Here is a 144,179-nt window from a genome sequence, read left to right as displayed (position 1 = left end):
TAGCTATTTACTAAGCAAAGGGTACATGTAACCTTCATTTAACTAGGCAAGTCAGTTAAGAACAAATTCTTAATTACAATGATGTTCTACCCCGGCAAGACCCAGATGACGCTGGGCCAATTGTGTGCTGCCCTATGGGACTCCCATTCACAGCCGGATGTGATACAGCCTGGATTCAAACCAGGGACTATAGTGATATCACGTTTCAGGTAAGACCCAACTGCAGACTGTGTTGAAGTAACAATGTTTATTACAGCAACTGGGGCAGGCAAACGACAGGTCAAGGCAGGCAGGGGTCGATAATCCAGACTATTGGCAAAGGCACAGGACGGCAGGCAGGCTCAGGGTCAGGTTAGGCAGATGTTGGTAATCCAGAGCAGGGGCAAAGGCACAGGACGGCAGGCATAATTAGGGTCAGGGACAGGCAGAGTGGTCCAGCAGGCGGGCTCAGAGTCAGGACAGGCAAAGGTCAAAACCAGGAGAGCGAGAAAAAAAGAGACTGAAAAGCAGGAACTGAGACAAAACGCTGGTTGACTTGACAAACAAGATGAACTGGCAACAGAGAACAAAGGTATAAGTACACAGGGGATAATGGGGAAGATGGGCGACACCTGGAGGTGGATGGAGACAAGCACAAGGACAGGTGAAACAGATCAGGGTGTGACAAGTGATGTGTCTTGCTTTGAGATGTAGTGCCATAGACCGCTGCGCCACTCAGGAGCCATGACCAATATATATATATATATATATATATATATATATATATATATATATATATATATATATATATAGATAGATAGAGATATATATATAGATATATATATATATATATTTCTCATTCTCAGACTGGAAACATTTGCAGAGTTCACGATCTCAAGTCATTGCTTAAAAAATAACGATATTTTGGAGATGATTTTGTTTTCAAATAACGTAAAATGAGAGAGAAAAAGGCCATTCTTGAACATGGGGTGAAACACTCTTACTAATTTGTAAATAAAGCCTGTTTGTTATTTTGAATTATTTATTTCTGTTTTTAGAGGGAGATAAACCAAAAGCCCACTGTTGACTCATGGGTCTCCTGTAGCATCGCAGTTTGCGCTGAAGTGTCTTAGCGCCACTCAGGAGGTCTCATCCACAAAGTTTTTATTGTTGATCAATTGCCTTGCACAAAGTATCTACTGTCCCGTAAATAGCCCATAATGGCGCTGTACAACATGACCGGTCGGGAGTAGGCTACAGTACTACAGTAAGAGCAAAACAATCCTAACATTTCCACACCCTAATTGTAGTCTAACCAATACCAAAATGGATATTCAGTGAAAATAAAAATCTCATTGATTTATTAAGACCAGTCTCCATGCTTGTTTCAGAGCAGCACTGTCTTGACCTCTGAATGCTGTCTTTTCCCCCTTCCATTTGCCTCTAAAATAAATTTTGAAAGAGTATTTTCCAGTAAGCATAATCAGTGCTCTAACTCCTCCTTGCGCTGGTCTGGAGCAATGAAGCAGTGACGCAGGGCACCGTACTAAACCACAAATTACCTCTAAATCCCGCAGCATAATCTCAAAAATGTAGTTGAGCAACCACTGTGTCTGTATCGCTGTATCACAATCACTGTATCACTGTATCACAATGTCTGTATATCTGCATCTTGTCTGTATCTCTGTATCGTGTCTATCGTGTCTGTATATATGTCATGTATATGTATTGTAACAGGCTAAAGGGTGTGGGTTTTCCACGTCACCAAGTTCAATACCAAAACACCAGTAGCACAAATAGAATGCAAATGGCGAGTTTATTAGAGATTTCGGTACACAGGGAAAGAAGGGGGAAATCACTATTCACCTCACTGTCCACAAGCCGTTCCGTTTTCCAGGGGTAATCCTCACACTCGGGTCCTCAGCAAATCCGGCCCAGTACACAAAGGGGGGGGGGGGGGGGGTAGTCCGACAGTCCAGGTCACAACGGGTAATCACACAGATCTTGTTCTCGCTTCTCCCACTCTTCATAATGGTCTTGGTTCTCTCCTACTCTGCCCCTTTGTGCACACTGCTTCCTCCTTTATCCCCAAGCACTCCCTGGCTTAACAAACCACAGCCTTGCCTCGTTGGGGCAGGAAGTCCATATAATATTGAATTTGTTTGACACCACATCCAAATATCAACATTTGAAGGACATCTATACAATTGGATAGTTTCATCTGAGCCACTTGCTTAATCCTATTCTTTAACTTGTATTTTTTGTTTAGTTGGAGACGTGAATCCAACATATCGTTTGTTATTAACTTGTCAACAAGTTAAAAGGTTATTTAGTGTCTCGCAAAAGTTATATTGAATTGTGTTTGGTTGTCAACGCAACCAAATATTTGAAGGCAATGTATATTTTGTGCCACTGACTTAGTCCGGCTTTAATTCCACTTTGTCTACAAATTAATAACTGATACTGTATGTTGGATTCACGTATCCATCTCAACCAAGAATCAATGTTTAAGAATAGGATTAAATCAAAGCAAAAGTTATTTCAAGGCCTCCCGGGTGGCGCAGTGGTCTAAGGCCACCAGAGACCCTGGGTTCAAGCCCAGGCTCTGTCGCAGCCGGCCGCGACCGGGAGGTTCATGGGGCGACGCACAATTGGCCTACTGTCGTCTGGATTAGGGAGGGTTTGGCCGGCAGGGATATCCTTGTCTCATCGCGCACTGGCGACTCCTGTGGCGGGCCGAGAGCAGTGCACGCTGACCAGGTCGCTAGGCGTACAGTGTTTCCTCCGACACATTGGTGCGGCTGGCTTCTGAGTTGGATGCGCGCTGTGTTAAGAAGCTGTGTAACTTGGTTTGGTTGTGTTTCGGAGGACGCATGTCTCTTGACCTTCGTCTCTCCTGAGCCCATACGGGAGTTGTAGAGATGAGACAAGACAGTAACGACTATCATTGGGTACCACGAAAAAGGGGGTAAATTTGTTTTATTTCAAGTTTTATTAGACACGATTTTGTCCTATTCTTTAACTTCAATATTTGGTTGAGATGGAGATGTGAATCCAGTTTATCAATTATTAGAAACTGGAATTAAAGCCAGACCAAGTCAGTGGCACAGATGGAACTATCCAAGCAGAAGATACAGAAGATCTCCTTCAAATGTTGATATTTGTTTGCATTGACAACCAAACACAATTCAATATCCAGTTTGTCTACAAATGTATAATTGATATGTAGGATTCACGTCTCCATCTCAAACAAAAATCTAAGTTAAAGAATAGGTCTAAATCTAATCTAATTCCACTTTAAATTCACTTTAAATAAAGTTTGATTTGATTTAGTACTATTCTTTAACTTAGATTTTTGGTTGAGATGGAGACGTGAATCCAGGAAGACAACAAGAACAAGAAGACTAGAAGACTAACAAGAAGACTACAATTTAAATCAACCAAAGCTTGAAACACAGGGGATAATGGGGAAAATGGGCAATACCTGGTGAAAACAAGAACAAGACAGGTGACAGTATAGACCTAAACATACTAAGCAAAAATATAAATGCAACATGTGTTGATAAAGTGTTGGTCCCAGGTTTCATGAGCTGAAATAAAATATCCCAAAAATGTTCAATACACACAAAAAGCTTACTTTTCTCAAATTTTGTGCACAACATCTCTGTTAGTAATCCATCCACCGGACAGGTGTGGCATATCCAGACGCTGATTAAACAGCATGATCATTACACAGGTACACTGCATTACCAAAAGTATGTGGACACCTGTTTGTTCGAACATCTCATTCCAAAATCATGTGCATTAATATGGAGTTCCTTTTACAGCCTCCCCTCTTTTGGGAAGGCTTTCCACCAGATGTTGGAACATTGCTGCTGGGATTTGCTTCCATTCAGCCACAAGAGCATTAGTGAGGTCGAGTACTGATGTTTGGCGATTAGGTCTGGCTCGCAGTCTGCGTTCCAATTCATCCCAAAGGTGTTTAATGGAGTTGAGGTCAGGGCTCTGTGCAGGTCAGTCAAGTTCTTCCACACCGATCTGGACAAACCATTTCTGTATGGACCTCGCTTTGTGCAGGGAGGCATTGTCATGTTGAAACAGGAAAGGACCTTCCCTAAACTGTTGCCACCAAGCATGAAGCATAGAATTGTTGAGAATGTCTTTGTATGCTGTAGCGTTAAGATTTCCCTTCACTGGAACTAAAGGGCCTAGCACGAACCGTGAAAATCACCCCCAGAACATTATTCCTCCTCCATCAAACTTTACAGTTGGTACAATGCATTTGGGCAGGTAGCGTTCTCCTGGCATTCGTCAAACACATATTTGCCCGTCGGACTGCCAGATTGTGAAGTGTGATTCATCACTCAAGAGAACGTGTTTCCACTGCTCCAGAGTCCAATGGCGGCAAGCTTTACACCACTTCATCGACACTTGGCATCGCGCATGGTGATCTTAGGCTTGTGTGTGGCTGCTCGGCAATGGAAACCCATTTCATGAAACACCCGAAGAACAGTTCTTGTGCTAACGTTGCTTCCAGAGGCGGTTTGGAACTCGGTAGTGAATGTTGCAACCATGGACAGGTGATTTTTACACTACACGCTTCAGGACTTGGCAGTCCTGTTCTGTGAGCTTGTGTGGCCTATCACTTCGTGGCTGAACCGTTGTTGCTCCTAGATGTTTCCACTTCACAATAACAGCACTTACAGTTGACTAGGGCAGCTCTAGCAGGGCAGAAATTTTACGAACTGACTTCATATGATGTTGCCACGCTAAAAATCATTGAGCTCTTCAGTAAGGCCATTCTACTGCCAATGTTTGTCTATGGAGATTGCATGGCTGTGTGCTCGATTTTATATACCTGTTGCAGGTGTGACCGAAATAGCCAAATCCACTAATTTTGTATATCTAGTGTATCTATGACCAACAGATGCATATTTGTATTCCCAGTCATGTGAAATCCATTGATTCGGGCCTAATTAATTTATTTCAATTGACTGATTTCCTTAAATGACCTGTAAATCAGTAAAATCTTAGAAATACTGCACGTTGCATTTATATTTTTGTTCAGTATAGTCTAATTGATGATATACGACTTATAAAGTATCGTTACATTTCATTTGCTGTGTTAAACCTACACCTTTGGAATGAATAGCTGTTGATGAATAACTCTCCACTTGGAAGTTTTGCCCAGCCTATTGTTTTTTTGCTGATAGTGGATATAACGTTGAAGCTCTGACATTGTTTCAAAAGTACAAATTCAACATATTTTATACAAGGTTTGTCAATGTTGAAAATTGATTACAATGATTACATAATCCTGTGGTTGAAATTTCAACCTCAAAACAACAGTTGATGACTTATTCAAATCCAAAGTATTTTCCACGTAGATTCCACGTCACAATATGTTGACAAATTAGGTTGAAACAACGTTGATTCGACCAGTTTGTGCCCAGTGGGTAGTGTATTTCTCCTCTAGAGGACACCATCTCATTACAATAACTTTGACCCTGGGAGGACTACACTTTTAATAGGTTTACATAGATATAAACAGTGAAAAAAATGTCAAGAAGAAAAATCTTATTAGGGCTGTGAAGGAGTTTAGGCTATTAGCCTATATAAAATAGGCTGTGGGCTATGCTACTTAGTGGCTCGTTAGGGATATCTATACCTTCTACCTGCCGTCATTCATTATAGGCTATCATCAAGCTGAGGCTATTGAAGGTTGTAGCCAAAGACAGTGCTGTAGCATAATCTGCATTAGGCCTTCCTTTTCACAGCCATTGGCTCGTAGGATTATGCAACTTTTATTGACTAACCTGTCATTCGGAGATGACATTTGTAGCGTGTGTAGTAGGCCTAGATGACACCAAAGGGAGCCTGGGAAATAGACACATTTCTGAAAACAACTGCTTGAAAAACATACAGCAATGGTGACGTAGGAATCTTACAGGAACATGAATATCAATTACAATTTCAACTGTAGGATCAAATGGCGCGTGGTTTAGGTTGATTATATATGGCCCAATGATGGACCAGGCTGGCACAAATCATCGGTGGTAAAACATGAGGATTGGGCGGAGACTTGATTGGGAATTCTGCTCTCGCTGTCATCTATTGACAACAATTTTACAAAGCAATAAGCCATTTGACTTAGAAATGCAAGAAAAAGAGGCACACACCTGTTTTTTTTTGTAGTTGGATGCAAGTGCTGAAGAAGGCTTAGCATTTGGCAGGCAAATGTCAGTCAGTTCACCAAGCGTGTAGCTATGGCAACCTAATTGTGTTGGCTACATTTCCCTGATAGCATATATATCTCAAAACAGAATGCAAAGCAAATCGCTATTCATGTCTCATAGATTAATAAAGTATGGTTACATTTCATTTGCTCTGTTGAACCTACCCTTTGGAATGACTTTGATGGAGAGTGGTACTCAGTAATGTATTCAGTAATGTATTGTATTATATTTTCCCTAAACATAACACTTTGTATTCAGGACAAAAAGTGAATTGCTTTACCAATTTCTTTACAGTTTTACTGTAATGCCTTGTGTCAAACAGGATGCATGTTTTGGAATATTTGTACGCTGTACAGGCTTCCTTCTTTTTAGGCTTCCTTCTTCCTTCTTTTAAATTAGGTTAGTATTGTTGTTGATCCAACCTCAGTTTTCTCCTCTCACAGCCATTAAACTCTGTAACTGTTTAAAAGTTACCAATCCCTGAGCGGTTTACTTCCTCTCCGGCAACTGAGTTAGGACCTACGCCTGTATCTTTGTAGTGACTGGGTGTATTGATGCACCATCCAAAGTGTCATTAAAAACATCACCATTCCCAAAGGGATGTTCAATGTCTGCTTTTTAAATGTTTACCCATCTACCAATAAGAGCCCTTCTTTATAACTGTTTTTGTTTTTTGTTTGTTATTTATTACAAAAAAACGCAAGGAAGGGGTAACATTAAAGTATTAGAACATGAAGGACAAACAATACAGCATCAAGACACTATCAAACATGTATCAGTCTTTCCACAACAGAGCCATCCTTAAGAGCCCTTCTTTGCGAGGCATTGGAAAACCTCCCTGGTTTTTGTGGTTGAATCTGTGTTTGAAATTCCATGCTCCACTGAGGGACCTTACAGATAATTGTATGTATGGGATACAGAGATGAGTTAGTCATTCAAAAACCCTGTTAAACACTATTATTGCACATAAAGTGAGTCCAAGAAACTTATTATGTGACTTGTTAAGCAAATGTTTACTCCTGAACTTATTTAGGCTTGCCATAACAAAGGGCTTGAATACTTATTGACTCAAGACATTTCAGCTTTTCATTTTGAATTCATTTGTCAAAAATAAAAAATTAACATTTCCACTTTGACATCATGGGGTTTTGTGTGAAAGCCAGTGACCAAAAATCTCAATGTAATCAATAAATTCAGGCTGTGTAAAAACTTTCTGAAGGCCCTGTTGGCCTAAATAGCAGCATTGATGATTGATACATTATAGTCGCATTTCATTTGCTCTGTTAAACCTACCCTTTGGAATGACTTCGGTAGTAACAGTGAATCAATTTAGTTTTTAATTGATATCTCAACAATCGTTCTCACTATAGCACATTGGTAATAGTGAGAAACAAATATCATAGCTAGGCTGGGCTTGGTAAAAACCTTGGATAGGAGACCAAAGGGTATCTGTAGATAGATCAATTCTGCAGTAGGAGGTGCTGCCGAGGCTATTGTATATATATATTTTTCTGATAGTGGGTATAACATTGAAAGCATGACGTTGTTTTAAAGGTTCAACATATTTTATACAAGGTTTGTCCCAAATTTGACATTACATTATTCAGACGTAGTAGCCTACAAACATCAATACATTATTCAGTAAATACCGTCCCTAGATGACTAAACAAAAACCGTTTGGTTATAACACAATAGATTTAGAGAGGAAAGGGGGGGAGGGGGGGGGGGAGAAATACAAAGGAACATAGGTCTCTATCGGACATGGGAAGCTATGAATACATATGCACTTGAACAATTGCTCGTTCGGATAACTTACTTACTTACTGACTTTATTGTCCCCATGGGGAAATTTTGTTACAGTGTCATGTACACATTTAAAGTGGCGTTTAACTGCAAAACAAAATTGACAATACAACTTTCCTAACAGTTACGCACCAATAAAAATAATAATAGTAAGACTAGCCTGCTGGCCTTACGGAGTCAATGGGAACATTCCCCGAGCTGTTTAGGAGGGATATCACACCTGGCACAAATGATTGTCTCGTTCTGTTTTTCCTGCTGAGGGGTGCCCTATACCTGCGCCCAGAGGGAAGTAATTCAAAGTCCAGGTACAGGGGGTGACTTGGGTCTAAAATGATTTTGTGAGCCTTGCGGAGGGCCCTGACCTTAAAGATCTCATCCAGACCTGTCTGTTTGACTCCAAGTACCTTGCTTGCTGTGGTAATAATCCTTCTCAGCATGTTTCTCTGGCTGACAGTGGCATTGCCAAACCATCAAACAATACAAAAATGCTCTCAACAAAGGATTTGTAAAAACAAAGTCAGTATAGTACAGTCTATATTAAAAGAACCCAACTTTTTTAGAAAGTACAGTCTCTGTTGGCTCTTTTTGTAGATCAGGTCTGTACATTTACTCCACTGAAGCTCATTGTCCAAAAGGACACCCAGATATTTATATTCCTCTACAATTACTATATTCTGACCTCTGATAGATGTTGCAGAGGTAGGTGTTGTACTCTTCCTGAAGTCTATGCACATCTCTTTGGTCTTGTTGGTATTGAGGACCAAGTGTGATTCCTCACACCACTCTACAAAGTCATCTAGGACCGGGCCATGATGTTCCTCATCATCATGCAACAGGCTGATCAAGGCAGTGTCATCAGCGAACTTAACGAGGTGTCTGTCAGTATGGGAACGAGTCAAGGAATGTAATCAGTATTTACGATTGAGCTGGTGATGTGAGGCTCTGGTTTGCCCAGTCGAGGTCGCCATTGTCCTTTGTAGATTCTGCCAGGTCGTCGTGGAGTGAGATGTTCATCTGCGTCGGTCAATGTTCTTACTAGATTTGTTACCTTTCCAGCTGCAGTCTGTTAGGCTGTAGTCTAGGACTCACTTCTTCTTGAGTGATCAATAGTTCAGAGGTCATACCATTTCACGCGTGGTGCACGCTCTCATGTTTTCTGGCCTGTAGAGTTGAAATTAGACTTAGCTCTTTTTTAACTTGAGGACAAGTCATCATGGTATTTGGAACTGAGGTGACTTTTGATCACAGGGCTTTTATTCTAGAGTGGAAAAGGGGTTGGTTCATCATTTCCAACCAATGCCTGTTCACTTGGGTGTGGTGACTGACTGGGCACAAGTTACCATAAAACAGACCATTTTCATTTTATAAGACTAAATCACATTGTTATCTTTTCAAAACTATTCTTATACTTCGTTAAACATTTTATCCAACATTCAGATGCAAGCCTCATAACTGAGGAACCTGTATAAACAGAGTTAGGGTAATGTGGCTGTATTGTCATGAGGTCACTGTCACGGCCGATGCTGGAAGAAGACCAAGGTGCAGCGTGGTGAGCGTACATTTTCAATTTTTATTTAAAATGACGCCAACAAAACAACAAACGAAAGAAACAACCGTGAAGCTTATAGGGCATTAGTTCCACAAACAAAGTTAACTTCCCACAAAGAAAGGAGGGAAAGGGCTACCTAAATATGGTTCCCAATCAGAGACAACGATAGACAGCTGTCCCTGATTGAGAACCATACCCGGCCAAAACATAGAAATACAAAATCAGTTACAAACATGAGACAAAACAGACAGGGTCATAGCTGGCTTCTCCACCAATCGTTTCCACATTCTCTAAATTAGGAATAATGTTTAATTCTCCAATTCGGGGAGGTAGAAGTATTTGGCAGGAGAGTTCCTTTGTCTTACTGTGAAACTCTCGCTCTCTCCATACTGCATGGTCAGGGAGAGAAGAGTCTCTGCGCTGAATGTATGATGTGGTTGTTAAAGTCATAAAATTGCTCCCTCTTAACAGGAGAGGGGGGGTCACATTTCTGCTAGAGGGCTAGCATCATGACACAGGTGTGCCAAGCTTGTAGCATCATTCCCAAGAAGATTTAAGGCTGTAATTGCTGCCAAAGATGCTTCAGCAAAGTAATGAGTAAAGGATCTGAAAACGTACGTAAATGTGATATTTCCGTTATTTTTGCAAACATTTCTAAAAAAGCTGTTGTTGCGTTGTTATTATGGGGTATTGTGTGTAGATTGATGAGGATTTTAAAAAAAAATCTATTTTAGAACAAGGCTGTAACTTAACAAAATGTTGAAAAATTCAAGGGGTCTGAATACTTTCCGAATGCACTGTATCATAACCATTGCAGATTAAATTCCTCACTTTTAAGGTCACGATGAGTTCATACCATGCACACCTCTTATTTAATTGTGCCTATTTGATAGGCTGTTATAATTATAACTTACAGTATAATTTACCAGTCAGTTGATATTTTGCACTGAAGTGTGTAGGCCTACTGCAGTTACATCAACAGACAATGTTTCAGAATCGCGGGCAGTGCAGCATATTTAGGTTCATGAGAAGAAGTTAATGCAAAATGTTATTGTATTCAATTTTCAATGCTTGTTCTATTTCAGAAATGGTCAGATACAGCAAATGTCCCTGCAAAAGAAAACATTTTCCCAACACCTCCAAGGACATTTGATCAAGTTCGCCATGCATTGGCTATTTCCTTTAAATATTGTCATGGTCTAATTCCATTACTTCCAAAGTATACAGAAAATAAGGGCTCTATTGTCACCATAAAAGGTGAATGATAAGCATTTTTTAGGCGGAGTTATAATGCACGTTTACACGAGCACAGTGTTACGACAGGTCTGATTTATTACGGGAAACATGTGCACGTATGGTGTGATCCAAGTTTAGAAATCTCAATATTTACATTTACATATAACCATATGTACCTAAAACTGAAACCTTGTGACCAGCTGGAGAGCCGTTTGACTGCAGTGCTAACGTGTGGCATTGAAATTGGTTGGTCTCAGTTCAATGTGATGCCGTGGTCTCAGGGAAGTTGATCAAGTAAGATGTTAATGTCAGGGTGATAGTCACTGTGTTAAGTAGGTTGCGCTCAGAGGCCCTGAAGCAATATCTTGGATTACCAACGCCAAAATGAAAACCTGAAAAGCCTATGCATGTTTGTCAGGCATCTCTATTATTAGCTAGATAGCAAGATGGTCAAGCCTATGAGTCTTGTTCTCAGCCAAGCAGAGCACATGCTGCCAGCACTACCCAACAGACCCTGCACCAGATGCTCTCACCACATGAGATGGCGTCGGAGGAGATGGCTGGCGTTTTACGGGCTCTTAACCAATGTGCTATTGTGTGGGTTTTTTTTCTCGCTTATCTGTAACTTATTTTGTACATTGTGTTTCTGCCAACGTCTCTTATGAACGAAAATAGCTTCTGGATATCAGGACAGCGATTACTCACCTCCTCATCAAAACCCAGCACAGCAACACAATTAGACCCAACCAAATCATGAGAAAAAAAGATCATTACTTGACATATTGGAAAGAATTAACAAAAAAACGAAGCATACTAGAATGCTATTTGGCCCTAAACAGAGAGTACACAGTGGAAGAATACCTGACCACTATGACTGACCCAAACTTAAGGAAAGCTTGACTATGTACAGACTCAAGTGAGCATAGCCTTGCTTTTGAGAAAGGCCGCCATAGGCAGACCTAGCTCTCAAGAGAAGACAGGCTATGTGCACACTGCCCACAAAATGAGGTGGAAACTGAGCTGCACTCCCTAACCTCCTGCCAAATGTATGACTATATTAGAGACACATATTTACCTCAGATTACACAGATCCACAAAGAATTCGAAAACAAATCAAATTCTGATAAACTCCATTATCTACTGGGTGAAATACCACAGTGTGCCATCACAGCAGCAATATTTGTGGCCTGTTGCCACAAGAAAAGGGAAACCAGTGAAGAATAAACACCATTGCAAATACAACTCATATTTATGTTTATTTATTTTGTTTTTTAAAAACTATTTGCACATTGTTACAACACTGTATATAGACATACTATAACATTTGAAATGTCTTTATTCTTTTGGAACTTCTGTGAGTGTTATGTTTACTGTTTATTTTTGTTGCTTATTTCACTTTTGTTTATTATCTACTTTAATTGCTTTGGCAATGCTAACATATGTTTCACATGCCAATAAAGCCCTTAAATTGAAATTGAAGTGATATCGGTGACGTAGGTCCGGGTGTCTTGAAAGGATCCAATGGCGAGTACATAATCCCCCTCTACCATCAGTCCTATTAGCCAACGTGCAATCATTGGATAATAAAATGGATGAGCTCCGATAAAGATGATCCTACCAACGGGACATTAAACACTGTAATATCTTATATTTCACGGAATCTTGGCTGAAAGACAACATGGATAACACACAGCTAACTGGGTTTAAGGTGCATCAGCAAGATAGAACAGCTGCCTGGGGTGGCGGTCTGTGTCTATTTGTAAATTACAGCAGGTGCACAAAATGTGATATTAAGGAAGTCCCTAGGTTTTGCTCCCCTGAGGTAGAGTATCTCATAAGCTGTAGACCACACTATTTACCAAGAGTGTTATCATCTATATTCTTTGTAGATGTCTATTTACCACCACAAACCAATGCAGGCACTAAGACCGCACTCAAAGAGCTGTAGAAGCAAACAAGAAAATTATCATCCAGAGGCGGCGCTCCTAGTGGCCGGGGACTTGAATGCAGGGAAATGTACCTAATTTCTACCAGCATGATAAATGTGCAACCAGGGGGAAAAAATTCTAGACCACAATTACTAAACACACAGAGATGCGTACAAAGCTCTCCCTTTCCCTCCATTTGGCAAATCTGACCATAACTGTTTACAAGCAAAAATGAAAGCAGGAAGAACCAGTGACTCGCTCAATACGGAAGTGGTCAGATGACGCAGATGCTAAGCTATAGGACTGTTTTGCTAGCACAGACTGGAATATGTTCCAGGATTCTTCCGATGGCATTGAGGAGTACACCATATCAGTCACTGGCTTCCTCATTGTCCCCACAGTAACCTTACATACACACACCAACCAGAAGCAATGGATTACAGGTAACATCCTCACTGAGCTAAAGGTTAGAGATGCTGCTTTCAAGGAGTGGGACTCTTACCTGGACGCTTATAAGAAATCCCGCAATGCCATCCGACGAACGATCAAACAGGCAAAGTGTCAATACCGGACTAAGTTGGATCATACCACACTGGCTTCAAAGCTCATTGGATGTGGCTGGGCTTGCAAATTATTATGGACTACAAAGGGAAGCACAGCTGCGAGCTGCCCAGTGACACAAGCCTACCAGAAGAGCTAAATTACTTCTATGCTTGCTTCGAGGCTAGCAACACTGAAACATGCATGAGAGCATCAGCTGTTCCGGACGACTGTGTGATCACGCTCTCCAAAGCCGATGTGAGTAGACCTTTAAACAGGTCAAAATTCACAAGGCTGCAGGACCAGACGGATTACCAGGACGTGTACTCCGAGCATGCGCTGACCAACTGGCAGGTGTCTTCACTGACATTTTCAACCTGTCCCTGACCGAGTCTGTAATACCAACATGTTTCAAGCAGACCACCATAGTCCCTGTGCCCAAGAACACCAAGGTAAACTGCCTAAATGACTACTGACCCGTAGCACTCACGTCTGTAGCCATGAAGTGCTTTGAAGAGCTGATCATGGCTCACATCAACAACATTATCCCAGAAACCCGAGACCCATTCCAATTTGCATACCGCCCCAACAGATCCACAGATGATGCAATCTCTATTGCACTCCACACTGCCCTTTCGCACCTGGACAAAAGGAACACCTACATGAGAATGCTTTTCATTGACTACAGCTCACCATCCAACACCATAGTGCCCTGAAAGCTCATCACTAAGCTAAGGACCCTGGGACTAAACACCTCCCTCTGCAACTGGATCCTGGACTTCCTGGCGGGCCGCTTTCCAGGTGGTAAGGGTAGGTAATAACACATCCAACACGGGGCCCCTCAGGGGTGCATGCTCAGTCCTCTCCTGTACTCCATGTTCACCCATGACTGCATGGCTAAGCACGACTCCAACACCATCATTAAGTCTGCCAATGACACAACAGTGGTAGGCCTGATCTCCAATAAATATGAGACAGCCTATAGGGAGGAGGTCAGAGACCTGGCAGTGTGGTGCCAGGATAACAACCTCTCCCTCAACGTGATCACAGCAAAGGAGATGATTGTGGACTACAGGAAAAGGAGGATCGAGCATGCCCCCATTCTCATCGACGGGGGCTGTAGTGGAGCAGGTTGAGAGCTTCAAGTTTCTTGGTGTCCACATCACCAACGAACTATCCTGGTCCAAAGACACCAACACAGTCGTGAAGAGGGCACGAGAACGCCAAAGATTTGTCATGGCTCCTCAGATCCTCAAAAAGTTCTACAGCTGCACCATCGAGAGCACTGGTTGCATCACTGCCTGGTATGGCAATTGCTCAGCCTCTGACCGCAAGGCACTACAGAGGGTAGTGCGTATGGCCCAGTACATCACTGGGGCCAAGTTTCTGCCATCCAGGACCTCTATACCAGGCGGTGTCAGAGGAAGACCATAAAAATTGCCAAAGACCCCCCCCCCCCATTTTTACGCTGCTTCTCTGTTTATTATCTATGCATAGTCACTTTAACTCAACCTACATGTACATATTACCTCAATTACCACAACTAACCTGTTCCCCCGCACATTGACTCTGTACTGGTATCCCTGAATATAGCCTTGCTACTGTCATTTTATTGTTGCTCTTTTATTAATAGTTATTTTCTACTTCTCTTCATTTTTGTCTCTACTTACCAGATATTATGCACTGCAGTGCTAGCTAGTTGTAGCTTATGCTTTAAGTACTAGATTCATTCTCATATCCTTTGATTGGGTGGACAAAACGTCATGCTGCAAGAGCTCTGATAGGTTGGAGGACATCCTCCAGAAGTTGCCAAAATTACTGTGTAAGTCTATGGAAGGGGGTGAGAACCATGAGCCTCCTAGGTTTTGTTTTTGAAGTCAATGTACCCAGATGAGGATGTGAACTAGCTGTCCTCTGGCTACACAATAACGCAACCCTACAGAGTGCTGTTGAGGCTACTGTAGACCTTCATTGCAAAACAGTGTGTTTAATAAATTATTTGGTGATGTGTATATATTTGGTGTAGTTTTATCTGTGTAACCTCAGTGTAGCCTCCCACTGCTCAGCACGCTGAGTCTTTTACACTGCAGGTTGTGACATCTGTCCCCCAACACACCAGACTATAGTATCGCTACAGCCTGACAAGCAAGGGTAACCAATGACTTTCTTGACGCATGGCATGTGCCCAGTTTAGTTATAAACCCAATATCAGAGCTGGAAACAAACAATTAGAAATACAATTGAAAATGTATTATTGTGCAACAGAGATAGACACCCTTGAGGTGTCAAAAGTTCCTTATTGGTGCATACTTTTCTGAGTCAAGCTAGTGTTTTTGAGCTGAGTCAAGCTGGTCAAGCTGGTGTTTTTCCTCATGGCAGCAGTCCTTTCCTTTGATAACGATGACCTTCGGGCAGAGTTTCAGCAAAGTGCTGAATGTTTGAGTCTGATGGAAAAAATAACCACAATACATTCCATATGACCATATACACCTCTGTGACAGAAACTTGAGCCACTCTGGAAGAAGTGCTCATCTCCCTTTTTGTGACCCTGCTTTGAGAGGTGACAGATCCCATTTAAACTTCCATTCACTTTGTGTGGCAAGACTAACTTTGCTTTGAGCCAGTGTGTCAGAATCTTAGGAGAGGAACTAGCATGATGTGTTAGCTCCCCAAGCTTACACTCAGGAGACACACTGTCTTGAGGTGGGCAGAGGACCTGGGTTTGATACCATGTCTGTCACACAAGGAACAAAATTAGAGCAATCACTTGAGGTTCAAGATACTTTCCAGAGTCAAAAGGTTCCTACTGGGCACATGTGTCAGTTTAACTTCTAGTTTTGATTTACATTTGGTTGAGTTGTCAACTAACGTGAATTCAATTTGAACTCAACAAAAACAAATCACCATGTCATTGGATTTAGGTGAAAAAAACACGACATTGTTGATTCATGCGTCATCACATTGATTTTTTTTGTTGAAATGGCGTGGAAACAACGTTAATTCAACACGCTTTTTTTGCCCTGTGGATAATGTGCATTGTATCATTTGATTGAATATATTGTTAGGTCAATATATGTCTAGTTTCTATAGTAGATAGAATGTGTGCATGTGTCGGTGCCTGCGCCATGGAGAAAGAGGGAATGTTCCTCCACTATGACTCTCAGTTACTCTCTGAGTTTACTCATCACATTATCTCTCTCGCGGTATAATTTCTCTCTCCCCCCTCACTCCCGATATGCTGTTGCGCAAAAGCAGACACTGCAGGGAAGAATACAGCAAGTGAAGGCTAGTCACCGGCATCCCCCTTTTTCTCCGTCTTTGTCCCTCTCTCACTCTCTAAAAGAGATCTCTGCTTACCCTTCCATCACCACCCATCATCTCCACCGTCTGAGCCAGGTTGGGGTTAGCTAAACTGGGCATTGGCAAATGACAAAGGTGGGTACTGAAGCTCAATTACAGTTCTCAATAACTAGTGTTCTGTTTTAGTCTAATAGCATGCAGTAGCACTGTGCTGGAGGACAGAGTAGACCAGATACCGGTGTGCTGAATGTGCATTATGGCTGGTTGCTGTATCGTATCATTGCAGGGCTGCAGTGGTCTCTAGCAGACGATGATATCATCTTAACATATTTATATTTTCTTGCTGTGCAAACCAGACTTGAAAGTTAACTGCATGATTGCCTCACTAGAGATGGTCTGCCACCAGTAGAAATCAGTCATCTTCAGTGAATGTTCTCTTTGAGGTATCTCTTAATTATGATTAACTATTTGTTTGCTATTTCTGCATATGGTTTAGGTGTCAGTTTGATGCATGTTAGAGGACACTTTCAGTTTCCGTGGATATGAAACTATTTTTTTTGTGCAGACTTTGCCTTGTCAACGATTGTTGGCCGAGTGTTAAACATGCAGTTTAATACTCCAATCTGCTCTTGCTCAATTACTGAAGTGTTTAGCTAGAGTGTTTTGTTTTTGCGCATTCATTGCGTGTGAGATTGGGAATCATTCCAAAACTGGGTTTGTGACTGTTGCATTGTTTGGTGCAGTAAACTGTTGAACACAAGCGAGTGTCCTGGATCAAGCGAGTGTCCTGGATCTGTGAGTTTGAATACGCTTTTAGAGAACAACATTTATCCATTGATCAAAATATCAGTTTTTTACCATGGTCCAAATTCTTGACTCAGCAATTATAGACCAAGCATTAGCAACAGATTTAAAAATACTAGTGGAAGTATGGCTACTAGTCATACACAGCTTTGTACCATACATGCTCCTGTTTTGTATATGAGATGCTTGTTTATCTACTGTTTGATAATACATAAATCATTTAATCCTGTGGAAAGCGTATTTGGCTCATCTGTCAGTGGTATCCTCAGTTCAGCTAAGAAGTGGATCATTATGCTCTGCACACTTACAGCACTGTTATCTGAACATTGACACGATGTGTCCAGCGGTGATGTCAGGAAGTGGGGTCGTGACTTGTTGCAAGGCGTTGCTCCCTCCCTCTCTGGATCGTAAGTTAAGTGCCCTCTGACCCGGTGCTCTACAGACTGACTGGGTTGTGACAAATATTAGATGATGGATCTGTCCTGTGAAAGGAGCAACTATTTACTATAGGCTATTTGGGTCATATGATTATCGGGACATTATTTTACCTCAGTAATAGTAGAAAACGCTATTCCTGTGTCGTCTGCTGAAGTTATTGCTTGTGAATTATGTATTTATGCACTTATGTGGTAATGCTGTGCTGTGGTTTGTTGAGATGCAAGACAAATTACCCGAAAGGGACAAAATAAATTATCATAATAATAATCATTATTATTATTTTTGGAAGTAGGAACTGAGTAATACAATTTGGATCAATGGATTTGTATCTGAAGCAACCTACATTCTCCAAATGTTCTGTTCTTAGAGTGAATATGACTCATGCTTTGGTTATTTGGCTATTTTGTTTAAATCCCTGATAGTAAACTTCTAACTTCCTAGAAACCTTCTAACAGCCATTTCAAAATGGTTACTAATACCCTCCCAACCCCTTAGAGCTTTGCATCTGGTGTCACATATCCTGCTGTTTCCATCTGAGTTAACACCATTAAATATTGACGACTGTGAAACGGAATCACGCTCTGTATTAAATAGTCACAAAGGTTTACTCAGAGCAAGGAGATTGATGGTCTGAGGAACATTGGAGAAGGAGGATGAGATAAAAACATAGCCTAATTACAAATGGGCTTCAGATGGAGACCTGCAGTCAAGATCAGTCTCTTGGTCTTGTCATTTTTTCTCTAAAAGTAAAAAATCACTTCTGGACCCATAGATTCGTAATGTATCAATGAGAGCCTTTTTTTGCTCAGTTATAGAAATCCATCCGATATCATCCAGGGAAAAAGAAGTTGGAAAAAAGAACACTGTCAAACCTGATGCAATCCTAGGTTTGGTTATTGTAGGTGGTGCTAAACAATTGACACAGTTTGTTGTAAATGTGTAGTTACAGAAAGGTAGCACAACTGAAGGTCCTCTCCTCTCTGCCTTCATCGTCCAGGAGTTCTCTTCAAATCAAATCAAATTGTATTTGTCACATGCACTGAATACAGCAGGTGTAGACCTTACAGTGAAATGCTTACTTACAAGCCCTTTAACCAACAATGCCGTAAGAAGTTAAGAAAAATAACAGTTCCGTAAAAAATTGAAAATAAAAAATAAAAGTAACAAATAATTAAAAAGCAGCAGTAAAATAATAATAGCAATATGTACATGAGTTAAATCAAATCAAATCAAATGTATTTATATAGCCCTTCGTACAGCTGATATCTCAAAGTGCTGTACAGAAACCCAGCCTAAAACCCCAAACAGCAAGCAATGCAGGTGTAGAAGCACGGTGGCTAGGTAAAACTCCCTAGAAAGGCCAAAACCTAGGAAGAAATCTAGAGAGGAACCAGGCTATGAGGGGTGGCCAGTCCTCTTCTGGCTGTGCAGGGTGGAGATTATAACAGAACATGGCCAAGATGTTCAAATGTTCATAAATGACCAGCATGGTCAAATAATAATAATCACAGTAGTTGTCGAGGGTGCAGCAAGTCAGCACCTCAGGAGTAAATGTCAGTTGGCTTTTCATAGCCGATCATTAAGAGTATCTCTACCACTCCTGCTGTCTCTAGAGAGTTGGAAACAGCAGGTCTGGGACAGGTAGCACGTCCGGTGAACAGGTCAGGATTCCATAGCTGCAGGCAGAACAGTTGAAACAGGAGCAGCAGCACGGCCAGGTGGACTGGGGACAGCAAGGAGTCATCATGCCAGGTAGTCCTGAGGCATGGTCCTAGGGCTCAGGTCTTCCGAGAGAAAGAGAGAATTAGAGAGAGTATACTTAAATTCACACAGGACACCGGATAAGTACTCCAGATATAACAAACTGACCCTAGCCCCCCGACACATAAACTACTGCAGCATAAATACTGGAGACTCAGTGTCACAGTGTCTCCAGACTCAGACTCACAGTGTCTCCATCATCGGATGGAGACACTGTGGCCCCATCCGATGATACCCCCGGACAGGGACAAACAGGAAGGATATAACCCCACCCACTTTGCCAAAGCATAGCCCCCACACCACTAGAGGGATATCTTCAACCACCAACTTACCATCCTGAGACAAGGGCGAGTATAGCCCACAAAGATCTCCACCACGGCACAACCCAAGGGGGGGTACCAACCCAGACAGGAAGATCACGTCAGTTATTCAACCCACTCAAGTGACGCACCCCTCCTAGGGATGGCATGAAAGAGCACCAGTAAGCCAGTGACTCAGCCCCTAAGTGATTGCATAAATAATAAACAGAGAGTAGCTGCAGCGTAAAAGCGGGGTCTGGGTAGACATTTGATTAACTGTTCAGGAGTCTTATGGCTTGGGGGTAGAAGCTGTTGAGAAGCCTTTTGAACCTAGACTTGGTGCTCCGGTACCACTTGCTGTGCGGTAGCAGAGAGAACAGTCTATTACTAGGGTGGCTGGAGTCTTTGACAATTTTTAGGGCCTTCATCTGACACCGCCTGGCATAGAGGTCCTGGATTGCAGCAAGCTTGGCCCCAGTGATGTACTGGGCTATACGCCCTACCCGCTGTAGTGCCTTGCGGTCGGGCCGAGCAGTTTCCATACCAGGCAGTGATGCAACCAGTCCGGATGCTCGCAATGGTGAAGCTGTAGAACCTTTTGAGGATCTGAGGACCCATGCCGAATCTTTTCCTCCTGAGGGGGAATAGATTTTGTCATGCCCTCTTCACGACTGTCTTAGTGTGTTTGGACAATGATAGTTTGTTGGTGATGTGGACACCAAGGAACTTGAAGCTCTCCACCTGCTCCACTACAGCCCTGTCGATGGGAATGGGGGCGTGCTCAGTCCTCTTTTTCCTGTAGTCCACAATCATCTCCTTTGTCTTGATCAGGTTGAGGGAGAGGTTGTTGTTCTGGCACCACACTGCCAGGTCTCTGACCTCCTCCCTATAGGCTGTCTCATCGTTGTTGGAGATCAGGCCTACCACTGTTGTGTCATTGGCAAACTTGATGATGGTGTTGGAGTCGTGCCTGGCCATGCAGTCATGAGCGAATAGGAAGTACAGCAGGGGACTGAGCACGCACCCCTGAGGGGCCCCCGTGTTGAGGATCAGCATGGCGGATGTGTTGTCACCTACCCTTACCACCTGGGGGCAGCCCTTCAGAAAGTCCAGGATCCAGTTGCAGAGGGAAGTGTTTAGTCCCAGGGTCCTTAGCTTAGTGATGAGCTTTCAGGGCACTATGGTGTCAATGAATAGCATTGCAACATAGGTGTTCCTTTTGTCCAGGTGGGAAAAGGCAGTGTTGAGTGCAATAGAGATTGCATCATATGTGGATCTGTTGGGGCGGTATGCAAATTGGAGTGGGTCTAGGGTTTCTGGGATAATGGCGTTGATGTGAGCCATGACCAATTGCCATGACCAATTGCCTTTCAAAGCAATTCATGGCTACAGACATGAGTACTACGGGTCGGTAGTCATTTAGGCAGGTTACCTTACTGTTCTTGGGTACAGCGACTATGGTGGTCTGCTTGAAACATGTTGGTATTAATATACTCAGTCAGGGACAGATTGAAAATGTCAGTGAAGACACTTGCCAGTTGGTCAGCGCGTGCTCGGAGTACACGTCCTGGTAATCCATCTGGCCCTGCAGCCTTGTGGATGTTGACTTGACTATGGATATACATTAATTTATGAATATTGAAAAATATAGACATGAATATTGAAAAAACACCATTTTGGATTTGGCACATTTTGTAATATATTGTTGATCATAATATACTGTACGGGCATATCAAAGTTCCAAAATGGAATCTCTGCTACTTTAAGAGTTATGATCCAATTTGTAGGCATTACCAACAGAGTGAATGTGAAATTGAATTCAAAGTGGCCATCATCTGCTGGTGATTTTCAGGATGTGCAATGATACAGGAGGGCTGTGATTGGTTACATTTCCTACTATACCAATTTCTCTCTTTAAAATAACTTTAAAACTGGCAGAGGTCCCACTCTGAAACTTTGATCTGACCATAGAGTATATTATGTTCAAAAATATATTGAAAAATAATCCAAATCCAAAATTTATTTTTTTCAATATTCATGTTTGTATTTGCCAATATTCAGAAATATTGAAATAAAATAAGAATATATATATTGTGGTCTTTTTTTCTCCTGGTTTCATATGGAATCACTCAGTAGGCAATTTATTTTCATCACAATAGTATTATTAAAATGTTTTACATTTGAGTAATTTAGCAGACGCTCTCATCCAGAGCGACTTACAGCAGTGAGTACATACATTTTCGTACTGGTCTCTCATGGGAATCAAACCCACAACCCTGGCACTGCAAATGCCATGCTTTATTAACTGAGCCACACAGGACCTGATTATGATTTGGTCGTAGATTGTCTGCTGATTGGGATTGTATCAACTATACACTCTATGTCCTCTCTATACTGTAGCTGCATCCCTGTGTGATCCAGGGTCTAGTCTTTCCCATCAGTGTCACTTCAGGCATAGCTGCAAAGTGAGCACTCTGTCTCTGACACCTCTCCTCCATCCCTGCCTCCCTGCTGCTGAAAGCCGATGATGATGGCATGAGACAGCAGAAATGCGAGCTGAGGGTGATACATCAAACGTCCTCTCCCGTCGGAAGCCAGCTGCGGACGCCCGACCATCCACTTGTGTTGAAGTTTGTCCCAGATGAGTTGTCATTGGCTGAGAGCAAGCTGCAGAGTCCCCATGTGTTGCGCCACGATACTCTGTCAATGTATTCCTCCTCCCTTTGCCATCTCTCCTTTCTACCTCTTTCTATTCCCCTCTTTGTTTGAAAACTGGAGTCTACCTGTTGGAGATTCATTTAGAGGTTTGGTTTACGGGTTCTATATGTCATGTCACCTCATGCAGCACTGACTTCAGGGAGGAAGTTGACTATGGATACGTTGGACACCTTCCCGTCTCACCTCTTGGTCTCTAGCTCTTGGGAGTTGTTGATCCACTATCATGGCTTGTGTTTGGTTCAAAGGCAGCTGCAGTCGGAGGAATGTGGTGGGTTGTTTCAGTGGCTTATTTAGGCTCAAAAGTTCCAGGAACGGTGGAACTCAGACTCTTCACTTGTTTTATGGCACCATTTCTGTCGCGTTTCATTCGGTGCCAGGAAAATTATTCTTGGCTGGCTCTCTGCTTCCTTGGCCGGAACAAGGACTGGGTGCAAGAGGCAGCAGCAGGTCGGCCTCCCCGGGCTCCTCGTCAGCACAAACACACGCTCTCACGCACACACATAAAGACACACGCACACACACACGGGAGGCAGGAGAAAAATGGAGATTGCATCTGGGATCGATGTATTTTTAAAGTAGAAACCAGGTTACTGCTTAGTGTAATGCCTACAGCTATGCACTACATTTTCAACACCAAATTCCATGTGTATGTTGGCAGTCAATTTCTATTCATCTGAAAGGATTGTATAGGTGATAGCAATTTCGTGAAAATTTCACCCAGCCTATCAGAGGGAAAGGTGGAGCAACCCCCATATTGCTTATACTTTAAAAAAAGCACATTCTATTCAAGTGCCTAGGGGGAAAGGGGTTCTTTTTGGACTGGGCCATAGTCTGAATTGGTCCATGTCCCTCTTGGTTGCCATTCTCCCTGCTCAGCCTCCTATTGTAATCTGTTATTCTTGGATTCAGTCAGACCTTTCCACTTTTTAATGAACTTCTATTCTTAGATCGAGGGAGTATACATTTCCAATTACACCAGCGGTTTTAGGCTGATTTATCAGACCAAGGGCAAGGGCAATTTAACAGTGAAACTCTATGACAGTGGTTGCATTCATTAGTGCACAGCGTAGCAAAACGTTTTGCTACGGAAAAGGAAAACAATTTCAGGTAGTCCCTCCCTGTTTCGGTCTGTTTTCCTCCGACTTATACAATAAAAAAAAGTGGTCCATCTACTGTTTGTACAGTGACATCAACTAATAGGCCTATTGTATGTTATATTCAATGGACGATGATGCCTTTGTGTGACTAAATGCAGAGTTGGCCAAAAGTACTGTATTACACTGGCACCATAGTTCACATACTGTATCTATATCAAATTCAGATTCTTCTTGCCAACTGATTCCACATTACGATTTAGAAAAGAACATTGTCACAGATGACTAATGCTGAATCTGAATGTTGAAATGTCGGATGTGTCTGAAATGGCACCCTTTTCCATACTGTATATAGTGCACTACTTCTGACCAGGGCTCTGTCCAGGGCTCTGGTAATGCACCATTTAGGGAAAAGGATGCCATTTCAGACACATCCGACATTTCAATATTCAGATTCAGCATTAGTCATCTGTGACAATGTTCCTTTCTAAATCGTCATGAAGAATCGGTTGGCAAGAAGAATCTGAATTTGAAATAGATATGTGAACTATGGTGCCCGTGTAATACAGTACTTTCAGTAGATGGAGCACTATTTCTAATTATATAGCGTCTCTTTTCCCGAGGAAGAGCTGTGAATCACTGGTCTTGAAAGGAGGTCATTTGTTAATGGAATATTCGCTCAGAAATTGAGCGGACGCATTGATTGGATCTCCCAAAATGTTTTTCATTTCCTGGGGGGGGGGGGGGGGTTGAGACCTCTCGTTGTTTGGATTTGAAAATCAAACCGTTGTGATGGAAGGGGGCTGTGCTTGTGGGTGTTTGAGTGCGAAAGACATGGAGGAGAATCAACCAGTAAAAGCACTGCCCCCTTCATTATCAAGGCATAACGTCAAAACAGACTTTCCAGACTGAAGTCAGGAGGATTTGGAGTTTGGTATCAGCCAGACTGCAGAATATCTTCCAGAAACTGCTCAATGGCTAGTAGGCAACCATTACTGCTGTGGCCAGCCCTGCTCTGTATCTCAATGAGTTGAAGGAGGGAGTTTGGAGTCACCTTCACATGATCTGCCCCTGCTTTTACATGACCGCTCCCTCATAATGCTGAGGGTAATGAGTCGTAACATTGATGCACTTCAGCCACAGAGACCACACCAGAGCATGCAACAGCCCTCTAAACAGTGGCTTGAGGCCTATATATTTTTACCTTTATTTAACTAGGCAAGTAATTTAAGAACAAATTCTTATTTACAATGACGGGCTACCCCAACCAAACGTGGATGACGCTGGGCCAATTGTGCACCACCCTATGAGACTCCCAATCACTGCCGAATGTGGTGCAGCCTGGACCCAAACCAGGGACTGTAGTGATGCCTCTTGCAATGAGATGCAGTGCCTTAGACCCCTGTGCCACTCAGGAGCCCCAAAGACTCACCATACATTCTCTATCTGTGACCTGGAAGGTGAACAACTCTCTTGGTTTTACAGTGGATTTGATTTAAACTGTGGGTTTCAGTGTCCATTTTTTTTAAATCATACTGTAGGACATGACCTTCACTAATACAGTGAAAAAAAAGACTAACGTTTCGAGTTGGCCATTTTATTCAACAGCCATGGCCCCCTCCTTGCATTTGGATCGGCATTTTTAGATCTGAACCAAATCTCTAACAGTGACACCACATCATCTGCTACATCCAATTGTGTTTATATCAATGATCCTACAACATTTGGTATAATTTTTTAAATATTGCCTTTCTGTTTCTTCTCAAACAGAGTTAGGGGAAATAGAATCAAACGGGGGGACAGAATCAGACACTGGCCTTTTAGTAGATTGGTTCAGAAAATGAATCCACAGTGTCTTAATCCAGGGATGGGGGATTGATTGTCACATTTTTGCTGATAGAAATGTGTAAAAAGCAATAATGAAATGGGACTTTTATTAAAGTGATTTGCTTGCTTTGTTCTGATTGAGCATGGTCAGGTATTGTTAGAGAACAGCAACATCTATTGGAGGGTTTGTCCGTAGAACATTATACAACTAATGACACTTCTGATGCTTCTAGAAACACTATCAGATAGGCAAACATCTTACCAATACTTGTTTCCCTTTGGCTATGTGCAGAAACCCTTAAAATAACCCAGTCTGACTTCAGAAATTAATTTCATGAAGGGTAGGCTAATGCTTCTCCCCCTCTGAAATGGTGATGCACACCCCGCATAAACACAATGTGACAGTTACAACCCTTCATAATACCCTACATTGTCATGAAAATCCCTTAGCAGACTCTAGGAGGCACTATAGAACAATATAAAACAGAGAGCGCTAAAGCCTCTGGAAACACTATCTAGTTTCGGAAATTGTATTTATTTAAAGACTTTATGGAAGACTCACCATACATTCTCTAAACCCAGCAAGTTCAGTCTTACCCTGTCGTTTCTTGTCTGTCCACAGAGGTAAGAGATCATAGGTGAGAGAGTGACCCCACAGCAGGCGTTCCATCCCGCCACGCTCCCCTCCTCGTGACCTCATGTATCCTGAATCCAACCAGGACTCGCCGGCGCGCCTCTCCCATAAACAGCATGCATCCCCTGGCATGATCTACAGGTACAACAGACACACACACACGTACACACACACACACGTACACACACACACACACACACACCACACACACACACACACACACACACACACACACACCCTAACACTATCCTAATTCTAACACTATCCTAATTCTAACACTATCCTAATTCTAACCCTAACTCCAATTCTAAACCTAACCCTTAAGCCATTTATCATTTCTCAGAATTTTTGAGGGTTTATTATTCTTGTGAGCACTCTTGGTCCTCACAAGTTTAATAAAATGTGTACACACAAAAACACACGCACGCACACACACACACACACACACACACACACACACACACAGAATCAACACTAGGTGGAGCCATACATGTATGGCTGAAAGATTACAGCCTCACAGCAGCAGGGAAATTTGGCTTAGTGCTGTAGTCCTGTAGATCTGTTTTATTTTACCCTTGTATTACTTGTAGGTTGCCTTGTATCTCTCTTGCTTGCTTGACAATGCTCTCTCGCTCCTGCTCGCTATTTTTCTATTTCTCTCTCCAGTGCTCGGTATGGGAGCCATGGGAGTCCCAGCAAGCGACAGCTGCAGTACTACAGGTACAATTTGTCTGTCTTATATCCCTCCTCCCTGGATATACAGTCATATTCTCTGTCACTCCTTGGTCAATGAACCACAGTGGTATGCCTGTGGAACCAGCTCATAAAATATTAAAGATGCACTATGCAGAAATTGCTCTGCCATTTCCTGGTTGCTAAAATTAATTTGTGAACGACCAGCTCGAGTCGGTCTCATGTAGCAAAATTTGAAATGTTTTAAAACATTTTTTACATTGGATAAAAGTAGAGACTCAGAGCTAGAAAATTGTATATCATACACTACAGTTGAGGAACAATGGGAAAGTAATTCTGCTTTGAAAGTTGATAAACTTGTAACCTCACTTTTGAGAAAATGGCCCTTGTATGTTTTGGTACCTACTGGAGAGCTCTTTTTTGTCTACAACCTTTCAGCATCGTTCACACCCTCTTAAGCTTTAGCCCCACCCATCTCTTTAAGGAGTCACATGTGAGGCTATGTACTAAACATCCGAAGATTTCAAGACTAACGGCTGGCTTATACTACGGGTGTGTTCATGAATGTAATTTGGAGTGCCAGAGTGTGCTCTTGGTGTTTGTAAACTCATAGCATTGTCAGATTGTCCATTTATAAATTCAGAGCATTTTGCTCTGGGAGCGTTCAGAGTGCACACAGGACGCTCTGGCTGAGGAGTGGGGTTGATCCGAGCTTTCTGACCTAACAACAGCGGTCAAGCACCTAAGCTAACTGGCTAACGTTGGCTAGCTTGCTAGCCACTTCCAGACACAAATGAGAGAACAGCTCACTCTGAAAATGAGGCTAGCTAGACTCTCTTACCCATATACATGGATGGACGCATCTCCCTCTCTGTCACGGATGCCATGGTTGCCCTTAGTTTGAAGTTGTAATCCGGAGACAGGTGTTTTATACAACAGCCTTCCTGTGTTCTCTTTTCGACTCTGTCTGCATATTTGCAATCAAACACCAGAATATTTTCCATCTCCTTAGCTATCATACTCTAATTCCACTGATTTCAAAACTCTGTCTTCCAGAAAGTGGAGAGCAACACTTATGCAGTTCTACTACGTGATATCTTCCAAAAAAGCCATGTTAGAAAGGATTACCTACACATACTGACCAGCTCATATTATAGACAGAAGCTTGCTTTATGGCAGACCAATCCGAACTCATCTCTCGGCATGTCCATTCCAATCATTATCTCAGACAATCATGGCTAGTGGGAAGGTTTTCTCCTTTTTCTGTGGCAAAAACCAACTAGGCTCGTAATTGAACACTTTTATTCGTATTTACAGATGGCATACATGTTTGTTATTAAGGCACATTAAAGTTCACGTTCCAGAAGGCATTACTGCCCAAAATTGCATTTTGATTTAAAAAAAGATTTACGTTCAAATGGCTCTCCTGTTTCCTGAAACGAGTCACATTTCAGTTTATTTGACAAAACAAGCAAGTATAGTGTAGAGAATCATTGTACCATCTTAACCACTGTGAAATATGTTTTCCATAACCAAAAATATTGTATTTTCAGCTGTTTGAAGCTGGTGTACAAAACCGAAAGTAAAATATGTAAGAACAACACTTAAGAATGGGAAGCATAGAAACAAAGCATATAGAAATGATCTAACGCTTCTTAGACTTGCTTTCAATGAGAATGACAGATGTGGAAAAACCCAGCAGTGTTGCAGTTCTTGACCAAACGGTACACAAGACACCTACTACCATAACCCGTTCAAAGGCACTTACATTTGTTGTCTTACCCATTCACCCTCTTAAAGGCACACATGCATAATCCATGTCTTAATTGTCACAACGCTTAAATATCCTTCTTTAACCTGTTTTCTCCCCTTCATCTACACTGATTGACATGACATCAATAAGGTATCAAAGCTTTCACCTGGATTCACCTGGTCAGTCTGTGTCATGGTGTCACAAATCTCGCCGAAGATGGTGCCTCTTCCTGTTCGGCGGTCGTCGTCGCCGGCCTATTAGCTGCCATCGATTCCCTTTCCGTTTGTTTCTGTTTATTGGGTAATTGGGTACACCTGTTTTGAGTTAGTGTTTTTGTAGGCTATATAAGGGCACTAGGCCCGCTGGGTATTTGTGCGGGCTTGTTTTCCTGTTATCTGGTGTATGAGTGTAATCAGTATTTTTCCTGACAGATTTAGTCCGTTGTATTTTGGGACAGGTTGTTTCATGCGCCCTGGTGTTTTGCATGTCCTGGCTCCACAGTCTATGGAATAAAATATCCACGAACTGAATTACCTGCTCTCTGCGCTTGACTCCTCCACTCACCACTGTTAGAAGTTGTAACACATGGAAAGAGCAGAGCTGTGTTCGAATACCCATACTAACATACTGTATACTACATACTTAGTGAGTATATACTACGTACTATATACTATTAGTTCATTTTAGTATACTGTAAATGAAGAGTATCGTTTCAGTTGAACGTACTAGAGCTTTGCCTGTCTACCGGAAATTAATGTGGTTGTTATGCAACCTCTTGCTAGCTTGTTAGCATAACAAATGACTAGCTAAACATTTTCCGATTTTGGGTGCATTCGTAAATTTAATTGCCAGAGTGCGCTCTGGGCATTCGTAAATCCAGAGTGTTGTCAGATTGTCCATTCGTAAATTCAGAGCATTTCGCTCTCGGAGCGTTCAGAGCGCACACTGGACGCTCTGGCCGAGAAGTAGGGCTGATCCGAGTGTTCAACGGCAGTCAAGCACCTAAGCCAACTACTTCCAGACCCAAATGAGAGAACACCTTACTCTTATCATTTTACTTGCCCTAGCAGAGGTGGTTAGGCCGTTTTCATGTTATCCAGAGTGTTGGTGACCGCAACTGTGCTGCTTGCAACGATTTCATTATACTTTTTTGCCAACATTTACTGACACCGGCCATATTCATGATTATTCGTAAATTCATCAGTTATTATGCACAAGAGTGCTCTGAAATCAGAGTAGATAGCCAGAATTAACAATGTCCATTGAAACACACAACAACTATACCACTTAGGTAAGAATGATGTGAATAATCAAGTCAATAAATGTCAGGTAGTTAGTTAGGTAGTTATTATACTGCCTGGCAAGTTTGATATATTAGTAAGCAACTAACTGTAATTAGCTAACATACTGGTACATACTGCTGTAATGCTATGAGGTTCATAAGGATAGCGTAGCTAACAAATTGCATTATGGGCCCTAAAAGCACAGAAAAGGTGTCCACTGCATAGATACTTCGTATTTTGGAGAATTTAGTACGACATCCGGGAACTTTTGGCATACTAACTATATCCATACTATGACCAATAAGCATATGATATACTCAAATCACATTACAAATAGTACGGCTAGTGCGGTTAGTATGAGTATTCGAATACAACTCAGGTGCTCTTAATGTTTTGTATACTCAGTATATATACAGTAGGTACAATGCCTTCGGAAAGTATTCATACCCCTTTATTACCCCCTTATTCCACATTATGTTGTCTTACAGATATAATTCAAAATTGATTAAATAAAAAAAAAGAATCTCATCCATCTACATGCAATACTCCATAATGATCAAGCAAAAACATGTTTTTAAAAATGTTAGCAAATTTATTGAAAATAAAATACAGAAATATTAATTGACAGTATTGCTAGACAACCATTTTCAGGTCTTGCCATAGATTTTGAAGTAGATTTGAGTCACTCTGGAACATTCCCTGTCGTCTTGGTAAGCAACTCCAGTACCGTTCAAAAGTTTGGGGTCACTTAGAAATGACCTTCTTTTTGACAGAAAAGCACATGTGTTCCAATGGTACATTGTGTTAGCTAATCCAAGTTTATAATTTTAAAAGACTAATTGATCATTAGAAAACCCTTTTGCAATTATGTTAGCACAGCTGAAAACTATTGTGCCGATTATAGAAGCAATAAAACTGGCCTTCTTTAGACTAGTGTCGTGTCTTTGGCATCATTAAACTGAATAATTATACTCTGTAATTATTATTACGCGATTAAACTGATTAATCATGTAATTGTAATAAACTAGGAAGTCGGAGCACCAAGGAAAATATTCAGATTACAAAGTTATAATTTTCCTAATACAACTTTTCAGATATTTTAATATCTGTGTAACGGTTTTCTTTAGGTGAAGGAGAGGCGGACCAAAATGCAGCGTGGTGGTTATTCTTGATTCTTTAATAAAGAAAACTATACATGAATAAACTAACAAAAACAATAAACGTGAGAAAACCTAAACAGCCTATCTGGTGAACAAACAAACACAGAGACAGGAACAATCACCCACAAACACACAGTGAAACCCAGGCTACCTAAGTATGATTCTCAATCAGAGACAACTAATGACACCTGCCTCTGATTGAGAACCATACTAGGCCGAAACATAGAAATACCCCAAAACATAGAAAAACAAACATAGACTGCCCACCCAACTCACGCCCTGACCATACTAAATAAATACAAAACAAAGGAAATACAGGTCAGAACGTGACAGTACCCCCCCAAAGGTGCGGACTCCGGCCGCAAAACCTTAACCTATAGGGGAGGGTCTGGGTGGGCGTCTGTCCGCGGTGGCGGCTCTGGTGCTGGACGTGGCCCCCACTTCACCATTGTCCTAGTCCACTTCATTGTCTGCTTCCGTGGCCTCCTAACCACGGCGACCCTTCTCAATGGACAGAGGGGCAGCAGCTCGGGACAGAGGGGCGGCAGCTCGGGACAGAGGGGCGGCAGCTCGGGACAGAGGGGCGACAGCTCGGGACAGAGGGGCGGCAGCTCGGGACAGAGGGGCAGCTGCTCGGGACAGAGGGGCTCCGGCGCCTCTGGGCTGAGGGGCTCCGGCGCCTCTGGGCTGAGGGGCTCTGTTAGATCCTGGCTGGCTGGCAGTTCTGGCAGATCCTGGCTGACTGGCAGATCCTGGCTGAACGGCGGATCCTGGCTGAATAGCGGTTCCTGGCTGACTGGCGGATCTGGAAGATCCTGGCTGACTGGCAGCTCTGGCTGCTCCATGCTGACTGGCGGCTCTGGCGGCTCCATGCTGACTGGCGGCTCTGGCTGCTCCATGCTGACTGGCGGCTCTGGCTGCTCCATGCTGACTGCCGGCTCTGGCTGCTCCATGCTGACTGCCGGCTCTGGCTGCTCCATGCAGACTGGCAGCTCTGGCGGCTCCTTGCAGACTGGCAGCTCTGGCGGCATCCTGCAGACTGGCAGCTCTGGCGGCATCCTGCAGACTGGCAGCTCTGGCAGCTCCTTGCAGACTGGCAGCTCCTTGCAGACTGGCAGCTCCTTGCAGACTGGCAGCTCTGAACAGGCGGGAGACTCCGGCAGCGCTGTAGAGGCGGAAGGCTCTGGCAGCGCTAAACAGGCGGTAGACTCCGGCAGCGCTGGAGAGGAGGAAGGCTCTGGCAGCGCTGGACAGGCGAGGCGCACTGTAGGCCTGATGCGTGGTGCTGGCACTGGTGGTACTGGGCCGAGAACACGCACAGGAAGCCTGGTGCGGGGAGCTGCCACCGGAGGGCTGGTGCGTGGAGGTGGTACTGGGTAGACCGGACCGTGCAGGCGCGCTGGAGCTCTTGAGCACCGAGCCTGCCCAACCTTACCTGGTTGAATGCTCCCGGTCGCCCTGCCAGTGCGGCGAGGTGGAATAGCCCGCACTGGGCTATGCAGGCAAACCGGGGACACCATGCGCAAGGCTGGTACCATGTAAGCCGGCCCAAGGAGACGCACTGGAGACCAGCTGCGTAGAGCCGGCTTCATGGCACTTGGCTCAATGCTCACTCTAGCCCGGCCGATACGCGGAGCTGGAATGTACCGCACCGGGCTATGCATCCGCACTGGGGACACCGTGCGAGTGCACGGTGCCTGCCCGGTCTCTCTAGCCCCCCGGTAAGCACAGGAAGTTTGCGCAGGTCTCCTACCTGGCGTAGCCATACTCCCTGTGAGCCCCCCCCCCCCCCCCCCCCAATAAATTTTTGGGGCTGACTCTCGGGCTTCCTACCGCGCCGCCGTGCTTGTCTCTCCAACTCCATTCTCCGATAACCTTCCGCGCACTGCTCCATCGAATCCCAGGCGGGCTCCGGCACTCTCCCTGGGTCGACCGCCCACCTGTCTATCTCCTCCCAAGTAGTATAGTCCATACTCTTGCTGTCCAAAACGTCCTCCCATGTCCATTCCTCTTCTCGCTGCTGTTGCCCGTTACCACGCCGCTTGGTCCTGTTGTGGTGGGTGATTCTGTAACGGTTTTCTTTAGGTGAAGGAGAGGCGGACCAAAATGCAGCGTGGTGGTTATTCATGATTCTTTAATAAAGAAAACTATACATGAATAAACTAACAAAAACAATAAACGTGAGAAAACCTAAACAGCCTATCTGGTGAACAAACAAACACAGAGACAGGAACAATCACCCACAAACACACAGTGAAACCCAGGCTACCTAAGTATGATTCTCAATCAGAGACAACTAATGACACCTGCCTCTGATTGAGAACCATACTAGGCCGAAACATAGAAATACCCCAAAACATAGAAAAACAAACATAGACTGCCCACCCAACTCACGCCCTGACCATACTAAATAAATACAAAACAAAGGAAATACAGGTCAGAACGTGACAATCTGATCAATTAGTCTTCTGATTAATGAATTCTTCTTTCCGTCACGTTAGACTCATTCCAAACGTCGTAAATTGTTGATAATCTGCACGAACCCAGTCTTCACTATGAGTCATCCATTCATCAATTGTCTTAACTCATTTATTTATTAACTAACTAAACAATCACAGAAGTGCACACACAAACAAACAAAGTAAATATGGTTACAAGAAATGATAGGGGAATGTGCCCTAGTGGGCTAAACCGGCATGGCGGCTTGTTAGATAAAAGGGGAATGGGGGCAGCTGAGAAGTCACTACAGAGTTGATAATTATAACAATTGAAGTGCTAATCCTTTGAACATGAACGCTCACTCATTCGGGAACAATATATATATTTACGCTCAGTGTGTCGTTGGGATCTCTGTTGAAAAGTTTGTTTCTTTTGGAGAGTCTGTCTGCCCTCTCTCTCTCTCTCTCTCTCTCTCTCTCTCTCTGTTGTTAGAATGGTTAGTTCAGAGTGACATTCATTCATGTCGTTATAGAATAGATGTTTCGCCGGTTGTCGGTCTTCCCGTTCAATGATACCGAATTCCTAGCTGCAGACTAGTAATTAATATCAAAGACTTGTTCTTATTCTGTCGGTATCGATAGGCTAAGAATTTAACCACGTGGGATGGTTAAAAGATTCAGCAGTCTGGTCTCAAACCTTGGCCCTCTCGTTATCGAGGTAAGCTGGTCTGCAACCTTTGTCCTCTCGTAATTGAGAGAAACATGGTCTGGTGATAGAATTCTCAAGGTGGGGGTTTTATTCGGAAGAGCAGAAAAAGGCTGTCTCATAACGCCAGGTCCTAACTGTGTTCATGGGGGCGTGCCAGTGACTTAAGTTAAACTTTACACAGAAATACAATTCTCTCACATTACATCATTACATAGCATCCCATCATTTCACAAATAGTTTAATCTTTCCTCATTCATCCTGTACAGCAATTAGATGCAAGCCTCATATCTGAGGCTATTGTATAAACAGCGTTATGGTAATGTGGCCGTATTGTCTCCCATGAGTTTCACAAAATTGTACCAAACGGACCAGTTTGTAGCTGGATTCTTCACCGATATTTTATACCTTCTCCAGAACATAAATGTTGTTTGGACCTCAACTTCTGTAATGTAGAAGAAATTCATTTGTTCTCTCTATGAAACTTCACTCTCTCTCTATACTGTCTGGCCATGAGGCAGGATCTTCCCTAGGAATTTACGACCTCTCTGACCACAGCAGTCTGGGTGTAACAGAGAGGGAGGTAGGGGGATGGTGCATAGAAAAGGCTGGTGCAGAGGGAGGGTGCAGTTATTTTTCCCATCTTAATCTTTTATTTTTTTGGCCAGTCTGAGATATGGCTTTTTCTTTGCAACTCTGCCTAGAAGGCCAGCATCCCGGAGGTGCCTCTTCACTGTTGACATTGAGGCTGGTGTTTTGCGGGTACTATTTAATGAAGCTGCCAGTTGAGGACTTGTGAGGAACTGTTTCTCAAACTAGACACTCTAATGTATTTGTCCTCTTGCTCAGTTGTGCATTGGGGCTTCCCACTACTCTTTCTATGCTGGTTAGAGCCAGTTTGCATTGTTCTGTGAAGGGAGAAGTACACAGCTTTGTACAAGATCTTCAGTTTCTTGGCAATTTCATGCATGTAATAGCCTTCATTTCTCAGAACAGACTGATGAGTTTCAGAAGAAAGTTATTTGTTTGTAGTCATTTTGAGCCTGTAATCGAACCCAAAAATGCTGATGCTCCAGATACTCAACTAGTCTAAAGAAGGCCAGTTTTATTGCTTCTTTAATTAGAACAACAGTTTTCAGCTGTGATAACATAATTGCAAAAGTGTTTTCTAATGATCAATTAGCCTTTTAAACGCAACGTGCTATTGGAACACAGGAGTGATGGTTGCTGATAATGGGCCTCTGTACGCCTATGTAGATATTCTATAAAAAATCTGCCATTTCCAGCTACAATAGTCATTTACAACATTAACAATGTCTACAATGTATTTCTGATCACTTGGACAAAACTTTTGCTTTTCATTCAAAAACAAGGACATTTCTAAGTGATCCCAAACTTTTGAACGGTAGTGTAGAATTGGCAATGTGTTTTAGGTTATTATCCTGCTGAAAGGTGAATTAATCTCCCATTGTCTGTCAGAAAGCAGCCTAAACCAGGTTTTCTTCTTGGATTTTGCATGTAATGTGTTGTATGGAATTTTCCCCAACCATAACACTTTGTATTCAGGACAAAAAGTTAAACGCATATTTTTTTGCCGCATTTTTTGCAACATTACTTAACTGCCTTGTTGCAAAAGGGATGTATGTTCTAGAATATTTGTATTCTGTATAGGCTTCCTTCTATTCACTGTCATTTAGGTTAGTATTGAGGAGTAACTACAATGTTGTTGATCAATCCTCAGTTTTCTCTTATCACAGACATTCAAATTACTGTTTTTTTTTACAGCCTGTTAAATTCAGGCTGAAACACAACAAAATGTTGAACAAGTGATGCACTGTATATACAGCGAGCTCTAAAAGTTTTGGGACAGTGACCATTTTTTGTTGTTGTTTTGGGTCTGTACTCCAGCACTTTGGATTTGAAATGATACAATGACTATGCAGTTGAAGTGCAGATTGAGTTTTAATTTGAGGGTATTTTCATCTATATCGCATAAACCATTTAGAAATTACATCACCGTTTGTCCGTACTGCCCCCATTTTAGGGGACCAAAATGATTCGGACAATACAGTCGTGGCCAAAAGTTTTGAGAATGACACAAATATTAATTTTCACAAAGTCTGCTGCCTCAGTTTGTATGATGGCAATTTGCATATACTCCAGAATGTTATGAAGAGTGATCAGATGAATTGCAATTAATTAATGCCATGCAAATGAACTGAATCTCAAAAAAACATTTCCACTGCATTTCAGCCCTGCCACAAAAGGACCAGCTGACATCATTGATGTGTTGACGAGGACAAGGCTGGAGATCACTCTGTCGTGCTGAGTTCGAATAACAGACTGGAAGCTTCAAAAGGAGGGTGGTACTTGGAATCATTGTTCTTCCTCTGTCAATCATGGTTACCTGCAAGGAAACATTTGCCATCCTCATTGCTTTGCACAAAAAGAGCTTCACAGAAAAGGATATTGCTGCCAGTAAGATTGCACCTAAATCAACCATTTATCGGATCATCAAGAACTTCAAGGAGAGCGGTTCAATTGATGTGAAGAAGGCTTCAGGGCACCCAAAAAGGTCCAGCAAGCGCCAGGACCATCTCCTAAAGTTGATTCAGTTGCGGGATTGGGGCACCACCAGTACAGAGCTTGCTCAGGAATGGCAGCAGGCAGGTGTGAGTGCATCTACATGCACAGTGAGGCAAAGACCTTTGGAGAATGGCCTGGTGTCAAGAAGGGCAGCAAAGAAGCCACTTCTCTCCAGGAAAAACATCAGGGACAGACTGATATTCTGCAAAAGGTACAGGGATTGGACTGCTGAGGACTGGGGTAAAGTCATTTTCTCTAATGAATACCCTTTCCGATTGTTTGGGACATCCGGAAAAAAGCTTGTCCGGAGAAGACAAGGTGAGCACTGTGTCATGCCAACAGTAAAGCATCCTGAGACCATTCATGTGTGGGATTGCTTCTCAGCCAAGGGAGTGGGCTCACTCACAATTTTGCCTAAGAACACAGTCATGAATAAAGAATGGTACCAACACATCCTCCGAGATCATCTTCTCCCAACCATCCAGGAACAGTTTGGTGACGAACAATGCCTTTTCCAGCATGATGGAGCACCTTGCCATAAGGTAAAAGTGATAACTAAGTGGCTCGGGGAACAAAACATCGATATTTTGGGTCCATGGCCAGGAAACTCCCCAGACCTTAATCCCATTGAGAACTTGTGGTCAATCCTCAATAGGCGAGTGGACAAACAAAAACCCACAAATTCTGACAAACTCCAAGCATTGATTATGCAAGAATGGGCTGCCATCAGTCAGGATATGGCCCAGAAGTTAATTGACAGCATGCCAGGGCGGATTGCAAAGGTCTCGTAAAAGAAGGGTCAACACTGCAAATATTGACTCTTTGCATCAACTTCATATAATTGTCAATAAAAGCCTTTGACACTTATGAAATGCTTGTAATTATACTTCAGTATTCCATAGTAACATCTGACAAAATATCTAAAGACACTGAAGCAGCAAACTTTATGAAAACTAATATTTGTGTCATTCTCAAAACTTTTGGCCACGACTGTACATTTGTATTAAAGTAGTAAAAAGTGAAATATTTGGTCCCATATTCATAGCACACATTGACTGCATTGCTTGACGCTTGTGAATCTACATACTGTATCGGGTATTAAGGTAAGAGCCATGTGCAGACTGTGTGAAGTAACAATGTTTATTGTAACAACAGGGGCAGGCAAAGAACAGGTCAAGACAGGCAGGGGTCAATAATCCAGAGTAGGAGCAAAGGTACAGGACGGCAGGCAGGCTCAGGGACAAGGACTGGCAGAGTTCAGTCATCCAGAGGTGGAGCAAAGGTACAGGACAGCAGGCAGGCTAAGGGTCAGGGACAGGCAGAGTGGTCAGGCGGGCGGGTACAGGGCCAAAACCCTGTAAAAGGGAAAGGGTGACAGGACAAATGCTGGTAAGCTTGACAAACAAGACGAACTGGCAACAGACAAACAGAGACCACAGGTATAAATACACAGGGGATAATGGGAAAGATGGGCAACACCTGGGGGGGGGGGAGACAATCACAAAGACAGGTGAAACAGATCAGGGTGAAATACTACAAATTGTTTGGATGCATTTTCTGTTTGTTTTGGTTGTGTTTCAGATTATTTTGTGCCCAATAGAAATATATGGTAAATAATGTATGGTGTCATTTGGAGTCACTTTTATTGTAAATAAGAATCAAATATTGTTTTAAACAATTCTACATTTATCTGGATGCTACCATGATTACAGATAATCCTGAATGATCCGTTAATAATGATGAGTGAAAAAGTTACAGACTCACAAATATCATAACCCCCCAAACAATGCTAACCTTCCCTGTTATTGTAATGATGAGAGGTTAGCATGTCTTGGGGATATGACATTTGAAAGTGCTGGAGTACAGAGCCAAAACAACAAGTATTCAGACCGTTTGCTATGAAACTCTAAATTGAGCTCAGGTGCATCCTGTTTCCATTGATCATCCTTGAGATGTTTCTACAACTTGATTGGAGTCCACCTGTGGTAAATTAAATTGATTTGACATTATTTGGAAAGGCACAAACCTGCCTATATAAGGTCCCACAGTTGACAGTGCATGTCAGAGCAAAAACCAAGCCATGAGGTTGAAGGAATTATCCATAGAGCTCAGAGACAGGATTGTGTCGAGACACAGATCTGAGGAAGGGTACCAAAACATTTATGCAGCATTGAAGGTCCCCAAGAACACAGTGGCCTCCATCATTCTTAAATGGAAGAGGTTTGGGGCCACCAGGACTCTTCCTAGAGCTGGCCACCCAGCCAAACTGAGCAATCGGGGGAGAAGGGCCTTGGTCAGGGAGGTGACCAAGAACCCAATGCTCATGCTGACAGAGCTCCAGAGATCCTCTGCGGAGATGGAAGAACCTTCCAGAAGGACAACCATCTCTGTAGACTCCACCAATCAGGCCTTTATGGTAAAGTGGCCAGATGGAAGCCACTCCTCAGTAAAAAGCAAATGACAGCCCGCTTGGAGTTTCCCAAAAGTTTGTCTGGTCTGATGAAACCAAGAATGAACTCTTTGGCCTGAATGCCAAGTGTCACATCTTGAGGAAACCTGGCACCATCCCTACAGTTAAGCATGGTGGTGGCAGCATCATGCTGTAGGGATGTTTTTCAGCGACAGGGGCTAGGAGACTTGTCAGGATCGAGGGAAAGATGAACGGAGCAACGCACAGAGATCCTTGATGAAAACCTGCTCCAGAGTGCTCAGGACCTCAGATTGGTGCGAAGGTTCACCATTCCAACAGGACAACAACACTAAGCATACAGCCAAGACAACGCAGGAGTGGCTTCGGGACAAGTCTCTGAATGTCCTTGAGTGGCCCAGCCAGAGCCCGGACTTGAACCCGATCGAAGACTCCCCAAATACATGTGTGCCAAGCTTGTATCATCATACCCAAGAAGACTCGAGTCTGTAATTGCTGCCAAAAGTGCTTCAAATCAAATCAAATTGTATTGGTCACATACATGTGTTTAGCAATGTTATTGCAGGTGTAGCGAAATGCTTGTGCTTCCAGCTCCGACAGTGCAGTAATATCTAATAAGTAATATCTAACAGTTTCACAACATATACCCAAAATACACATACATCTAAGTTCGGAATGGATTAAGAATATATATACATATATGTCAGCGGCATTGGACTAAGATACAGTGGCAAAGTGTAGAGTACAATATATACATAAGAAATGGGTGATGCAATATGTAAACAATTTAAAAGTGACTAAGATACCGTAGAACAGTGTGGAGTGCAGTTTATACATATGAGGTGAGTAATGCTTGATACAGAACATTATTAAAGTGGCTAGTGATTCCTAATCTACGTCTATAGGCAGCCGCCTATTATGTGCTAGTGATGGCTGTTTTGTAGTCTGATGGCCTTGAGATAGAATCTGTTTTTCAGTCTCCCGGTCCCAGCTTGATGCTCCTGTACTGACCTCGCCGGTAATGCGTTAGGCAGACCACACCACCCTCTGGAGAGCTTTGCGGTTGTGGATGGTGCAGTTGCTGTACCGGGTGGTGATACAGCCCGACAAGATGCTCTCAATTGTGCATCTGTAAAGGTTTGTGAGGGTTTTGGGTGTTAAGCCAAATTTCTTTAGCCTCCTGAGGTGGAAGAGGCGTTGTTGCGCCTTCTTCACCACACTGTCTGTGTGGGTGGATCATTTCAGTTTGCCAGTGATGTGTACTTTAGAGTGTTTTCTATCCAAATCTACCAGTTATATGCATATCATATCTTCTGGGCCCGAGTAGCAGGTTGTTTAATTTGGAAATGCTTTTCATCCAAAATTCCGAATGCTGCCTCCTACCCTAGAGAAGTTAAAGTAATTATGGACTGTCATTTCTCTTTGCTTATTTGGGCTGTAATATGGACTTGGTCTTTTACCAAATAGGGCTATCTTCTTTATACCACCCCTACCTTGTCACAACACAACTGATTGGCTCAAACGCATTAAGAAGGAAAGAAATTTTGCAAATTAACCTTTAACAAGGCACACCTGTTAATTGAAATGCATTCCAGGTGACTACCTCATGAAGCTGGTTGAGAGAATGCCGAGAGTGTGCAAAGCTGTCATCAAGGCAAAGGGTGGCTACTTTGAAGAATCTCAAATATAAAATATATTTTGTTTTGTTTAACTCTTTCTTGGTTACTACTTGATTCCATATGTGTATTTCATAGTTGTGATGTCTTCACTATTATTTTACAATGTAGAAAATAGTAAAAATAAAGAAAGACCCTTGAATAAGTAGGCGTGTCCAAACATTTGACTGGTACTGTATGTCAAACACATTCACATGTAGCTGCTTAATAAAGGAAACCCCTCAGTAAATTAGGGATAAAAAAAAGTATATTGAAAGCAGTTGCTTCCTCACAAGTGTGGTTCCAGAGTTAATTACATGTAAGCAATTAACATCCCATCATGCTTAGTGTCATGTATAAAAATGACCAGTTGCCCATTGTTGTGGCCTCCATGGCTAGAAGAAGAGTTCTCTGTGACTTTGAAAGAGTCGTTTCAAAGGAGCATATGGGTGTAAAGGGTGTGTGCGCGCGCGCGTGTGTATGTATGCTTGTGTCTCAGTCACCAGATCTCAACACTTATGGGAGATTTTGGAGAGGTGCCTGAGACAGCTTTTTCCACCACTATCAACAAAACACCAAATGATGGAATTTATTGTGGAAGAATGGTGTTGTATCCACCCAATATAGTTCCAGACACTATACCATGGCACATTGAAGCTGTTCTGGCTGCTCGTGGTGAACCAACGCTCAATTAAGACACTTTATGTTGGCGTTTCCTTTATTTTGACAGTAACCTGTGTATGTACTGTATACATATCTCAAGCACAATGTAAAACCACATTATCTCTGATGACCTGTGTCCCCTTTGATTCCAATGAAACCCTTAGGCACTGTCGACAAAACCCACTGCCCCGAGGATTGGATAGCTATGCAATACAATATGGCAAAATGACGTGTAGCCTACCGGAGAGCATAGTGGAGCTATAATATTTCTTATAACTATGCCAGTCTTTCCAATCAATATGAATTGGCTAATGGCCCAGGGGGTAGCAGGTACCCACGGAGCATGTGCACACATGCACGCAAACACACACACACACGTTTTCCTTACCCTCTACCCGTGGGAAGCACTGGGATGTTACAAACTGACACATTCCGACAGCAGCGAACTTAAAGACTCCATTAAAAAGTACCAAGCAGTAAACCAATGGATATCAGAGTTTTCTATTTAGGGTTGGCTGGGACATGGCTGGCAAATGGTATATTCTAAATAATAGATAGGACAATTTTCAGACAAACCTGGTCCTGTTAGTTGTGTGGAGAAACACTGCGTTGGAACTGCAGACTTTATGCAGCCGTGCTTTTGTACTTCCAAGTGGTACAACGTTGATGGCTATCTTTGTATTGATGGGAAGTTGGACAATGATTTCAGTATGAAAGAAGAGCTAGTACAATGTGTTTGAATGTTTCCTCTTCTCCCCTTGAGTGGATCACTGATTGGTATTTAGTTGGACTCTTATTGGTTATACAATTCCAACCTTGTTGGATGGATGGAAGGAAGATTTTCAAATGATTCACAGGGCCAATGAGTTATGGAGAAAGAGCAGTTCATGCAGTGATGGTAAAGTGGTGTTTTAAGAAACTTTACAGAGCAGGCATAAACATGGTTTATGTCCAAGGTGCTATGTGACTGACACACACACACACACACACATATACATTTGTTTTTCTATCCTTGTGGGGACCAAACAATTGATTTCCATTCAAAATTCTATTTTCCCTAACCCCTAACACTAAACCTAACCCTAACTCATAATCCTAATTCTATCCCAAGCCCCAATTCTAACCCTAAACTGAACTCCTGAGCCTAAAATAGCCTTTTTCCTTGTGGGGACTGGCAAAATAAATGTTCCTTATTTTACCATTCTTGTGAGGACTTCTGGTCCACAAGGATAGTAAAACCAAACACACAGACACAGACAGACACACACACACACACACACACACACACACACACACACACACCTTCTGTGCCCCCAGACCGCAACTAACTATGCAACATCCCATTAAACACTACAATACGATTTTAATAATTGGCCCCTCATAAGAGATTAACTTGCAGTCCAACAAATGATGTTATTCGCCCCTTGTCTGTAGGTTATCTTCCTCTAGCCCCTTAGTATGCATGGAGCCAGTGAGGGTGTGTTTTACATTTTATATACACACACATACATCGGAACAGGCAAAAAATTTCTTTCTAGTGGTTCAGACAATCAAAAGCTTTTAGTGCAAAAGCGACCTGAATAATTTACTTGGGGGAATATTTTGCTGGTGTTTGTAGAACAGAAAGGCGTCCTCTGATAGGCACAAAAAGCACTTCCTGTCTGACATGTCATGGTGAGGGGAGGAGGAGAGAAAAAAGTGGGGGTGTAGTGCAGGCCGTTGCTCACTGGCTGGCACACCACTGTAACTGCTGTAACTGTCCTGGACAATTAGTAGAGCAGCTTGACGCCTCTGCGCTTCTTCCTCTTGTCTCTTTTGGGGCGGTGACAAGATATCTTCATTTTTGTTAGTTCGGGCCACCATCAGTCGTCTGAATGACTAGCGCTAGCGTGGTGCAAAACCCCTACATGAGTCGGCCCCCTACCCGGAACAGGGTAAGTGTTAGCCTCACAAAAGCTAATGTTGGGAAGAATGGATGGAGAAGGGATGAAGGGAGGAAGGGAAAGAGTGGATGCTGCATGGAGATGCTGCCCATGGCCTGGACTGTGTGTGGGACCCTGTGTCCAGCCAAGAGCACGCTGGGTAGGGAGAGCAGGGTGGTGGAGGGGAGGATGGATGGTTGGATTGATTTATTTCCCAATCCTCGGACACTGACTTCAGCATGACTACTGCTGCAAATCCTCAGTCAGCCAGTAAGGCAGACTCGCTGCTGCTGTTTTCTATCTTAGTCATGAAGAAGGGATAGGGAGAGGAGGCTTTTGAAAAATTTAGTCGATTCTTTCCCATGGCTCAGTAAGGGCTTGTGTTGGCTGCTAGTCGGGAAGATGGAGGCTGACTGTCATGGAGGGAGAAACACAAAGATGCTCTAGATTTGTTTGAAAAATGACATTGTACAACATATGTGTTTGTTTAATTTAGATTGTGTCTGGACCTAGAGGTATTACTGTACTGTATGTCCTCCGTTAAGATTTGGTGTGGTTGGCGAGTGTAGTGTTTTCTCTAGTTGGACTGAATTCAGTATTTACATGCTATGTACTGTATCAGAGGAGGTGTGAACAGTCCTGATGGTTTATAGCACAATTGATCTGGGGCCTGTTCAGAAGGGTGCAATGTTACAAAACGTTCAGATAGATACAGTGTCTAGTGAAATTCTACACACCCTTTGCAAAGTTTCACATTTTGCTGCCTTAAAACTAAATCTAAAAAGGGATTCAATTAAAAAATATTCCTATGTATCTATTCAACCTGCTCTACATTCTCAAAGTGAAAGAAAATATATATAAATGTTTCTTCATAAAAATATGTATGTCTTGATTGCGCATGTCTTCACACCCAAGAGTTAGTACTTGGTGGAAGCACCTTTGGTAGCAATTATAGCTGTGAATCATTTTGAATACCGTAAAACTACAATTAAACGCTGAGTCTCTGGGCAACGGAACACATTTCAGCAAATAAACCAGTTTCAAATAAACGCTGGGTCTAAATTAATTGTTTACTGGGTTACCATTAATTGTTTACAATGTTTATTGTTTAATTTGTTAAATTAAATAATTCTGTAATGAGACTTGAAAAAATTATGGCAATAATCTGTATTTATCACCAGTAAGAAACTTCTTGCCATTGGCTGCTAACAGCTGAGAACTGCTAGTTAACTTGCAAGCACAAAAACAGTAAACAAACCCCCCAGAAATCGACTAAAATACTGGAAGTGAATGCTGGAATGAAACAATTAACTAGGAAAATCAGCAAAAGCTGTGTGCATTAAGGAAATAGACGCCTGGCTCAAATAGAAGCCTGTCTCTAATAAGCGTCTGTTGTGTTCAGTGATTTAAGCAAATAAACGCACAGGCTATCAATTTAAGTTTTACGGTAAGTGCCTATTCTCATTGACAAACATTTAAGGAGAGGCAGAACCACAAGATTTCAATTTACATGGCATCCTTGCCTTATCTTTTGTTGTGGCTGGCAACGTGACATTCTTGCTCACAGTAGCCACTGACTAGCCAGTAAGCTTGCAAACTATTCAACAATGCAAATACATTTTCTTCTAAAACATATTAGCTACACTCTTGAATTGTCAGGTTTCAGGTAAGACCCAAATGCAGACTGTGTTGAAGTAACAAGGTTCATTACAGCAACAGGGCAGGCAAACGACAGGTCAAGGCAGGCAGGGGTCGATAATCCAGAGTAGTGGGCAACGGTACAGGACGGCAGGCAGGCAGAGACAGGCAAGGGTCAAAACCTGGAGGGCAAGAAACCGAGAGACTAGGGAAAAACAGTAGCTGAGACAAAAAGATGGTTGACTCGACAAAGAAGAAGAAGGGCTGTGAGAAATGGGTTTACATCTAGACACATGAAAAGTAGGAAGTATATGGAGAGTATGGGGCAACGGAGAACGAACAGCAGAGGGGCTAATGATCTTGAAGCAAGGGGAAAGGTCTCAGCTTCTGGGGGTGTAGCCGCGGGGCTATAGTGGCGTGCCAGCGCATCCGGTTTAACATCCCTGGGTACCGGTCAGTGTTGCGGAAGCGAACCATCAAGCAAAGCATCAATACAGGACTAAGATCGAATTGTACTACACTGGCTCCGACGCTCGTCAGTTGTGGCAAGGCTTGCAAACTATTACAGACTACAAATGGAAGCACAGTCGACAGCTTCCCAGTGACACGAGCCTACCAGACAAGCTAAATAACTGAAATGCTCGCTTCGAGGCAAGTAACACTGAAACATGCATGAGAGCATCAGCTGTTCCGGATGACTGTGTGATCACGCTCTCCGCAGCCGATGTGAGTAAGACCTTTAAACAGATCAACATTCACAAGGCTGCAGGGCCAGACAGATTACCAGGACGTATACTCCGAGCATGCGCTGACCAACTGGCAAGTGTCTTCACTGACATTTTCAACCTCTCTCTGTCTGAGTATGTAATGCCAACATGTTTCAAGTAGACCACCATTGTCCTTGTGCCCAAGAACACTAAGGTAACCTGCATAAATGACTACCGACCCGTAGCACTCACATCTGTAGCCATGAAATGCTTTGAAAGGCTTTGGCTCACATCAACACCATTATCCCAGAAACCCTAGACCCACTCCAATTTTCATACCGCCCCAACAGATCCACAGATGATGCAATCTCTATTGTACTCCACACTGCCCTTTCACACATGGACAAAAGGAACACCTATGTGAAAATGCTATTCATTGACTACCGCTCAGCGTTCAACACCATAGTGCCCTCAAAGCTCACCACTAAGCTAAGGACCCTGGGACTAAACACCTCCCTCTGCAACTGGATCCTGGACTTCCTGACGGGCCGCCCCCCAGGTGGTAAGGGTAGGTAACATCACATCTGCCACGCTGATCTTCAAAACGGGGGCCCCTCAGGGGTGTGTTCTCAGTCCCCTCCTGTACTCCCTGTTCACTCATGACTGCATGGCCAGGCACGACTCCAACACCATTATTAAGTTTGCTGATGACACAACAGTGGTAGGCCTGATCCCATGTGATAGCCTATAGGGAGGAGGTCAGAGACCTGGCCATGTGGTGCCAGGACAAGAACCTCTCCCCGAACGTGATCAAGACAAAGGAGATGATTGTGGACTACAGGAAAAGGAGGACAGAGCACGCCCTATTCTCATCGACAGTGCTGTAGTGGAGCAGGTTGAAAGCTTCAAGATCCTTGGCGTCCACATCACCAACAAACTAACATGGTCCAAGCACACCATGATAGTTATGAAGAGGGCACAACAAAACCTATTCCCCCTCAGGAGACTGAAAAGATTCGGCATGGGTCCTAAGATCCTCAAAAGGTTTTACAGCAACCATCGAGATCCTGACTGGTTGCATCACTGCCTGGTATTGCAACTGCTCGGCCTCCGACCACAAGGCACTACAAAGGGTAGTGAGTACGGCCCAGTACATCACCGGGGCCAAGCTTCCTGCCATCCAGGACCTCTATACCAGGCGATTTCAGACAAAGGCCCTAAAAATTGTCAAAGACTCTTGCCACCCTAGTCATAGACTTTTCTCTCTACTACCACACAGCAAGCGGTACCGGAGCACCAAGTCTAGGTCCAAGAAGCTTCTAAACAGCTCCTACCCCAAGCCATAAGACTCTTGAAAAGCGAGTCAATGGCGACCCAGACTTTTTGCATTGCCCCCCCCCCTTCTATGCTGCTGCTACTCTCTGTTATTATCTATGCCTAGTCACTTTAATAACTTTACCTACATGTACTTATTACCTCAATTACCTCGACACCGGTGCCCCCGTACATCTACTCTGTATTTAGCCTCACTATTTTTATTTACTGCTGCTCTTAAATTATATTTTATTCCTATCTTTCTTTTTTACTTTAGGTATTTTCTTTAAACTGCATTGTTTGTTAAGGGCTTGTAAGTAAGCATTTCACTGTAAGGTCTACACCTTTGATTTGATTTTCTCATTCATACACACATTAAATGTAGCTTGCAAAATAATAACAGAGCTAGGTAGCTATGCTAGCTAGTAATGTTAGCATATGAAACATTAACATTTATTCCTCTCATACCGAATATAAAAGTACCGTTTCAGCGTATTAAAGTTACCTAATTTGATCAATATTATGAATGTTATGATGAGGTAAAAGCAAAATTGCGATTGAAAATGTTGATAATTTGCTGATGAGTTGATCAACTTCTTGTTGCATGCTTCTTGCCTGGATGATGGCTCAGGGCAGCATGAGCTTCCCTTTCTTAAAGACAATTTTCAGAATGTAACAGGTGAAAACTCAATTAAAAAAAGTCTAAAATATTTAGACAGAAAGTCGTTTTCATTTGAAGTTAAAGTGTACTGTTAGCTAGCTAGCTAACGTTAACTGGCTGGCTTGCTATCTAACGCTACGTGTATGATCTTATTATTCGTATCTCAGAACCATTTGCTTTGCTATTTATAGCCTTATGTTCGCTAGCTAACATTGAACCTGGTTGGTTAGCTACCTTTGGATTCATACAGGGTCGTAATGTCATGATTTGGGATTAAGGTTCATTGTTTACCTAGCTAACTAGCTACAGTTGAAGTCGGAAGTTTACATACACCTTAGCCAAATACATTTAAACTCAGTTTTTCACAATTCCTGACATTTAATCCTAGTAAAAATGTCCTGTTTTAGGTGAGTTAGGATCACCACTTTATTTTAAGAATGTAAAATGGCAGAATAATAGTAGAGAGAATTATTTATTTCAGCTTTTATTTTTTTCATCACATTCCAGTGGGTCAAAAGTTTAAATACACTTAATTTTTATTTGGTAGCACTTTAAATTGTTTAACTTGGGTCAAACGTTTCGGGTAGCCTTCCACAAGCTTCCCACAATAAGTTGGATGAATTTTGGCCCATTCCTCCTGACAGAGCTGGTGTAACTGAGTCAGGTTTGTAGGCCTACTTGCTCGCACACGCATTTTCAGTTCTGCCCACAAATTTTCTATAGGGTTGAGGTCAAGGCTTTGTGATGGCCACTCCAATACCTTGACTTTGTTGCCCTTAAGCCATTTTGCCACATCTTTGGAAGTATGCTTGGGGTCATTGTCCATTTGAAAGACCCATTTATGACCAGATGTTGCTTCAATATATCCACACAATTTTCCTACCTCATGATGCCATCTATTTTGCACCAGTCCCTCCTGCAGCAAAACACCCCCACACCATGATGCTGCCACCCCCGTGCTTCACGTTGGGATGGTGTTCTTCAGCTTGCAAGCCTCCCCCATTTTCCTCCAAACCTAACGAATGTCATTATGGTCAAACAGTTATATTTTTGTTTCATCAGACCAGAGGACATTTCTCCAAAAAGGACGATCTTTGCCCCCATGTGCAGTTGCAAACCGCAGTCTGGCTTTTTTTTATGGCGGTTTTGGAGCAGTGGCTTCTTCCTTGCTGAGTGGCCTTTCAGGTTATGTTTATATCGCATCTTCACAAATTCCTTTGCAGTTGTTCAGGGATTGATTTTCACTTTTCGCACCAAAGTACGTTCATCTCTAGGAGACACAACACATTTCATTCCTGAGCGGTATGATGGCTGCGTGGTCCCATGGTGTTTATACTTGCATACTGTTGTTTGTACAGATGAACGTGGTACCTTCAGGCGTTTGGAAATTGCTCCCAATGATGAACCAGACTTGTGGATGTCTGCTATTGGCTGATTTCTTTTGATTTTCCCATGATGTCAAGCAAAGAGGCACTGAGTTTGAAGGTAGGCCTTGAAATACAGCCACAGGTATGCCTCCAATTGACTCAAATGATATCAATTAGCCTATCAGAAGCTTCTAAAGCCATGACATCCTTTTCTGGAATTTTCCAAGCTGTTTAAAGGCACAGTCAACTTAGTGTATGTACACTTCTGACCCACTGGAATTGTGATACAATGAATTATAAGTGAAATGATCTCTCTGTAAACAATTGTTGGAAAAATGACTTATGTCATGCACAAAGTAGATAGTTTGTTAACACGAAATTTGTGGACTGGTTGACAAACGTGTTTTAATGACTCCAACATAAGTGTATGAAAACTTCTGACTTCAACTGTACATGTCTTAACAATGCAATGCAAGTAACCATTTCAATAGAATGTCACTGTGACAACTGTTGATTGACGTAGCTGGTAAATTCCCTCTGGTTATCTACTCTGATTTCAGAGCGCTCTCATCTGAGTGTACAGAGTGTAGAATAAATGAAGAATTTACGAATGCTCAACACACATTGAATATGGCCGGTGTCAGTAAACGTTGGCAAAAAAATGTAAATTGTTGCCAGCAGCACAGTTGCAGTCACCAACGCTCTGGATAAAATAAAAACAGCCTAACCAGCTCTGCTAGGCTGAGTAAAATGGTCAAAGTGAGCTGTTCTCTCATTTGTGTCTGGAAGTAGCTAGCAAGCTAGGCAACATTAGCCAGTTAGCTTGGGTGCTTGACTGCTGTTGTTAGGACAGAACACTGCTCAACCCTTAAAGAGATGGGTGGAGCTAAAGCTTAAGAGGGTGTGAACAATGCTGAATGGGTGTAGACAAAGAAGGGCTCCCCAGTTTGTGGAAAAATATATAAATTCCATTTTCTCAAAAGTGAGGTTACAAGTTTATCAACTTTCAAAGCAGAATCCATTGTTCCTCAAATGCAGTGTATGATATAGCATTTTGTAGCTATGTGTCTCTGCTTTCATCCAATGTATAAAAAAAAAACACAATTTCAAATTTTGCAATGTAAGACCGAATCAAGGTGGTCGTTCACACATGTCTATACATTTCAGCTGTTTCAAAAACATTGCTCTGCTATTAGTATTTTTACTGTATGAATGTTGGGCTCAACAAGACAAATCTGTTAACACTGGCCATCTTAGAGCGGGGCAACTGTCAGGCATTACAGTAATGTCTCTTGAGAATCTCTCAAAACACTGTATTTTCAAGTATTGTGGTGGCAGCACCACGTTATGGATAGGCTTGTCATCGGCAGAGACTGGGGGAGTTTATCAGGATAAAAATACATGAAATTATTAAAGCCCAGGTAAAAGGATAGTCTTCTTCATACCTAACCCTGGGATAGAGTTTTTTTTCAGCTGGATAATTACTCAAATTTGTAAGCCAAAGACACACCAGAATGGCTTTCCAAGAGATGTAATTGCTGCCAAATGTGCTTCTACCAAGTATTAACTCTGAGGTGTGAAGTCATACACAATCAAGACAACTTCATTTTTAGATTTTTTTATTAATACATATTTTTATATGTTTCTTTCACTTTGAAAATGTGGTGTAGGTTGTGTAGATAAGTATTGAAACAGTCTAATTATATCCCTTTTTTAGATTTCAGCCAGCAAAATGTGAAAACTGTGCAAGAGGTGTTATTCCACTAGGCACTATTTTGTAGAATGGATATGATTGTCTGTTGTGAAGGGAATTGAGTCAGTTATAACTATAACATTTAGATTTGCAACATTAACGACCAGATCACCTCAAATTTACTCAATTATTTGATGTTTCTTCGAAGTGAGATGTATACGAACGTGAAACATTCACAACCATTGTTTTATGGTAAGCAGTGGCAAACGATAGCTGAAGAAGGCAATGGGTATTTAAACGAATCAGAAAGAAGGATGACTAAATAAAAAATGAATGTGAATCTAAAAATAGTGAACTTGTCTTTTAAAATAGCATTCCACGGGCCTGAAGCTATAGTGACCTCTAATTATGAAAGAAAGTAGTAATGTAAACACACGGTTGAACATGAGAGCTACATGCAGGGTCTCTTCGTAAACATTTTACACAGCATTTCTTCACATGTCAACGGCCAAAAGCATTGCCCTGTGCATTTGCTGTTGACTTTTGTATGTTGACACGTGGCGTTACAATGTAGTTCTCCAAAGACGGACCTTATCTGAAAGTTGATTTGATTAAAAGGCTAGCGACCCGCTCTCTCTCCGTCTGTCTATTTTTTGACAATCCCAAGTTAGTGGACAGCTTTAGATAATTGGGTGCTGGCCAGTTCTCAAGAGAGTTGTCACTCAACTTGCCTCTCACTCCCTCCTGCCACGGCTGGAGGTGGCATAATGCTATGCCCTCCTCCTCCCCCCAACATTCTCTTTGCATGCCACTGCACTCACACACGTTTGCTCCTGCCACCAGAGAGTTTCTGACAGTGCCACACTCGAGTAACACCACACGTTTCACCTTGCTTACTGGACCACACCCACCCCGGAAGAGCCCCTATATCAGTTTTAAATGGCGCCCTTGTGTTTGTGTCTCTTACACAATGGGGCGAGGTGGCGGTGCTGGTGGAGGGGATTGCCTGCCAGCTCTGATTACAGGCCGTGATGCATGGGGCTGGGGGTGTTTTTGTCCTGTCACCCACTCAGAGCAGAGGAACAGGTGCTATTTAAAGCCACTGCTTTGTCCCACTCCCCTCCGCCTCGCCTCAGGGGCTCAGTGGCCACACACAGCACCAGCACTGCACTCTCTGCATCCGTACAGTCCGTCTGTCCTGTCTGTCCGTTTGACGACACTGCTTCGGGTGGCAAACCTCTACTGTCTCTGACCGGGGTGGGCACTGGCAGTGCTGCCTGGGCATGTTTGGCACACACAAAAGCAGCCTGAGCGAGGTGCGGGGTGGGCACGGGCATGGAGGGGCCGGACGTCGTATGAGCCGCCAACAGAGTGTCCCTGACCACCAGATGCCCAAGCCGGGTGGCAATGGAGCTGGCGTCAGTAGCGGCGGGCAGGGGCCTCCTGTAGCCAGCATGAGGCGGAGCAGCAGCGTCAGCAGCGGCGGAGGCAACACCGGCAACTCCGGCACTGGTAAGATGCTGTCCTTGTCGTCGATGAGCGAGAGCGTGCGCAGTGGCCTTAGCTGCTTCCTGTCAGAGCAAGCTCTGGATAATGAGGAGCGGCAGCAGCGCAGCGACCAGCTGGCCGAGATGCAGCGGCTGAGGGAGGTACGTGCCGCTGCCCAGCTCAAGAACCTGGAGGACTTTCTGAAGATGAACGCTGTGTCCTTGCGGGAGTGTGTGTCCTACACCACCGGGATGAGGTACAGGTAAGCGCTAAGTGGGAAGTGGGATGGGAGGCTGGCATGAGCCACAGGTTAGCGATGAGGTAGAGATGAGGTACAGTCCTAACACATCTTTAGTAAACCAGCACCTAAGGAAATACAATCTATTTTGCACTCCTCAACTGGGCTAAAGGCCTTGGGCAGGCATAATATTGAGGTTGAAGTTCTCAAAGGTTTAGCAAGATAAGGGCTAAAGGTTAGCAATGAGATTGGGACGAGTTTTAGGTAAAGGGGAGGAGATTATCCTCATCCTCAAGCCAGGCCCAATGTCTGAGATTAAAATGGTAGATTGTTCTATTGTCCATAGCAAGGCCTACTGTCCATAACGTATACAGCCTGAGAGAAGACAGAGGGAATCAGCCATACACTGCTGATTTAACGGCAATCTCAAGGAACTATTTACGAGAATGAAAGGTGGCAGTTTTCTGTGAAGGTATAATGATTCCATTACCTCTACAGTTTGCATCCATAAATAGCCAATGGGAAGGATTATCGTGCCTGATAGCAGTAGGTCTTTTTTGGAGTGTGAGCACACCGGGGTGCGGCCCGGGCTCAGCTTTTAGTCTGTTCCCCTGGATTAGAGGATTCTCTCCTGTTAAGCCTTAGGGACAGCTCTGCCATTGACAAACAACTAAATGTCCAAAACCAAGTCATTTAAAAAAAATGTGATGACGTTGAATCAATGTGGAAAACTGATTGGATTTGCAAAAAGTTAACGTAAAGGAATTGAGTCTCTTTTTCACCCAATGTACGTGTCATCCCTAACTAGACATAGGGGAGTGTCAAAAAATGTTTGTTTTTTTTACACGCTGTATTATATTCCACTTAAATCCACTTTACAATTCTGTAAATGATTGGGAAAGACATATAGAAAACAAATAGCCCTTTATTCAATTCATACAGTGCTCCACATACAGAATCTTACATGAAACAAATTTTGTACATGCTAAATAGCATTCTTGAAACACCTCAAACAAGATATTTATTATGTCAGTCAGTTAGATATGCAGTCCAGAGAGACCAACTCAGAATGTTGTACCTGGGATACAGGAGAACAGACTGAAGTTGGATAGGATATGATAAGTTGCTAACCCAGTACAGCTTGAAGAGTTTGTCAATTGCTCAGGTTAGGCCCTCATCCTCCAGACGGATGGCAACGTTGTCGTTCCTCGCAATGTTCAAATACAGGCGGGCTGCTCTGTTCGGAAGGCCAAGGCACACCGTACAGGGAACGGATGCTAGTTCCAGGCTGAAAACCAAACAAACACAAAATATCTTTACAATAAAACATGACGAGAACTAAAAAGTTGCCCAATCATTTACTTCGGTTAACATTAGCCAACTGCTAGTTTAGATACAGAACCGTACAAATTCTAGGAGAACTTACCTCAGATGCCAAAAATATATATTGAGTGTAATACTGAAATACTGATTGAAATACTCTATTGATTTGTATAGCTTACAGTGCATTATGGAGGAAAACAGGTTTAAATTAACTGAGACACTTACTATTTGTATAAAACAGGGCTAAAATGTTATCCTCATCAAATGTTCACCTTTTTCTTATAAAGAGTACATTTACCTTGTTCTTGTTTCTTATTCCTCCTGCTAGCTGGCTCACTCCAGGCTGTCAGTTGAACTTCTCATAGTGTGTTGCGTGTGGGTCACAGTGTGGGACCGTGGCCTAGATGCACAATGACGTCGGATCTGCAAAGTCAATAATCAAGCACATTTAGCATGTGTTGTATGGTTTTCAGCTTTTAACACATTAATTGCAGGAAGTGACACAAAATTTGTCAGAGTAGACACTACACATAAATGGTGTTGTTCAACAACACGTTTTATATGAGTGTATACACTGGCAATGGTTACCATTCTTTACATGACAGCAGACACCAGGGTTGGGGTCAGTTCCGAATGTCTGAGTTTAATTAAATTCAAACAGTGTATTTGAATTTAATTTGAATTGGCCACACCTCACAGGAAGCAGAATTAGAATGTTATTTGAATTGAAGCAAGTAGAATTTAATTCAAACCAATTCAACTGAGACGTGAACGTCTCATTAATTTGACAAATCTTTCATCAAAATATATTAATGCAAAGAATACACATACCATTTTGAATATTAGTTTGATTACAACTCAAAGATGTAAAACAGTATTTGTCTTTGTCATGAGGTGTTACAGATGTCGGATCTTAATATGACCAATTTTGTCACAGGAGGAAAATAATCCTGCAGCAGGAGGATTTGAAGGGATATTTAATATTTAGAATTGCCGCCAGGGGGAAGCTGGGAGTGGTGTTTGTAGGATATACAACAACTTAGACTGGAGGTCTACTGTGCGACAGTTCAAGTAGCCTATGTAAGCTACGTGCAGGCTACCGCGCGTCTCGTGTGAATTCTTATGTGGATTGTAATAAAGTGACAATATTTGTAGGGGGTAGATGTATTTTTTTGTTAGGGTAATTCCATGTTTTTAGATTAATTATTTTATCATATAAGGCAAGCATTAGGTAAAATGCATTTATGTTTATCTCAGCACCAGCAGCTGCGGACAACGGCACACATATGCTAGCGCAGGCATGGGTTCGAATCATTGTTGACCTTAGAACTTTTGGAGAAACTAGTACTTTTCTACTTACTCTCTTTGGGCTATACTTGTACTCTTACTCAACTAATTTCTGAGGATTTTTTTATTCTTTGGTTCTCAGCCAAACACAATCTAAGGTAAGTTGCGCTTTAATTACCTTCTGCCTTTGTAATGTTATATGTTTCTGGAGTAAGATTAGTATTTCTAAAATATAATTATTGTGTTGAAATGGTGTTTTGATGAGTGCAAATCAAATGACTAGTTAGTTAGCGTTGGCTGAGAAAAAGTTGAATCTGTTTTTTAGCTCCCCATATGATCTCTGTTTGTCTAGCCACCTTGTCATTGGCATAAAGAGTGAACAGATTCATTAGATGTGTGTGGAAATAGCTAGTTACCTATTGGTTGCAACTAAATAAACTGGCTAAGCTAGCTAGCTACTGTAGCTGCAGTGTCAACCATGATCTAGCTAACTTTAGCTAGCTACAACGGGTCAGTCCACCCCAGCATCCTCCCATGCATTGCTCTCTTTTACTCTTGTGTGTGTGTGTGTGTGTGTGTGTGTGTGTGTGTGTTACGGATACAGGTATCCTGTGTCTGTGTGTATCCTGTGTCTGTGTGTATCCTGTGTGTGTTTCTTTTCTCTCCTTCTCCCCTCACAGGTGAAAATCATCACTCCCCAATCAGTCAACAATCAACCCATCAATCAGAAGACACACCTCCTCCTGTTTCCTACCCTATCACAGTTCCTTCCCCATGGTTTAAAAACCCCATCATTTGTTTGTTCAGGAGCTCAATCTTTGTAATGACATGTTGGTAGATCTCTGCTCTTGATAGATTTCAGTAGCACAATCTCTTTGTAAATGCCATGTATGTAGATCTCTCTCTTTGTGTAATAATTAACCTCTTCTTTTGGTTTGAGCACCTCCAAATCACTTTGTCATCTCCTGTGAGTATTGTTTTTGTTTATGGTGTTTGCTGGTGGGAAAAAGGGGAAACCAAGACAAGTCGCCCATGGGCATACACTACCCGTAGGTAAACTTTGTTAACACACACTAGTTAGAACTGGGCGGACCACCCACTGTATTTTGGTTAGTTAGTTAGCTGTTGTTGAAATAGGCTAGTCTAGCTTAGGGGTGTTTTGAATACTTATTGTTTCTTTCCTTGGGTCCAGCTCAGCCCCTTTTTCCTGCTCCCCCCCCCATTACCGTGTGTTTATAATAAACCCTGAGTTTGACGGTATTATTTCGGTTGTCGTGGTTATTTCGTTCACTTTTACTTTGTCACTATTATAATTTACATGAGTTATGTTACGGGTCTCACTACCATCCCACCTAGACTGTCGGGCCAAAAGAGATTCGTAACATAAGTGGGGGCTCATCCGGGATTTGTCTTTACTGACACCCATGCCGCTCATGTAGATTGTTGTAGTGGTATAGTTCAGTGTTGAGCGTCATAGCTGAAGTAGCATTAGTGTTTGCTATTTTCGTTGGCTCTTGTGAAGTAGTGTAAGATGGCTACTTTTGATTTGAAGTCCTTTTTGGATAACCCTTCGTGGGAGGTTTTTGACAAATGTCGTAGAGTTGATTTAGTGACCTTGGCTGACCATTACTCAATATCGATTCCGCAGAGTGTAGTTAAGGCGGAGGTTAAACAGCTAGTGTTAAATGTATTGTTGGAAGAGCAGGTGCTTGTGTTACCGCTGCCTGAGTCTACTAACCCTGTAGGGGATGTAACTGCTCCTATAAGCCCATTGGTATCTGATAATGAGGGTGAGGCTAAAACACCAGCCACATTGTCCCATTTTGATCCACTCTCCCCACTATCAAACGGTGATGCCAGAAGGGATGTCCGTTTAGCACAGTTCCAACTAGAGGTGGAAGAGAGAGCCCAAATTAGGCGAGAGACTCTCCAGTTGGAGATGTGTAAAATTGAGGCAGAAAAAGAAAGAGAACAGCGGCATTTAGATTTGGAGATGGGTAAAATTGAGGCAGAAAAAGAACAGCGGCATTTGGAGATGTGTAAAATTGAGGCAGAAAAAGAACGAGAACAACGGCAGATGATGTGTAAAATTGAGGCAGAAAGAGAACAGCGGCAGATGACGTTTAAAATGCGCCAGATGGAACTGGAGGCAGAGACAGCGAGGCTAGCCTTCGTTCCTACTGTGCCTGTTTGTGAGCCGTCCCCACCTGCTGTGTCCTCAAACACGCTTGACATTAGTAGGCAGATTGCCTTAGTACCTTTGTTCAGAGAGTCAGAGGTTGACTCCTATTTTTGTGTATTTGAGCGTATAGCCGTAGCATTGAAGTGGCCTGAAGAGGTATGGTGCCTATTACTTCAGTGTAAATTAACTGGTAAAGCCCAAGAGGTTTTGTCAGCGCTACCTCTGGAGGACAGTTTGAATTATGAAGTGGTCAAAGCTACTGTTCTTCGTGCCTATGAGCTTGTGCCTGAGGCATACCGACAGAGATTTAGGTCTCATAGAAAGTCTTCTAGTAAGACTTATGTGGAATTTGCTAGAGACAAGGGAAATCTGTTTGATAAATGGCATGCTGCTAGTAAGGTAACTGATTTCAACTCTCTCCGGGAGTTAATCTTGTTGGAAGAGTTTAAAAATTGCTTACCCGAACGCATTGTAGTTTACCTTAACGAACAGAAAGTATCCTCCCTGGCAGAAGCGTCTGTGTTGGCAGACGAGTTTGTGTTGACGCACAAGAGTGTGTTTTCGGCTCAAACTGAGAGTAGAACCACTGAGTTTCCTACCTTTAGCCCTAGTCGGCCCGCAGTAGTATATCAAGCACGCCAGAAGAATGAGCGTTCCTGTTTCTATTGTCATAAAGTGGGACATATGATTAATGATTGCTTCCTGCTTAAACGCAAACAAGGGATGCCTCTTCGTGCCAAGCCGCCAACAGGTGTTGGTCTAATTCGTACGGTTGTGAGGTCTGCAACAAAACAGGTGCCTCAGGGTAACTGTAGTTTGAAAGACCCAGTCCCCGACCGCAGTTATGAACCATTCATTTTCGAGGGGTTTGTGTCCCTAGAGAATGACGAAGCGTCTCAGAGTCCGGTTAAAATCCTTAGAGATACTGGTGCGGCGCAGTCGTTTATATTGTCTGATGTGTTGCCCTTATCTGACGATACATACTGTGGTTCCAGTGTGTTAGTGCAGGGTATTGAAATGGGTTTTGTCCCAGTGCCGTTGCACTTTGTGAAAGTACACTCTGAGTTAATCAGTGGAATATTCAGAGTGGGGGTACGTCCTAAGTTGCCAGTGAAAGGTGTGACCTTTATAATGGGTAACGATATTGCCGGAGGAAAGGTAGTACCCGTATTGGAAGTATTGGATAAAAGTGACCACTCTCTCTCGAATGAGTTGGCACAGAGTTATCCACATGTGTTCCCCGCTTGTGCTGTCACTCGTGCTCAGGCACTACAAGAGGGTGACGTGATAGATTTGTCGAACACTGTTCTGTTCAAAGAGGATGATCAAGAGGATGGATTGTGTGATACCTCTGAGAAGCTGATCACCTCTGACAAACAGCTCAGGAAAGAATCAAAGTACGTTGAAGTTATTGCTGATGCAATACAATTACCAGTCACTCGTGAGCAGCTGATTGCTAACCAAAAGGTTGACAACAAGCTTGCTAAATGTTTTTCTAGTGTTGTCTCATTGGAAGAGGTGAAGAAGAAGAATGTGGCTTACTTCATTGATGGTAATCTCCTCATGCGTAAATGGAAATCCCATGTTGACGCGGGTGGAGATTGGAATGCTGTTTACCAAATAGTGATTCCTACAGCCTTTCGACAAAATGTGTTATCCCTTGCTCATGATCACCAGTGGTCTGGTCATTTAGGAATTACAAAGACGTATGATCGGATCCTTCGACATTTCTTTTGGCCAGGTTTAAAACAAGATGTGGCTCAGTTCTGTCGGACATGCCACACCTGTCAGATAACAGGAAAACCAAATCAGGTTATTCCTCCTGCTCCTCTTTGTCCTATACCTGTCATAGGTGAACCATTTGAGCATGTGGTGGTTGATTGTGTCGGACCGTTACCGAAGACAAAATCGGGTAACCAGTTTTTGTTAACGATAATGTGTATGGCTACAAGATACCCCGAGGCTATTCCTCTGAGAAGGATTACAGCTCCGATAGTGAGTAAAGCCTTAATAAAATTCTTCACGACATTCGGGTTACCTAAGGTGGTACAAAGCGATCAAGGTACCAATTTCCTATCCAAGCTCTTCAAGCAGGTGTTGAAATCCTTATCAATTACGCACCGTGTATCAAGCGCCTATCACCCAGAGTCTCAGGGTGCGCTTGAAAGATGGCATCAGACACTGAAGTCTATGCTACGTAAATATTGTTTGGAATCTGAGAAAGATTGGGATGAGGGAGTTCCTCTAGTTTTGTTTGCTGCTCGTGAAACTGTGCAGGAGTCCCTAGGTTTCAGCCCGGCTGAACTAGTGTTTGGTCACACAGTAAGAGGACCAATGAAAGTCCTTAAAGAACAGTTCTTGTCCCAAGAGTTGTGTACCAGAGATGAGAATGTGTTGGACTATGTTAGTCGCTTTCGTGAGCGCCTACACCAAGCTTGTGCTCTTGCAAAGGAAGCTCTGTCTTCCTCACAGAGGAGCATGAAAAGACACTATGATAAAGAGGCTGTTTCTCGTCCACTACAGCCAGGTGACCAAGTACTGGTGTTATTACCTGTTCCAGGATCTTCACTGTCAGCTCGTTTCTCTGGTCCTTATTTAATTGAAAAGAAAATAAGTGAAACTGACTATGTGCTTCAAACTCCTGATAGAAAACGCCAATCTCGTGTGTGTCACATTAACATGTTGAAAGCATACCACACCCGACCCATCACACAGTTAGATAGTTCAAAAACAGAGGAAGGTACTGCTGTCTCCTCTGCTACTACTGCAATGATAGTGGACTGTCATATTGATGATGTTGATGGCTTGGAGTTGCGCAATACTCAGCAGCAGTGTGTTAGATTGCCCAACTCAGAAATGCTGCTGTCTATCCAGTCAGGTCTGGTTCATTTAACGGATGGACAGGCTAATGATATTGTGAGGCTACTACACAGTTTTCCATGTCTCTTTAATGACGTTCCTACTCGCACAAATGTGTTGGAACATGACATTAATGTTGGAAATGCTACACCTATCAAGCAACACCCATATCGTATCAACGCTTCCAAGAGGAAGATAATGAGGGATGAGGTGAGATATTTGTTGGAGAATGACCTGGCTAAGCCAAGTTCAAGCCCTTGGAGTTCTCCTTGCATTCTGGTTCCTAAACCTGATGGTACGTCCAGGTTATGTACGGATTATCGAAAGGTAAATTCTGTCACAATGCCAGATTCGTTCCCGTTACCCAGACTGGACGACTGTATCGACACTATTGGTGCTGCTAAGTATGTAACCAAGTTGGACCTCTTAAAAGGTTACTGGCAGGTTCCGTTAACTTCACGTGCTTCTGAGATTTCTGCCTTTGTGACCCCAGACAACTTCCTTCAGTACTCAGTCATGGCTTTTGGGATGCGAAATGCACCAGCCACTTTCCAACGACTGGTTAACTCTGTACTAGCTGGCGTTCCTAATTGTAGTGCATACCTTGATGACCTAGTGATTTATTCGTCTGAGTGGTCAGATCATGTTGACTCGCTAAGGGTAGTATGTGAACGGTTGGCAACTGCTTCTCTAACCCTGAACTTGGCAAAGTGTGAGTTTGGGAAGGCTACTGTTACCTATCTCGGTAAAGAGGTTGGCCATGGACAGGTGCGCCCTGTTGATGCCAAGGTCTTGGCTATAACTGCATTCCCTGCACCTACCACTAGACGAGAGCTACGCCGCTTTTTAGGGATGGTTGGCTACTACCGTAGCTTCTGTAAAAATTTCTCTGCGGTAGTTGCTCCATTGACTGATTTGCTCAGTCCGGCAAGACCATTTGTGTTGTCCCCTGATTGTAAGAGAGCTTTTGAATCAGCGAAAGCACTATTATGTAGTACCCCTGTACTTGCTGCTCCGGATTTTGAACAACCGTTCAAGCTTGAGGTAGATGCTAGTGCCAGAGGTGCTGGTGCTGTTCTACTGCAGCAGGACAAGAGTGGAGTAGATCATCCCGTTTGTTATTTTTCACGTAAATTTAATAAATGTCAAACAAACTATGCGACAATAGAACAAGAAGCTCTTGCTTTGTTGTTGGCTCTGCAATACTTCGAAGTATACATTGGTTCCAGTGCCCTACCAGTGATTGTGTATACTGACCATAACCCCTTAGTTTTTCTCCACCGAATGTACAACCAGAACCAGCGCCTTATGCGTTGGGCGCTGATTGTACAAAATTATAATTTGGAGATCCGCCACAAAAAGGGTTCAGATAATGTGTTGGCAGATGCTTTGTCTCGTGTGTGAAGATGATTTCAGTATGTTTTGCAAGGTTGTTGATTTGTTGTGAGTGTTCATTTAAATACTGTAGTCGCAATCCCCCTAGGGTTGCTCTTTTAAGGGTGGGAGTGTTACGGATACAGGTATCCTGTGTCTGTGTGTATCCTGTGTCTGTGTGTATCCTGTGTGTGTTTCTTTTCTCTCCTTCTCCCCTCACAGGTGAAAATCATCACTCCCCAATCAGTCAACAATCAACCCATCAATCAGAAGACACACCTCCTCCTGTTTCCTACCCTATCACAGTTCCTTCCCCATGGTTTAAAAACCCCATCATTTGTTTGTTCAGGAGCTCAATCTTTGTAATGACATGTTGGTAGATCTCTGCTCTTGATAGATTTCAGTAGCACAATCTCTTTGTAAATGCCATGTATGTAGATCTCTCTCTTTGTGTAATAATTAACCTCTTCTTTTGGTTTGAGCACCTCCAAATCACTTTGTCATCTCCTGTGAGTATTGTTTTTGTTTATGGTGTTTGCTGGTGGGAAAAAGGGGAAACCAAGACAAGTCGCCCATGGGCATACACTACCCGTAGGTAAACTTTGTTAACACACACTAGTTAGAACTGGGCGGACCACCCACTGTATTTTGGTTAGTTAGTTAGCTGTTGTTGAAATAGGCTAGTCTAGCTTAGGGGTGTTTTGAATACTTATTGTTTCTTTCCTTGGGTCCAGCTCAGCCCCTTTTTCCTGCTCCCCCCCCCATTACCGTGTGTTTATAATAAACCCTGAGTTTGACGGTATTATTTCGGTTGTCGTGGTTATTTCGTTCACTTTTACTTTGTCACTATTATAATTTACATGAGTTATGTTACGGGTCTCACTACCATCCCACCTAGACTGTCGGGCCAAAAGAGATTCGTAACAGTGTGTGTGTCTAAATGTCATTCTGTTTTTATGGGTCTATAAGCATCTCTGTCAGTGTATCATCTCAGTAAACTTTTTTGTACCATATACAAGAAATCAAGTTTTTTTTGTTGTCTTTTTATTGACAGCTTGTAAAGGCACAATCAAAGGAGAGGATAATAAAATAGAAAATACCCTTCAAAGTGGAAAGGAAAGAGAAGGAGGATGAAGGGTAAATCTAGAAGGGACACAGCTTTTGGCAAAAAAATAACTTTTCGTAACATAGCAGGTTAGGAGGAGTATGTTAAGGTTAGGAAAAGGATTAGGGTTAGCTAGAATGCAAAAAAAAAAAATGTATTGACATCAATTTAATTCCATGGTAAAATGTGTCTGATTTGCATACAGTACCAGTCAAAAGTATGGACACACTTACTCATTCAAGGATTTGTCTTTATTTTTGAGCCAGTTTCATCAAAGTGCTTGATGTTTTTTGCGACTGCACTTGAAGAAACTTTCAATGTTATTGAAATTTTCCATATTGACTGACCTTAATGTCTTAAAGTAATGATGGACTGTTGTTTCCCTTTGCTTATTTGAGCTGTTCTTGCCATAATATGGACTTGGCCTTTTACCAAATAGGGCTATCGTCTGTATACCACCCCCTACCTTGTCACAACACAACTGATTGGCTCAAACGCATTAAGAAGGAAATTCCACACATTTACTTTTAACAAGGCACACCTGTTAATTGAAATGCATTCCAGGTGACTACCTCATGAAGCTGGTTGAAAGAATGCAAAGAGTGTGCAAAGCTGGCATCAAGGCAATGGGTGGCTGCTTTGGTGCCTAAAATAAGTATTTGTAAAGTTAAAGTTGATCTCAATACTTTGTTATATACCCTTTGTTGGCAATGACAGAGGTCAAACGTTTTCTGTAAGTCTTCACAAGGTTTTCACACACTGTTGCTGGTATTTTGGCCCATTCCTCCATGCAGCTCTCCTCTAGAGCAGTGATGTTTTGGGGCTGTTGCTGGGCAACACGGACTTTCAACTCCCTCCAAAGATCTTCTATGGGGTTGAGATCTGGAGACTGGCTAGGCCACTCCAGGACCTTGAAATGCTTCTTACGAAGCCACTCCTTCGTTGCCCAGGCGGTGTGTTTGGGATCATTGTCATGCTGAAAGACCCAGCCACGTTCCATCTTCAATGCCCTTGCTGATGGAAGGAGGTTTTCACTCAAAATTCATTCTTTCCTTTACATGGATCAGTCGTCCTGGTCCCTTTGCAGAAAAACAGCCCCAAAGCATGATGTTTCCACCCCGATGCTTCACAGTAGGTATGGTGTTCTTTGGATGCAAAAAGTTATATTTTGGTTTCATCTGACCATATGACATTCTCCCAATCTTCTTCTGGATCATCCAAATGCTCTCTAGCAAACTTCAGACCGTTCTTGTGATCATTTTGATCCCACGGGGTGAGATCTTGCGTGGAGCCCCAGATCGAGGGAGATCAGTGGTCTTGTATGTCTTCCATTTCCTAATAATTGCTCCCACAGTTGATTTCTTCAAACCAAGCTGCTTACCTATTGCAGATTCAGTCTTCCCAGCCTGGTGCAGGTCTACAATTTTGTTTCTGGTGTCCTTTGACAGCTCTTTGGTCTTGGCCATAGTGGAGTTTTGAGTGTGACTGTTTGAGGTTGTGGACAGGTGTCTTTTATACTGATAACAAGTTCAAACAGGTGCCATTAATACAGGTAACAAGTGGAGGACAGAGGAGCTTCTTAAATAAGAAGTTACAGGTCTGTGAGAGCCAGAAATCTTGCTTGTTTGTAGGTGACCAAATACTTATTTTCCACCATAATTTGCAAATAAATTCATTAAAAATCCTACAATGTGATTTTCTGGATTTTGTTTTCTCATTTTGTCTGTCATAGTTGAAGTGTACCTATGATGAAAATTACAGGCCTCTCTCATATTTTTAAGTGGGAGAACTTGCACAATTGGTGGCTGACTAAATACTTTTTTTGCCCCATTGTATATATTGAAATACATTTTGTATACAAATTGTACAATTATTCCAATGTCTCGAGTACCATATACCTTTAATGAAATTGTGCACATTGATAGATATTGATTCAACATTGAATGACCGTCATTGAAACTGTACAGCCAATGGACTTTGTTTGATGTCATTCTTCATTGAAAACTATCTGTGCTGGGGGACATCTGCAAGATGGTGCTGGCAGGCTTTAATAATAAATTAATGTCAAATCACAATTGCACTAAGTTGTTTTCTGTCACAGTTTACCATAAGGTGTAAAAACTACATTTGTACCTAGTACTTAATTAAGTGTGGATACTTTTTTACTCTTACTTGAGTAGTTTCTTTACAAAGTAAATTACAATCTAAGTAACACTCCTTTTATTTAGGTACAGATTTTCATCACTCTACCCACTTCCGCAAATTATACATAGCCTTACTATAAAACGTGGGCGAGCATCCACACTGGAGGCCTACATCTGTCAATCAACTGATGGCCCAAATCAATTTACCAATTTAGCCAGGGAAACACAAACAGCAGATTATTGGTTTTCACACCTTTCATTATGTGACTATTGATAGGCTAACGGGTAGCCTACAAAATGTAGCCTATTGGAATATAATCAAATAACAAGGGGCCTATTACAACCATCGATGACACTAGATTATCGCCAACTGATGTCTCGTTAAACCATCAATATACGTTAAACCATCAACATTCACCTACACAACTGATCTCAATTCCAACCATTGTTGGTTACATCATCACCGTTCCCTAAAAAAAATATTTCGACGTTACCTTAGTCGCAGATCTGTAAATATTGACGAGATGCTCATTGCTCCACCCTAACAACGGTAGTCGTCCCAAAGGCAGGAATGCAGGCGACAAGCTTAGGCCTGCATATTAAGCCCATAGAAACACATTGGGCTTATTCTGGACTTATTTTGGCGAGAGTGAGCCATCTTGCTTCGCCTCTTCCCCTCTAACTTAGTGCTGCTTGCAACCAAAGTCAGTCAAGATTTGTTCGCCCTCTTGTTGGTATTGTAATCCAAACAATTTAGTCCTTTTTGAACAGACTAGAAATAAAGTATTTCCTCATTTACCACAGCCAATCTGTAACAATTTATCCGACACTTTGTGTGAATGAAAACTAATGTTGCTGTACTTTTATAATTTTATTTATTTACTATTTATGTTATCAAAAAGTGCCCGGTATGGTAATTTCTTATCAAGATCAGGAGTAAAATAATCCTGGACTGTCCATATTTGAAATGTGTTAATACATTGCGTTATTTGTGCCAGAAGGGCTTGGGCAGGAATCGAACCCACGCTGACACAGAATCCTATTTACACTTTGTAGTACATTTTGACAGAAGAATACATGTTTCTGACTCATATCAATGCCACAAGGGCTTCTTTCTTACTGAGAAGTTGTTTTTTAGGGGCAGTTGCTTTTTCAATTCTAGGTCCTTTGATTCAAATTCAATTCAGATTCTGCTTCCTGTGGGGTGTGGCCAATTCAAATGATGCTAAACAAAAATATTAACGCAACATCTAAAGTGTTGGTTCCATGTTTCATGAGCTGAAAAAAAAGATCCCAGAAATGTTCCATTCGCACAAAAAGCTTATTTCTCTCAAATGCTGTACACATAGTTGTTTACGTCCCTGTTAGTGAGCATTTCTCCTTTGCCAAGATAACCCAACCACCTGACAGGTGTGGCATATCAAGAAGCTGATTAAACAGTACGATCATTACGCAGGTGCACCTTATGCTAAGGACAATAAAAGGCCACTCTAAAATGTGCAGTTTTGTCACACAACAAACACAATGCCAGAGATCTCAAGAGGTCTCAAGTTTTGAGGGACCATGCAATTGGCATGCTGACTGCAGGAATGTCCACCAGAGCTGTTCCCAGAAAATGTAATGTTAATTTCTCTACCATAAACCGCCTCCAATGTCATTTTAGAGAATTTGGCAGTACGTCCAAATGGACCAAAAAACACAGAAGATGTGTAACCACATCAGCCCAGAACCTCCACATCCAGCTTCTTCACCTGCGGGATTGGCTGAGACCAGCCACTCGGACAGCTGATGAAACTGAGGAGTATTTCTGTCTGTAATAAAGCCCTTCAGTGGGGAAAACCTCATTCTGATTGGCTGGGCTTGGCTCCCCAGTGGGTGGGCCTGGCTCCCAAGTGGGTGGGCCTATGCCCTCCGAGGCAAACCCATGCTTGTGCCCCTGCCCATCCATGCAAAATCCATGGATTAGGGCCTAATGAATTTATTTCAATTGACTGATTTCCTTATTTAAACTGTAACACAGTAAAATCTTGAAATTGTTGCATTTTGCATTTATATTTTTGTAAAGTGTTAATTAAAATTCAAGAATTGAATTGTAATTAAAGAGAACGCCGCAACTCAAATCAGAATAGATCCCAATCCTGGCAGACACCCTCATTATGTGGGAGGGTAAGACTGCATATAGGACTATGATGTGAATTTACATGGCAATATTTTGTTGAGTATAGACAGCACAGCATTGGAGCGTTGTGTGGCATTATAGGATAGGATACAAATAAACCAAACCCACTGTGGAAATCAGGTGAACTTGCCTCAGTGCAGCTGAACTTGCTTCATGTTGCGTTCCTCTGCCCACGCGTTGCTGATGCATGCCAGATCTTACAACGCCTGGATAGGTAATTTAAGTATCATATAACCACATCATATGTTATAGCAATCTGTCAGTCGATTACACAGTCGATGACATGGAACGCAACCATTGGTTGATGAATGCAATGTCTGTGCATGGGAACACGACTTCAGAGTTTCATCCAGCATTTCCTTCAGAGTTACAACCTATCCAAATGCACTTCCTACTGCTTCCCCTTGGCCTTAACAGTTCTATGTTTGGAGATCTGAAGGGTCTGGACAGGTGTAAGTAGTGTAGTGGTGGAGCTTCCGCAATATATTGCTTTCACTGTGCACATCTGCAAATATGGATGGAGTTAGGGCCAAGGGGGAGGGAGCAAACTGGGACCGGCTGGTGTCTGGTGTAATCACCAGAGGTGTCAGCTGATCCTATTATGTTGTGAGCGTAAGATGACAAACGATCAAAAACTCATCATGCCAAGCATTCATTAAAGCAGTGGTTCTCGATGCTGGTCCTGGGGATCCCAAAGGGGTGCACATTTTTGTTTTTGCCCTATCACTACACACCTGATTCAAATCATCAAAGCCTTTTGATGAGTCGATCATTTGAATCAGCTGTGTAGTGCTAGGGCAAAAACAAACATGTGCACCACTTTGGGATCCCCAGGATCAGGATTGAGAACCAGTGCATTAAAGGAATGTACTCTGGGGACATCACAAGCAATGTAAACTACTTTCAGCTCTGTTCAAAATAAGAGATCAGTTACTTCGAGTGTCACTGTTCACAAGTCATTGTCGCCACACAATTGGTGATTGATCAAAAGACAGTTGCTGTTTTGACCTGAAGCCATGCAGAATAGACTCGGGGATATCACATGACTGTATGACACATGACATCCCATGATCCCCGTGACTCGTTGTCTCAGAACAAGGTTTTCTTCTGTGAGCAATCGCTTGAGTGCGACAGGTCATTGTGCTCTCGAGTTACTCAGGCCAAATTGCTTGTGAAGATGGCTCTCTCTGACTGACTGGAGTTTGGCCTGGCCTGTGCGTAGCACACCTGGATTCAAATACTACTTGAAGTAATTTCAAATCATTTAGCTGTGCCTGATTCAGTTTGTCTGGTGCAATGGAACCAATGCAATAGTCACAAAATGACACACCCTGCCAATCTGGCACTCCAAGCAGGCTAAAGCAAATGCAGAAAGTATGTAAAAGATTTCAAATAGTATTTGAACCCAGGTCTGGTGAGTAGTTTGTTGGCCGTCCTCTGAAGTTTCCCCCCACTAAGCTATAATTACTTTCTGTTATCAACTCATCTGGGTGTAATTGGAGCTTTATCACAAGTGCTAAGTATATATCGAATGCTGTCATCGGCTCTACATTGATATGTAATTGATGGCAGTCGTGCCTTTTTGTTTCTCCTTATTTGTGAAAGTGTGTTATGGGAAGATGCCGTTAAACTTTGTTATGTGAGTACTTTCCTTCACAAAATTTTCATTATGTATTTATTTACAAATATGCTCTGTTTTTTTCCTTATCTTGAAAGTATGTTATTTACAGTCAGACAAAGCAAAGAATGGTCAAGTCTGGATCATGGTTTTTCCTCATAATTTTTCAATTTCTTAAGGTTTTACGTTGGTTGTCCGATACAAAGCAGTGCTTACCAGGGCTGTGCACAGACCTTTCAGGCTCTCAAAATAAAAAAGGGCACCCCCCGCTTGATGTTTTTTAAACTTTTATAATTCATATCTTGAAATTCCTAACATAACAAATGCCTCTAGCGAAAATGTTTACATTTTTGAGCATAGGCCTATTCATTTCTGCAACAACACACCAACTCATCAAAAATTGTAAGCAAGCTAGTTACAGTGCCTCCTAAACACATGACTGACATCGGGAAAAGTTCAGCTGATCATTGATGTTGATGACTGATGTAAATCTGCTTGTTAACTAGCTCAATTTATTTTACTGATTGTGATTTATCTTTAATGCTCGTATCAAATAATAACTACATAACACAAATCACCATTTCTAACTGATAATATATGGCTGGCTGGCCAGTAGCTTGTGCGGATATTTTAGTATGGTGGTTAGCTAAAGCAGGGTTTCCCAAACTCGGTCCTGGGCCCCCTGGGTGCACGTTTTGGTTTTGCCCTAGCACTACACAGCTGATTCAAATAATCAAAGCTTGATGATGAGTTGGTTATTTGAATCAGCTATGTAAACCTTGAACTAGGGTGTAGACTACATGTGTTGCTGCTGCCCTGACACATGTGCAGCTCCCCACATCTTGCCTCTCTCTGCTGTGCGTATCAACCAACCAGACCAAATATTGATGACGTAGGCTAAATCAAGTGTTATCAAGTGTTAATCAAATATTATGCTGCTGTGACTGTACTGTTAATATTTAAGTAGCTAGCAGATATGGGCAGTATTTCTGTTATATGTATTTAAATTACTTCTGAGTATTTTGTATTTTGTATTACACTGGGCTGAATTACACTCCAATGATATTTCCGAGAGCTATAAATTGTATTTTCAAAATACTTTTCAATACCATTTTTTTAAATAACGGTTCACCATTTTATGGTCCCCTTTCATCCTGCATCGGTATCAGAAGTCTGATGGCTAAATGAACTAGACTGAACAAAAATATAAACGCAACATTCAACAAGTTCTGAATTATAGTGCCATCAGACTTCTGATATCAATGCAGGTTGAAAAGGGGCCACAAAATTGAAATACATTAATTGAAATAAATTCATTGGGCCCTAATCTATGGATTTCACATGACTGAGAATACAGATATGCATCTGTTGGTCACAGATACCTTGAAAAAAAGTAGGGATGTGGATCAGAAAACCAGTCAGAATCTAATGTGACCACCATTTGCCTCATGCAGCATGACACATTATCTTCGCCATAGAGTTGTCCCACTCTTCTTCAATGGGTGTGCGAAGTTGGATATTGGCAGGAACTGGCACACGCTGTTGTAGACATCAATCCAGAGCATCCCGAACATGCTCAATGGGTGACATGTCTGGTGAGTATGCAGGCCATGGAAGAACTGGGACATTTTGAGCTTCAAGGAATTGTGTACAGATCCTTGCGGCATGGGACCGTGTCATATCATGCTGAAACATGAGGTGATAGCGGCGGATGAATGGCACGACAAAATGGGCCTCAGGGCCTCAGGATCTCGTCAAATCTCGTTAAATTTCCATCAATAAAATTAATTTGTGTTCATTGTCCGTAACTTATGCCTGCCCATACCATAACCCCAGCCCCACCATGGGGCAACAACTTGTCATCAGAAAACTGCTCGCCCACACGATGCCACGATGACATTGAAGACACAACTGTAGCTAGCGACCTCCACCATTGGAGGTTCCTGAGAGGAGTAAGGGGAGGACCATCCTACTCAGTGAATTTCATATAAATTAAAATAGTAAAACATTCAAAAAGTTATCCTTTTTAGATGAAACTATACTAAATATATGCATGTCACCAATTAACCGATTAAAACACACTGGGTGTTTCTTAAAATGCATATACCGTCCTCAGAGCACGCAAATTGGAGCACAGGAGGGTATGTATGAGTCCAAATCAAAGTATGCTAAACAGAGTCCGGAGGCCACTTCTCAAATATGTACTCCATTTGTACATACTGTGTTTTGAAGCATGAATCGATGCAAGCTTCAACACAAAGTATGCACGGAAATATAACGCAACCACGTAAAATATGACGCAAGATTTCCTAAAATCAATGGCGGACATTATTTGAACTGAAGCGGGGGAAAAAAATCTGTCCTCGTCTGGGTACATAACTTCAATAAAAAGCCTAGGAGGCTCATGGTTCTCACCCCCTTCCATAGACTCACACAGTAATTATGACGACTTCCGGAGGACGTCCTCCAACCTACACTACGTACATGACCAAAAGTATGTGGACACTTGCTCGTTGAACATCTCATTCTAAAATGATGGGCATTAATATGGAGTTGGTCCCCCCTTTCCTGCTATAATAGCCTCCACTCTTCTGGGAAGGCTTTCCACTAGATGTTGGAACATTGCTGCGGGGACTTGCTTCCATTCAGCCACTTTAGCATTAGTTAGGTTGTGCACTGATGATGGGTGATTAAGTCTGGCTCGCAGTCGGCGTTCCGATTCATCCCAAGGGTGATTAATGGGGTTGAGGTCAGGGCTCTGTGCAGAACAGTCAAGTTCTTCCACACCGATCTCAAAAAAACAGTTTCTGTATGGACCTTTCTTTGTGCACGGGGGCAATTTCAATAAGCATTTCTCTACGGCTAGCCATGCTTTCCTCCTGACTACCCCAGCCAACAGCCCGCACCGCCCGCACCTACTTGCCCAAGCCTCCCCAGCTTCTCCTTCACCCAAATCCAGATAGCAGATGTTCTGAAAGAGCTGCAAAACCTGGACCCATACAAATAAGCTGGGCTAGACAATCTGGACCCTCTCTTTCTAAAATTATCCGCCATCGTTGTTTTAACCCCTATTACCAGTCTGTTTAACCTTTCTTTCATATCGTCCGAGATTCCTAAAGATTGGAAAGCTGCCGTGGTCATCCCTCTTCAAAGGGGGTGACACTCTAGATCCAAACTGTTACAGACCTGTATCCATCCTGCCCTGCCTTTCTTAAGTCTTCGAAAGCCAAGTTAACAAACCGATTATTTTGAATCCCATTCTCCGTTGTGCAATCCGGTTTCCGAGCTGGTCACTAGTGCACCTCAGCAACGCTCAAGGTACTAAACGATATCATAACCACCATCGATAAAAGATAGTACTGTGCAGTCGTATTCATCAACCTGGCCAAGGCTTTCGACTCTATCAATCAACGTATTCTTGTCGGCAGACTCAACAGCCTTGGTTTCTCAAATGACTGCCTCACCTGGTTCACCAACTACTTCTCGGATAGAGTTCAGTGTGTCAAATTGGAGGGCCTGTTGTCTGGACTCTGGCAGTCTCTATGGGGGTACCACAGGGTTCAATTCTCGGGCCGACTCTTTTCTCTGTATATATCAACGATGTCGCTCTTGCTGCGGGTGATTCCTTGATCCACCTCTACGCAGACAGCACTATTCTGTATACATCTGGCCCTTCTTTGGGCACTGTGTTAACAAACCTCCAAACGAGCTTCAATGCCATACAACACTTCTTCCATGGCCTCCAACTACTCTTAAATGCTAGTAAAACTAAATGCATGCTCTTCAACCTATTGCTGCCCGTACCCGCCCGCCCGTCTAGCATCACTACTCTGGACGGTTCTGACATAGAATATGTGTACAGCTACAAATACCTAGGTGTCTGGCTAGACTGTAAACTCTCCTTCCAGTCTCATATTAAACATCTCCTTCACTCACGCTGCCAAACATACCTTCATAAAACTGACCATCCTACCGATCCTTGACTTCGGCGATGTCATTTACAAAATAGCCTCCAACACTCTACTCAGCAAACTGGATGCAGTCTATCACAGTGCCATCCGTTTTGTCACCAAAGCCCCATATACCAACCACCACTGTGACCTGTATGCTCTCATCGGCTGGCCCTCGCTACATATTCATCGCCAGACCCACTGGCTCCAGGTCATCTATAAGTCTTTGCTAGGTAAAGCTCCACCTTATCTCAGCTCACTGGTCACCATAACAACACCCACCCGTAGCACGTGCTCCATCACGTGTATCTCACAGGTCATCCCCAAAGCCAACACCTGCTTTGGCCGCCTTTCCTTCCAGTTCTCTGCTGCCAATGACTGGAACGAATTGCAAAAATCGCTGAAGTTGGAGACTTATATCTCCCTCACTGACTTTAAGCATCAGCTATCTGAGCAGCTTACCTATCGGTGCAGCTGTACACAGCCCATCTGTAAATAGCCCATCCAACTACCTACCTCATCCGCATATTGTTTGTATTTACTTTTTTTGCTATTTTGCACACCAGTATTTCTACTTGCACATCATCATCTGCACATCTATCACTCCAGTGTTCATTTGCTAAATTGTAATTACTTCGCTACTATGGCCTAGTTATCGCCTTACCTCCTTACGCCATTTGCACACACTGTATATAGACTTTTTCTAATGTGTTATTGATCATACGTTTGTTTATTCCATGTGTAACTCTGTGTTGTTGTTCGTGTCGCACTGCTTTGCTTTATCTTGGCCAGGTCGCAGTTGTAAATGAGAACTTGTTCTCAACTGGCCTACCTGGTTAAATAAAGGTGGAATAAAAAAAATACATATTGTCATGGTGAAACAGGAAAGGGCCTTCCCCAAACTGTTGCCACAATGTTGGAAGCACAGTATCATCTAGAACGTCATTGTATCCTGTAGCGTTAAGATTTCCCTTCACTAGAACTAAGGGGCCTAGCCCGAACCATGGAAAACAGCCCCAAACCATTATTCATCCTCCACCAAATTTTACAGTTGGCGCTATGCATTGGTGCACATAGCGTTCTCCTGGCATCCGCCAAACCCAGATTCGTCCATCAGACTTCTAGATGGTGAAGTGTGATTCATCACTCCAGAGAACACGTTTCCACTGCTCAAGAGTCCATGGCTGTGTGCTCGATTTTATACACCTGTCAGCAACGGTGTTGCAGAAATAGCCCGAATACACTAATTTGAAGGGGTGTCCACATACTTCTGTATATATTGTGTATCAGAGCTCTTGCAGCATGAGAAAGACAATAGTTGAACTGTTTTGAACAAATTCATTTCTTCACAAATTAAGGAGAAGCAGCAGGGAGAGTTATATTTTTTTCACTTACAGTACTTAGCTAGCTAATGCAGCTAGCTAATTTAGCTTACTCCAGCACCCGGCTCAAACAGAGAGGAATGCAATTTATGTAAGCTAGCTCGCTCAGGCTATCGAACACTGAACTCTTCCGGTTTTTATTAATTTGCTACTGGGGCTAGCCCTTGTAATTGTACTGCATGATTGTAGTGGGTTTACTAGCACGTTAATGTTAGTTCTATTAGCTATGTTGACTATGACGTTAGCTAATATGGTGACAATGACATAGGCTGTGTGTGTAGTAATTAGAAGTCACTCAATTAAAAGGCCCAATGCAGCCATTTTTATCTCAATATTAAATCATTTCTGGGTAACAATTAAATACTTAAAATAGCTTCTTAGCAAAGGGCAATTTCTCAAGCAATAATTTTTTAGAACTATCTGGGAGGGGTCTGATTGGGGAGGGGAAAACGGAAAATGTGCTGTCATTGGCAGAGAGGTTTGGAACTCTCTTTCCTATTGGTCTATTAACTAACTGACCAAATGGTGACCATGGTAGGCCAAAACTCCATCCCACCAAAAGAGGCTGAAATCTTTTCGAACAGCTCTTACATTAAAAGGGCATTATCCAATTTCACAGTATTATTCCAACAATATATTTTTATTGGTAAATCAGTTGAGTTAGTCTAACCAGCTATCCACAGTAAACTTGTAGTAATCATGGCCGAATTATCGAACAGGCACGCAGGGCATGTGCCGAGGGGTCCTGACATCCAGTGGTCCCCCATTGATTTTGTTAGTCACTCTCACTCAGATATCATATTAACATGTAATAAGTCGTGGCAAAATGTGTAGAAATGCAAGAAATTCGCTGTAAAACTGCTCAACAAAATTGTATTGTTAAGCAAACATATTTGTTTACCTTTTGTTAATAAAATAGTTTTTCTGCTAACAGATCCCTCTGTAAGTATTCAATTGTAGTTTTTATTCCCGGTGCTGAGTTAATGTGAGTTAACGTGGAGCGGCTAATTGTATAGCTAATGGGCTATGTGTTTATAGCACAAGTTATAGCAACCAGTGTGATAATGGCTGGGGTCAGTTTTGCAGTTCTCCAAACAGCATTTTAGAGTTTTTTAAAATTAAATTGTATAATCAGTTTAATATCGAATTATTAGTGCGTATGTAAACATACTCATTGAGAACTGGTCTGGCATATTGCAATGGCACTGTAGTCCAGCAGATGGCAGCACATTTACACCTATGTTCCGCTGCAGATGAATGCATACATACAGTAGATTCATTTTGAGTTCCATTGTTTCTTAGATTGAAACTGATGTCTTTAATAACTGATGTGGAAACATTTCACTCTTTTTTTTTTACCAGAAGTTGTAAACAGAGTTGTATTTGCAGTGCAGTGCTTTTACTAATCTAAAGTGTTAAAATTGTAGCATGATCTAAAGACAAGTACTCCTTCAAATGTTGGTCTGGGCTTAGAAGTGATTTGAAATGACAGACAGCACTGCAGCAAGAATTGTTTAACCAACTTTGGTGGGTTTGTAAAAAGGCTATGCACCAGCAACGTCTACCCTACTGCCTGTGACACCGATGACGAGTTATGTTCTTTTCTGAGTCGCCCAGTAACATCAAGATCCAGTTGGCCTTATTTTGGCCCAATGACTCACCATGTTGAACTTAACAATGCTGAAATCCATTATTCAACACTAGGAAAACTATTGAATTAAACGTTTCCATTGAATTTGAATAATAGTGATGATAATAATAGATTGCGTTTATTCAGTACTTTCTTTTGGTGCTTTAGGCCTGCATTGTGAGCAGGTGGCAGTGATTCACCTCATCCGCTACTAATGTAATGTATGTTACTAGTCTATCTGCCTGTCTACTTGTCTACCTGTCTATGTATGTGTGTGTGTGCATGTAAACTCAGCAAAAAACTGTCAACTGTGTTTATTTAACAAACTTAACATGTGTAAATATTTGTATGACCATAAGAAGATTCAACAACTGAGACATAAACTGAACAAGTTCCACAGACATGTGAATAACAGAAATTGAATAATGTGTCCCTAAAAAAAGGGGGGGGGTCAAAATCCACCAGCTGCATTAAGTACTGCAGTGCATCTCCTCATCATGGACTGCACCAGATTTGCCAGTTCTTGCTCTGAGATGTTACCCCACTCTTCCACCAAGGTACCTGCAAGTTCCCGGACATTCTTCTGGGGGAAATGGCCCTAGCCCTCACCCTCTGATCCAACAGGTCCCAGACGTGCTCAATGGGATTGAGATCCGGGCTCTTCGCTGGCCATGGCAGATCACTGACATTCCTGTCTTGCAGGAACAAGCAGTATAGCTGGTGGCATTGTCATGCTGGAGGGTCATGTCAGGATGAGCCTGCAGGAAGGGTACCACATGAGGGAAGAGGATGTCTTCCCTGTAACGCACAGCTTGAGTTTGCCTGCAATGACAACAAGCTCAGTCCGATGATGCTGTGACACATCGCCTCAGACCATGACGGACCCTCCACCTCCAAATCGATCCCGCTCCAGAGTACAGGCCTCGGTGTAACGCTCATTTCTTTGACGATAAACGTGAATCCGACCATCACCCCTGGTGAGACAAAACTGCAACTCGTCAGTGGAGAGCACTTTTTGCCAGTCGTGTCTGGTCCAGCGACGGTGGGTTTGTGCCATAGGCAACGTTGATGCCGGTGATGTCTGGTGAGGACATGCCTTACACCAGACCTACAAGCCCTCAGTCCAGCCTCTCTCAGCCTATTCGCGGACAGTCTGATCACTGATGGAGGGATTGTGCGTTCCTGGTGTAACTCGGGCAGTTGTTGTTGCCATCCTGTACCTGTCCTGCAGGTGTGATGTTCGGCTGTATCGATCCTGTGCAGGTGTTGTTACACGTGGTCTGCCACTGCGAGGACGATCAGCTGTCTGTCCTGTCTCCCTGTAGCACTGTCTTATGCGTCTCATAATACGGACATTCCAATTTATTGCCCTGTCCACATCCGCAGTCCTCCTTTTGGTGTTTTTCAGAGTCAGTTGAAAGGCCTCTTTAGTGTCCTAAGTTTTCATAACTGTAACCTTAATTGCCTACCGTCTGTAAGCTGTTAGTGTCTTAACGACCGTTCTACAGGTGCATGTTCATGAATTGTTTATGATTCATTGAACAAGCATGGGAAACTGTGTTTAAACCCTTTACAATGAAGATCTGTGAAGTTATTTGGATTTTTATGAATTAACTTTGAAAGACAGGGTCCTGAAAAAGGGACGTTGTTTTTTTTGCTGAGTTTATGTGTCCTCCTGTTTCGACCATCCTTGTGGCAGACCTGATGAAGTCCTCCTCTTTTCTGCTCTTTAGTTAAAAGCTCCTGCTGCATTTTCTTTTTCTTAAATCTTTTTTTTTGATGGTGGTGGTGATGGTGGATTGGCCTCTGGGGAGAATATTCTGAATTAAATTAGGAAGGATTCTCTTAGACCTTTTCTCCTATGTAACAATATACATATACACTGCTCCTCCTCCTCCAAAGAGTAATGTAATGGATCAAAACATCCACATATACAAGGCTCCTCCTTCACCAAATAGTAATGTAATGAATCAAAACATCCACATAAAAAAACCAATAGAGGTTCAAAATGTTTTTGTTTCTTGTGTTTTTTTTCAGGCAATTTCTGGTCTCACATTGCATGTTAGAGTTCTTTTACACAGATCCACCACATATTTTAAGGAACATGAGTTGAGACAAGTCAACAGGAGTGTAGACTGCGTACCATGGTAATAAAAACATAATGTCAGATTTGGCTGACTTGGCTATGTTATATTCCATTCTACTCTAGTTTCCCCAGTAATAGGAACAGGTGATGGGTTTTGTCTGTAAACTTTTGTCTGTTTTTGACTGCCACAATTACTGATTTGATATTGATTGACACTTTTGGAATCAAATCAGTTTACTGTTGTCAATGAGGCTAGCCCCTGATGTTGGGAGTTGTTGAATGAGAAGAAAGAAGGTTATTGAGTGGAAAAACATAATTAATTGTTTGTCGATGTAGATTCATCTTTTAGAAGACACTGAGATCCTTTATTTGACAACACTGCTGTCTGGCCGGGACCTAAATCAGGAATTTGTTCATTCATTCAACATTTGACCATGAACATTAATGCCTGTATTCCCTCGGCTATAGTAGATAGCCTCATACCTCTGTGCAAAGAATCACAGGATACTCTTCCTTCAGTAACACAGATGGCACTATGGTCCCCTGTCCCCACCAGGCCTGTCTTATAAAACCAAGGAACTTGGTGAGGACAAGGCTGAAAAGCAAAGCCATTTGAGGCCATTGGAAAATAACTATCTGGCTAATGGGTGCCATGGGCTGTTTGTTGGAAAGAAGAAGCAATTTCTGTGTATGTGTTTTTTATTTATTTAGTCCACCTTTATTTAACCAGATAGGCCAGTTGAGAACAAGTTCTCATTTACAACTGCGACCTGGCCAAAATAAAGCAAAGCAGTGCGACACAAACAACAACACAGAGTTACACATGGAATAACGTACGGTCAATAACACATTCTCAAAAAGTCTATATACAGTGTGTGCAAATGGCGTAAGGAGGTAAGGCAATAACTAGGCCATAGTAGCGAAGTAATTACAATTTAGCAAATGAACACTGGAGTGATAGATGTGCAGATGATGATGTGCAAGTAGAAATACTGGTGTGCAAAAAAGCAACAAAAGTAAATAAAAACAATATGGGGATGAGGTAGGTAGTTGGATGGGCTATTTACAGATGGGCTGTGTACAGCTGCAGCGATAGGTAAGCTGCTCAGATAGCTGATGCTTAAAGTCAGTGAGGGAGATATAAGCCTCCAACTTCAGCGATTTTTGGATTCGTTCCAGTCATTGGCAGCAGTGAACTGGAAGGAAAGGGGGCAAAAACAGGTGGTGTGTCACGTTCTGACCTCTATTTCCGTTGTTTTGTATTTATTTAGTATGGTCAGGGCGTGAGTTGGGTGGGCAGTCTATGTTTGTTTTTCTATGTTTTGGGGCATTTCTATGTTTTCGGCCTAGTATGGTTCTCAATCAGAGGCAGGTGTCATTAGTTGTCTCTGATTGAGAATCATACTTAGGTAGCCTGGGTTTCACTGTGTGTTTGTGGGTGATTGTTCCTGTCACTGTTTGTTGTCACAGGATAGGCTGTATAGGTTTTCACATTCCGTTTGTTGTTTTGTAGATTTGAGTTATTTCATGTATCGTTCAGTTTTCCATTAAAGAACATGAATAACCACCACGCTGCTTTTTGGTCCGCTTCTCTTCCTACAGACGAACGTTGTTACATGGTGGGTGGTATATGGGGCTTTGGTGACAAAATGGATGGCACTGTGATAGACTGCAGCCAGTTTGCTGATAGAGTGTTGGAGGCTATTTTGTAAATGACATCGCCGAAGTCGAGGATCGGTAGGATAGTCAGTTTTACGAGGGTATTTTTGGCAGCGTGAGTGAAGGAGGCTTTGTTGCGAAATAGGAAGCTGATTTTAGATTTAATTTTGGATTGGAGATTTTTAATATGAGTCTGGAAGGAGAGTTTACAGTCTAGCCAGAAACCTAGGAATGTGTAGTTGTACACATATTCTAAGTCAGAACCGTCCAGAGTAGTGTTGCGGGCAGCGATCGGTTGAAGAGCATGCATTTAGTTTTACTAGTGTTTAAGCGCAATTGGATGCCACAGAAGGAGTGTTGTATGGCATTGAAGCTCGTTTGGAGGTTTGTTAACACAGTGTCCAAAGAAGGGCCAGATGTATACAGAATAGTGTCGTCTGCATAGAGGTGGATCAAGGAATCACCCGCAGCAAGAGCGACATCGTTGATATATACAGAGAAAAGAGTCGGCCCGAGAATTGAACCCTGTGGTACCCCCATGGAGACTGCCAGAGGCCTGGACAACAGGCCCTCCGATTTGACACACTGAACTCTATCCGAGAAGTAGTTGGTGAACCAGGCAAGGCAGTCATTTGAGAAACCAAGGCTGTTGAGTCTGCCGATAACAATACAGTGATTGACAGAGTCGAAAGCCTTGGCCAGGTCGATGAAGACGACTGCACAGTACTGTCAGGAGGAAAGCATGGCCAGCCGTAAAGAAATGCTTATTGAAATTCTCGATTATCATGGATTTATCGGTGTTGACAGTGTTTCCCAGCCTCGGTGCAGTGGGAAGTTGGGAGGAGGTGCTCTTACTTTCCATGGCCAAGGATGACTTTGTGTACGGGTGCGGTAATGATGAGAAAGGGAAGGCTTTCCTGGTGCATGGGTCCCACTGTGAGGGTGAGTAGTGTTGTGATGTCTGTGATTGTGCCGGATCCCAATGGTTGCTTATCCAGGGCTTGGACTGGAAAAGGAGAGGAGAGCGGGTACGGAATTATGTTCAGGGAGGAGGTGAGGGCCTCTAGAGCTGTAGAGACAACATCAGAGGGACAGCCAGCCAGTGAAATGGGAATCAGAAAGGGTTTGGCGGAAAACGATGATGATGGAATACTCACACCTACCCTGGGAGACGGAAGATCACAGGGCCGCCCCTCTTCCCTAGTGGACTCCGGGTTGAGATGCACTGGACACTGCAGAAGCTGGTGCCCCTCCTGGCCGTAATTAGGGACAGAGCCCCAGCAGTCTCCGGCGATGCCGCTATGCCTGGGGGTGGTGTGTGGCCCCTATCTCCATAGGTTCAGGCTCTGCCTCAGGATAGCCAAAGGAGGGAGGCGAGTGGTGAGGTGGGCACTGGCAATCCCGAAGAAGATTGGACCTTTTCGCGCAGTCCTTTCCAGAAGACATTGCGGCGCGCCAGCTCATTCCATCCGGTAGAGGCTGCCACAGTCCGAAAGGTGAGGGCACCCTGCTGTTGTTGGAGAAGTCACTGACCTCCCTCTCTGCCCTCTGGAGAATGGTTGAAGACTGCCTTGAACAGAGCCATGAACCTCTCATAGGAACTCAGGTCCTCCTCTCCTCTCTCCCAGATGGCCGTAGCCCACACCAACGCCCGTCCAGTCAGCAGGGAAATTACCGTGGCAACCTGGGACCTCTCTGTGGTGAGGGCTCCTGTCTGATAGACGGAGCACTGGAGTAGGAAGCTACGGCATTTTGATGGAGTACCGTCATACTTCTCCTGAAGGAACAGTAGGTCATCGCTGACCTGGGCGGACGGCTGGGTGGGCTGGGGGACTGGCTCACTGTGACGACCCGTGGTAAGAGGCCCTTTGATGGGTATGGAGAGTCTCGCTGGTGGTGTCCAGGTGGTGGAGAATGTGGAGGACCTCCTCCATGGCCGTACCCAGTTGCACCAGCTGGTCTTTGTGTTGGTGGAGTAGATGACCCTGTTCCTTGACCTTCTGGAAGATATAGAGTTTAATAACAATAAAGCAAGGCAAATGAAGAAAACTGGATGCGTACTGAACATGAAAACAAACCAATACTGCCTGATAGCTGAGGCTACTGAGGGATAAATAAAGGTACACCAAGGTGATGATGAAGTCCAGGTGTGCGTAATGATGGGGAGCAGGTGTGCGTAATGATGGGGAGCAGGTGTGTGTAATGATGGTTGTTTTCCAGGGCCGGTGGTTAGTAGACCGGCAACGTCAAGCGCTGGAGAGAGGGAGCGGGAGTAGGCGTGACATAAGCTTTTTGTGCTTATGGAACATTTCTAGGATATTTTATTCAGCTTAGGAAACATGGGACCAACACTTTACATGTTGCGTTAATATTTTTGTTAAGTATATTTTGTCAAAATGCATTTTTATTGTACTTGACACACACCAAAAGCACTCAAATGCATTTACATTACTATTAAAATGACTACAAACATGATACATTATTGGTCATGTAATGAATCCATGTCTTTCATGTACATATGACAAATAAACAAACAAACTTGACGAGAGCATTGAAAACAATGTCCAATGGGCAGAACTTAACGTGTACTGGGTCATTCCATAAAATGAGTTCCTTTGCATCTCTTTGATGTGTTAAGTACAAATTAGGCACCAATATTGCATTTTAATAGCCTGTTATATGAAGAAGTGCCTTTTAATATAAACCATATGGACAATTCAATAAAATAGATTTTCAATATGAATAAAGACTTGCTAAAGTACCAAAATTCAGCATTTTGACATGCCCCTCTGTGCACCCTCTGTGCACCCTCTGTGACTTATAGGAAGATTTGAACCTACTTACCACAAAACAACGAAACATTTTTACCATTATTGTAAGGCCATAGTTATTTTGTTGCTTTGACAAAGTTATTTCCAAAGAAATGTGATTAGTGATTCATTTACGTCTGTCCCTCATGTTAGTCCACCCTGTTACGTGGACTGAAATATCGTTTTAATATGGTGAAACTATTCCTTTTGAAATATTTAATTTAAAATAAACAATGAACATCTAATAGTCAAATCATACTGTGAAAGCAGGTGAGTTGGTTCCACTCTTTTTGGCACTTTTCTGGTGTTTTGTGGTGGAAAAACTGAGCGGTCGAGCATAACACGTCAACCCTGTTACCATTAGATAAACAGGCTAGAAATGTTTTAACGACAATTTTTGTTGTGGATCTTGCATTCAATTGTCCCTCCCTGTTGCACAAGGGGATTCATGGCTGATTTAACTTGTCATTAATTACCAGTTGGAGGGGACGTTGAAGTGGATTTTTCCCAGATGTGTTAAATTCCCACTTCCCACTTGGTCACGAATGCACCATAACGCCGCTAACCACCCACTGTAAAACCACTTATTCGAAGCACAAGACCTAGACCAACACTTTGACGTGCTCAAACATGTGCTCTTTATGAGAGAATGTTAAAATGAGGTGAAATTAAAAATACATGTTTTACTCAGTCATCACAATTTAAATGATATCATTGCCAAAACATTATCTCCATTGATCAATATGCAAAGAGTCATTTAAGAAGCTGAGTTAAGAACTGCTTTGGCCTCCCTGTAGACTAGATATCTTAGCTATGCATTTCTGGAATTGTCAGCCATTACATGCATTTGAGCAAAGATGCAAATGTATGTAAATGCATCTCTGGAATACATTTAAGGCATTACATGCATTTGACCAAAGATGCAAATATACCTACATGTATTTGAAATACATTTTACGTGACGTTAAATATATTGAAATATCCATGCTAGGTTAGCAAACGTTGAGTAGGTGCATGCCTGCTCCGCATGATATATTGTTTACTGCTGCTGCTAGGCTAGCAGAACAGCAGAGAGGAGAAGCGTGACTGGGAGGAGAGGATAACATTTTTGTATTTTTCTTGTATTTCAAAGAATTGTAACGAAAACAAAAACGTCACCCAAAATTCCATGATCGTCACAGCCCTAGTGTGTGTTTGTTGAAGTGAATGAAGCTGCTCTCTTTAAACCCAGCGAAGAGGACAAGCATTTCTGGCATTGTTTTCCCCCAACTCTCCCCCGGCCCCTTTAGAGGAAAGGCTATTTCTGTCCCTGCCTGAATTTGTGAGGCAGCAATGCACACCCCTCCCACTGTGTGTGTGTATCTGTGGGCCAATGTGTGTGTGTGTGTGTGTGTATCCTTAGCCCAGGGTTAGGATAACTCTGGGCTAAGATAATGCAGAGTGAAAAGGCGTAAAGTATTTTTGCATTATTATTTTGTTTCAGAACAGGAATGAAGACCATAGTGTGTGTGTGTGTGTGTGTGTTTCAAGTTTCAAGCTTGGTTAGTCGTATGTACGGGATACACATGGTATACGCAGTTCAATTAAATGCTTGTGTGTGTGTGTGTGTGTGTGTGTGTATATGTGCAGTTGTCTGTATGTGCATATGTGCCTGTGTGTGTGCACATCTTGGCGGGCCATGTGCGAGCCTGTATCTCTATGTGTGTCTCTGTACGTATGTGGTATGTGCACTCGTCTGTTTGTATGCGACTGAATTTCACATTAATGTAAACTGGCCTGGAAAATAAAGTGATTTGAGCAGGAACACTGCGTCAGCTTCTGTGGATAAAGGAACACAGGCCAGCACGGGGGTGGGCAGTGTCTTACAGACTATGTTATAGTAGCACACTAGTTCCAGTCACAGTGACTAATATTGAAATCCCCCTCCAGCCATTCTCATGACCTGCCTTGCACTGTAGGAGACCAACATCTGCACAGAGCTACTTTAGGCTCTGCACAGGGTGGATGGGAAATGTAGGCTGTGATATAAAAACTGATATAAAATAATATAAAAGAGGATTGCATACAGTATCTGTACATCTGACCAGGAACATGACCCTTCGTCAGGAATGTTTTCAGACCAATTTCTCAAACATTCCAACTGGTTAGGCATACTGCAGTGTCTTACTATGTCTTATAAGATATGGACAGCTCATGTTGAATATTGTTTGTCTGACTGTGGCCCTTTGACTTAAATATACACCTGCACATTTTACATTTTACATTTGAGCTATTTAGCAGACAGTCTACAGAAGGAGGCGAGAGAGAAGACTGCTTAACTCTCCTCTCCATCTTTGCAGGCTCCCCAGTGGTGCTCCCAGTGCTCTGCTGTCAAGGCGCTCATTATTAATTCATCAGATTTACTGCCGCAATGACTGCTAGCATTAGCTGGCAGCCTGCATTCAACTCACAAATGGCTAGCGTTGAATGCTACATCGAAATCGGTATGTTAAAGCTTTTACATCAAAAGGAAGAAGGGATGACTGAGATGATCGAGGGTTCTAGTCGTGTTCTAACCGCACTTGGCCCTAGGTTAAGAGAGATTTTAGTCCAGGACTAAACAACGTCACACTTGCACATTCTAATGTATGGCTGGGCGCCAATAAGATATGTATTGCAATTCTTACGATTCTATATGTCTTGTGGTTCGATACTGTGATCTTATTGCGATTTGATGTTCCAAACATATTGCTCACTCTGTGTTCTACAGTGAGACAAAAGAGAGCATGAAAACATTTGTTTTGATCAGTTATGGAAATAAAAGTGCTGAAAACATGTTGGTTCACTATTTAAAATGAAAATGGAGAACAAGCTATAGGATGGAAATTACCAGAGTTTTGGCGCAGGTACACCTGACTAGTGCTAGCCTAGGGTCATGTTCCTAGGGGCTAGCTAAAGCTACCTACCTAAAATTTCTTAAAGAGATAGTTCGTGATTTTGGCAATGAGGCCCTTTATCTACTTCCCCAGAGTCCAATAAACTCGTGGATATCATTTTTATGTATCTGCGTTCAATTTGAAGGGACTGGCATTAGCGCAATGACTTGAAGTCTATGGTAACAGCTCGCATGCAATTTGCTACTGTAGTCTGCTAATCATTGCACTAATGCTAGTTAGCGTTGGCTCGTGAAACTACCTCTGACATCCTGGACACAGATATATAAAAATGGTATACACAAATTCACCTGACTCTGGGGAAGTAGATAAAGGGCGTAATTGACCATTTTCCAAACTATCCCTTTAAGGATAACTCTGGGCTAAAATAATGCAGTGTGAAAAGGTGTAAATACTGTATGTTAGCATTATTATTTGTTTTAGAAACGGAGTGATGACCGTGTGTGTGTGTGTGTGTGTGTGTGTGTGTGTGTGTGTGTGTGTGTGCGTGCGTATATACTCAAATGTATGCGTGTTCATTTATGTGTCAATGGCAGTTTTCTCTGACACCTGACACCACCACCTCCACGTGCATGATAAGTATCTTCAAAACCAGTTTCAAACTATGTGTCTGTAAAATGGGTGTCAGAGAAAAGCAGCGAGGGAGAGATTGGCCACGAGGGGAACCCATTGAACGTTATTGAGGGATTTAAAATGATTTCACCAGCTTACCAAACTGGGGATGCTAAGTCTCTGAACCGACGAGTGAGGCCTTGACAGATTAAATCTTCCAGCCGTGTTTGAAGTACTGAGAGGCAGAAAGCAGAGACCAATCTGGGATTACCACTTTGAAAGGCCTGCAAACAAGTAGTCAAGAATCATTGAGGGGCAGAGTATGACATTGAGAGGTAGAGTGGGATCTAACGATTGGAGGTCTAGGTTGAATGGCTAGGATGTGAATGTGATGCTGTGGCTGCGTAAATACTACATAAATAAATACTGTATCTGGTCTATTGACAGTATTCTTCAGACAGCATACGCAGTAGCTGATTAACATGCATCGTGTTTTTAAGTGTGGGTGAGCAGTTCTGTCCGTTGGGTGAAGATAAACGCACACTGTCGAGTGTGGTTAACACACGTGCATGTGGATTTGCACACACATGCGTATGCAGTTACAAAGGGAGCAGCCAGTCAGTCTTGCAAACTGAGGCCAGAGGGGATGAGCTCCCCTCAGCCCACTCACACATCTCTGTCTATGTGACTGGGTTGTGTGTCAGAAACATGGGGGACATGCCTTTGTGTGTGTGTGTGTGTGTGTGTGTGTGTGAGAGTGAGAGTGAGAGTGAGAGTGAGAGAGAGAGAGAGAGAGAGAGAGAGAGAGAGAGAGAGAGAGAGAGAGAGAGAGAGAGAGAGAGAGAGAGAGACTGTTTTGTGTGTGGGTGCATACATGTGTTCACACTCATATGTGTGCTAGTGCTTGCAGCAGCTAATACAGATTAAATAAATACAATAGTGCTTGCTCACACAACCTTTCCCATCCAGTCAATCAGCTCATGACAGGTCAATCTGGCTGCCATGACAGATACGGCACTATTCCAGCACACATCTAATTACAATCCACTGTCTTTGTGAAATTGTCCAGTTAGCATGTGGCATCCCCTTGATTGGCCCGTCACTCAGAACCAAGTGGAAACCCGAATCTAACTTGTTCCATCTTCAACTGGCACCATCAGTTAGAGTCTAACTGCTCTGTCTGTCTGGCTGACATTGACTGTGCTCACACAGAGGCAGATGTGACCGCCTAAATAGTGTGTGTGTGTGTGTGTGTGTGTATGGGGGTAGCTTGCATAGGAACCCTGTTAGGAAGCAGTTAGCTAGAGGCTGATCCAGGAACAGCTGCCCCTCTGCCTGCAGAGCTGTCAGTTGCAAGTCACTGCTGGGTGTAACGCATACCTATCGCCTGTGTGGAGGCTGATTTTCCATGACACACACATTAACAGACACATTAACAAATATTATTATACTGTACACAGTGTACACACATATCCTTTTATGTTCTCTGTTCTCACAAGAGAAGTGTAAGGGTCACCGTTACACACACAAGTTTGTTTTAATTCTCCTTGTGGGGACCAAACAATTTATTCCCATTCAAAGTCCAATTTTCCCTAACCCCTAACCCTAACCTTAATCTAATCCTAACCCCAAACCCCTAACCATAAACCTAACCCCTAACCCTAATTGTAACCCTAACCCGAAACCTAACCCCTAGCCTAAAATAGCTTTTTCCTTGTGGGGACCTGAGAAATGTCCCCACTTCTCAGAATTGTCCTTGTTTTACTATCATTTTGTGAGGACAGTTAAACCAAACACACACACACACAGCTCTCCTGCGGAGGTCTGTTCTCTTCTAAGGTGTGTGTACTAACTATACAGGTGCCATCCAATGAAAACTTTGATCCAGGGAGGGATGCTTTAGGATGAGCTAATTTTAACGTTTAAAAGAGGTGGAGATTGGAGGAGACAAGAAAGGAGGAGAGGAGAGGGGAAGAAAGGAGATGTCACTGGTCTTAGTAGATGCACACACACACATCATAGTTAAGTCATCCCCTAATGAGCCCCTAAGGAGCCAGATGCAGTACTCCAGGGCCCATAAAGCGTCTCAGAGTAGGAGTGCTGATCTAGGATCAGTTTGGCCTTTTAAATTAGGTGACCCGGACCCGTATTCACAAAGTGTTCCAGAGTAGATTTGCTGATCTAGGATCAGTTTGAGCTTTTAGATTAGGGGACCTGATTCATAGATTAGATTATCTGCATTCATAAAGCATTTCTGAGTAGCCTTTTAGATTAGGGGACCTAAACTTTTAGATCATAATGAATAAGATTACATGGACACAGGGGACCTGATCCTAGATCAGCGCTGCTACTCCTGGGACACTTTATGAAAACAGTTCCAGTGACTATAGGGGAGTGATGGGAGGAAAGACTGGGCCTTTCTAACTCTGGATGGAGCTCAGAGGGAGTAAAAGCCAACCAGATGGTTCACATTTTGTTTCAACATGCATGGCCCTAATTTTAGTCCTGACTGTTCACTCCCCCTTTATTCTCTCTTTTGATGGGCAGTGGCTTTTCAACGGGGTATTTTGCCCTTCGTTGTAAGCTACAGTAAAGCAGTGCATGTCCCCTATCGAGTCAACCAAACTAGAGCATGCAGAAATGTGGAACAGGTTCAAGAAAATGTAGCCTAGAAGTATTGGGAGTGATGGATTATACTGCACCTCGCACTCATTCGACACACATACGGGGTCGACTGATTTCGCTGACATTCGCTGACATCTCGCTTTCGTATATATGTCTATTTTCTCCAACGCAAAATAGAAAAGCAGTATGAGGGTCTGTGCTCATGCGAAAATGAATGGTGACCGGTGCGTGAGAGAATTATTTTTTTGTATACTTCAGTAAATACTCAGACTCAAAACACAAAAAGCAAAAAACAAGGAGGCCGAGATGCATTATTCATGAATCCCAATGTCAATGATGTTAAGTGCCACATGTATCCTTACGCCATGTCAAGTGTGAGGGAAAATGACTTTCATTGACTTGGGGTCAACGGAAAAAAATTGGTAATTCAGTTGACAATGTTGTAAACTGCTCATGTCCATTGCTCTTGACCTGCTCCTAATTTGACGCAGGTCAGGTTGTATAACAAGCATTGTTCCCGTGCTAACAGAGTCTGGATATGTTAGACTTTCAACCTGTCCTCACCTTTCACCCCCTTCCACTGTAGTCAGCAGAGGAGAGGACACAGGGTTTGACATTGACAGTGTCTGTCTGTACCGAAGTGGCTGAACAATAATCTAAAACAATAGTCTTGTTCAAAATGTGAATGAGAATGTCTTCTTTTTTTTTTACCTGGTAAAATAAAATAATTAGTATGGAAAGAGCTAGGGGGGAAAAATAAGCAAAATAACCAATTTAAAATAGAAATTAGTATGTTATGAACTCTCTGAAATCGGCTTGAAGGAAGGGTGCAAGCATGTGTTTTACTGATCAGTGTTTTTTTGTGAAATGAGGAGCATTAGCTGATCTAGAACGGAATAGTTGAGGCGATCCCTCGCTTGCTCTCTCGCTCACTCGCTCTCTCTCTGTGGCGTGCGCTCCTTCCAGACGGGGAGACACATCACTGCACTGAGTTGGACTACACTGGACACTGAGCTGCTGCAGTCTACTCTCTGTCTGAACCCCCTTTCTCCTAAACTACTACCACTAGTAGTTTGCTCTTGAGATCGGACAGACGGAATCTGAAAAGTCTGTTTTTGTCACTGTTCTGCCTCTGAAAGCCACAGTGGATACTGTGGACATACTGGACACTGAGCTGCAGCAGACCACCTCTCTTTTCTGCACTGCCGGACAGTTTGCCACGCAGTATCGAACTCGTAGTTCAGCTGCTAGCAGTTTGTTCTCTTTCATCCTTTGCTTCTGGGGGAGGGAGGCAAAGACTTGAGACAGGATGCTAACTGCTGGTTGACAAGCCGACTCGGGAAGGTCTTCCTCTCTGTTGTCAACGTTGTCGTCTCCTTCAGTGGGTTCCTCAAGCTCGTTTGAGTGCTTATTTTCCGTCCGAGTCGAGTCTAAGCTGCCCTACGGGGCCATCATCATTGGGTCACCACCATGCAGGTGTCGTTAGTGTGCTCGGACAACCACCGTGGCGGTGGCGTGACACGCACCACGGAGGAGCGTCTGAACCAACGGAACTCCAACAGCCCCAGTCTGGGCACCAAGAACAAGTTCCGCGCTGTGGCCATGGTGGCCCGCAGCCTGGGACAGCTGTCCATCAACATTCCCTCGTCCAGCGACCAGAGCATACGCACTGGCATGAAGTATAGGTAGGAGTCCAGGAAAGACCCCATGCATGCACCTGGACAAGAGCTGGGGAGCCATATGCATGAAGTGTCTTGGAGAACGATTGCTGACAGGATCAGTTATGCCTTTTAGATCACAACGCAGGGTGCACCTGATCCTAGATCAGCACACCTTCTCTGAGGTGCTTGATACATATGGCCCCAGACCCCAATACTGTACCATCTGTGGGTGAAAAAAGTTCTCTGTGTTCTGTCAAGAGTGGGATGTATAGATATGACACCCTGACCCTGTACCTTAGCAAGAGTGTAAGATACTGTCTGTACAAATTGTAATGACAAGACCCTATACCTGCAACCTTGCAAGAATGGCAGGCATGAGTAGAAGAGACCGTGTCTCTCTGTTCAAGTGTGTAGAATAGTTTGAGACATTACCTTGCTCTCTGATTTGCTGGTGCACATGTGTATATGACTGTGCAGGAAAGAGAGAGAACGGATTTCATGGATGACTGATTGTAATGGGGCTATGGAATGATGCTCATAGTTCTGTCTATTACCTTTCTCATTATTCTCTGACCTCATTATAGTGTTGACTGTGAAATGAATAAGACGGATAATCAACTTAATGCCAATCAACTAAGTGGAGAGTGAATACGTTTTTAGTTGAATTCAAGCGGGATGATACACTTTACAACTAGTCTATAGCTAGTATCATTACTTTAAGACCTTTCCTGACATAACATTATTATACACCTTTGGGAGAAATGTTTCAAATCATGCAATACTATGTGATGGATTCAATAGAACTGTACTTGTAAGAAAAGTTTTAGTGACATTACAGCAGTTCCTCCTGATGCTGGAGCTTGTAATCAGCAGTGAAAGGAAGCTGAAAGCTCAAACGACTCCCCGTCACTACTATACTGCTACAAATGAGACGAGCAGAACGGTCTTAGCGCTATCAGTCTTAATGAATTAGACTTTGAAGTGGAAATAGAGCTTAAAATTCTTACATTTTACTTTTAAGGTAAAGACTGAGAGATCGAGCATTTTGTCATTAAGCTCGGGTGGAGCTGGAGGTAGCTTTGATGATAAAGCGCCCTTTAACTTTTAGTGACAGTTGTGTGTTTTGTCTTTTTTCCTCTATTGAGTCACACAAAACCCCCCCTAGCAAAATCTCTTCCTCCTCACCACACACACACACACACATTTTCGTGAAATTTCATGACTTTTTGGGGAGTAAAAATGTTGCACATACTTTTTTTAAATTTTCCCTACCTCCCAACCCTAATCCTACCCCTTAACCTAACCTTAACACACACACACACAGGCGTGCACACACACCACCCCTCAGCCCTAATTCAGCCACAGTTGTCCATCTCAGATACATAGTCTATGGATACATAGTCTATGATATAGGTTGGAATCTCTGAAATGTGTTTAATGTATTCTGACTGTAGACAGTATATACATGTACTGTGTATGTTACTGTACCTTTGAAGCTTTCAGTACAAGCAGTATTACTGATTGCTGACATTACAAATTTGAAGTGTCCTGAAATGACTTTAATGTTGCACTGACATTTCTAATACATACAGTTGAAGTCGGAAGTTTACATACACTTAGGTTGGAGTCATTAAAACTCCACAAATTTCTTGTGAACAAACTATAGTTTTGGAAAGCCGGTTAGGACCGCTACTTTGTGCATGACACTAGTCATTTTTCCAACAATTGTTTACAGACTGCTAATTTCACTTATAATTCACTGTATCACAATTCCAGTGGGTCAGCAGTTTACATACACTAAGTTGACTGTGCCATTAAACAGCTTGGAAAATTCCAGAAAATTATATCATGGCTTTAGAAGCTACTGATAGGCTAATTGACAATTGAGTCAATTGGAGGTTTTCGAGTGGATGTATTTCAAGGCCTACCTTCAAACTCAGTGCCTCTTTGCTTGACATCATGGGAAAATCAAAAGAAATCAGTCTGGTTCATCCTTGGGAGAAATTTCCAAACGCCTGAAGGTACCGCATTCATCTGTACAAACAATAGTATGCAAGTTTAAACACCATGCAGCCATCATACCGCTTAGGAAGGAGACGTGTTATGTCTCCTAGAGATGAACGTACTTTGGTGCAAAAAGTGCAAATCAATCCCAGAACAACAGCAAAGGACCTTGTGAAGATTCTGGAGGAAAGAGGTACAAAAGTATCTACAGTGGGGCAAAAAAGTATTTAGTCAGCCACCAATTGTGCAAGTTCTCCCACTTAAAAAGATGAGAGAGGCCTGTAGTTTTCATCATAGGTACACTTCAACTATGACAGACAAAATGAGAAAAAAAATCCAGAAAATCACATTGTAGGATTTTTTATGAATTTATTTGCAAATTATGGTGGAAAAAACTTTTGTTATTGACCAAATACTTAATCTCAATACTTTGTTATATACCCTTTGTTGGCAATGACAGAGGTCAAACGTTTTCTGTAAGTCTTTACAAGATTTTCACACACTGTTGCTGGTATTTTGGCCCATTCCTCCATCTCCTCTAGAGCAGTGATGTTTTGGGGCTGTTGCTGGGCAACACGGACTTTCAACTCCCTCCAAAGATTTTCTATGGGGTTGAGATCTGGAGACTGGCTAGGTCACTCCAGGACCTTGAAAAGCTTCTTATGAAGCCACTCCTTCTTTGCCTGGGCAGTGTGTTTGGGATCATTGTCATGCTGAAAGACCCAGCCACGTTTCATCTTCAATGCCCTTGCTGACGGAAGGAGGTTTTCACTCAAAATCTTACGATACATGGCCCCATTCATTCTTTCCTTTGCACAGATCAGTCGTCCTGGTCCCTTTGCAGAAAAATGGCCCCAAAGCATGATGTTTCCACCCCCATGCTTCACAGTAGGTATGGTGTTCTTTGCATGCAACTCAGCATTCTTTGTCCTCCAAACACGACGAGTTGAGTTTTTACCAAAAAGTTATATTTTGGTTTCATCTGACCATATGACATTCTCCCAATCTTCTTCTGGATCATCCAAATGCTCTCTAGCAAACTTCAGATGGGCCTGGACATGTACTGGCTTAAGCAGGGGGACACGTCTGGCACTGCATAATTTGATTCCCTGGTGGCGTAGTGTGTTACTGATGGTAGGCTTTGTTACTTTGGTCCCAGCTCTCTGCAGGTCATTCACTAGGTCACCCTGTGTGGTTCTGGGATTTTTGCTCACCGTTCTTGGGATCATTTTGACCCCACAGGGTGAGATCTTGCGTGGAGCCCCAGATCGAGGGAGATTATCAGTGGCCTTGTATGTCTTCCATTTCCTAATAATTGCTCGCACAGTTGATTTCTTCAAACCAAGCTGCTTTCCTATTGCAGATTCAGTCTTCCCAGCCTGGTGCAGGTCTGTAACTTCAGGTCTGTAAGGTCTACTATTTTGTTTCTGGTGTCCTTTGACAGCTCTTTGGTCTTGGCCATAGTGGAGTTTGGAGTGTGACTGTTTGAGGTTGTGGACAGGTGGCTTTTATACTGATAACAAGTTCAAACAGGTGCCATTAATATAGGTAACGAGTGGAGGACAGAGGAGCCTCTTAAAGAAGAAGTTACAGGTCTGTGAGAGCCAGAAATCTTGCTTGTTTGTAGGTGACCAAATACTTATTTTCCACCATAATTTGCAAATAAATTCATTAAAAATCCTATAATGTGATTTTCTGGATTTTTTAGGTTGTTTCTGGATTTGCTTAGGTTGTGAGAGGCTCAAATCCCGGACGAGCCAGCTATTAAGAATGTGAAAAATGTCATCAAAGTCTGCATCATACCTAAGAAGTTATATGATTTCTATGGAAAAGCATTGTCTGTTAACCTTCGTTTTTCACCAGTAATGCCTTGTATATTCCAGAAGGGGGTTCCATTTCATATTTTTCTCTGAAAATATGGGTTAAAGCTATATAAAGGGCTCGCCCGGGATTTGAAGCAAGGACCTCTCGCACCAAAGCGTGAATCATACCGCTAGACCAATGAGCCACTTTATGTCATATAGAACATTACTGATGAAAGACGACCGTTAACAGCCCATGTGTTTCTCATTTTGTCTGTCATAGTTGAAGTGTACCTATGATGAAAATTACAAGCCTCTCTCATCTTTTTAAGTGGGAGAACTTGCACAATTGGTGGCTGACTAAATACTTTTTTGCCCCACTGTATATCCACAGTAAAACGAGCCCTATATCGACGAGCCCTATATCGACCGCTCAGCAAGGAAGAAGCCACTGCTCCAAAACCTCCTTAAAAAATGCAGACTACAGTTTGCAACTGCACATGGGGACAAAGATTGTACTTTTTGGAGAAATGTCCTCTGGTCTGATGAAACAAAAATATAACTATTTTGCCATAATGACCATCGCTAGGTTTGGAGGAAAAAGGTGGAATCTTGCAAGATGAAGAACACCATCCCAACCGTGAAGCACAGGGCTGGCAGCATCATGTTGTGCTTTGCTGCAGGAGGGACTGGGGGACTTCACAAAATAGATGGCATAATAAGGAAGGAAAATTATGTGGCTATATTGAAGCAACATCTCAAGACTTCAGTCAGGAAGTTCAAGCTTGGTCGCAAATGTGTCTTCCAAATGGACAATGACCCCAAGCATACTTCCAAAGTTGTGGCAAAATGGCTTAAGGACAACGGAGTCAAGGTATTGGAGTGGCCATCACAAATCCCTGACCTTTATCCCATAGAAAATTTGTGGGCAGAACTGAAAAAGCGTGTACGAGCAAAGAGGCCTACAAACCTGACTCAGTTACACCAGCTCTGTCAGGAGGAATGGGCCAAAATTCACCCAACCTATTGTGGGAAGCTTGTGGAAGGCTACCCGAAACGTTTAACCCAAGTTAAACAATTTAAAGGATATGCTACTAAATAATAATTGAGTATATGTAAACTTCTGACCCACTGGGAATGTGATGAAAGAAATAAAAGCTGATATAAATCCTTCTCTCTACTATTATTCTGACATTTCACATTCTTAAAATAAAGTGATGATCCTAACTGGCCTAAAACAGGGAATTTTTACTAGGATTAATTGTCAGGAATTGTGAAAAACTGAGTTTAAATGTATTTGGCTAACGTGTAGGTAAACTTCCGACTTCAACTGTAACTTCAAGGTGCCACAGCCATTGAGCTACATTCAACCCCGGTCAACAGGAGATTTAACATTATACAAACACATTTCGTACAAGCACTAGCTCAGCCCAGGGATTAAACTCTAGTTTAGTTTCATGTCAAGTCAAACAGCAGTTACCTAAAGTGCCGTCAGAAAGTATTCCCACCCCTTGACTCTTTCCACATGTTGTTGTGATACGGCCTGAATTAAAAATGGATTCAATTGAGATTGTGTGATGTATGTAAACTTCCGACTTCAACTGTATGCTGTATAACATGGCTTTGATTAAGCTTTCAGTAGAAGATATTATAGTGGAGTCGATAGATTTGCCATAGATTAAAATGACTTTTTCCTCTCCTCTTTTCTCCACTCAGCCTCAATATTCCCTAATGAAAATGTGCAAACCAGCAGAAAACTCCATTCAATAAATGGTCACCAGATGGCGCCATGATCTCTTCGCTAATTGTTTCTTAGGAAGGGAGGATAAAAAAGTTAGCATTGTCCATAGACAACTTTTGAAATTACTTAAGAAATCCCACAAAATTGTCAACAGTGACACTGGAATCACAGAGAAAGATGAATTATGACCATCGACTTCCGTTTGAATATCCAAGAAAGGTGATTAAATTAAAACCAATCTTTGATGATTACATTCAAAATGAATGAATGTAATCATCAGGGGGTAAATGTCAAATGATAACATGCTAACTTCAGAAAAATATGAGATGTAATAGAAGTAATATTACAGACCATACGTTCTCATTCAAAGTAATGCATCGTGTCTTGATCTATGTGTCCTTTTCTATGTTCGGAGCTGTATCAAAAAGCTAAGGTACTGTATAAGGTGTCAAAGCTGACTATGCTGAAAAACCTTGTTAGTGCATAGGTCAAATGTGCTTGTTGATGCTCATTTGAATTTCCTGTCTTTTTGGCTTCAGACAAATGCTAAATATTATTGTTTTGTATTAATACTATTCCCCTCTCATAGACAATTGTTATAGTACAGTATGTTTTCCATATGTATTGTGGCTTGAATTTTTCTGTGAAATGGGTAGACGTTTTTGCAATTGTATCTGACAGTCTAGAAAGTCCTAATTGAATCACTTGAACGGCTTGATGCTTGATACTGTAGCTACATACTTAACCATAACTTTGATGAAATATTGAAATATTAATTATTCACAGATGACATCTTTACCTACTTAGGTCAGGGAGTACAGGGGGGAGGTTTTGTAACAAACACAAACACACACAAATTTAATGAGCTGTGATTACGTTTATGAGGATGATGATCATTATGTTCCTATCGGTCATCTACCACTATAAATAGATGAAAGGTTCATTGAAGAGCCGGCCAGCCAAGTTCTACTGTTAGTCCTCACTGTCAATTCAGATAAAATAACTAAACCATGTTAATTATGCAAAGTAGTACCACACATACAGTGTGTGTGTCTGTGTTTGCTTGTGTGCATGTGTGGTTGTGAATGCTACTTCGTAAGGCGTAAGGATTTCACCATTTAGTTATTGACTGGATTCGTCTGGAATTTCACCTTTTAGTTATTGACTGGATTCGTCTGGATCGTGAGGTCAACCAGTCTTTTTTCTTGTTTTCAGCATGTTTTTCAAGAATGGCGAGGATCATCATTGACTCTTTTGGTCTGCATTTACCCATGATTTCAAAGTGAGAAAATAGGACTGCTTTATTTTATTTTATCATAACATTCGGAAAGTATTCAGACCCCTTGACTTTTTCCACATTTTGTTACATTACGGGCTTATTCTAAAATGGATTAAATAAAACTAATGACTCACCAATCTACACACAATAACCCATAATGACAAAGCGGGATTTTAGATTTTAGAAGGGTACCAAAACATTTTCTGCAGCATTTAAGGTCCCCAAGTGACCTCCATCATTCTTAAATGGAAGAAGTTTGGATCCAACAAGACTCTTCCTAGAGCTGGTCGTCCAGCCAAACTGAAAAAATTGGGGGAGAAGGGCCTTGGTCAGGGAGGTGACCAAGAACCTGATGGTCAATCTAAAAGAGCTCTAGAGTTCCCCTGTGGAGATGGGAGAACCTTCCGGAAGGACAACCATCTCTGCAGCACTCCTTTATGGTAGTGGCCAGACTGAAGCCACTCCTCAGTAAAAAGCACATGACAGCCCGCTTGGAGCTTGCCAAAAGGCACCTAAAGACTCTACGACCATGAGAAACAAGATTCTCTGCTCTGATGAAACCAATTTTGAACTCTTTTGCCTGAATGCCAAGCGTCACGCATGGAGGAAACCTGGCACCATCCCTACGGTGAAGCATAGTAGTGGCAGCATCATGTTGTGGGGGTGTTTTCCAACGGCAGGGACTGGGAGACTAGCCAGGACCGAGTTAAAGGTGAACGGAGCAAAGTACAGAGAGATTTCTTGATGAAAACCTGCTCCAGAGCACTCAGGACCTCAGACTTGGGTGAAGGTTCACCTTCCAACAGGACAACAACCCTAAGCACACAGCCAAGACAACGCAGATGTGGCTTCGGGATAAGTCTCTGAATGTTCTTGAGTGGCCCAGCCAGAGCCCGGACTTGAACCCTATCGATCATCTCTGGAGAGACCTGAAAATAGCTGTGCAGCAACGCTCCCCATCCAACCTGAAAGAGCTTGAGAGGATCTGCAGAGAAGAATGGGAGAAACTCCCCAAATACAGGTGTGTCAAGCGTGTAGTGTCATACCCAGGAAGATAATTTCCGCCAAAGGTGCTTCAACAAAGTACTGATTAAAGGGTCTGAATACTTATGTAAATGTTATTTTTTATAGCAAAAAAAATCTAAAACCTGTTTTTGCTTTGACATTATGAGGTATTGTGTGTAGATTGAATAGGGGGAAACAATTTAATACATTTTAGAATAAGACTGTAACTTAACAAAATGTGGAAAAAGTCAACAAGTCTGAATAATTTCCAAAGCCACTGTATGTCCCAAAAAATGTTTTTCCTGAGCTTTCTTATATCACTTAGATAAAGGACAGACACTTCAAAACCTTATTCCTTATGATTCATTTTTTGACTGTCTTTTTTGCAATTCAAGAATGTGTTATTAAAGGCGTTTTGATAGGCTATAGTAGTAAACTGCCACATTCGATATCATATCCCCCCAAAAAGTAAAAAAATAAATAATTAAATAATAATAATTATATATATATATATATATATATATATATATATATATATATATATATATATATATATATATACCTAAAGGGGTCTTAAAATTCAAAATCAAATACCCAAATGATCCATGGTATGGCCGTCTTAAACAATTCCATGTTAGGGTAGTCAAACCTTGTTCACCAAGGACCTGGGAAAGAGTTGCAGGGTGGAGGAAAAGTATTTATAAAGGATAAATAACCATCACTTTGCAGAAGGCCACGCAAAAACACTTAACTAATGATCAGTAAATGGATTATAAGGACCTAATTTCTTATGACTCAATATTAAACACTTTAAAAGTTGTTTCTAAATGTGTGAATAATTACATTACTAACATTTACAAATGTTTAATGATTAATAAATTATGAATAAACAATTTTTCTTTCGTAACCGGCCACGACCGGGAGGTCCGTGGGGCGACGCACAATTGACCTAGCATCATCCGGGCTTGGCCAGTAGGGATATCCTTGTCTCATCGCACACCAGCGACTCCTGTGGCGGGCCGGGCGCAGTGCACGCTAACCAAGGTTGCCAGGTGCACGGTGTTTCCTCTGACACATTGGTGCGGCTGGCTTCCGGGTTGGATGGCGCTGTGTTAAGAAGCAGTGCGGCTTGGTTGGGTTGTGTATCGGAGGACGCATGACTTTCAACCTTTGTCTCTCCCGAGCCCGTACGGGAGTTTTAGCAATGAGACAAGATAGTAGCTACTAAAACAATTGGATACCACAAAATTGGGGAGAAAAAAGGCTAAAATTCAACAAAAAAAACTTTAAAAAATTAACTATTTTACCTATCCATTATAAATGAGTTATTATAAAGTGTTACCCAACAATGTTGACTGCCATCACTCCAAACCTATTGAGCAAACACTCAGCTTTTTTTTACTGTTGCTATGAATCGTTACTGTAGCCTATGCTATTTAATAAACTATAGTATCAAATCAATCCACAATGGAGTATGGCGAGAATATTACGTGCCCCCAGCCGAATTGGAGTTGATGACAACACAAAGGCTGTCAATAACCCACAGAACTTGAGCCAATGGCATGCAGTATTAAGCCATGAAACGCGTTGATTGGCCAGTGAGTGGCCAAGCCCTCGTCACACCTAGAATTTATTTATTGACCAAAACCCAGCCCTTTCGCAACACCGCCAGCTATTGTGCTCCTACTTCCTGCGGTGAACATTTCTGACACACCTCAGGATATATTGCGCTACCACCAGCACTAAGATTTACCATTGCGTTAGTTTTGTTAAAATAGAGCCCAAGCATTTTCTATGCAGAAAAATCCCTGCACACACACACACAACGTCCCCATAACCTTGTGTAAGGGCTTCCTCAGATCCATTAAGTACTTGCTACAGAGCTACGTTGGGCCCCAGACACTAAAGTCATGTGCCTTTGATTTCATGATGTGCCTTTGATTTAATTTCATGTGTATTATCCATCTCTCTGCCCGCTGCTCAACACCAGTTTGGTGACATCGTCGAGGAGTGGACAGCAGTTGAGAGAGAGGTAAAGAGGGCGAGAGTGTTAAACGTGTGTTAAAGAGAATGATGGGAGAGGTATAGCGAGGGGAGCGACAGAGCTTTGGAGAGGTTGACAGCCAGAGATAGTGATGGTGAGCAGGTGAGGATGAGAGGGAAAGTGAAGAGATAAGAGCTGTCACCATTGAGGAGGAGAATTTTATTCTCCATTATTTGATCACTGTGGGCAGAAAAAGAGATTGAAAGTGCTGCTTTAAAGCTAGAATCCTTAGTTGCTACATCCATTTGTGGACTTATAAATTAATAATTTACCCATTGATTCTTGAAGAATACAATCAATAAATACCTCTTGAGCTTAGTTCAACTGCTGTATCCCATCAGAACCCAAAATATAAGCTTGTTTTACTCTAATGGTTGTATATAATGTATATATAGCATCAAAACAGGGTTAAAACTATAATTTCACATCATGTATGGTACGTCCTTGCATCCATAACTCTGTTTTTGACAGTGGTTACATTTCTCCAGGCCCATCCCTCCCGTCCATTTTTACAGAAACAGAGGCAGGGTGATCCTATCAGGGATCAAGGTAAGACCTAAGTACAGACTGTGTGAAGTAACAATGTTTATTGTAAAACCAGGTGCAGGCAAATGACAGGTCAAGGCCAGCAGTTGTCGGTAATCCAGAGTAGGAGCAAAGGTACAGGATGGCAGGCAGGCTCAGGGACAGGCAGAGTTTAGTAATCCAGGGGTGGAGCAAAGGTACAGGACGGCAGGTGAGCTCGGGGTCAGGGACAGGCAGAATGGTCAGGCAGGCGGGCTCGGGGTCAGGACAGGGAAGTATCAAAATCAGGAGGGTGAGAAAAGAGAAACTGGAAAAGGCAGAAGCTGACGAACTGGCAACACACAAACAGAGAACACAGGTATAAATACACAGGAGACAATTGGGGAAGATGGGCAACACTTGGAGGGTGTGGAGACAAGCACAAGGACAGGTGAAACATATCAGGGCGTGACAGATTTGCTTTGTTATTGTTTCAAGTAACGATTCTTGCTTTAAGAGGTGATTACGTAAACACCAGTGGAGGCTGCTTACGGGAGGACGGATCATAATAATAGCTGGAACGGAGCAGATGTAATGGCATCAAACCATGTGTTTGATGTATTTGATACCATTCTACTTATTCCGCTCCCGTCCTTCACAATTAAGGTGCCACCAACCTCTTGTGATAAAAGCTAAATGCTCTGCACTATCCAGCCCTCTTTTAACTGATACCGGGGCCAAGGCAACAGCTTGGTTACACTGCCGGCAGTAAGAGATAAGTATGGGGTGAGAGAGAGAGAGAAAGAACTACTGTTTGTTTGTATACACTGGAGGTGGCCCAACCTGCCACTCCCCAGTAAACAAGCAAATGTATACCGTAGCTTCAGATGTTTTGTTTTTTTCATGTCGTGTCATCCCTTTACCACTACACATATGTAAGAATGTGGAAATGTTATGTAATGGACGTTTAAAGGTCATGCTGTGTAACTTTTTGTCATCATTCTTTCTGTCCATATTCAGTACTTGTAGGTGGATGTGAACTCTATCAAACTTCCCATATAAGGACGTAGCCAAGCTAAAAGGAATGAGGAAATGGAAAATATTGGGGGGGGTTCTGAGATTGGAGGCAGGCTTTGATATTTGGGGGTGGAATTCCGTTGGTACTCACTGTACCATTGGGAGCCTAGTTCCTTTGCTTCAGGTCGTCATTGTAAATAAGAATTTGTTCTTAATTGACTTACAGTACCAATCAAAAGTTTTAACACACCCACTCATTCAAGGGTTTTTCTTTATTTTTACTATTTTCTACATTGTAGAATAATAGAGAAGACATCAAAACTATAAAATAATACATATGAAATCATGTATTAACCAAAAAAGTGTTAAACAAATCAAAATACATTTTAGATTTTAGATTCTTCAAAGTCGCCACCCTTTGCCTTGATGACAGCTTTGCACATTCTTGGCATTCTCTCAACCAGCTTCACCTGGAATGCTTTTCCAACAGTCTTGAAGGAGTTCCCACATATGCTGAGCACTTGTTGGCTGCTTTTCCTTCACTCTGCAGTCCGACTCATCCCAAACCATCTCAATTGGGTTGAGGTAGGGTGATTGTGGAGGCCAGGTCACCTGATGCAGCACTCCATCACTTACATAGTCTGGAGGTGTGTTGGGTCATTGTCCTGTTGAAAAACAAATGATAGTCCCACTAAGCGCAAACCAGATGGGATGGAGTATCGCTAAAGAATGCTGGGGTAGCCATGCTGGTTAAGTGTGCCTTGAATTCTAAATAAATCACAGACAGTGTCATCAGTAAAGCAGCCCCACACCATCACACCTCCTCGTCCATGCATCACGGTGGGAACCACACATGCGGAGATCATCCGTTCACCTGCTGTGCGTCTCACAAAGATACAAAGATACGGCGGTTGGAACCAAAAATCGTAATTTTGGACTCACAGACCAAAGGACAGATTTCCACTGGTCTAATGTCAATTGCTGGTGTTTCTTGGCCCAACCAAGTCTCTTCTTCTTATTGGTGTCCTTCAGCAGTGGTTTCTTTGCAGCAATTCGACCATGAAGGCATGATTCACACAGTCTCCTCTGAACAGTTGATGTTGAGATGTGTCTGTTACTGGAACTCTGTGAAACATGTATTTGGGCTGCAATTTCTGAGGCTGGTAACTCTAATGAACTTATCCTCTGAAGGAGAAATAACTCTGGGTCTTCCTTTTCCTGTGGCAGTCCTCATCAGAGCCAGTCATCATCGCGTCTGATGGTTTTTGCGAGTTCATTTGAAGAAACTTTCAAAGTTCTTGACATTTTCCGCATTGACTAACCTTCATGTCTTAAAGTAATAATGGACTGTTGTTTCTCTGCTTATTTGAGCTGTTCTTGCCATAATATTGACTTGGTCTTTTACCAAATAGGGCTATCTTCGGTATACCACACCTACCTTGTCACAACACAACTGATAGGCTCAAACGCATTAAGAAGGAAAGAAATTCCACAAATTAACTTTTAACATGGCACACCTGTTAATTGAAATGCATTCCAGGTGACTACCTCAGGAAGCTGGTTGAGAGAATGCCAAGAGTGTGCAAAGCTGTCTTCAAAGGGTGGCTACTTGGAAGAATCTCAAATCTCAAATATATTTTTATTTGTTTAACACTTTTTTGGTTACTATGTAATTCCATGTGCGTTATTTCATCGTTTTGATGTCTTCACTATTATTCCACAATGTAGAAAATAGTAAAAATAAAGAAAAACCCTGCAATGAGTAGGTGTGTACAAACTTTTGACTGGTACTGTACCAGTATAAATAACAGTGAAATAAAGCTTCCCCTCTGTGGTAGCTCTCGCAAAGCTAACATCCACTCTTTGTCTTATCATACCCAGATAAACTTTTTTGCTCTCATAGCATTACCTTCTTGTATATCTACTGCTTATACCTTACACTTTCTTGGATCTTATTTCTCCCTCTCATATCTCATTACACATCTCTCCACCTCCTCCCCTATACATTACTAAGGCACTTGAATAATCTTGCATAACCACACACTCAACCCAATTACTCTATATATTAAAGAAACACAAGGTCACTTCCTAATTCAGATCTGTTAGTTTACACCGGCTTGCTAACTAAGAGTCAACACTGCTCTCTGTAATGGTATGAGATGTTTTACGATGTATGTGTGCGTGCATGTGTGACTCACAGTATGTGATGTCTGAGTACGAGGCTTTTATGTGGTGTGTATGCATCTGTGTATGTTTATATACTACATGACCAAAAGTATGTGGACACCTGCTTGTCGAACATCTCATTCCAACATCATGGGCATTAATATGTTGTTGGTCCCACCTTTGCTGGTATAACAGCTTCCCCTCTTCTGGGAAGGCTTTCCACTAATGTTGGAACATTGTTGCGGTGACTTGCTTCCATTCAGCCACAAGAGCATTAGTGAGGTCGGGCACTGATGTTTTGCGATTAGGGCTGGCTTGCAATCGACATTTCAATGCATCCCAAATGTGTTCGATGTAGTTAAGGTCAGGGCTTTGTGCAGGTCAGTCAAGTTCTTCCATACACCAATCTCGACAAACCATTTCTGTATGGACCTCGCTTTGTGCATGGGGGAATTATCATGCTGAAACAGGACCTTCCCCAAACTGTTGCCACAAATTTGGAAGCACTGAATCGCCTAGAATGTCATTGCATGTTGTAGCATTAAGATTTCCCTTCACTGGAACTAGGGGGCCTAAGCCCGAACCATGAAAAACAGCCCCACCATTATTCCTTTTCCACCAAACTTTACCGCTGGCACTATGCATTGGGGCAGGAAACGTTCTCCCAGCATCCGCCAAACCCAGATTAGTCCGTTTAACTGCCAGATGGTGAAGCGTGATTCATCACTCCAGAGAATGCATTTCCACTGCTCCAGAGTCCAATGGAGGCGAGCTTTACACCACTCCAGCCAACAATTGGCATTACGCATGGTGATCTTAGGCTTGCGTGCGGCTGCTCGGCCATAGAAACGTGTTGGGGAATGTGTTGGGGAAGTGAATTGCTTAATGAACATAGCTGCCTTACTTACCATGGGGCTTGGGTGAGGGCAAGCTGAGTCTCCCTATGACTGACTGCATGAACTCTGATTCCACAGTACCACTTTTCCATAAGCCTCTTTATAGGGTTTAGGTGTTACTCATGACTTTGTCGATATAACCAACAATGGAGCAAATCAGGAAGCTGGTCTATCACAGGGCCATACCCCTAATCCATCTCCTTATTGCTGAGTGCCAAGTAAAGAGGCATTGAGTATTACGTATGACTAGGGATCGAATCCACAAACCTTCCAATCTCAGGTGGCCACCGAGTTGTCCGAAAACACCATAGGAAAACACCAGAGCTACTGAACAGTCCTTAAGTCCTTAGCAGCATAGAGATGGGTAGAGTGTTCACAAAAATAGGAGTGCCCTCTTTCCATCTCTATGTTTAGCATATGTTTGTATATAAAGTGACTTAAAGTTAACATGCAGTATATTCAGTTGCCTATGTGGGATGTAGCCCGGGAATTGAACCCACAACTTTGGTGTTGTGAGCATCGGAACCATCAATCAATCAATTTGCCCAGCCCTTTTCATAGCAACATTGGTAGTTATGTTCTTCACGGTAACCATGGAGAGGAGGAAAGGTGTATGTAGAACAGCATGGCTTTGCGGCCTTGGCGTTGTGGGCGCTAGAGAAAGAGCTCGGCAACCCGGAGAATCAGGAAACAAAGGCTACATATTCATCTCCAATTGACTCCTTGAGGCCAGTCTCTGCCCCTACCCCTCCCTCACCCCCCTCTGTATCCAGGGATGTGTTAGTAGCAAAGGCCCTCTCAGTGACACTGAGCACTGGATTATGGGGGATCTCTACACACACACAATACTTTGAGTAATCTTGTCACCGTGGCATATCCACAAGGCATTTGTATCTCTCACAATTGCAGTGAAATAACTGGGTCTTCTGCTGTAGCTGCAGTTATAGGACTTCACTATCAGATCTCTTTTTCAACCAGAAGATAGCAGAAAGCTGCTCTTGGACCCGGAGTTGTTCATCCTCGCTTTGATCTGAACACATGGGACACTATCCTAGCAGTCTGTTGAGAAGTCTGCGGAGAATCAATGTGTTTCCATTTATATACTGTGAGATATATGATGTCAAATCAACCATAGAAACCCATACATAGAAACCTTTTGCTAATAGTATTTCACAGGACTCTGGTCAAAACGAGTTCACTATATAGGGAACAGGGTGTTGTTTGGGATGGAGAATCTCCAGTTCATGCTATTCCTCTTCTCCTTCTGTCACAGCACAGGTCAGTAAAGTCATTTTTCACAGCCTAACATGTTCTCTTTTTTTGACAGAAACCTGGGCAAGTCTGGATTGAGGGTGTCCTGCCTGGGATTAGGTGAGTGTGATGATCCATTCAATTGAACTCAAATGTCATGTTCATTGTCCTGGTAGGAAATGCATTGTGCAGTCAGGAGTTACAAAAGATACAACGTATGTTCACCACATTCTCTGCAGACAATGGACTTCCGAATATGCATGGCTGCTCGCGTACACACACACACACACACACGCACTCATAGGCGCGGTTTCCCGGACACTGATTAAAACTAGTCCTGGGGTAACAAGCAAACGAAAGGGAGAATCTCCATGGGAAATTATTTGAAGTTCAGGACTAGGTTTAATCTGGGTCCGAGAAACCACTCCATAGGGTTCTGACACTCTCTATTCTCCACAGGCACATGGGTTACCTTCGGAGGACAGATCACAGATGAGGTAGGCGGAGACTCCATACTCACAACATCCATTGTCCATGTCCACAGTGTATGTGACGTAGTGGAGTCAATATGTGCGATATTAGGGTGACATCCTAATTCAACCATGAATCTAGCTGTCAATATCCAGTTTAGCTGCTTGATTGATTATTATTTTAATTAAAATCACATTTTAGGTGTAGACTAACAGTGAAAATTCTTTCTTACGGGTCATTTTCCAACAATGCAGAGTTAAAGATAAAGATACAAATAAAATGTAAAATAGAAATAGTGACATGAGGTAATGTATAAATACACAGTGAATAACGACTAACAATAATTAGTAAAAACAACGTGGTTATATACAGGGAGTACCAGTACCGAGTCAAGGTTATTGGGGTACGAGGTCATTGAGGTAGATATGTACTGTGCATATAGGTAGGGGTAAAGTGACTAGGCACTTAACAAGGATAGATAATAGACAGTAGCAGCAGCATATGTGGCGAGTGTTAAAATGTGTGTGTGGCGTCAGTATGTATGTGTGCACAGCGCATGCTATCCATGTGTCATTGCTTTATGCTAATCAACTAAAGCCTTTTCACTTTTCAGACCTTCTATTAGACAGACACCTATGTCATCTCTCTCTCTCTCTCTCTCTCTCTCTCTCTCTCTCTCTCTCTCTCTCTGTAGATGGCGGAAGAAATAATGACATTGGCATATGAGAACGGGATCAATCTGTTTGACACAGCGGAGGTCTACGCTGCAGGGAAGTGAGTGCACACACGCACTCATGCACGCATGTGCAGGCACACATGCACACACACACGCATACACACCACACACACACATCCACTCTTCCATTCCATCTCCGTCTGTTTTACTGGGCCTCAGTGGCTAACCACTTTGAGGTCACTGTAGCTTCAGAGTGTGGTTGAACTCCCATCCCCTCCAACTGCATAAGAACATCTTCAACTGCATTACGTGTGTGTGTGTGTGTGTGTGTGTGTATGTGTGTGAAATTATAACACTCACACACCGCTAATAACACTCACAAACCACATACAGTACACACACCACAAATACACACTAACAAAGCTGTGTTTGATAAGAGCTGTCACATAGAGGAAGATGTGCTTGATGGGAAATGATAAGAGCCATTCATGGAGAACACATTGGTCCTTGGGGCAAAGATGTAACATCTGTCAACAGCCAGAGAGATGCATCGTCCTCGACCCAATCCTCCCTCTATCCTTCCCTTTCACATGCTGAGAATGTCCGTTTGGAGAGAGAAAGAGAGAGCGCGAGAGAGAGAGAGCGAGAGACTGAAAAAAGTCTGAAAAAGCGATAGGCAGAGCATTATTCTCTGCTGTCACGTTTCAGTAAATCGCCTGCTTCATTAGCCTTGACCTCATAGACCAGAAGTCTCCACTGCTCTCCTATTTCACAAATTGTGCTCAGTACTTCCCTCATGCACCATGTGTCAATAACATCCAAAGAATGGTATTCATTAAACTTCCCATGGTTGTAAGAATGTGTTGTTCTTCTCTTGCAGGGCAGAGGTCGTATTGGGAAACATCATCAAGAAGAAAGGTTGGAGGTGCGTAGAGTTTAATGGGATTTCTGTTGTCGTCCAGAGCCATTTTCACACATGCCCCAGTGTGTGTGTGTGTGTGTGTGTGTGTGTGCGTGTGAAATTAGTGCTAATGCCATCTATGCTGGAAATTATAAAATATATATACAGTGCCTTGCGAAAGTATTCGGCCCCCTTGAACTTTGCGACCTTTTGCCACATTTCAGGCTTCAAACATAAAGATATAAAACTGTATTTTTTTGTGAAGAATCAACAACAAGTGGGACACAATCATGAAGTGGAACGACATTTATTGGATATTTCAAACTTTTTTAACAAATCAAAAACTGAAAAATTGGGCGTGCAAAATTATTCAGCCCCCTTAAGTTAATACTTTGTAGCGCCACCTTTTGCTGCGATTACAGCTGTAAGTCGCTTGGGGTATGTCTCTATCAGTTTTGCACATCGAGAGACTGACATTTTTTCCCATTCCTCCTTGCAAAACAGCTCGAGCTCAGTGAGGTTGGATGGAGAGCATTTGTGAACAGCAGTTTTCAGTTCTTTCCACAGATTCTCAATTGGATTCAGGTCTGGACTTTGACTTGGCCATTCTAACACCTGGATATGTTTATTTTTGAACCATTCCATTGTAGATTTTGCTTTATGTTTTGGATCATTGTCTTGTTGGAAGACAAATCTCCGTCCCAGTCTCAGGTCTTTTGCAGACTACATCAGGTTTTCTTCCAGAATGGTCCTGTATTTGGCTCCATCCATCTTCCCATCAATTTTAACCATCTTCCCTGTCCCTGCTGAAGAAAAGCAGGCCCAAACCATGATGCTGCCACCACCATGTTTGACAGTGGGGATGGTGTGTTCAGCTGTGTTGCTTTTACGCCAACCATAACGTTTTGCATTGTTGCCAAAAAGTTCAATTTTGGTTTCATCTGACCAGAGCACCTTCTTCCACATGTTTGGTGTGTCTCCCAGGTGGCTTGTGGCAAACTTTAAACTACACTTTTTATGGATATCTTTAAGAAATGGCTTTCTTCTTGCCACTCTTCCATAAAGGCCAGATTTGTGCAATATACGACTGATTGTTGTCCTATGGACAGAGTCTCCCACCTCAGCTGTAGATCTCTGCAGTTCATCCAGAGTGATCATGGGCCTCTTGGCTGCATCTCTGATCAGTCTTCTCCTTGTATGAGCTGAAAGTTTAGAGGGACGGCCAGGTCTTGGTAGATTTGCAGAGGTCTGATACTCCTTCCATTTCAATATTATCGCTTGCACAGTGCTCCTTGGGATGTTTAAAGCTTGGGAAATCTTTTTGTATCCAAATCCGGCTTTAAACTTCTTCACAACAGTATCTCGGACCTGCCTGGTGTGTTCCTTGTTCTTCATGATGCTCTCTGCGCTTTTAACGGACCTCTGAGACTATCACAGTGCAGGTGCATTTATACGGAGACTTGATTACACACAGGTGGATTGTATTTATCATCATTAGTCATTTAGGTCAACATTGGATCATTCAGAGATCCTCACTGAACTTCTGGAGAGAGTTTGCTGCACTGAAAGTAAAGGGGCTGAATAATTTTGCACGCACAATTTTTCAGTTTTTGATTTGTTAAAAAAGTTTGAAATATCCAATAAATGTCGTTCCACTTCATGATTGTGTCCCACTTGTTGTTGATTCTTCACAAAACAATACAGTTTTATATCTTTATGTTTGAAGCCTGAAATGTGGCAAAAGGTCGCAAAGTTCAAGGGGGCCGAATACTTTCGCACGGCACTGTATATTTTTGTTTTATGAGCATGGCCTTATTTCTATTACAGCATATTGGATGACTGTCTTTCATATTCCATTCACCCAGCTCAATATAACATCCATAGGTTTAGGCTGCTACATGATCCAAAAATAGGTCCTGTACCCATCATGAGGTTGCTACAACCTAGCTTATGAATGAAAGTTTACAACGTAGGTGCACAGGTCAAGAGAAAAATTTGAGTAATCAAGGTGACAGACAGTGACACATTCAACACCACCTTGCACACTCTTGCCTGCATCTAGCTGATCTAGGTTCTAATCATTAGTCCAGCTGTTGCAAATGAGAGTTCCTATTGGACAAATTAATGTATGTTTATCCCCGTTTTGTTCTGTTTGCTTCCATTTAAGAAACTTTTTCAATAGATTTGGCGGAATGAATACATCCCTGATCACAAGCAAACACAATTCACTTTCATAGCAGCCACATCTGAACAGCATGATCACTTTACGCATTGTATAATTCCTTCTCGCATCTACGTGTTCTCCTCCTCTTACCTTTTCCCTTTGCTTGTGGACTTCAGTGCTGGTCTGTGACCAGGTGAAAAAACATTTCCAAGCCAATCATTCATATCATAACTGCTAAACGCTACTCACAGCCTACATCGTTGTCACCATATTAGCTAACATCTTAGACAACATACAGTGCTTTGCAAAAGTATTCACCCCCTTGGCGTTTTTCCTATTTTGTTTCATTACAACCTGTCATTTAAATAGATTTTTATTTGGATTTCATGTAATGGATATACACAAAATAGTCCAAATTAGTGAAGTGAAATGAAAAATTCTTCAAAAAATTAAAAACAGAAAGGTGGTGCGTGCAAATGTATTCACCCCTTTTTCTATGAAGCCCCTAAATAATATCTGGTGCAAACAATTACCTTCAGAAGTCACATAATTCGTTAAATAAAGTCCACCTGTGTGCAATCTAAGTGTCACATGATCTGTCACATAATGTCAGTATATATACACCGGTTCTGAAAGGCCCCAGGATCTGCAACACCACTAAGCAAGGTGCACCACCAAGCAAGCGGCACTATGAAGACCAAGGATCTCCTCAAACAGGTCAGGGACAAAGTTGTGGAGAAGTACAGATCAGGGTTGGGTTATAAAAAATATCCGAATCTTTGAGCATCCCACGGATGTTAAAAAATGGAAAGAATATGGCACCACAACAAACCTGCCAAGAGAGGGCCGTCCACCAAAACTCACAGACCAGGCAAGGAGGGCATTAATCAGAGAGGCAACAAAGAGACCAAAGATAACCCTGAAGGAACTGCAAAGCTCCACAGGGGCGATTGGAGTATCTGTCCATAGGACCACTTTAAGTCGTACACTCCACAGAGCTGGGCTTTACGGAAGAGTGGCCAGAAAAAAGCCATTGCTTAAAGAAAAAAATAAGCAAACACATTTGGTGTTCACCAAAAAGAATGTGGGAGACTCCCCAAACATATGGAAGAAGGTACTCTGGTCAGACGAGATTCAATTTGAGCTTTTTGGCAATCAAGGAAAACGCTATGTCTGGCGCAAACCCAACACCTCTCATCACCCCGAGAACACCATCCCCACAGTGAAGCATGGTGGCGGCAGCATCATGCTGTGGGGATGTTTTTCATTGGCAGGGACTGGGAAACTGGTCAGAATTGAAGAAATGATGGATGGCGCTAAATACAGGGACATTTTTGAGGGAAACCTGTTTCAGTCTTCCAGAGATTTGAGAGTGTGATGGAGGTTTACCTTCCAGCAGGACAATGACCCTAAGCATACTGCTAAAGCAACACTTGAGTGGTTTAATGGGAAATATTTAAATGTATTGGAATGGCTTCGTCAAAGCCCAGACCTCAATCCAATTGAGAATCTGTGGAATGACTTAAAGATTGCTGTACACCAGCGGAATCATTCCAGCTTGAAGGAGCTGGATCAGTTTTGCCTTGAAGAATTGGCAAAAATCCCAGTGGCTAGATGTGCCAAGCTTATAGAGACATACCCCAAGAGACTTGCAGCTGTAATTTCTGCAAAAGGTGTCTCTACAAAGTATTGACTTTGGGGGAGGTGAAAAGTTATGCACAAGTTTTCATTTTTTTGTCTTATTTCTTGTTTGTTTCACAATAAAAAATATTTTGCATCTTCAAAGCGGTAGGCTTGTTGTGTAAATCAAATCATACAAACCCCCCCCCAAAATAAATGTTAATTACAGGTTGTTAGGCAACAAAATAGTAAAGGGGGTGAATACTTTTGCAAGCCACTGTAGCTTCTAGAACTAACGAATTAGTAAACCTGTTAGCTACAGTCATGCAGGACAGTCAGCAAGCAGATTAGCAGTTACACCGACGGGCCCTGTTGGCAAGAAATCAATAAAACCAAAAGCTTACCTTGACTTGGATAAGTTCCAGTGTTGGAGAGCCATAGCCAGCTAGGTAACATAGCATCCCTCTCTGTTTGAGCCAGGTATTTGGTAGGCTAAACTAGCTAGCTGCATTCGCTAGCTAAGCAAGTGAAAGTGAAAAAAATACAACAACATATAGCTAGCTCTCTTTTTTTTTTATTTTACCTTTATTTAACCAGGTAGGCAAGTTGAGAACAAGTTCTCATTTACAATTGCGACCTGGCCAAGATAAAGCAAAGCAGTTCGACAGATACAACGACACAGAGTTACACATGGAGTAAAACAAACATACAGTCAATAATACAGTATAAACAAGTCTATATACGATGTGAGCAAATGAGGTGGGAAGGGAGGTAAAGGCAAAAAAAAGGCCATGGTGGCAAAGTAAATACAAAATAGCAAGTAAAACACTGGAATGGTAGATTTGCAATGGAAGAATGTGCAAAGTAGAAATACAAATAATGGGTTGCAAAGGAGCAAAATAAATAAATACATTAAATACAGTAGGGAAAGAGGTAGTTGTTTGTTTGTTTCTCTTTCTTGCTTCTCCTTCATTTTTGAAGAAATTAATTTGTTCAAAACTGTTCAACAATTGTCTTTCTCTCTCTCTTTGAGTCAACTAGTCATCACATTGTATGCACTGCAGTGCTAGCTAGCTGTAGCTTATGCTTTCAGAACTAGATTCATTCTCTGATCCTTTGATTGGGTTAATTAACATAAACACACAGCCTACAAGCCACTGATGCAGACCTTTGGAACATTTACATTTTAAAAAGTCTAATAAAGGCATGTAATATAGCCTACACCTTCACAATAAATCCATTATTTATTTTATTATTATTCGACCATGCTGGTCATTTATGAACATTTGAACATCTTGGCCATGTTCTGTTATAATCTCCACCCGGAACAGCCAGAAGAGGACTGGCCACCCCACATAGCCTGGTTCCTCTCTAGGTTTCTTCCTAGGTTTTGGCCTTTCTAGGGAGTTTTACCTAGCCACCGTGCTTCTACACCTGCATTGCCTGCTGTTTGGGGTTTTAGGCTGGGTTTCTGTACAGCACTTTGAGATATCAGCTGATGTACGAAGGGCTATATAAATACATTTGATTTGATTTTAGACAGGTCTAAAGAAACATGATATGAAGAAAATGTAGTCTATTTCAGAAGAACAGAATAGCATACTCTGAGTTGTCCTTATGTTAGGTCCTGATCTGGCTATGCCATATGGCTGTGGGCTACACTAGTTCATTTAGCCACAAGATTAGCTTAGAATTCCATGGCATTATTTTATATTCATTTATAGTATGAACAATACAATTGAACAAAGCTGAATAAAATATAAATTATATTTTCTCCAAACGATTGGAGGGAGTGAGCACATGCATTCTGTGTTGAGAGGTTAACAAACAAATAGGTATTCCTATATGCTTACTTTATAGTTAATAATGTAACTTTAGTTGTTCTACAAACGTTGGGCTCTATGCTTTGATTTTTAATACATTGTAAGGCTGCATGATGCGACTCTAATGATTATTTTGAAAAAAGTTGCTTGAAAGGCATGAGCTCTGCTTAGTTTTTTTGTGCAGGCTGTACACGCATCTTCAGTCTCTCATTCACAATTTGAGAAGCACTTGATAATGGCTTGAATTTCCCGGCGGCATCCACTTTGTGTGGCCATAATGCACCCTAAAAAAAAAACATGCCTTTTGCAGCCATTCTCCCTGAGTGCTGCCTGCTCCGAAGCACCTCTCATCTCACTCACACTGCTCTCCTTCATGTGATCGGGTCTTTCTCAAAAGCTACAAGTGAAGACAGACGCATCCGGGATGCAACTGCACGCGTCCCTATCCAATTCCGAGGTGCATATTGAAGATATTGGAAGAACTGTCCACATTTACTTTTCGTCAGCAACAAAAAGATGAGGCCTAACAAACAGCAAAAGCACCCATGTCAATCTACTATCCCCCATAGTACAAAAGTAGAGATATTATTTTCTGTGCGAGAAATAAATATTCCAAACATAGTCTGGTACAGTTGTGGGATGCGATAGATCCCAAATAAATACAACCACAACCATGAGGCTGATGCAACAGATCAGAACGTTTAACTTTAAATGTTAATAAACTATTAGGCTATTTCTTCACATTTATAAGCGCAGCAATACGCACATGGTAGTAGACTATAAGCACAAATGTTCCATTAGCGGAAAACACCATTATCAAAAGTGATGCAAATGCAATTATGCATGTAATGCTTTTATTATAAAGGTGCATTTTTATGGTTAAAATAATCTTCCCCAAACCTCAAACTCACGCGCTGCGTATGTATGCCAGTTAGGCTCTACACCCGTTGTAAATCAGATTAATGTGCTTCATTTGAAGACATTATTTGTCCACTTTAGTTGTGATATAAACCTTATCAAAACATATAGGCCTATGGGCTAGGCTACATGAGGTGTGCGACTATGATTACAAAGTCATACAAAAAGGCCATTGTTTCTTGCTTTAAGCTGGGCATAATTGACAAGTGATAATATATCATTCATAAGTGATAAGCTAATATTGTCACCCCTCAGACTATTCTTGATTTAACATATATTCTTGATTTAACATAAATTTTTTACATATATTAAAAAATACATGTGTGAAATTCGTTTTGATTTAGAAAGGTGCATGATAATTGTCCAATCTCAAAACGGGCAGGGGAAAAAATACATGTCATCTCTGCACTTACAGTGCCTTCTGAAAGTATTCAGACCCATTGACTTTTTTCCACATTTTGTTGCATTAGATATATTCTAAAATGAATTAAATAAATAAAAATCCTCAACAATCTACACCCAATAATATTGACAAAGTGAAAATTGGTTTTTAGAAATGTTTGCAAATGTATTAAAGATAAAAAGAAAAACAGATACCTTATTTACATAAGTATTCAGACCCTTTGCTATGAGACATAAAATTGAGCTCAGGTGCATCCTGTTTCCATTGATCATCCTTGAGATGTTTCTACAACTTGATTGGAGTCCGCCTGTGGTAATTTCAATTAATTGGACATGATTTGGAAAGGCAAACACCTGTCTATATAAGGTTCCACAGTTGACAGTACATGTCAGAGCAAAAACCAAGCCATGAGGACAAAGGAATTGTCTGTAGAGCTCCGAGACAGGCATGTGTCGAGGCACAGATCTGGGGAAGGGTACCAAAAAATGTCTGCGGCATTGAAGGTCCCCAAGAACACAGTGGCCTCCATCATTGGAAGAAGTCTGCCTAGAGCTGGCCGCCCGGCCAAACTGAGCAATCGGAGGAGAATGGCCTTGGTCAGGGAGGTGACCAATAACCCTATGGTCAGTCTGACAGAGCTCTAGAGTTCCTCTGCGGAGATGGGAGAACCTTCCAGAAGGACAACCATCTCTGCAGCACTCCCCCAATCAGGCTTTTATGGTAGAGTGGCCAGACTGAAGCCACTCCTCAGTAACATGCACATGACAGCCCACTTGGAGTATGCCAAAAGGCACCTAAAGACTCTCAGACCATGAGAAACAAGATTCTCTGGTCTGATGAAACCAAGATTGAACTCTTTGGCCTGAATGCCAAGCGTCACTTCTCGAGGAAACCTGGTGGTGGCAGCATCATGCTGTGGGGATGTTTTTCAGCTGCAGGGACTGGGAGACTAGTCAGGATCGAGGCAAAGATGAATGGAGCAAATTACAGAGAGAGCCTTGATAAAAACCTGCTCCAGAGAGCTCAGGACCTCAGACTGGGGCGAAAGTTCACCTTTCTACAGGACAACGACCCTAAGCACACAGCCAAGACAACGCAGGAGTGGCATCGGGACAAGTCTCTGAATGTCCTTGAGTGCCCCAGCCAGAGCCCGGACTTGAACCCAATCGAACATCTCTGGAGAGACCTGAAAATAGCTGTGCATCAACGCTCCCCAACAAACCTGACAGAGCTTGAGAGGATCTGCAGAGAAGAAGGGAGAAACTCCCCAAATACAGGTGTGCCAAGCTTGGAGCGTCATATCCAAGAAGACTCGAAGCTGTAATCGCTGCTAAAGGTGCTTCAACAAAGTACTGAGTAAAGCATCTGAATACTTATGTGAATTTTTTTTTTAAATGGGGGGGTCAACTAACTGAAACATTGGTTTAAATTCCACTGAACACATTGTCTTGAGCATACAGGAACACCATTGTCTAGTTCGCTGCACCTGTCAAATCTCTCTCTCGAATTTCAAAAATGTTCCGTCTCAGCAGCTATACTCACTCTTTTTAAGTGAAGATGGAGGAGATTGCTAGTGGCCAGACTTGTTTGTTACTCCTGTATTTTTGTTATTTTATGAATGGTGAAGTGCACTTAATGCTAGCAATCTAGCCTGCAGGGTATGCCGGGTAGTCAATGGCATTGGATGGGATCGCTGAGGGGAAACAAACATGCTTCTCCCCCACTTCTGAAGAAGTACCCTGCTAAAGCCCACAGCCCTTCTCCTGTTTGATTATCATCAGAGGCAGCAGCAGGAATCAAGGTTTTCCTAAAAAGTGCTATTTATTAGTTGCTTTTTATTTGTTTACATAATCAGTTACATAATCAGCCAACAATTACTATTAATTAATTACTGCAAGTAAAAAAAATAACACACCAGATGAAATAGGTTCAGAATGAATTGTTTTTCTGTCAAATCGTCATTGGGGCCAAGGGGACTTAAGTGCAGAAGAATTATAATTAAATCATTCTGAAGAATTATAACATAATGCACTGGATCTCCCATTTTCAAGTCAGAATGCTCACCATGCACCTTTCCCTCATACACTTCTCTCTCCTTACAGGCGCTCTACTTTGGTCATCACCACCAAGATATTCTGGGGAGGAAAGTACGTATTACACTTTTTAAAAACCTTTTTCTTTATGTGTGTGTGTGTGTGTGTGTGTGTGTGTGTGTGTGTGTGTGTGTGTGCGCGTGTGTGTGTTAGAGGCAGTATTGAGGCTGTATGACTCTTAATTGTTTTCCTATGAGGAAACGGGGTCGATCCCCTCCTATGAGAATGCCCTTTCACTGAGGATCAATTAAAAGGGCATTCATTAGTAGCTGCTTATAAATAAATGAATGATATGTACCCACTGATTCTTGAAGAATATAACATATAAATGCCTCATGAGTATCAGGTATCAAGGTAAGACCCAAGTGTAGACTATGTGAAGTAACAATGTTTATTGTAACAGCAGGGGCAGGCAAATGACAGGTCAAGGCTGACAGGGGTCGATAATCCAGAGTAGGAGCAAAGGTACAGGATGACAGGCAGGCTCAGGGTCAGGGACAGGCAGAGTTCGGTAATCCAGAGGTGGAGCAAAGGTACAGGACGGCGGGCAGGCTTACAGTCAGGGACAGGCAGGTGGGTACAAGGTCAGGACAGGCAAGGGTCAAACGCCAGGGGGACAAGAAAAAGAGAGGCTGAGAAAAGACAATAGCTGACAGGACAAACAAGATGAACTGGCACAGACAGACAGAAAACACAGGTATAAATTCCCAGAGGATAAGTGGGGAAGATGGGCGACACCTGGAGGGGGTGGAGACAAGTACAAAGATAGGTGAAACATATCAGGGCGTGACAGTACACCCCTCCCTCTAGGGATGCCACATGGTGTTCCACCTGGGCGGATACTTGGTTGACTGTGGTGCCGGCGGGGAAAGTCGGCGATAATGGAAGGGTCCAGGATGTCTTTAGCGGGAACCAAGCACCTCTCCTCCGGGCCATAACCCTCCCAGTCAACCAGGTTCTGGAAACCACTGCCCCCGTGGTCAAACCCTCAGGAGGCGTCTCACCGTGTACGCTGGCTGGCCATCGATGACACGGGGAGAGGGATGGGCCTAGAAACAGAAAACAAGGGGGAGTCAGACATGGTTTTGACTCTAGACACAGAAAAGGTAGGACAAATACAGAGGGTACGGAGCAACAGAGGATGAACAACAGAGGGGCTAATGATCTTGGAGCGGGGGGAAAGGTCTCGGCTTCCGGGGGTGTAGCCGCGGCACTATAGCGACGTGCCAGCGCCTCAGGCTTGAACTTCTTGGATACCGGTTGGTGCTGTGGAAGCGAAGTGGCCCGGAACTTACTAAACCCCTCACGGAGGAAGACGGGAAGACGTCCCGGGGCAGGCAGAGCTGACTTCAGGCAATGAGTGTGGCAGGACGGGCTCCAGCCCACGGTGGCACCAGTAGCCCAGTCAATTGAGAGATTGTGCTACCTGGAGCCAAGAGAATCCCAATACCATGGGAACTAGCAGAAATTGTATCGTCTCGCTGTGGTTCCCCGACACTCGTAGGTTGATGGAGTGGTTTGGTGGGTGACCTGGCCTATAGAGCGCTCGTCCAGCGCCCTAACACCCATGGGAATGGAGAGGGGTTGAGTGGGGATACCCAGGTCGGACGCCAGGGCAACGTCCATGAGACTCACATCGGCCCCTGAGTTGATGAGTACCTGGAGAGACTTGGACTGGTCGCCCCACAACAGGGTGGCATGGAGAGGGGGGCGAGTAAGGAGAGAAGAACAATTATCTTTAAGACCCACTAGTGTACTCACTCCAACAGATGAGCTAGGTCTCTTGAAGGGACAGGTAGACACAAAATGACCGGCAGTACCGCAATACAGACAACTCTAGGTCACAAGTCTGCGTACGCTTTCGGCTGGAGACAGCCTAGACCTGCCGAGCTGCATCAGCTCGGGAAGAGGTGAATCGGCAGTCTCCGGAGGCTCTTGGAGGGACTCGGGTAGGCTCGGATCCTCTCGGGGACGTAGACAACGGGGACTTCCAGAGTTCATCAGCTGCAAGGTGGGATCCCTGTGTGAGTGATTGGGACTGCAATCGTACCTCTTCCGCAATCGGACCTCTACGTTCCTGTAGCCGACCATCAATCCGGATGATTAAAGCGATGAGTGAGTCGAGATCTGTTGGTAGTTCTCGGGCTTCCAGCTCATCCTTTATCTCTTCCGATAATATGGGAACTTGTCGAACAGTGGTTCCAGGTACCCTCCGCTGCTAGCATGCGGAACTCCATCGCATAGTCTGCAACACTGAGGGTGTCCTGCCGAAGCTGGAGAACTTCCGGGCAGCCTCTCTCCCGGACAACGGAGCCTCAAACTTTTCTCACCTCTGCCACAAATACCTCCAGACTGAGGCAGATGGCGGATTGTTTCTCCAACACCGCCGTGGCCCAGGGAAGTGCCCTCCCGGACATCAGCGTAATAATGTACGCTACATTCGAGTGGTCTGAGGGGAACGAAGAAGGCTGTAGCTCAAACGAGGGAGCACTGGGAGAGAAAGGCCCGGCAGGTTCTGGAATCTCTATCGTAGCGCTCCGGGGGAGGTTAGCGGGGTTCCCGGGAAACCGGGGTGACGGCGCTGCTACCAGCCGAGTTAGAGGGGCTGGGGGGTTACTGTTGTGGTAGGCTGCCTAGTAGGCAACCCACGGAATTTCTCCCGCAATGCGTCCAAGACTAGGTCGTATCGTTCAGCCACGGCCTGGAATCCTTCCATCAGACCACAAAGCAACTCCTCGTGCCTACCAATGGTGGCTCCTTCGGAGGAGATGGCGTTGCAGAGCTGGACCAAGTCTACTGGGTCAGTCATGGCCAGTTTGTACTATCAGGTATCAAGGTAAGACCCAAATGCAGACTGTGTGAAGTAACAATGTTTATTGTAACAACAAAGGCAGGCAAACGACAGGTCAAGGCAGGCAGGGGTCGATAATCCAGCGTAGGAGCAAAGGTACAAGATGGCAGGCAGGCTCAGGGACAGGCAGAGTGGTCAGGCGGGTGGGTACAGGGTCAGGACAGGCAAGGATCAAAAATGAGAAAAAGAGAGGCTGGGAAAAGACAGTAGCTGACAGGACAAAGGCTGCTAAGCTTGACAAACAAGACAAACTGGCACGTACAGACAGAAAACACAGGTATAAATACCCAGAGGATAAGTGGGGAAGATGGACGAGGGGGTGGAGACAAGCACATGGTCAGGTGAAACAGATCAGGGCTTGACAAGAGCTTGGTTCAACTGTCGTACCCCATCAGAACTCAAAATATAAGCTTGTTTCACTTGAATGTTTGTAAAAAAATAAAAAAAAATTAAGTAAATGTAAACAACCACTGTATAGCCTAAAAACATGGATAAAACTATAATTTTGATAACATGGATAGTCAGTCCTTGCATCCATAGCGTGGTCTATTGATTTGAAAGTGGTTAGATTTCTCCAGCCCATCCCTCAGGTTTTACTGAAACAGTTGCAGGGAGAACACTTAGTCAATGTTTTAATTAAGAATTGCTGCTTTAATGGTCTTGCCTAGCACTGACAGGAGGCACCAATTCAACTTTAGTACGTTTCTGTCTTGCATCATAGAGATGGATAGAGGGCACCTGCTGCACCTGCTAAAACATGCTGTGTGTCAAGTGTGCCCTCTATCTATCTCTATGTCTCACATTCAACCCACCAATATGGATTGAATACAGTGAACATCTGTACTGTATCAGTTACAGTATGACATGTGAAACTGTGAATTGTAGCACGGAGTTGTTAAACGTCATGATTTTATATCCTGACAAGGGCATTTGTTGTTTGCTTATCAGAGCAGAAACAGAAAGAGGGTTGTCCAGAAAACATATCATCGAAGGTAAGCCATTTTAAGCCACTTTTATACGGAGTTATTATTACATGTACAGTGTGGTAGCCTATATACTTGCAGGATATCAATATGACATTTGGATCCAATCCAGTCATTCACTACATTCAGTACATCCTGTATATACAGTGCATAAATGAGAGCATTAAAAACAAACAGGATTCTGGCTTTAATGTAAAGTATTACCGTTATCTTGATGGTCTTTGCCCTATATAATGCAGGACTAAGGGCATCGCTAGACCGACTGCAGCTAGAGTATGTGGATGTCGTTTTCGCAAACAGACCAGACCCCAACACACCTATGGAAGGTAGGCAGCACTCTTCTTTGAATGCTGTTTGTTTACATTCATCTGTGGTATGTTCAGTGCTGCGTATCTGCTGCACCGTGACATATTCATGTCATAAACAGACCACCTTGCATCCAGTGGTGCAGCAGTGCAGTAATAATGTTCGGTCAGGCTAGAGTCTCATTCGTACATATTATCTACAGACAGATAAATGGCTCTATGGTTTGGACCTTAAGGTTACATTTACTTTTATTGGGTACATAAGTTTTTCGAATCCTAGATGTAGAGATAGGACACAGTTGACAGCTCAAACATCCTCTTTGCATACCAACTGCAGTAATATATGATTGTCTAAACCCAAACCTACCGAACAGGGGCATGGGCAATGGATGACACATTTCTATTCCTGTCACTGATTGAAATGGTCAGTAAAGCATTGTGAACTTTGAACTTGAGCTCAGTCAGTGCATGATGGGGCTCGCTGTCTTGGGCTGTGGCTCCCACCCGGCAGGCCCTTATGTATACTTCCAGATGTCATTCATTCACAGACTGGTCAGCGTCTTCACTCTCTTTGTTTTTGTCACCAGGAGACCCATTTCACACCTCAAAGTCCAAGACATTCATCATAGAAGGTACATGGTACCCTTAGTCAAAACAAAGTGTTCAATCAAACACCCCTTTAAACGAAAGGCATTTTATGGCAGTGACTTGATAAAAGTAGTCCTCCCTCTGTTTTCCTACCATTCAAAACCCCCTTTAAATCCATAAAATGTTGGACTTTTCGTAGTGCTAGCACAAAAGGGTGGTCTACTGTAGTAGATTGATTGAGTGTTTGATTCATATTTGATAACGTTACATCTTGTAAGTACATTTTGGAGAAATTCACAGAATTTCATGGATCCCTCAATCATTGTAAAAAAAACAAAAAATCCGTAACTTGTTTCCTTTCTCATTTTCACTTCAAAGCTTTTTTTCCCTCATGTTTTCACCATTAATTCATGAGTATAACCGATATGTTTAGTTGACAGAAATAAATAAACTGTTTCTGGGCTCATAATGCCAATAATGCCAATGTGGGCAGTTTCAGTCGTCTTGAAAAGGCAATTTCCACTTTTTGTTGTTGGAAGAAATGACACTTAATGATGTCCATTCTCTCCCCGACTGACAATTGTAACCAAAATATGATGTAATCCTTCCAGAATCCTTTGATTTACTCAGTTGGGTGTCTTTCAATTTCTCTCTCTGTTTCTTTTCTCTCTCGCTCTCTCCAACTGTAACTTATGCCAGATGAAGGCAATTATGTGGAGTTCCATACCATATAGAAAGAAAATCAGGATATGAGGTGTACCAAGCCACATGTACCATTACACTAGTCATAAAACATTGTGAAAGCCCCATACCAAACCACTCCTGACCATTACTGTTGTCGTTAGCATCACTCATCCCTCCCATTTCTCATACGACTGGCTTGGTTTCCTTTTATTTTGCCAGATGGCCGCTGCCGGTGCTGCTGCGGCCTCCATTGTGAACGCTGTCTTGACTGCAGTGTCTCTCTCTTGCCTGAGCATGCAACCCATCAGGGCTTTGTTCCAGCCAAGCAGTAACCCAATTATACTAATCAGAGTCTTGATTAAATACTAATTAATGGGTGGAATAGGTTTTATACTTGGGTGGAACAAAAACGTGCACCCATATGTGCCATAGGAGGGAAAGAATGCATACCCCCAGGCTAGATGATGGTTTTGGAGCCACTGAAGCCTTATTCACAAATCTCTTTACAACAGTTAAAGCCTGTACAGATATAACAGCCGAGACAAGACGTTTTTATGCAGTTTTAGAAAAAAGTTTGCTTGATCTGAATGGTCTAGTTTTAGAATGTCTAATTTTGGCTGCTGGAGTTTACAGAATTCAACCTGTCAAAACTTAGCTAAAGACTTGAGACGAGACTGGTCCGTTTAGCCAATCAGAAAACAGTATGTTGACATTCTGTGTTAGCCAAGCAGGTAGGTAGCTAGCCAAGCAGACAGCTAGCCAACTATTTTGCTCTAGCTAGCCTAGCTTGCTGTTATATCTCTGACAAGTTACAAAGTGTGCCCTATTTCTGGTGCATGTATTTTCATGATACTTGTTTGCTACAACAAGTGGTAACTGTCTCAGAGTTTTTTTTAAATCTGAATGCGCATCTTTAGTCAGCTGTTCTAAAACACATCATTTTAAAACGGGCTAGTTTTTTTCTCGTCTCCTCTCTCCATATGTCAGCGTTATATCTCAAATAAAATAAAATAACATTTTACAGCAGGTAGAAAAGGTGCAGTGAAATGCTTGTGTGCTAGCTCCCACAACATTGCAGTTCAATAATCAATATCAACTATGAAAGGACATTTACTGAAGTAAATGTGGTGTGCTTGCTAGTCTTGAATTCTTTATGGTTGTGAAATAGTAGTATTAGTGGTAGTGATGGCAGTAGTGATGGTGGTAGTAGAAGTAATGGTAGTAATAGTGTTTTCATAGGCTGTGTTAGCTATAGTGACCTATTTTGGAGAGGTTTGTAGGTGTGGAGCTATTATAGTGGGTTATAGTGGGCTAGTATAGTAGCCTAGAGTACTATATCCTTATAAGTCATATCATATATTTTTAAGCTGTCGATGTTTTAGTTGGAACATTCTGTAAGTTTTGTGCCAGTTATTTCAGTTTAGAATGTTGAAGCCTGAATTCCTCCATTGAAATAAATGGGGATAAGACAAGCTTCATGGTTTATAAAATATGAATGGCATCAGAAAACGGTGTTGAAGCCATCTATGTTGAGTCTGTCTCCACATGTCAACATTGGGGTGGTGTTTGTAGCTGAAATGACTCAAGAGCAGTGGTGAATCCAAATGTTGCCTTTGAAGTCTATGGAGCTTTTATGCAAATATAAAACTGTTATAGTTCCAAAAGCACAAAGAGCATCAACAATCTTTTTACATGCAATCTAAGTTGAGTCAGTCTGTACATGTCAGTATTTGGTTTGGTGTTTGTGACGTTAACGGTTCAATTAGTATTGAAATGTATTCTTTAGGATGTCTATTTATAGTATTTTTTTCCTATGAATTAATGTTGGCTAATCCAAATTCTTCGCTTTAAGGCCTTTAAAGCTTTTATGGACATTTAAAATGGTTACAGTTCAAATAGTATAAATTGTATTATTCAAGCACACTATTCCAGAATGGTGTCAACGTTTTTGAGTTTGAATGGCGTTTCTAGCTTAAACCATTGAAAACTAGCAGCGACCGGTATTTCTTCCATTAAAGTCTATAGCCCCTAAAATATATTTGGGTTTATGCAAATATGGTTGCAGTATAATTAGTATCAAAACGTTTTCTTCAAGCAACAGTACCATTGGCAATCTGCACGTTTTAAAGTTGCTTTGGTGTTGGTATATTTAACGGCTCAAGAGTATTGGCGAATCCAAATACTTCCCATTTAAGCCTAGGTACCACCATTAAACAGCAATAGTTCAGAAAGTATACATGGTATCAAAACGCTGAATACAAGCAACCTATTCCAGACCAGTCTGCACATTTTAAAGTTTGAATGGCGTTTCTTGCTTAAACGGTTGAAGACTAGTTAAGGGCTACATTTTTTACCATTAAAGTCTATGGCCATTGACATGCATTGGGATTTATGCAAGTATGGTTGTAGTGTGAAAAGTTCTTTCAAGTGCACTGCAGATGGTGAGCCTACACGTTTGAAAGTTGTTTTGGTATCGGTAGATTTGAACCTTGTCAGCTCTGGGATTCGATCCAGCAAGGTTGCCTGTATCTTTGTACTGATTGAGTGCATTGATACACCATCTAAAGTGTATATAATAACCTGCTCAAAGGGATATTCAATGTCTGCTTTTTATAAAACTTTTACCCATTTACCAATAGGTGTCCTTCTTTGCGAGGCATTGGAAAAACCTCCCTGGCCTTTCTGGTTGAATCTGTTTTTGAATTTCGCCACTTGACTGAGGGACCTTCGAAATAATTGTGTGTGTGGGGGGAATAGGATGGGGTAGTCATTTAAACACTGTTAATGCACACAGAGTGAGTACATGCAACTTATTATGCGACTTAATAAGCTAATTTGTACTTTAGGCTTGCCATAACAAAGGGGTTGAATACTTATTTACTCAAGACATTTCAGCTTTTCATTTTATATTCATTTCTAAAAATGTCTAAAAAAATAATTCCACTTTGACATTGTGTGTAGGTCAGTGACACACAATCTCAATTGAATCCATTTTTAATTCAGGCTGTATCACAACAACATGTGGAAAAAGTCAAGGGGTGGGAATAATTTCTGACGGCACTTTAGGTAATTGCTGTTTGACTTGACGTGAAACTAAACTAGAGTTTAATCCCGGGGCTGAGCTAGTGCTTGTATGAAATGTGTTTGTAGAATGAAAAAATTGACTGAGTTGAATGAATCTCAAGGTTAGTGGCGCCTTGTAACATGTAACAATGTCAAATTTTGGGTCGAGTTATTAAGTAATTCACAGTTGTCTTTCAAACGTGTAATTATAAAACAGTTACATAGTGGAACAAGAAAATGTGTAAAAACATTTAACAGAATCTTCAGCAATTGGATGTGTAATTATACATTCCCTGTTCCAATTGTGTAATAACTGATAGCGCTACAACCTTATTACATATAGTTACAGTATAACACCTATGTAATTACTATGTTGTTACTTCAGTTATAACTGTAATTACATAGTAATAGGGGAAACATAAAATACTGAAAATCTCATTATCTGACATGTTTAAAATTAAATTGTGCTGCTAGATTATGAGATTTACAGTATTTTTTTTGCACAGAGCTGTTCTCTTTAAAACATGCTTTTAAAACAGCCTGCTTTTAAAATGTAATGTTTCTTATATAAAAGTAGCATGAAAAGCTTTGAAGAAAACTCTGGGTTTTGGATTGACCCTACTGCTATTTTGACTCTGGCATGAATAGTGTTGTTTTGCCCAGATAAAATTGGTATTTGACTGCCTGATTTGTGACTGTCAAAACTCAACGCATAAATACCTTTGTGTGTCAAATCAAAACAAATCAAGTCAAATCAATGTGTCAATTGACTCCAAAAAAGGAATTACATAGTATCCTTCTCTCCCCATATGTTTCATTGCTCATTATTTAAACTGATGTATACATTAACCAGGTAGCTCCTTTGTGCTTTTACCCTTTGTCCAAAATTCTACGTGGACTTTCCTTCTATCTCCTCTTTCTCTTTCAATTCTCGTACATCCCTCTCCTCAATACCTTTCCACCCTCTCTCTTAATCTCACCTGTTCCCACCCCTGCTCTTCTCCAATGTCGGGGCCAATGGGTGAATGGTGTCTTTTGATTGGCAGAGACGGTGCGGGCAATGACCCATGTGATCAACCAGGGTATGGCCATGTACTGGGGAACGTCGCGCTGGAGCTCCATGGAGATCATGGTGAGTTGGAAAACGGTTGAAACGCGAATAAACCACAAAATAATCAATGACTTATTCCCATCACTGTATTGTTACGATATTACATTGCTCGTCCCTAAGCCTGTTTGCTGCTGTTCGTTGTCTGTCCTATAGGAGGCGTACTCAGTGGCCAGGCAGTTCAACCTGATACCCCCTATATGTGAGCAGGCGGAGTACCACATGTTCCAGAGGGAGAAGGTGGAGGTGCAGCTTCCCGAGCTCTTCCACAAAATAGGTAAGTTACACAGCAACCGTCTGCCTCCCTTCGGTTTGACCCATAAAGGTGGATAGAGGATGCACTTAGTACAACGATAAAAGATGTGTGCCCTCTTTCCATCTCTATTGTTCCAGCGTTTAATAAGGGTCGATCCTGAAAGAGCTGAGGTCTGCCATTTGTGCCACAAACATACTCCATGTGCTGCTATTCATGTTTGGTAATGTGGCTAATGCTAGCCAAAAGTTGTGATAATTGTAATGTAGCTAATATACACTATTTGTATTTTGAATGAATCACTCTTAGGAGATGCTCTCAGTCCAAGTAGCTTGTCAAGGCACATAAAGACCAAGGCATGGAAGTCATAATGGCGGTAAAGCTGGGTATTCATTAGGCACCAAATGGAAGAAAACGGACTGAAACATAGAGGGCCTACCTGAACTTGTCCAATAAGAAACACTTGTTTTCGGTTTCCGTTGCAAAACGTTTTGCTATGGTGTGCACTAATGAATATGATCCCGATGTCTCTGTGCAGGTGTGGGTGCCATGACTTGGTCTCCGCTGGCGTGCGGGATCATCTCAGGGAAGTACGATAGTGGGGTACCCCCGTACTCACGGGCCTCACTAAAGGTAACCTTTGACCCTTGACGAGTGACTGATGCCTTATCCTCTCCAGCCCACATCTGTCACACCCCTTTGCTTGTGGTTGTAGTTGGTGTTGTTTTCTAGTCCTGCCACTCTGCCACCTTCCTTTCTGCTAACAACAGTTTATCCTGATAGTACATTGTTGTAGGACGTTCCTCTGAACTAATGCGTGTCAATTGAGGATTAGAGACTTTGAGAGTGTCAGGAAAGCCATTCGGTGTATATGGGTCAGCCAGCTTCAGTTGAACATTCCTTGGAGATTCTACACACCTACGCACAAATGCACACACCTCACACACACACACACACACACACACACACACACACACACACACACACACACACACACACACACACACACACACACACACACACACACACACACACACACACACACACAGTGCTCTTTCTACAGTATGTATGATGTACCATGCTGTCTATAGCTCTCCTGCTCTTGTTCAGTGATATCTTTGGCTTAATAATCCTCCAATGAAGGGATCTATGCCACTGATTTCCTATGTCATACACTCCACTGGTGGAAACAGGCTATTTAAGTCCACTCAAGCACACAAATGTGGAAGCACAGAACCAAGGTCTTAGACAGAGGGGACAGGTAGCTAGCTGTGTGTGTGCGATAACCAGAGGCAGTCAGTTACAGTCTCTGTGTAGTTCACTCACATTGCAGACATCTGCTCTGCCACTGGTGAGAGATCCACACACACTGGATGCGTTATGTGTGATAAATGTATAACTTTCAGCCATTCACAGAAAGGCATCTCTGCACCCCAGAGGTTTCTGGATACAGTAGTCCTGAGCGAGAGTGTGTGTGTGTGTGTGTGTGTGTGTGTGTGTGTGTGTGTGTGTGTGTGTGTGTGTGTGTGTGTGTGTGTGTGTGTGTGTGTGTGTGTGTGTGTGTGTGTGTGTGTGTGTGTGTGTGTGTGTGTGTGTGTGTGTGTGTTCGCACGCATGCATGCGTGTGTGTACTGTGCTGTGACAGGGCTACCAGTGGATGAAGGACAAGATCCTGAGTGAGGAGGGGCGCCGTCAGCAGGCGAAGCTGAAAGAGCTGCAGGCCATTGCCGAGCGACTGGGCTGCACCCTGCCCCAGCTCGCCATCGGTAACACACACCTGCCGCTCTCTCTTTTTCTGTCTGTCTGCCTGTCCTGTCCAGCCATCCGTCTGTCTGTGTCTTTTGAGCTCCAACGTGTTAGTCAGTCATTAAAGCAGTCTGTCCGTCAGTCAGTCTGACTTATGCAATCTATCACAACAATGTCAAATTACCAGAGTTAGCAAATGAGCTAACTGTCGTCCATAGTCTGTCTGTCTAGTAGGACCTCAAGTGGGAGGTTGGTCAAGTCCCTGGTAGTCAAATCTTTGTTGTGTTGTTTCAGCTTAACGCCACAGTGCCTGAGAATGAGTCTTTGTGGTCACCTGAAGTCACTTAGTTGCACTGGATGTGTGTGTGTTTCTTCAGTCTTTCACTGTGTTTTGTGCTTCCACACACACATTGTTCATTTTCCTGTGTGGTTGTTCCCTCCCACAGCATGGTGCCTGAGGAATGAAGGGGTGAGCTCTGTGCTACTGGGGGCCTCCAGCACAGACCAACTGATGGAGAATCTAGCAGCAATACAGGTCAGAAGTGAATACTCCACACACACACATCCACACAAGTACTCACATTCACATATACTGTACTTATGCATGCTTGCTCACATACACATGATCTCTCTCTCTTTCACACACACACACACACACACACACAATGGGCGTGAACCCAGGTGTGCAAGAACTCACATTCACACATACTTATGGATACTTACTCACATACCACATACACATGCTCTCCCTCTCTCTCCACACACTGAGAAATACCTTCTAAACGAGCATTGCCTCTAAGTGGTAAATACAGTACCTTGGGAAAAAATTCAGACCCCTTCAACTGTTCCACATTTTGTTACATTACAGTCTTACACACACAATACCCCGTAATGACAAAGAGAAAACCGTTTTTTAGAAACTGAAATACCTAATTTACACAAGTATTCCTCCCCTTTGCTATGAGACTTGAAATTGAGCTCAGGTACATCCTGTTTCCATTGATCATCCTTGAGATGTTTCTACAACTTTATTGGAGTCCACCTGTGGTAAATTCAATTGATTGGACATGATTTGGAAAGGCACACACCTGTCTACATAAAGTCCCACAGTTGACAGTGCATGTCAGAGCAAAAACCAAGCCATGAGGTCGAAGGGATTGTCCGTAGAGCTCTGAGACAGGATTATGTCAAGGCACAGATCTGGGAAAGGGTACCAAAACATTTCTGCAGCATTGAAGGTCCCCAAGAACACATTCATCATTCTAATTGGAAAATGTTTAAGATTAATCCTGGAGCTGGCCGCCCGGCCAAACTGAGCAATCGGGTGAGAAGGGCCTTTGTCAGGGAGGTGACCAAGAACCTGATGGTCACTCCTACAGAGCTCTAGAATTCCTCTGTGGAGATGGGGAAACCTTTCAGAAGGTCAACTATCTCTGCAGCACTCCACCAATCAGGCCTTTATGGTAGAGTGGCCAGACAGAAGCCACTTCTCAGTAAAAGGCACATGACAGCCCGCTTACAGTTTGCCAAAAGGCACCTAAAGTCTCTCAGACTATGAGAAACAAGATTCTCTGGCCTGAATGCCAAGCGTCACGCTGGGAGGAAGCCTGTTACCATCCCTACGGTGAAGCATGGTGGTGCCAGCATCATGCTGTGGGGATGTTTTTCAGCTGCAGGCACTAGAAGACTAGTCAGGATCGAGGCAAAGATGAACTGAGCAATGTACAGAGAGAGCCTTGATGAAAACCTGCTCCAGAGCACTCAGGACCTCAGACTGCGGCGAAGGTTCACCTTCCAACAGGACAACAACCCTAAGCGCACAGCCAAGACAATGCAGGAGTGGCTTCCGGACAAGTCTCTGAATGTCCTTGAGTGGCCCAGCCAGAGCCCGGACTTGAGCCCAATCTAACATCTCTGGAGAGGTCTGAAAATAGCTGTGTAGCACCTCTCCCCATCCAACCTGACAGAGCTAGATAGGATCTGCAGAGCTGAATGGAAAAACAGCAAAAACAGGTGTTCCAAGTTTGTAGCGTGATACGAAAGAAGTCTCGAAAGGTGCTTCAACAAAGTACTGAGTAAAGGGTCTGAAACACTTCTATTTTATATTTGTATTAATAATTAGCACGTAAAAAATAAGCTGTTTTTGCTTTGCCGTTATAGGTTATTGTGTGAAGATTGATGAGGCACATTTTTTTTTTTAAATAATAATTTAGAATAAGGCTGTAACGTAACAAAATGTGGGCCTGAATACTTTCCAAAGGCACTGTACATCTGCGACATCTGCTTAATTTCCAGAACATTTTGATGTTGTTTTGTTTTTTACATTGTGGCTCAATTAAATGTTTTACCTTATTGGGAAATATTCCCCTTTGGGGTAATAGCCTGTTTGCTTGTGGTAGAGTGGCCAGAGAGAAGCCACTTCTTAGTAAAAGGCACATAACAGCCCGCTTCTGGATATCAGGACAGCGATCACTCACCTCGGATTAGACAAAGATTTCTTCAACAACAACAACAAGCAGGACTCACGTGATATTCTCCAAACACCCCACAGGGCAGATATCCCAGTTATTTGCAAAAGGAAGCAACACAGAGGATGAAGAGCTGGACGCCTCGTCCGGACCCACAGACGGCAACTAGGAAAGCTGCCGTTACCGTCAATATTACTCGCCAACGTACAATCATTGGACAATAAACTAGACGAGGTACGATCACGAATATCCTACCAACGGGACATCAAAAACTGTAATATCCTATGCTTCACGGAATCGCGGCTGAATGACGACATGGATATTCAGCTAGCGGGATACACGCTGCACCGGCAGGATAGAACAGTAAGACGAGGGGCGGGGGGGCGGTCTGTGCATATTTGTAAACAACAGCAGGTGCACGAAATCTAAGGAAGTCTCTAGATTTTGCTCGCATGAGGTAGAGTATATTGTGATAAATTGCAGACCACACTACTTGCCTAGAGTTCTCAGCTATACTTTTTGTGGCTGTTTATTTACCAACACAGACAGATGCCGGCACTAAGACAGCACTCAGCCAGCTGTATAAGGAAATAAGCAAACAGGAAACCACTCACCCAGAGGCGGCGCTCCTAGTGGCCGGAGACTTTAATGCAGGGAAACTTAAATCAGTTCTACCAAATCTCTATCAACATGTTAAATGTGCAACCAGAGGGCAAAAAATTCTAGATCACCTGTACTCCACACACAGAGATGCGTATAAAGCTCTCCCTCGCCCTCCATTTGGTAAATCCAACCACAACTCTATCCTCCTGATTACTGCTTACAAGCAAAAATGAAAGCAGGAAGCACCAGTGACTCGGTCTATAAAAAAATGGTCAGATGAAGCAGATGCTAAACTACAGGACTGCTTTGCTATCACAGACTGGAACATGTTCCGGGATTCTTCCGATGACATTGAGGAATACACCACATCAGTCACTGGCTTTATCAATAAGTGCATTGAGGACGTCGTCCCCACAGTGACTGTACGTACATACCCCAACCAGAAGCCATGGATTACAGGCAACATTCGCACTGAGCTAAAGGGTAGAGCTGCCGCTTTCAAGGTGCGGGACTCTTACAAGAAATCCCACTATGCCCTGCGACGAACCATCAAACAGGCAAAGCGTCAATACAGGGCTAAGATTGAAACATACTACACCGGCTCCGACACTCGTCGGATGTGGCAGGGTTTGCAAACTATTACAGACTACAAAGGGAAGCACAGCCGCGAGCTGCCCAGTGACACGAGCCTACCAGACAAGCTAAATCACTTCTATGCTCGCTTCGAGGCAAGCAACACTGAGGCATGCATGAGAGCATCCGCTGTTCCGGACGACTGTGTGATCACGCTCATCGTAGCCGATGTGAGTAAGACCTTTAAACAGGTCAACAAACACAAGGCTGGGCCTCCCGGGTGGCGCAGTGGTTAAGGGCCACCAGAGACTCTGGGTTCGCACCCAGGCTCTGTCCAAACCGGCCGCGACCGGCAGGTCCGTGGGGCGACGCACAATTGGCCCAGCGTCGTCCGGTTAGGGAGGGTTTGGCCGGTAGGGATATCCTTGTCTCATCGCGCACCAGCGACTCCTGTGGCGGGCCGGGCGCAGTGCACGCTAACCAAGGTTGCCAGGTGCACAGTGTTTCCTCCGACACATTGGTGCGGCTGGCTTCCGGGTTGGATGCGTGCTGTGTTAAGAAGCAGTGCGGCTTGGTTGGGTTGTGTATCGGAGGACGCATGACCTTCGACCTTCGTCTCTCCCGAGCCCGTACGGGAGTTGTAGTGATGAGATAAGATAGTAGCTACTAACAATTGGATACCACAAAATTGGGGAGAAAAAGGGGGTAAAAATTCAACAACAAAAAAACACACGTAAAAAAAACATACACAAGGCTGCGTGGCCAGACAGATTACCAGGACGTGTGCTCCGGGCATGTGCTGACCAACTGGCAGGTGTCTTCACTGACATTTTCAACATTTCCCTGATTGAGTCTGTAATACCAACATGCTCCAAGCAGACCACCATAGTCCCTGTGCCTAAGAACACAAAGGCAACCTGCCTAAATGACTACAGACCAGTAGCACTCACGTCCGTAGCCATGAAGTGCTTTGAAAGGCTGGTAATGGCTCACATCAACACCATTATCCCAGAAACCCTAGACCCACTCCAATTTGCATACCGCCCAAACAGGTCCACAGACGACATAATCTCTATTGCACTACACACTGCCCTTTTCCCACCTGGACAATGAATGCTGTTCATCGACTACAGCTCAGCGTTCAACACCATAGTACCCTCAAAGCTCATCACCAAGCTAAGGAACCTGGGACTAAACACCTCCTTCTGCAACTGGACCCTGGACTTCCTGACAGGTCGCCCCCTGGTGGTGAGGGTAGGTAGGAACACATCTGTCACGCTGATCTTTAACACTGGAGCTCCCCAGGGGTGCGTGCTCAGTCCCCTCCTATACTCCCTGTTCACCCACGACTGCATGGCCAGGCACAACTCCAACACCATCATTAAGTTTGCTGACTACCTGTGTTGTCAGCAAACTTAATGATGGTATTGGGTCGTGCCTGATCACCGACAACGACGAGACAGCCTATAGGGAGGAGGTCAGAGACCTGGCCGGGTGGTGCCAGAATAACAACCTATCCCTCAACGTAACCAAGACTAAGGAGATGATTGTGGACTACAGGAAAAGGAGCACCGAGCACGTCCCTATTCTCATCGACGGGGCTGTAGTGGAGCAGGTTGAGAGCTTCAAATTCCTTGGTGTCCACATCAACAACAAAATAGAATGGTCCAAACACACCAAGACAGCCGTGGAGAGGGCACTACAAAGCCTATTCCCCCTCAGGAAACTAAAAAAATTTGGCATGGGTCCTGAGATCCTCAAAAGGTTCTACAGCTGCAACATCGAGAGCATTCTGACTGGTTGCATCACTGCCTGGTACGGCAAATGCTCGGCCTCAGACCGCAAGGCACTTCAGAGGGTAGTGCGTACGGCCCAGTACATAACTGGGGCAAAGCTGCCTGCCATCCAGGACCTCTACATCAGGCGGTGTCAGAAGAAGGCCCTAAAAATTGTCAAAGACCCCAGCCACCCCAGTCATAGACTGTTCTCTCTACTACCGCAGTTCAAGCGGTACCATAGTTCCAAGTCTAGGACAAAAAGGCTTCTCAACAGTTTTTACCCCCAAGCCATAAGACTCCTGAACAAGTAACCAAATGGTTACCCGGACTATTTGCATTGTGTGCCTCCCCAACCCCTCTTTTACGCTGCTGCTACTCTCTGTTTATCTTATATGCATAGTCACTTTAACTATACATTCACGTACATACTACCTCAATTGGCCCGACCAACCAGTGCTCCCGCACATTGGCTAACCGGGCTATCTGCATTGTGTCCCACCACCCGCCAACCCCTCTTTTTACGCTTCTGCTACTCTCTGTTCATCATATATGCATAGTCACTTTAACAATACCTACATGTACATACTACCTCAATAAGCCTGACTAACATGTGTCTGTATATAGCCTGGCTACTCTTTTTTCAAATGTCTTTTTACTGTTGTTTTATTTCTTTACTTACCTACACACACACATACATACCTTTTTTTCTGCACCATTGGTTAGAGCCTGTAAGTAAGCATTTCACTGTAAGGTCTACTACACTTGTTGTATTCGGCGGACGTGACAAATAAACTTTGATTTGTTTACTATTGTTGACATGGATTTGATGACATGTGTAGTGACATTGAATTTGAATTCCAATGGGGACATTGTGTTCATTATGTCATTCTCCTTCTCTCACAGGTTCTTCCAAAGTTGTCGTCCTCCATCGTTCATGAGATGGATAGTATCCTAGGCAACAAGCCCTATAGTAAAAAGGACTACAGATCCTAGAGGCTGCCTGAGGAACATTGTTGGGCGGAGGTCAGCATCTTCCTTCTTCCTCGTCTGCGACCAGCTTCAGTTGAACAAGACACCAGGCACCATGGGAAATATATAGCCATTGAACCCCTTGGGAAAGTCAATCAGAGTATCTAAATATATATATATATATATCTTTCTCCCAACCCAAAGATTTTAGAGGAGACTTGGAGACATTTCCCATCCAAGGAATTGTATTCACCATTCACAGTCCTTAAATGCACTTCGTTCATAAACTATTTATTCTATAACAGATTCTTGATTGAAAAGGTTCAGAATCCAGAACACCTTTGAAAGGGTTTTTGTCTTGTATATGTCCCATAAAATAAATGGATCCAGCACTCCATTAAAGATGCACTGTGCAAAATCACAAAAATTCAAATAGTTCGCTTAATTTCAGTATATATGACAAAACAAGCAAGTAGAGTGCAGAGAATCACTGTAACATCTAAACCGCTGTGAAATATGTTCTCCATAACCAACAATGTTTTCAGCTGTTTGAAGCTAGTGTGCAAAACTGAACGTAAGACACAAAACAAAACAAAACTTAAAAACAGGAGCACATAGAACAGATCTGCCGCTTCTTAGACTTGCTTTCAATGAGAATGACATATCTTTAACACACATTTCTATGTGAATTTGGTCAGGTCGCCCAAAAAGTTACATATTGCAACTTTAAATAGCTAATACTGAACATTTGTTGAGATTACCAAAGCTGATACTATTCCATGCGTAGATAATAGAAATAGAATGATGAGTGGACATGATTCTGTATCTGATATAAAAGGCATGTGTCCCACTACTCTGATGATGAGTTGAAAAAGGACATTGAACACTTAAATAGTTAGTATGGTTAAACCACACCCAACTTGGGCTGCCATCTTTTCAAATGGCAAAAAGTTGAGATCTTGCCTGCACCCACTCTTTCTTCAGTTTACAGACTGAACCATTATGAGTTATTTCTGAATTTCACCTAGCTACAAGACTGTACATCTGCCAGTCTGTGTGTTTTTTGTTGTTGTAAGCCTACCGAATGGCAGTGTCTATCCTATTAATGGGATTTCTTCACTTATATACCTTTACACACACACTCCCTCCCTCTGCATCAGTGTGAAGAGGGCAGCCCTCCCAGCCGTGTACAGTAATGGCTTTTCAGAGAGCACTCAGTGAGAAAACCCCTTGCCTCAAAACTCTGTCACATCCTATTGTGACTGGATCAGGTTAAGTGTTTTTAACTTTTTACTCTCTGTATCGCAGAAGACAGGGTCCCGGGATTGGTCATGCAATTTTCCCAGAGTGCTCGATAAAACAGCTTCCTGTGTTATGAAGTTATGTAACACAAAACAGAACAAACTGGCACCACCACAAACTACTTCTCCCTTCCCGAAAAAAAAAATATGTTTGATTAAAGTGTAATGTTCCAGTTTCATAAATGCTTTCTGTGAGCAGACAATGGGCAGTTATATTAGTGTGTGTGTGTGTGTGTGTGTGTGTGTGCGTGAGCTCACTTCACCTGGTCGTGGTCACTGCTGTAGTTGGACAAGAGACATGTTCACTCGTCTAAAGCCAAAGAGAACACCCCAACACACATTACTGTACTGTATAACACTCAAGGCATCTAAGTGGTTTCTGCCAGTCAGAGTGACTGTGGTTAGTTTTGATTTCAGTCTCAACGTCGCTTGAGATTCATTTTGGAATGCTTTCATGCAGCCTAGTCTCCTTTCCTTTGTCATTGAAGATGTGGGAACATGATATTTGGGAAACACAGTTGCAAACATAGTATTTTCTGTGTTTGCAATGTTGCATTTACTGCCTAATGATGTTGTGTCCCTATTCTAAACATTGTTCAAAAGCATTTGTGACCTAGACACACCGGTTGTATCTCATTCTAAATGAGATAGAGATAGAAAGAGAGAAAAAGAGAGAGAGGGACATGTCTCAGTCAAAGTCAATGCTGTAAACCTCAGGAGTATCTTTGTTGGGTCTTTGGCGCCACCTTCAGGTCATAAAACATCAATGGCAGCATTGATGTTATTTCTTGTCTGAGAAAACACCCATCCTGTCTACAATTGGTATTAAAACCTGATCCATGCTTCACCTTAATATTTTGAGCTATATATTTTGATTTGATAATGTAATTTCAATTTGGCAAGATAACTTGCCATTATAACGACATGCTCTAACTATGGCAATGGATGGTCGATGGTATGATACCATTTAGTAACAAGACAGTGAAGTCTACAGTAAATACAATTTTGTAACACCTTACCCTCCAGTTTGCATAAGTATCTATACCCATTGGAGTTGTGACACTGAGATAGTTGGCCCACATCAACTCTGCTGTCCAACCAGTTACTGAAATAAATGACTGGGTCTGAAATGACTGGAACTTGAGCATTAGGTCTGATGTTAGTTTAAGGTAGGCTGATGGATGTGCTTCCAGGATAACTTAGCCCGTAGTTCAGCACAACATAGGCCTGCAAGATTTATGGGGTGTCCAGATTTGCAGGACACCAGACAAAAAAAGTGACTGTTTATATATTGCATGGGCACCCACTATAACACTACTCTTTAGCTAATGTTGATACAAATACAGCATATTGTCAGAGTGTAAACCTTCAGCTTTTTTAAAGTTGTATACTTATGTTTTACATGTAACATACCTATGTTTCGTATGCTTAAATTATGTATCTAAGGATTACAACTGGCCTCGCCTGTAAGGCTTTTGGGCTTTCACCAAAGCTCACGACTGAGCAACATATAGGAAACATCTTATTTTAAAGACAGGTTATATACTGTAACCGCTCAAATTGTACAGTTGCATATGTGTGTGAGTGGGTGCATGTGTTCATGAGTGTATGGGTGTATACCAGTAACCAACACTGCTCTCTTATGTTTCGTACTGTGTGCTCTGATGTTGACTTTGTGCATTTCTCTGAGCTTGTGGTCACCAGGCCTGGTTCTACCTAGTCCCAGGGAGCTACTGCACAAGGCATCTCTACATCAGACTGTCACTTCGAAACATTAAGTAAAGGAGTGTGTGGGAGCTAGCCTGGGTGCCAGGAGAAAGAGATGGGCACCCAAGCTATGCGTGAGCCTCATCCAATGAAAAGTAATTATTTAGCCACGGATCACTCTCTTTGGGTGTGTTTTAAAGTAAATTTACATTATATAACATTTCTATCCTTTCCAGATTGATGGAATGCTGGTCAGACACAAGTAAATGCAGCCCGAGCATCTAGTTAAGGCACGCTATGAAGACACACACTATGTTGTAGATAAGAGCAAACATAATCAACTAAGTAGAGTACGCTACTGTGCATTTCATGTAAAGGGACTAATTGACAAGCTATTTTAATGGTCTTATTTTTTACACACACAAATACTGTGCAGCATAGGAATCTGTAATATAGTCAACTGCAAGCTATTTGTACATTTGCAATATCAAAATACATAATGGATTCACAAATTCTTTCTGTACTGTATATAATCTAAATTCTGTATATACTGTATGGCTGTTAGCTATCACTTTCTGCCTTTGTTTTATCTTCTGTTCATTTTGCAAGCATTGCTAACTGAATTGTGATTGAAGCAGACTTTAGGTGAATTGTGTTTACAGCTTGAGAACGTATAAATATTAAAATAAATACTATAAATAAAAATAAACGTATTGACTTCATACAGAACATGACTTGACTGTGTGGAAATGTGTTCCCATTGAAGATGATCAAGTTTGTAAAGCAAAGACACTTAAAGCGGTTTGAATTGTTTATATTTAGTCGTAAACATATCCAATCTGGAGAAAAAAGTGATGATGAAACAAGGGACAAAAATATCAGATTGTAAATTAGATGGTTCATTTTCAATTTCAATTCATATCAAAATACAACGCTAATGTTGTCTCTTGACCAAGGGGCCCTTGTAAATTACATTTTGATTATGTAACATTTTGCTCGCAACACAACACAGGCTGCCAAGATTGATGGAGTGTCCAGATTTTCAGTACACCAGACAGAAAAGTGACTGTTTATATATCGCATGGGCACCCACTATGACACTACTCTTTAGCTAAAGTTGATACAAATACAACATATTGTCCAAATGTAAACATCAAGCTTTTTTATGTTGTATGGTTAAGAGTGTTTACATTAGTGAGTGGTTACATTGGCTAAATGAGATAATTTCATCTTTAAACACAAAGCATTCCAATACAAGACTCAAAAGTTTTCTCGGAAGGCCAAGATGGATAATGGTTATAAAGGTAATGAATCTGCCTTTAGAATATCGAGTATGGGACGCAGTTTGGGTCTTTGAATGTAAAAAAAAAATACACGTCAAATAACAAAATGCTAATTATATGCAAATGTTGGCCAATCACAAATAAGGCGCGTGTAAAGCCAGCTAGCTCATTCATCGTCAATCATTTGTGTTAAAGGTTTTCACTTAGACTGGTCCTTTTTAAAGGGCTCGTCGGGGATCTGAACCCAGGACCTCTCGCACCCGAAGAGAGAATCATTCCTCTATACAAACGAATCACTTTCTATCTTATTTTTATGAATGAGAAGACTTTATTTACGTTTCTGACCTTCGTAATAGCAGGCTCATCTGAGATCTGTAGCAGACACCAATCACACTATGCGAGAATCATACACAGAGATAAAGGAGCCCATTTCAGCTGTTTCTCTTAAATCTAGCATTGGCTGTGTGTGTTTCAGTGAAGACATATTCTGAGAATTTTGTTTAAGGTTTTCACTTAGACTGGTCCTTTTTAAAGGGCTCATCCAGGATTTGAACCCAGGACCTCTCACAACCAAAGTAAGAATCATACCCCTAGACCAACAAGCCACTTTCCAGCATGTATAATGCATTACTGATTACTGAAGACAACAGGTAACAGCCAATCTGTCTCCACAGGAAACTTGGAGACTTTATTTACGTTTCAGAACTTAGTAATAGCAGGCTCATCCTAGATTTGTAGCAGACACCAATCACACTCTAAGCGAGAATCATACACAGAGAAAAAGGAACCCATTTCAGGTGTTTCTCTTAAATTGTGCTTATTTCTAGTGTTGGCTGTGTGTGTTTCAGTGAAGACATATTCTGAGAATTGCGCACACACACACACACACACACACACACACACACACACACACCTTTTTCGCACTATTGGTTGAGCCTGTAAGAAAGCATTTCACTGTAAGGTGAACCTGCTGTATTCAGCACACGTGGCAAATAAACTTTGATTTGAATCTTGCAAATCAAATCAAAGTTTATTTGTCACGTGCGCCGAATACAACAGGTTCACCTTACAGTGAAATGCTTACTTACAGGCTCAACCAATAGTGAGAAAAAGGTATGTGTGTGTGTGTGATGGTAAGTAAAGAAATAAAACAACCGTAAAAAGACATTTGAAAATAAGAGTAGCAAGGCTCTATACAGTCAGGCTTATTGAGGTAGTATGTACATGTAGGTATGATTAAAGTGACTATGCATATAAGATGAACAGAGAGTAGCAGTAGCGTAAAAAGAGGGGTTGGCGGGTGGTGGGACACAATGCAGATAGCCTGGTTAGCCAATGTGCGGGAGCACTGGTTGGTCAGGCCAATTGAGGTAGTATGTACATGAATGTATAGTTAAAGTGACTATGCATATAAGATAAACAGAGAGTAGCAGCAGCGTAAAAGAGGGGCTGGGGGGAGGGGCACACAATGCAAATAATCCGGGTAACCATTTGGTTACCTGTTCAGGAGTCTTATGGCTTGGGGGTAAAAACTGTTGAGAAGCCTTTTTGTCCTAGACTTGGCACTCCGGTGACCATTTTTAGGGCCTTCCTCTGACACCACCTGGTGTAGAGGTCCTGGATGGCAGGCAGCTTTGCCCCAGTTATGTACTGGGCCGTACGCACTACCCTCTGAAGTGCCTTGCGGTCTGAGGCCGAGCAATTGCCGTACCAGGCAGTGTTGCAACCGGTCAGAATGCTCTCGATGTTGCAGCTGTAGAACCTTTTGAGGATCTCAGGACCCATGCCAAATCTTTTTAGTTTCCTGAGGGAGAATAGGCTTTGTAGTGCCCTCTCCACGGCTGTCTTGGTGTGTTTGGACCATTCTAGTTTGTTGTTGATGTGGACACCAAGGAATTTGAAGCTCTCAACCTGCTCCACTACAGCCCCATCGATGAGAATGGGGACGTGCTCGGTGCTCCTTTTCCTGTAGTCCACAATCATCTCCTTAGTCTTGGTTACGTTGAGGGATAGGTTGTATTCTGGAACCACCAGGTCTCTGACCTCCTCCCCATAGGCTGTCTCGTCGTTGTTGGTGATCAGACCTAACACTGTTGTGTTGTCTGCAAACTTAATGATGTGTTGGAGTCGTGCCTGGCCATGCAGTCTTGGGTGAACAGGGAGTACAGGAGGGGACTGAGCACACACCCCTGGGGAGCTCCAGTGTTGAGGATCAGTGTGGCAGATGTGTTGCTACCTACCCTCACCACCTGGGTACGGCCCGTCAGGAAGTCCAGGATCCAGTTGCAGAGGGATGTGTTTAGTCCCAGGTTCCTCAGCTTAGTGATGAGCTTTGAGGGTACTATGGTGTTGAACACTGAGCTGTAGTCAATGAATAGCATTCTCACATAGGTGTTCCTTTTGTCCAGGTGGGAAAGGGCAGGGGAGTGCATTAGAGATTGCATCATCTGTGGATCTGTTTGGGCGGTATGCAAATTGGAGTGGGTCTAGGGTTTCTGGGATAATGGTGTTGATGAGAGCCATTACCGGCCTTTCAAAGCACTTCATGGCTATGGACGTGAGTGCTACAGGTCTGTAGTCATTTAGGCAGGTTGCCTTTGTGTTATTGGGCACTGGGACTATGGTGGTCTGCTTGAAGCATGTTGGTATTACAGACTCAATCAGGGGCATGTTGAAAATGTCGGTGAAGACACCTGCCAGTTGATCAGCACATGTCCAGAGCACACGTCCTGGTAATCCGTCTGGCCCCGCAGCCTTGAGTATGTTGACCTGTTTAAAGGTCTTACTCACGTCGGCTACGGAGAGCGTGATCACACAGTCGTCCTGGACAGCTGATGCTCTCATGCATGCCTCAGTGTTGCTTGCCTCAAAGCGAGCATAGAAGTTGTTTAGCTCGTCTGGTAGGCTCGTGTCACTGGGCAGCTCGCGGCTGTGCTTCCCTTTGTAGTCTGTAATAGTTTGCAAGCCATGCCACATCTGACGAGCGTCGGAGCTGGTGTAGTATGATTCAATCTTAGCCCTGTATTGACGCTTTGCACGTTTTATGGTTTGTCGCAGGGCATAGCGGGATTTCTTGTAAGCTTCCGAGTCCCACACCTTGAAAGCGGCAGCTCTACCCTTTAGCTCAGTGCGAATGTTGCCTGTAATCCATGGCTTCTGGTTGAGGTATGTACGTACAGTCAATGTGGGGAATGACGTCCCCAATGCACATATTTATAAAGCCAGTGACTGATGTGGTGTATTCCTCAATATCAACGGAAGAATCCCGGAACATGTTCCAGTCTGTGATAGCGAAACAGTCCTGTAGTTTAGCATCTGCTTCATCTGACCATTTTTTTATAGACCGAGTCACTGATGCACATTTAACATGTTGATAGACATTTGGTAGAACTGATTTAAGTTTCCCTGCATAAAAGTCTCCGGCCACTAGGAGCGCCGCCTCTGGGTGAGTGGTTTCCTGTTTGCTTATTTCCTTATACAGCTGACTGAGTGCTGTCTTAGTGCCAGCATCCGTCTGTGGTGGTAAATAAACAGCCCAGAAAAGTATAGATGAGAACTCTCTAGGCAAGTAGTGTGGCATGCAATTTATCACAATATACTCTACCTCGGGCGAGCAAAATCTAGAGACTTCCTTAGATTTTGTGCACCAGCTGTTGTTTACAAATATGCACAGACCGCCTACCTCTGTTCTATCCTGCCGGTGCAGCGTATATCCCGCTAGCTGAATATCCATGTCATCATTCAGCCATGATTCTGTGAAACATAGGATATTGCAGTTTTTGATGTCCCGTTGGTAGGATATTCGTGATCGTACCTCGTCTAGTTTATTGTCCAATGATTGCACTCTGGCGAGTAGTATTGACGGTAATGGCAGCTTTCTCACTCGCCTTCTGCGGGCCCGGACGAGGCATCCGGCTCTTCGTCCTCTGCGTCGCTTCCTTTTGCGAATAATTGGGATATCTGCCCTGTGGGGTGTTTGGAGAATATCGTGTGAGTCCTGCTTGTTTTTGTTGTTGTTGAAACAATCTTTGTCTAAACCAAGGTGAGTGATCGCTGTCCTGATATCCAGAAGCTCTTTCTGCCGTAAGATACGGTTGAAGAAACATTATGTACAAAATAATTTACAAATATCGCGGAAAAAAACACATAACAGCACAATTGTTTAGGAGACCGTAAAACGGCGGCCACCTCCTCCGGCGCCATCTTCCAGGGAATCACACCGCTAGACCAACGAGCCACTTTCTAGCGTATAGGAGGCATTACTGATAAAAGATGACAGGAAACAGCCCATTTGTATTCACAGGAAACTTTTTTTTATAGATGATGAAGACTTTATTTAAAAGGTTATCTATGCCTGTGTGTGTGTTGTGTGGGTGTGAATAAAAAGACTATTCCCTATCCTGTGGGTGCATCTGTCTCCAAATGTCTAGTAAATTGAGATCCTTCATGAATGACATGGTGAGCTTGGAGACTTTGGTAAGAAGGGAGGACCTATCAAGAACTGTATCTAAACCAAAATTATAATCTACCAGAAGCCATCCTAGTAGTGTTTGAGCAACCTGAAGGAAGATATTCTGAATAAACGTATGGTCATCAAAGTTAGGAGCATAAATATTCAATAGGGTCCAAGACTCCGAAAACATATGCCCCTGCACCAAAACAAACTTGCCTGATCAGAGATGGTGTTGTTGACGCAGAGGATGTGTCTACCTATTTCAAAATTGCAGTTCCTCTTGCTTTGGAGTTAAAAGAGGACGCAAAAACTTGTCCTACCCATTCCCTCTTTAGTTTCTTGTGTTCAATGGCTGTAAGATGTGTTTCTTGTAAAAACACAATATCAGCCTTTAATTTCTTAAGGTATGTAGACTCTTTTCCTCTTAAATCGGGCTGTTAAGACCTTTTACTTGAATGTGACATATTTTAGTGGATTAAGCATAGGTTGGGTTTCAAATATATAACCAAAAGGTAATCCCTCATATGTAAATAGTCAGGTAATGTTTCAACTTTAGTTAGAACATTGAAGTGACCTGTGTCTCTTTAGGAAGGAAACCACAATAAACATAGAAAAAAACAGTCAGAAGTTTACATACACTTAGGTTGGAGTCATTAAAACTCGTTTTTCAACCACTCCACAAATGTATTGTTAACAAACTATAGTTTTGGCTAGTCGGTTAGGACATCCACTTTGTGCATTACACAAGTAATTTTTCCAACAATTGTTTACAGACAGATTATTTCAC

General features: G+C 42.7%; 1 protein-coding gene across 5 annotated transcripts; it reads left to right on the top strand.

Annotated features, from left to right (window-relative positions):
- Positions 1 to 26,190: 26,190 nt before the first annotated feature.
- LOC139416394 (voltage-gated potassium channel subunit beta-2-like) lies at positions 26,191 to 138,383 on the top strand. 5 transcript variants are annotated; one of them, XM_071164969.1, is made up of 15 exons: positions 26,191 to 26,287; positions 26,813 to 26,866; positions 105,684 to 105,727; positions 106,067 to 106,104; positions 106,773 to 106,852; positions 107,635 to 107,679; positions 116,686 to 116,730; positions 120,476 to 120,519; positions 120,750 to 120,836; positions 126,197 to 126,282; positions 126,415 to 126,535; positions 127,050 to 127,144; positions 128,157 to 128,277; positions 128,704 to 128,792; positions 134,583 to 134,860. In XM_071164969.1, exons 1-15 carry the CDS (start codon positions 26,211 to 26,213, stop codon positions 134,670 to 134,672), a joined length of 1,116 nt encoding a protein of 371 aa, XP_071021070.1. In that variant the 5' UTR covers positions 26,191 to 26,210; the 3' UTR covers positions 134,673 to 134,860. The 5 variants fall into 5 exon arrangements, with proteins under 5 accessions (XP_071021070.1, XP_071021066.1, XP_071021067.1 ...); XM_071164965.1 differs by lacking the exons at positions 26,191 to 26,287; positions 26,813 to 26,866 and adding exons at positions 51,923 to 52,563; positions 121,403 to 121,447 and having other exon boundaries at positions 134,583 to 137,225; XM_071164967.1 differs by lacking the exons at positions 26,191 to 26,287; positions 26,813 to 26,866 and adding exons at positions 89,521 to 89,922; positions 121,403 to 121,447.
- Positions 138,384 to 144,179: the final 5,796 nt, after the last annotated feature.

The sequence above is a fragment of the Oncorhynchus clarkii genome, chromosome 9 (assembly GCF_045791955.1).
Source record: "Oncorhynchus clarkii lewisi isolate Uvic-CL-2024 chromosome 9, UVic_Ocla_1.0, whole genome shotgun sequence".
NCBI classification, from domain to species: Eukaryota; Metazoa; Chordata; class Actinopteri; order Salmoniformes; family Salmonidae; genus Oncorhynchus; species Oncorhynchus clarkii.
This window is presented reverse-complemented; position numbering and strand designations above follow the sequence as displayed.

What these genes read in the sequence shown, in the direction of transcription:
- LOC139416394 (XM_071164965.1), top strand. Translation starts at nt 52,097, where the DNA reads ATGTTTGGCACACACAAAAGCAGCCTGAGCGAGGTGCGGGGTGGGCAC. An exon ending in GAGGACAGATCACAGATGAG is followed by an intron (nt 106,105 to 106,772) that starts GTAGGCGGAGAC and finishes CTCTCTCTGTAG; the next exon opens with ATGGCGGAAGAAATAATGAC. An exon ending in CGAGCTCTTCCACAAAATAG is followed by an intron (nt 126,536 to 127,049) that starts GTAAGTTACACA and finishes GTCTCTGTGCAG; the next exon opens with GTGTGGGTGCCATGACTTGG.